Genomic DNA, 121,857 nt, shown 5'->3' with positions numbered 1-121,857 from the left:
TATAAAAGTTGTTAATAGATAATTTAATAATACTCTGTCAGAAATATACTATAAAAAAATCTAACCGGACCAATAATTTTGGTGACAATTATGATATTTTAAAATGCTAACAATCGCCGGAAATAATAATATATTTGATAAAATATAATGGCAATTGTAAAAGAAAAGAGGAATAATTAATGAATTATTCTAGGAAGGTAATGGGTCAAATTACTTTTATGCACTCCCACTGAGTTAGACGGCTACCAACTGCATACACGCCTCCACTTGCAAAGATTTGGTCTTTTTGTTTGTTTTTTTAATATAATTTCTAAATTTTTTCAAAGTTTTGGACTTTTTTATATATAGATAAATATTTCTTTTTCAAAGTTTTGGTCTTCGCCGAATTGGATTTTGAGATATATCCATTACTTCCCACCATTTCAAAGTTCAAAAAAGGGCATTTCAAACCCACCCACCATTGAGTTCTCACACAAATCCACGTGATTAAAAGCTAATTAAATTTAATAAGATTCGTTAATGACTAAAGTTGCCTAACCTACTAAGAATTTTTCCTTTTAATATTTTGTTAATAAAAAATTATATCAATCACACGTAGACTACTCTTTTACTTATTTTTTGTGATTCATTCCATCCTCAATAATTTTCTCTCTTTTTTTTTTAATCTAAAATAAGGGTAAAATGATCGCCAAAAGATCTCAAATTAATCACTTGAGATTTTGTAATTAAAAAAGGTCAACGGTGGAATCTCATAATAAGTTATTTAATTAATAAATCAGAGAAAGACTGCAGTACTGGATAAAAAGTTCTAATGAATATAGAAAAGAAAGTACACCATTAGGGACCTAAGAAGACGTTAAATACTCATTAGCATTAATGTTGCTCTAAAAGCCACTCTTCTATTTGGATTAAGAATCAATGGGGGGCGTTTAAAGACCTCTAAGGGTCACTAACACATGCATTCACTAGATTAACAATTTAATTAGAGCTCATGGATCTAATCTCCTACTTGGGCATCTCCATCACTGGATATTATTCTAGTGTCATCTAGTACATGATCCATATATACAATGCCATGGGAATCCATGTACGAGTAGCTGCATAAGAGGAGTTAATGATCCCTTAAAATATTTGGAAGTCATGGCTAATTTTAATTTTGTTAGGCAACTAATTAATCACTCTCTAGTTTAGCCTTTAGGTCAATAATTATTGTCCTTGGAATAGAATAGATGTCATGCAAATCAAATGATGTGGAGAAAGAGATGAAATGATCGATTACACCACACATTTGAATTGCTATTGTGATGAGAATTACTTGAATACTTGTAGCAAATTAAGTGAGAAGTGCATCTATCCTTTTGATATTGATCTCTTAGTCCTTTGTTAGATACACAATCTCCATCAATCTACTAGTATCTAGCTATCCAAGGAATGGACCATGTCTTCAATGTCACAAGTCTTGCCTGCCCAAGCCTAAGCCATTGATGGTACAACAAGATTACATACTTGCTCCCATTTTGCAAGGCTATGAGCTCCCATCCAGCTCAATCTTTTTGGCCAGGGACCACCTCCTTGGCAAAAAGGATGTATTGCGCATCGATGTTTAACATGAATGGTAGTTATTTGATCGACGATAGGCACATGCCCTAGGGCTGCACACGAGAGCGACATAACATCTAACACGTGCATCGATCAATCGTTCGATCAATCATCGCATTATTAGTAGATTCAGCAAGATACATAGGTTGCTACCCCTCTCTCATTGACTTGTCCAAATCAAAATTTTCGAGATCATAATTCGGTCGCCCGTACGTTATTAGCATTGCATCACCAGCTGTTTGTATTTAAATCTCATCAACCAGCTTGTATTTTGTCATAACATTAGGCTGGATTTTGATTGAATGTTACCAGGGGAAACATTACTCTGCATCTCAGTAGATCCATTTTTATGACTATTACTCTCAACTACACAATGGGAAAAAGGCAATCTTTGCATCTACTACATAACAAACATAACTCAATAATCATATCTATCCTCTAGTTATTCCATCTCATCTTAGGCATAGAACAAGAAAGAGTAAACTAGAATTAAAAGCATGACAAAGTACAGCTCAAAGTTGGGTGATAGTGTCTCTATCAATAGGGCCCAAAGAATAGTCTTCAAACTGTTTGAGAGATAGAGAAATTTATGTAAAAGAGCAAGACACATGCAACTCCTAGAAACTACAATTAATAGCTTGGTTAAAAGAAGTGAGATCTAAGGGATAAGGGTGGGTGGAAAGTTTCCAAAAAAAGACAGAAAAATAATAAGAAAAGGAAGAAGTTAAGGGCATGAAGAATGAGAGAAGGAAGGAAAGAAAGAAAAAAGAAAAAAGAAAAAGAAAACCAAAGTCAAACTACTCTTTGTTCTTCTAAGAATGCGGCTAAGGGAGGCACAATTTTGAATGAGGTGGAAATGGCTAAGAGCATGAATGTGGATAATGTTAACTAGGAAAAGTAAAGATCTATGATGAGAGAGAGAGATACGTGTCACTTCTTGTACCAATGTCTTCTAAGTAAGGGTGCCAATGATTAAAACACGAGTGAGCTGGGTCATGGTCGGGCTCCTAAATTGAGCATGGAATTTCTCATGCTCACCTCAAAAGGAATTCGAGCCGGCTCATATTCAACTCCAAGGACATATAACTGCAACACCAAACATACAGGATCAGAAACAAGTTCAGTAAAAACATAATATGAGTACTTGCATTAGAGTAGTTGATCCAGTCTAATGTGGAAATACCATTTATTCTGATATTGTGAATGAGTTTGTTTGTTTCAAGGAACATAAAGTTCTGTATCTATATGGAGAAATCCAATTAGATCTAGTATTTGCTTAGCTGAGCTAAGTGACATTCAATATATCATCTTGCACTTTGCCTGGTATGTTTTCTAGCTAGTTCCTGCTCAAATTATTGTCTGCACTGTGTTGCAAGCAATAATGGTATAATAATTGATATGAAGTGGTCATAGAGTATACAAGGATACAATCTCAAGGACTGAAACTGAATACTACATTAGTAATGCACCATTTGAAAAGAAGCTAGAGAAAAATCTATCCTTTCTCGCAATGCAAGAGATCGGAACACTTCGACATAAAAGTTCTCTACTGTTAATAGAAAAAATCAGTGGGAATTAAACTCAGTGAAGCCTTTTATGAGCCATCATCAAGAAAGAAAATAAGAAATTGAAGAAACAAAAGATGATTAAGAGGATCAGAAGGTGCTGGATTCCAAAAATTTATTTTCGAGGACAATCAATCAAGAGGAGTTTCAGAATTCCATTTTTCCTCTTGTGAGGATGGTCCTTAAGGAGATGCAAACAAATTTTTGTACAAAATAATTTTTCGCATTTTTTTTTTGAAAAAAATAAACTAATAGTAAAGTTAAATGCTTTCAATCGATTTTCAAGCCTATATACATCTCAAGTATCAAACAATAGTCCATTTCCCATGGGCTCAATCTTGATTTTTGAAGCTTGGTTATAACTTGCTTGATAACACTGCAGTTTAAGCTCAACTGAATCATAACTGGTAATTTGCGTGAAGCATGATTGGATCCAGACCTCAAATTGACTCATTTTCTTAGGCTTATGATCACTGAAATCAAGTTCATACTCATAAGTTCAAAATTTCCTGGAATAGTTGGTTCCAAAGTTTACAACTCAGGAGAACTGAAGAGAATCAACCAAAAGTCTATATGAATGTGGAGAAGCCATACTACAATACAAGCATTACGATTAATATGAGATAAAAGTCGATCATAATACTTGTTTAGTTACTATCATGCAAAGATCAGCATAAGGTGGAGCACAACTATTGGAATTATGGAATTGAAGAAAAATATGATAATCTATATCTAACTGTTAAAGATTATACATTTGTAATCAAACAATTACTTAAAAGCAGTACTTACTCAAAAAAGTAATTCTAAAGCAATAATAGCAGACAATTAGTTTGAGCACACCTGGTAAGTCATGAATATTGAGAATTTTCAGCCAATCTTGGTTACATGGAATCTTCAGCATAAGTGAAAAGAAAAAAAGAATATTCAAGGAAATTCAAGGATTCAATTTTCAGAAGATTGGAGAATATTATGGCAAGTCAAGTCATCCTATTTGACATCTCAGACTCCAACTACTGGGCACCAAAAATCAAAAGTTTCAAAAGACATTCTGATGTATGAAATGTGTTAAAGAGGGTTTCAACAAAATGATGAACCCCCCCAGTGGATTGATGCTGCTGGATGTGATCTCACCTCTAGTATTGCTATGATCAAGCTCAAGATACTTGCAAACTGACCTACTTCTTATACTAAGCTTGATACTCATATCAACAGAGATGGATTCTAACCCAATTCCAGTCCTATCTCCATTCTAGTTCAGCTGTTGGTGTCCCTGTTCTCATGATGAACCCGATCAAAAGTGACCTACAATGCATGTGGCAGAACTGATAGCAACTGAACTTCTCAGATTTCTGATCTTGGCCTTGCTAAGTTAATGCCAGATGGTGCAGACATATATGCAACCACGAGAATGCTAGGAACTTTTGGTTACTTTGATCCTAAGTATGCATTAGTAAGCATCTATTTCCTGATATATGTATTTAGTCGGTGTTACGAACAAGATCTAAATATAAGAAAATTATGAAAATGTATATAATGGTAGTCTTGAAAGTTAAAATTCTAATGGTTTTGGTTTCATATAAATCGGATGTTGGAGGGTGGCGGATGGCTAACAATGGTAGTGAACGGTCATAAGATAGAGTGGCTCATAGAGATGATGGTGACTAGGGTTTGGAGGTAGAATTAAGGTTTTAAGTTAGATCTACTTCTAGAAATAAACGACTATAATTAACTTACTTCTACTTCTAGATTATCTTATAAACTCAAAACTAAAATAATTTCTTAATACTTGGATGCTTGGATAATTAAACAAAGAAGTTCAGCCCATCTATATATAGAGATCGGGTATAATGAGTCCTACTCGGACTAGCCCTAAAGATTTATACGGTTCGAAATAAGACTTGTCTTAGAGGCTTACATGACTTAATTAAATTTGTTTTAGTAATTTACATGACTTAATAGGACTTGTCTTAGCAACTTATATGATATAACTAAAGTTGTCTTAAAGGTTTACATGATATAACTAGACTTGCCTTAAGGATTTATATAAGAGATAAACATAATTTAATTAAAAAATCAACAGACTCGATCCATTGAACTCAATATCCTTGTTATTTGATATGATTAGACTCGGATCGTATCAGTCGGAGAATCTATGATTGCCAAATTGGAGATAGAGGAGGAGGGATATTATATCATGTGCTGAAGGCAAGAATTTATGTGAGGAAAGGATAGCCATGGAACGATATAGGTTCAAGTAGGATTGCCTCTTTAGTGATGAAAAGTTTTGTTATAACCAATTTCCTAAAACGTGAGCTATCTTTGCATGACACAAGTTCCAAATGTTACTAGTAAATGGCTTAAGGTGAAGTTGGCAACGAAATAATTTCTAAAATTGCAGCATGTAAGCATGATCAGTTCACTTGAGTCAGAAAATCATGCAAGTCCCATCTACATGCATCTGTGAAGATAACTTATAAAGAATAACTAGAATAACTGCATTTGCATGAAAGAGAAAGAGAGTTGAGTTTCCTTTGAAGTGGAATGATATTGAACGAAGGCGATACCTTTTCCATCCAAGGGGCAATGACAAAATGGTGATCAAACAACAAATTTCTAATTCAATCTGCTAAAAATCATGAATTTACAGAAGTACCTGGCCCCAGAGGTTTAAGGGAGTGGTTGTGCAAGTAAATGATTATTTACAGAAAGCATGGTCAGCTGTTCAATAGTACAAGAATTCAGGAAACTACATATGGCTACATAATTTGACGATCTCATAAAAGCAATGTCTAACCTGCAGTAGCTGTCGCATGCAGGACTCTCATCTCTCCCATAATTAGGACTACCCTTTGTTGAGGCTTGCTATGGAACCACGGTCATAATCAGGCTAGCCCTCTCCTGGCCTTTACTCTAAGGATTAAGATATTGTGCTCAACTACAAATCCTATCCAGGATCAATCTCAACCTCTCCGATTCATGCTGTGCCCTTTTCTTCTTTCGTCATCATTACAGAGTTCATACTCCACTGAAATAAAATCCAATCTATCAACTTGCTGCATATCAGATGAAAATTCAGGATACAGCAGAGGAGAAAGAAAGTTAGGTGATACGTAACTTTTGAAAAAACAAGTTAGCAATATAGTATAGGTTCAAATCTTGATATTAAGATTATTACTCTAGGAATACCCAGGAAAAAAGAATGGTGAAATTCTTACTTTTATTGTCATTTCTACCTTTTTAGAAATAGACAGTGACTCAAGGACAAAGGGCTCCATCCACTGTTACAGAACTTTTTATACATGGATTATGCTATTAGAAAAGTTAGCATAGTAACTCACAAGGAAAGATTCCACAGAGAACAAGGCTCTAGTAAAGCACAGGTTGCTAGAACAACATGTTGAAGAACAATTTCGACAACCCACAAACGACAACAGTGCAGCTTAATAACTCTCTCCCTGCATCATAGAGTGCATATCCCTTTCAAGCTACAAAATTCCTTGAGAAAACTTCACAAGCATTTCTGAAAAGTTACCCATGGGAATTGTTTGATGATTTGTCAAGAGCTTCACAAATGACAAAATCTAAGTCTTCCATATTGTTTAATTTGGGTGGATTTTAATAGAATCATACACCGGTAAGATTGCAGAGGGTAGAAGTTTCTTCCACTACTGTAATCTTCATAAAATTTTTGCTGGATAACAAAACATCCAAACACACCTTTTTAGCTTACTCACTCAACATTTCCCCCAATCATTATTTACCTTTAACTTGACTTTCTAGATCAAGTTAAATTTCTGAAAAGTCATCTTGACAAACAGCTCACAACAAATTATTAGTATTCAATACAGCTCAATCTTCTTTGTAGAAAGATGGACATGAAAATCTTGCTCTCCTGAAATGGAAATTGTCTAGACTAATTGCTCCCATTCCTTATTCTCTCTTTCCGAGTTCATGGTGAGCTTTAAGTCACGATGTGATCGAAAAAAAATCTAATCAAGAGAAAACCCCCGAGACTAAGAATCTAATCAGTAACATGGATGTCTTGAATCTTGGTTCTGGTAAACAATATATACACACTCACCCATTCCCCCAACAAACACACACACAGCATGCTGGTAAATAAGAAAATAATCGAGCAACCTCCAGTATCTAACCAGAAGGTACTCTTTCTCTGGAGTTCTGAAAGAGCATACCACCTAAAGTTGTAGTGGCATCAACATGGAGATAATTTACTTCGATAGCTTCCTGTTTTACGTTATGTTAAAAGATAAGTGAGGCTAAAACACATAGAAGTAGGAGCTGTCATGTTTTATACTCCATTTCTATTATCATATACCAATCCTCATAAGCTATTTGGCATCCCAACCTAGCACACAAGGGTCTAAATATACTGAATCAAGCATAGAGGACATCAGAGTGCAGATAGACCAATCACTAGTAAGAACAAAAATTATTAGATAATTTTAACCACTTTGACCTAAATTTTAGCTGCCCATCGATCTAAATCCAACAGTAACTTTCAAAAGAAACAAGGAATCACCAGAGAAGATAGGATCAAACTAGCCAAAATCGAACTGCTTTGCTCTCTAAGAGAGATTGAAATCTCTAATCAGGATTTAAATGAGGATTTTATTTGGTCAGATCTTTCACCTTGTGCTTGGAGGAAAGGGTTAGAGCTGGAAGCAGTAAGCTTGACATAGCCAATTAGGTAGCGGCACGTAGCCGAACCGAAGGATGCTTCATTGGGCCATTTGGTAAATGGGCCTCTTTTCTTCTCCTCCCTCCTTTTTTCCTTCCAAAAAACCCTAACGCTAACCCCAATCCATCCCCTCTTCCATAGACGAGACCGTGCGAGGAGAAGACGATGATCCGCCGAAACCTTTGCTCCACGAAGCTTCTCTTCTCCCTCAGAACCCTAACCCTTACCCCAGTCCCATCCCACCACCAACTCCAGCAATGCTCTCCGGTGAGCGGCACGGCCAAGGGAAAGGCCAAGCTCAAGTCCGGGCAGCCCCTGAAGCGTTCCGCCATACCCAAGAAGAAGGCCTCCAGCTCCGGCGCTGGCGCCGGCGATTCCTCCGCCAGTCGCGGCCGCTCCCACCGTGAAGCCATCGACCGCCTGAACAACATGGTGGACTCCTGCCTCTCCGCTCCAACCCCTATCCGCCACCTCACCCCCAAGGAGCGACACCGCGAGGCCGAACGCGAGAAGCTTGGGCTCATTTCCAAGGACCGCCAGCGAGAGCTCGATCTCGCCAAAGCCCGCGCTAAATCCCGCGCCGATGAGAAGGAAGATGAGCGCGTCATCATGGGCACCCCTGGGCTCGATCTTATCTCGCTTGGCCTTGTCGACGAGGAGGCGATTCCCAAGTATGAGCTCACGGTCGAGGACGGCCGCCGTCTCGCGAAGGAGTACAGCCGCGTGCTGATGCGGAGGCACCGGGCGCGACAGGCGGCCGAGACGAATCTGTTAAACCTCAAGAAAGAGGCGATCGCTGCGCTGCCAGAGCACCTCCGGGGGCCGGCGCTAGTGCCGGACTTTACGCCTTTCCCGGCTAATCGGTTCATGGCCACGCTCACGCCGCCGATCGAGGGGTACATTGAGAAAGTTAGGGAGGCCGCCAAGAAGTTTGCCGGGAAGGAGAAGCTCCGGTGACGAATCAATGGAGACGAGGAAAAGGTAGAGCTTTCTTTCCAGGTCAATGATTTTGATGTTTCTTTCACATGTGTTCCAAAATAGATAGGTTTTGCACCTCAAGTATGTTGTTTTGAGAAGTGAGTTCTGTGGAACAAAATGATTAATAAAATTTTTAAAATATCTTAAAAATTGTTTGCTTGTTATATATGTCAGGTAAAACTATAATTAGTCATATGCTGCTGAATCTTGTTGGTGCAATAGATGTGTTTCGGAATAATTGTTCTCATCTACTTGTATGGCAGGAAATAGGTTGCATCTTTTATTGTCTAGTGCTTAAATTTATCTGATGCTTGCTCCTATTCTTCCTTTTCTTTTTCCTTTCTTGAATTTGCCCTTGATTCCTTTTTTTTTTCCTTCTTCCTCTGTTCCTCATTTCTGTGATTAAAAGTAGTTGGAAAGCACTGATCTTGTTGTTTCCTTCATTCCTTTATTTTTTATCTCAAAGCTCTCTTCTCCTAACATTGTGTACCGCCTAACTTAATCCTTAGTTACTTTTTAGATAAGGGTAATAGTTGATAAGATCTCATGAGATCCATTCTATATCAAGTGGAGAAACAATGTACCTGTTGCATCAAATTGAAAATAGATTTGATGACAATCAGGTAGTTACTAGATATCAGATTCTTTCTAATGTGCACAATGTGTTTTGTCCAACCTCAAATCCTTACTCTGTTTAGTTGCCAATTGGATTTACTTTTTTGGTTCAACACAAAATTTGTTCAGATTTTTATCTTGTTGGCTGGTTATGAGGATCCATTGCTGCCAGCTTGTGTTGTCAGGGCTTTCAACAATGTAGGAATAAGGTGCTCCGACCCTTTTTGGTTATGGTTATACATAATGATAGGATGATTATAATCATATAACAATGCAGATCTGTGTTTGTGAGACAGGCATGGATGTTATGCTGTCTCCTCCTATTCTCAGTTCTCTGGATGGATGTTCTATCAGCAGCTGTTGATATGGTGCACCATTTTTAGCTATAATTTATAAATATTATCATAATCAATTTGATCTTCATTCTACCTGGTGTTCATCATACTATGGACTATAGAATCTATGTTTGTGCTAATTTTCCAAGTGCATGATGCCAGCTCTATCTGCAGCAATATCTCCTCCGAATCTTTGACTCCCTTTTCAATAAATGCAGACCTTTTCAATAAACCCTAGATCTAGTCCTAGAATTACCCAACATTCCAACCAGTTACTTTCTCTAAAAACTAGCATAGAGCTCATGTATCCATGTTTAGAACTCAGAAGAGAACAAACTTAAAAGTTCTTTGTATACGTCAAAGTTTGTTATCTAGAAATCCTTTTGATAAAGAACTACTAGGCTCCTGCTCCCTTTAAAGTTGGAAGCAATTCTCATGCTAGCTGATATTTATTGTTGAATTGTAGCATGTGAGGTATGGGCTGTTAAACTGAAGTTACAGAATCCAGACCAGTGATTTGTGATTTTGCATTGATACATGCTCTTTTTAGTCCCATCATACATATTCAATCCTGTCGAGGGATGTATAGTTAGAAATATTTTCTATGCGAATCTTGGTTTTTATCATGCAAATTTTTTTGTTTGTTAATGCATTAAAGAACTGGGGAAAGCTGTTTGCTGAAAGTTGTCGAAAGGGCTCCAACATGCATGCATTAGAGTTTTGCATTAATTTAGCGGAACAGAATATTTTCCTTTGTTCATGTGAAGAAGAAAAATGAGCTGCAGATAAGTTTGTTCCTGTGCTTGATATGTTAAGAGAACTGGTAGTTTTATACTTCCCTTCTTCATCGCCAATTAAAAAATGTGGAAACTACGTGGAGATTCAACTTTTGGTCATTTGCTACTCCCAGATGATATCTCTGTTCCATTAATTCCTTATATATCATGTTCTAGGGATCAAAGAAGGCATTTCCCCTTGAAAGGATTGCATGGTTTATTAGACTTCAGCCCTCACACACTGTGGCTCCTCGTCTGAACTTTTTGTAATGTTATCCTGGTAAGGTATTTTATGAATCCATTTTGTGGCAGTCCATTTGACCCCCTCTATGACAGGGCAACTCCCATGCTAGCTGAATAAATCTATACCTCCATCAGGATTGAGGTTAAAGAATAGCAATGCATCACCTTCCTTGGGTTTCACTGCAAAGAGAAATGACTTAGTAATTTATACTGCAATAGTGGTACAGTGAAATAATGCATAGTTTACAAACTGATTGCATTCCACTTGTGCTATGTTTTTTTTAGCTTGTTTGATGAATAGGTGAGCTTCCAAAGTTTTAGAGCAATACCGTGAACCGCGTTTGGTAAAAGTTAATTGCCTTCAAGGTCAGTGTTTCTTTACTTGAGTCTTAATATATTTTTACTCGGATTTATCTTTCTCCAAAAGTAGTTTAACCTATTCCATTGTAGAAACAATTTGATTTTAACGGTCACAAAATTCGATTCAAAATAAATAAAATAAACTTACAGGCTATAGAAAGTAAATTTTATATAGTCAAGTCTAATAGTGGACACTATTTTTTTTTAAAATATAAATTGCATACAAAACTAAGTTATTATTTAAGTGTCTTACTAAACTAGTACAATGCATACTCTCTCATAATACTCTATCGCAGAAAATTTTAAAAAATGTATGAATGAAATGGACCAATTCAATTTTAAATGTAAATGCAGACTGTAGGCTTATTTAAAGAACTGAATAGCCACGGCGAAGGGATGCAAAAAAATCGGTTGGATTGTAATGGAAGACATTTGGTTGTGACAAAAGGATGCACCTCTTCACAACAGGCTAAGGTTAATTGGTTCATCTGAGAAAAATTAATTTTAATTTTAGATTTGACTTTGTGTGTGCAAATCAAGCCGAGCTGGGTGGTGTGAGTGTGTGTGAGTTTATTTGTATAGATTTTTTTAAACTATAAAACAGGCATCCTTCTTGGGGGCCTAAATAAGCTCATGACAAATTTAATACTTATATACCCTATCAATATTTCTCAAAATAATTAATGTGATTTTAAACTCACATTCTCTTTATTTTTTCTGTGATAGTCACTTTAAAATTAATTTTTATTTACTTCTCTTTATGACTTTAAATAAGTGAATATATGATGTTAAAGTGTGATTATATGTGCTATAAGTGTGAGCTAGCATATATACACTTATTTGTGTTGTAAGTCAGTACAAACCAATGTATTATGAGAGAGTACTACATTGTTCTAGTTTAGAAGGCACTCAGATAATAACTTAGTTTTGTGTGCAATTTGTTTTAAAAAAATAGTGTCCACCATTAGATTCGACTAATGAAATTAACTTTCTATAATCTGTAAGTTTATTTTATTTATTTTGAATTGGATTTTGTGACGGTTAGAATTAGATTGTTATCGCAAATATATGTGTTTCTACAATTGTCGGAGGAATAGGTTAAACTACTTTTGGAGAAAGATAAGTCCAAGTAAAACTCCATCCATCTTCCCCTTTTCTAGTTGGCCTCAACTCCTCGTCTAATCTCCCACTCTTTCCCCTAGTCTCTCGCGTTGTCGTCATCGCTGGCCCACTCCTAGAGTTTCGAGAGCTCATCTTCTCGTCAAACTCCATCCATCTTCCCCTCTTTAAGTCGGAGATATGGATCCCTTTGGTCCTCCCGACCTCTCCCTATTGGAGGATTTCAAGAAGATGGTTGATCTCACAAGGTGGAGCCGTAACTCGCGAGGTCTTGATAAACCATCCTGGGGGCACCACCATCCTCAAGGAGCCGATCCAGAATGCGAATAACACTAGCAGCAATAGGGTCTGCCTCTGCCTTGATCGTCGAACACATGAGGTCAATTCCTTGATCTCGCCCAATCTCACCCAATGGTAAGGCTCCGCTCCGCTCCCCTCGCTTATAACAACACAGTCACCACCGAGGCATTGGTGATTGATTTAACGCTCGATCCGGTGCTGGTGGTGGGAGGTGAACGAGGGAGATAATTGGAACTTCGAGCCCTTAGGGTCTATGATGGTGTTGGTGGTGAATGTTGCCATGCTGGTGGTAGATCCAGTTGTGATGAACAACAACGATTTCATTTTTAAAATTATTTCGTTATTTTGTATAAGAATTATTTTGTTGAGTTCATCTTTTGTTATTTTGTATGCCTGTGTTATTTTGTATTTTGAAACGGAAATGATATTTTTGTATTGTATAAATTGCTAATCAGGTGAATCGTGTCAGGTTAACGTGTTAACCCAACACGACCTATTTATTAAACGGGTTACACGGGTCGTGTTGTGTTATTCGTTTAATAAACGGGTTGTATTCATGTCTATCAAATGCAACCCGCTTAATAATCGGGTTGTGTTAGTGTCAAGGCAAAGTTGATCCGACTCAAACTCGTTTAACCCAACTCGAACTCGTTTAACTCGACCTGATTGCCACTCCTAGCTAGCACATTCATTGGGTTGGGTTCAGGCCATTAGGTTGACTTTCGACGATGGTGTTATCATTGAGGTAGAGGAGCTGCAATGGTGGCCACAATGGAGAAGGAAGAGAAAATAAGAACGAGGGAGAGGAAAGGGAATGGGAATTGGAATGAGATGAGGAGGATGTTGGTGGGGATGGGGAAAGGGTGAAATTAGTACCGTCTAAATAACATAAGGTATTAAATGAGAATTGTAGGAAAAGAAAATAGTTGAATTACAAAATTTTTAGAAACAATATGAATTACAAAATAGATAAAATGTAGGATGTGATTTATAAAAATTATTTAAAAAAAAAAAATTTTGATCTCGTGGATTGTATAGTTTCGAATTTTAGGACAAAAAGAGAATGAGTTACAAAATCCTTAAAACGAAGTGTGAATCACAAAATAGGTAAAATATAAGGTATGATTTATAAAACTCACTTTTTGTTAGATTGAACTCATCGATGGTTGAACTATAGGCTTAAAATATTAGGACCGGTCGACGGAAATGGTTTCTGGTCATGATCATGTTGGGCCTAGTTCGGGCTCCGACTAGGTTGTGGCTCAAAACTTTTGGGCCGTAATGCCAGATGAGAAGCCCTAAGATTACTTAGAACCATTGCTATAGGGAAGATCTTCCTACCCATTTGAACATCTGAGAGATACATGAGCACTGTGGCCACACAATTTCCCAGATTCAAATTCATAGCATTGGTTAAGTAATCATCATGGACAACAAACTTTTCTCCTTTCTTGTAGCAGACAATTTGCATGGTATTCAACATCTGATCCACAACTCCAACTCCGGTCTGAAAGAAGGATCTGATGGCTATCGAAATGTCCTTTCTAGATAGGCCAGAGGCTTTGGACAAACCAGGCATTAAAGCCATCCAGTCCTGGTGCCCGATCTGTGCCAAGCCCCTTGTGACAAGATCGATCTCCTCTCCACCTGCAAATACTCCTGTTACAAGAGTATTTGAATTGCCATATCATTTCCATTTTCCATTTGAAAAAGATGACAGGAACTCAGAGAGGGTTCTGGAGGTGAAGAAGCAGTTGACAATGAACTTAGATGATGATAAATTCTTGGCTTCAGTTATGGGAATTGGTAGAAATTCTTGGCTTCAAGCTGATGATGATATCTTTCAGGTGAGTGAAATTTATAAGCACCTTGTTCACCACTCTGTTTCTCCTCTTGGTTTAAGTGCAACAAAACAAGAGATTAGTGAGCTTCTGCAGACGTAAAATTCTACTAAGCAAAGTGAATCATCTTGACTCAAGAAAGGAAACTAGAAACGAGCTTTTAGTTAGAAAACTTCATTTACATCTGCACATAAAACTCGAAAGCATTGAAATATGGACATAGCATTAACATTAGATGGTTTAAACAAACCATTTGGGAAAAGGGTACCCAGATAAAAAAATAAAAATAAAAACTCACCAACTAGTACAAACGCAATAAAGTTCAATTAACAGACTTGAACATTTGATTTTAACATAGTACACAGCGCACTTTGGTTCGAATTTGGACAGTAAATTCTAAGTAGCAAAACAAGCAAGATAAACAAACACGTTCATTAGAAGCAAGTGACTTGATCAATATATGCTAACAAGTTGCATAAGAGCAATGAGGACTTTCTAATTTATGACTGCTACTCAGATAAGAGTCACATGCAAAAATAGCACAAATGATTATTGGATCGAAGTTCTTTACAAAGCAAACTATGAGATCAAACCCCCTCGCCTCCCCAACCCTCCAAATAAAAAGAAAAAGAAACTATTCCACATTCAAAAGAGGGAATTTAGCTCATGATAAACTTCCCAAAATATGTACAGCAGTGAAGACAGAGAAAGTAGGTCAAGGTACCGCACCAAGATCCTTGAAGTATTCGTGTTCAAGAGCATGCTGGGCTGTGATTCTTCTGCTTGGCTCGAAGCAGAGCATTTTCTGTACATGCATTAAAAATAAAGGGCAATACAAAGTATCCTCAGTAAAGATCCTTCTATTCTCATATTTAAAATATTGCAAGTTAGTTTGACAGAGCAATGGCCAGATTAGTATACGAAAAATAGGAGCATTCGTAAGAGTTTCATGATCGTATCTAGACAAGTGGAATGAAGGGCAAACTGACAACAAGCGTTCCATTAAATTAACACTGCAGTACAAAGAGTTACTAAGTACTTAGTGTGCAGCACCATCTGTTATAGTCAGTTGTCCAGTCAAATAAGGCTGCTCGCAAAATAATGTAGACTTTTGATAAAGATAAAGGTCAATCTAAGGTATGATGTATTAGGAACTTAAAGCCATATGTTTCCTTCTTTTTTTGATTAAAGGGATTAAAATCTGATGGCAACTTTCTAGGCTCTAGCTGCTTGGTGTTCTGCAGACTCATGCAGAAAGTGGAGCATATGCTGCACACTTCCAAGAGGGATCCTATCTGTCCCTTGGTGAGTGAAGATCCACGCAATATGTTGTATAGTATTCAGATTTACTGCATCTATGAACATATCTAGTTGCAAAGAACTGTTCTTAGCATTCAAAGTTAAACTTCAACAGAATATAACACCTGCACAATTATGATCAGTAAAAACTATTGCAGAACAAAGAACTTACAGAGAGAAGATCAACTCCTGCAGGTTCAAGCGTTGGGACCACTGTTGCCAGATTCTGTGGAGTTTATATTCCATTAAACAAAAATCAGTCTCATGGATCATGATGATTAAAGAACGCACTAACCTTATTTTCAAACTAATATGATACTTGGTATAGCATGACCAAAAGTCTCACACATTCAAAAGATACATAAAAGGCTTTTCTTTAGCTTTTCAATGTAAATAGATTTCTGTTCCCGAGAATTTCAAGTGTAAACTATAAGGGAAAAAGGAAACAATGAAGCAAATAAGATCAAGAATTCAATACTGTGGGAGGCCACTTGGGAAAAGCGGACTTGAAGTCAGGTAACGAAGTAACGCCAGGCCAAATTCCTTCATCTGGAGTACCCAAAACTCTTTAAGAATGTACATGCAAAAGAAAGTTGCATAACTAAAATAATGAGGTTCACCAAATGGAAACAGGAAAACCATATGTTGAAGCATATTAATATTAACCTGAAAATCTTGAACAATTCATCAATTTCAGAATCTCCAGGAAATAATGGTCGCTGGTTCACCATTTCAGCAAAAATGCAACCAATAGACCACACATCAACAGGAGTAGAATAATGCCTTGAGCCTAAGAGAATTTCTGGAGCTCTGTACCACAGCGTCACCACCTGGAAAAGGATAAAATCAACAACGTAAAAGAATTGTGGAGCATTTGGTCTCTGAGTTTGTCTAGCATACACATATACCCACTAATATTCTTCCTTTTATAATAATCTTCAACAAAGTCTGAGTCTTGAGGCATATGGGATCCTTGTCATCCTTGACTCCTCATCTTGTGTCTTTGTAGATTATTAACTTGAGAATTTGAAATGAGTTGCAAGAGATGTGCTAACAAGTTTAGCATTCTCCATGATGAACCTCTTTAACACTTTACCAATGTATTCTTTTTGGGATAGTCTCAGGAGTTGCCTTTCTTTGTCTTTTTAAATTCGAATTCTAAGGATTTGATTGGCTACACACAAATCCTTTATAGAGAATATCTGAGACAATTGATCCTATCTCATTCATGTTAGAACTTGCAACTAACATGTCATCCACATACAAGAGTAAAATAATATATAAGTTTTTATACTTTCTAAAGTAGCAACAATGATCTAAATTGCGGTGTGTATACCTATGTTGAACCATAAAATTGTCAAACTTCTTGTAACCCATTGCCTTGTAATCTTTTTTGTACAAGCTTCTCAGTTTCTACTCCCACATATCCCTCTAGCCGCTTCACATAAATCTCCTCTAAATCTTCATAAAAGAATGTTATCTCCACATGTAATTCTCTAGGTGTAGATCCTCCACAACCAAAAAACTGAGCACTGTCATAATAGTAGACAATTTTACAATATGTGAATTTATTTATAAAATTGGCACCTACTTATTATTGGAAACCTTTTAAGACAAATTCGTATCTCTTAGAGTCATTAGGTTCCTCTTTTAGTCTGTATAACCATTATTCTGTAGGGCTTTCTTTCTTTTTGGTAGCTAAACTAGATCCCAAATTTGATTTGCCTTCAAAGAGTTTATCTCTTTTTCCATATTCCACCAAGGACTAATCTGACAAGTTTACCTACTTTCTCCTCCAAAATTCCTTTGATAATCTGCATCTTGCAACTGATGGTCCTCTATTGATAAGGTAGGCTATTGTGCTCACTATTTATGCCCAAAATTGGTTTTATAATCCAACATCTATCCTCATGCTCCTAGGCTCCTAGCATGTTCTACAAGTCTCTTGTTTATGCATTCTGCAACACTATTTTGTTGTGATGTTCTTGGAATACTTTTCTCTCTCCTTATTTTATTGTTTGCCCAAAACTCCAAACTCTCTTCTACAGTATTCATCTCTATTGTTTGATCTCAGACATTTCAGTTTTTGCCCAATCTTATTTCCAACTAAAGCTTTCCAATTCTTAAACACCACAAACACGTCAGACTTACATTTTAAGAAATAAACTTAAAACTTTATAATTGAATAATCTATAAGGTAAAATAAGAAAGAGAACCATCAAGAGAAAATAGCTATATCGGTCCCAACTTTTGTAAAATTAACCTTTTTCTACTTCCCAAAGATGCAATATTTATAGACATCTATGTCCAGCACTGACCTTCTCTTTTGAAACCATCACTTTTATACCTTTTTGACTCATGTCCCTAAGCCTTCGATGCCACGTCATAGTATCAACTCTAGATGACACAACTGCAATTCCATAATTATTAGATGCCATGTGCAAAGTCCCTTCATGCTTGCCTCTATGACTATAGATCCTTTTGTGATCTTCCATGAGCCATTAGTGAATATTATAATATGTCCTATGTCTGACAACTGATTGACAGAAATTAAGCTTCTAGCCATTTTAGGCACATATATCACATTTATCAAATTCAGCTCTAACCCACTTGATATCTTGATTTGTGCATCTCCCTTTCTAATGATTTCACGTAGTTTAGCGTCACCAAGATATGCCTTTCTGACTTTCCCTATACATAGTTAAAAGCAAATATACATTCGACATAGTATGAAAGAATGTGTCTGAATCTATATCCAAGAATCATTTCGAATTATCACAAGGAAAATAAGAACATTATTGTCAAAAGAGGATTCAATAGAAAGGTGAATTTTCCTAACTGTCGTTCTCCACTTTTTTTTTTTTGGGTGCCCTACAATCACACATGATGTGCGCCTGAATCTTTATCCAAGAATCATTTTGATTATCACAAGAAAAAATAAAAACATTATTATCAGAAGAGGATTCAATAGAAAGGTGAATCATTTTCCTAATTGTTGTTCTCCACTTGTTTTTTTGGTGCCCTACGGTCACACTTGATGTGCCCTTTCTTGCCACAGTTCTAGCACATTTGCAGAGATCTTGAATTGCTCTTCCTTAATTTTGATTGTCTTCTGCCATTATCATTTTTCCTCATAGATCTTCCTCCGCCTTCAATGCTTTTAGCATTTCTTTTATGCTTCCGCTAATGAGATGTTTTTCCTTCTGAACTCTTCATTGAGAAGAACTCCCAGTACATCATCAAACTTCAAGTTACTTGATCCTATAAGTTGCCCCCATAACCAAGCTGTCCTAACTATCTACTACACTAGATAAAATCAACAAAGTCGTAACTTCAACACCAAACTTGATTCAAATTAATTTGTGACTGTTGAACTCGTTCAAATGTTCTGCCACACTACAACTTTTAGACATTATCATGTTGAACAATTTTTCTATCAAGAAAACCTTGTTTGAAGCCAAAGGTTTTCCATACATACTCATCAAAGCCGCCATAAGATCTGCAATTGTCTTCTCCTTGGAGATGTTGAGGGCTATAGCTGCTGCAAAAGTAAGTCGGATCATCGCTAGGGCATTCTTATCTAATATGCTCCATTTGCATTATCTATGTCTTTAGGTTTATTTGCACTTCCACCCAAGAACAAATAAAGTTCAATTTAGTGGAGTAATCTTCTATCTGTATTCGACAAAGCGAAGTTGCTTACATCAGACTTCTCAATCCGAGATTTTCATTCTTCTAGCATAGCTCCCACTTGAACCACAATCCAAACTCTGATATCAGTTATTGCAAGACCAAATGCAAAATAAGAAGAAAAGAAAATCAAGCACAAGCAAGGAAATATAGATTTTATGAGGTTCACCTAAGTCCTAACTATGCCTACGTCCACAAAGATCCCGCCGGTTTCATTAATAAAGAGTAAAAGGGATTACAATGGAAAAACCCTCTCAACCCAAATCCAAGAACTTCACATTCTCCTCTTTTTTCTTTCTACAAAGCTCTATTGATTTTCCCCAAAGTTTTCATGCTCATATAACTCTTTAGAGAAACAAAACAATATATAGGTTTAGATAGTAATTGCCTAGGGGTTCGAACACACGATGTTGCGTTCAAACGCCCAATGCTACGTTCAAATGCCGAGCAAGAATTGCACTCAAGAAATTTGTTTGAAGTCCGTCGCAACATCAACCAAACTCTTTGCTCTCGGGAAATGATGTTTGAATGGTCCTTCAGGCATTCAAACACCATACTGCAATTTGATTAGTCTCCACTCTCTAACGATTTTTATACAATGTAATATTTAATAACTAAAGCAATTCCAATAAATATCTACATATTCCATTTAAAAACAGGATCCAGTAAATAATTAATACCATACTTTCTCATTGTTCATTACATTAACACTTTTCAATTTGTAGAGCCATCTAAATTCTAAGTTGCTATATGCTTTTAGAGGGCAATTTCTAGCTTTTCCTTTCTAACCAACATATGAAGCGAATACTTCAGTCCAATTAATTATGTAATAAAATGAAAAAGGATGCAAAATGGCACCTCATGAGTGAATGTACGAACTGGAATACCAAATGCTCTAGCTAATCCAAAGTCTGCAAGCTTAAGAGCATTAGTGCAGCGATCTATCAGCAAATTCTGAGGTTTCAAATCTCGGTGAAGAACCCTATGAGAATGACAGTATGCAATTCCATGAAGAATCTGGTAAAGAAATTTCTGCAGAGAGAAACATACAATATGTCAGCCTCCATATATTCAGCAATTAATAGTCTATGGTAACAGTGTTGCATTCTACTCATTTGTTATTGATAAAGGTTGGAACTTGAAGATACAAAACCAGAGAAGGATATTTCTAATGGCAACAAATTCGGGATAACAAAGGTTCAAAAAATTGGGATCAAAATCGGCCTTTCCAAAAAATGATAGATATTGGCTAGATCGGTCATATCAGCTGTATTGGTTGCCTGGATCGGATTGGACTTTTTAATTACATAAAATTCTAAATATTATTTAAAAATACAGGAAAACTTATACAAATTCAGAAAAAATTATAAAAAAAATAAATAAATAAAGATAAAAAAAGTATGGTGCAGTGAAAACTAAAAAGTAAAAAAGATTAGAAAAAGAGCAAGTGGAAGAAAACCAAACAAAAGAAAGAAAATCATGGTGTAATAAATAAGAAGATGAAAAGAAAAGAAAAAGGAAGATAGTGAAAAAAATGAAAAAAAAAACTTTGAGAAAAATAAAGAAATAAAATTAAAAATTATATACCAAAGTTTGTCGAAGTTTGCCGAAACTAGATTTCTCCATAAGAGAAATAATGGCTATATAATAAGGAGTAAAAAAGAGAAAAATAGTGAAAGAGAGAAAGAAAGAGAGAGGAGAAAGAGCAAAAGAGAGAAAGAGAGTTCAAATCGGGTCTAGATCGGTCGATCCGGCAAACCATAGGGATAACCTAGTAAATAGTTTAATTGTACGATATAGTCATATACAAAAAGTTACCAGATACAACAAACCAGATCAATTATTGTAATGTATCACTTAGTTAGAAACTAGCATCTGATTATAAGTTTATAACTTGTTTTCAAATGAAGCATGAGCTTAAGTCAAGAAGGCGTCCGAAGAGTATGGAGCTGATCTTATAACATGTTGTCAAATTTCTAGAACTGCTCACTGTTCTAGGAGATCAATTATACGACGCATCATGATATAAAACCAAGAGAGACAATTGTCAGTATCAAACACTATGTTCATTTTCAAACTCTTGTGCTCCTGCTAGATGGGATCAAACTTCTAGAACTCAGCAAAGGTGGAAGGAGCTAAATAAAGAGAGATTTGAAATTTTGACCTATATTATTATTCATATTTTTAAGCACAAATTAAAGAGCAACATTAAAAAATCGAAACCAACCAAAACACAGTATGAAAGGTAACTTATGAGCTTCAATTTACTTGGATTCTGAAACATAACAATACAGTAAAACATCAGGTCAACACCCATTTTGTTTGATCTTCAGAGCAAGCGATACGATCTTTTATCAGATGGACCAACAATGCCTTTTTGTTAACTTCTATCAATCAAACAAAATAAATGTACAGTAATGCAGGGAGTGATATCATAAGGGGGAAGCTGGTCTAAACAAACATAATAGAAAGCTTAATGCAAGATGACGAGGAAATATTTAGGTAAGCTTGGAAAGCGTTGGCGACAAAAAGTAACTCATCATAGTAATATCATTTTAGGGTGCAACCCCACTATGTAGCATCATGAGGAGGATATAAGGACACTCAGTACACAATGTAAATGTTCTTTTAGTATTGAGTGCACACACAGCATGAAGAGAATAATTCACATGAGAAAAAAGATCGAGTACAAAAGAAACTCACTTTTATTATGTATGAATCTTTAGCAAAATCTGGACAAGAATCCATGTGCTTCTTTAAATCCAAGTCGAGATACTCAAAAACTAAATATATCCTCTTCTCACTGTGCACAACATCTTGCAACCTGCCATATGGAAAGGATTTAAACTATTTTAGACATGATAAATAAGTGCAGATAACTGAATCGAAAAAACTTATTCCATGTCAACTGGTAACACATCTTTTACTTTATTCCTTAAACATATGAAGAAGCAAGGTCTTCTACGGTTTGTTCCCCATCCTCAAACTTCAAAATGATTCTCAAAAGTTTGAAAGCAAACAACATCACAAATGATTCATGGTTGCTAATTGCTATAACTAGAGAATGTACTCATTTCAAATTCTTTTGAAAAATTAATAAGCCTGAACAGAAAGAATGCATAAGAAAACTTAAGGAGATGTAGAGCTAACTGATGGAATCAAAGACACCTTCATTCTTATCACGAAACGCAAAAGGAATAATGAGCGACATGAAGCAATTGAACACCACCTGACTATGTTTCCATGTTGCATTTCCTTCAAGAGGGAGATCTCTCTAATTGCAGTACTGGGGACTCCCTCATCCTCGTGCTCGAGTCGGATCTTCTTCAGAGCTATCATCTGATTTGTCACACGATCACGAGCCTTATACACCACGCCATATGTTCCTTCCCCAATCTTCTCCACCTTCTCGTACTGAAGACCAAATCATCCCACATTGTCACAGAATTATCCCTTCATTACAGACAACGAAAAACCCAATATAGTATTCAACTACCAAACCACTGTTAGCTCACCTGGTCCATCACAAACCACCAACGGCTAATCTGGAATAAAGCCAAGCTTTCTCAATCCAAATCAAGAAATGGTAAGAAACAGAGCAAACGAGACCGATCAAGGAACCCTAAGAAACGAATTAAGTGTGAAAGCGAGCACGCTTCTAGCACGTTATTCGATCAAATAATGGAGTATAACGAAGAGAAAGAGGAGGAGATCGACCAAAGTGCTCAAGTGCTCACCTCGAGGACTAGGGTTTCGATGGGTTCTTCGCGGGAAAACGGAGCAAAGGGGACGCGAGAAGTCCCGTCGCTGTCAAAACGATCTGTCGCAATGCGATACGCGCACATTAAAATCGCACTCGCTTCTTGACAAAAACGACGTGATTCATTGATTCTGCGGGACGTCGTCACGGGAGCGACGGGGTTCTCCATTAGGTGCCAAAAGGGGGTCCCAAATTAACGGGTAAATGCAGTCGTGAGTTACTAATTTTGGTTTCGAGGATGCTGGTAGTCTGCAACTCTAGGCGCAGGGAATTTACTACTACGGTAAGGTTGGTTGGGAGTGATACCCAATATATTTTCTCGGTTGAAGGCAGTTCCTGCGACGAGGATGCAGACGAGCTGCTCCGTTCCTTTGGTTGCCGAAATAGTTACTCCTCCTCTCCGAGAAGGCGGGAAGCCAAGTTAAATGCTTGGGAATTTTATTAATAGAACCCTCCCTTTTATGTTTATTATGGTTGATATTATCCGAGTTTTTGCCTTATTCTTTAGGTTTGCAAATCAAACATGGTATCCTGGTAGGTGAATTATGATGACTTCTAATTCAATTAGATGCCAATTAGGATATGTGTACACTTGCAAAAATTACTGTCAGAGTTGATAATTTTTGTTTAACAGAGAAATATTTTAGACACTCGAAAGTACTATTACACTCGCTAATGATACTAAAATTCGCTAATTGAGTTAGCGATTTCTTATTGAACAAAATGTTTGTCTCCAAAAGTGGTTTTGTTTGACCTACTTATGTGTTATCCACGCACTCTAGAGCTCACTTTGTAACTTACTTATTTAGATACAATATATGGTGTGCCGACGACCTAGAATACATATAATTCTTATTCAATTCTTGTCTTTTATTTTCATTAATTAGAAACATCTATGAATTAATATACCCCAATAATTGACTGCCTTAACATTATAGAAATAAGAAATCATATTTTTCTGCTATGATAAGTATAGTTAGCTACATTAACTCCAAATTAGATAAACCAATCATAGTTCTTTTATTTCCTTTCTTAGTAAGGGGACTTAGCTTGCTCTAACCGATTAATTGGTAAAAGATTTGGAAGGAAAGAAATAATAATAAGATCTTTCGCCATACTATCGTTTCTATTGGTTTCCTTCCCGAGCTTTCTGGTATATAGAGAAAGTGGAAACCTTTATTCCCATTCTAAACTATATAATCCATAATTCCTCACTCTCCTCTCCCTATACATTCTTCATTTTTCTTTCTTTTCTTTCTTTTTTCTGAGAAATAATGGGCATAGCTTAGTTATGAATTAAATGGGAGAATTTATGGAGGTTAAAAATTATAGAGGAATGAGGAGACAAAGTATATGCTATAAGAGGGATGATGATAGGACTCTCATTTTTTTCTAAAGAGCATTTAACTCGAAAAGAAAGCCAGCTGAGATGAGAGCCTTATTATTGAAGATCCTATTGCTGTGCTTGCACCGAATCTTTCGCCAAATGGTGGAAAGAAGTGTCTAGCTTGTTTGATCAGTGGTCCAATCTATATGAGAGATATGAGAGAATTTCAGCTTAGAAAAGAATCTATTGAGGATCATCTTAGGGTATGAATAAAGAAAGAAAATGCATTCCACCAATTCAATATTCTCATCATAGAGAACACATAAATGAGGCATAGTAAAATTCTTTTTAATAAGGTTCGATCTAATATGAAACTTGTCGATAGGGGCTAATTAGAAAAAAGATTTTAATTTAGATGAGGAGAAGAGCACCATATTATGTCGAAGTTAGCGAATCTCAAATCCAAGAAGTTCAAGAAATGATAAAATGATATAACCGAGAAAACTCCACTGACATTGGATCTCCATAAAATCTAATCAAATCGGTCCATGTTAACTCCTTGAATCAAGTTTCTAATCTTTTGTAGCTCAAGCGCAACTACTGCATCTGATCTTCTAATCTTCGAGAATAAGGCAGAAATGGCTGAGAAAGTCATCCATCCTACTATGCCCTTCCAGAATAGTGATATCTGAGATCTTTGCCACTAAAAAGACTAGGGAAATAGAGTTTGGAGGGAGATCTGAAAGGTTCATCTAGTAGTCTAGATGTTGGTTTAAGCTCCATATTGTCTTGACTCTTTGAGTAATCTCCCTCCAAGAATGAGAGCAAAGGTAAAAACATTTCTTTAGTATGATGCACTTGTGGTAGTAAGAGTGGACTACTAAATCCTTCCAACAGGAAGAATATGAGATGCCAATAAACTTATAGCATCATTTCCCAGGGAAAGTTATATTTAATTTTTGAGATTGAGAATTCTTAACCCCCCTGCTCTTTAGGCTTATATACCATCTTTTAGTTCACAAGAAGTTTGTCATACCATAAAAAAGATCTTCAAATACAATCAATCTTATAAAGAATTTCAAGAAGATTTAAAATATCAAGAGGAAATAAGAAGGAATGGCTGAGAGGATGGTGCTAAGTAGGGCAAATGATTTGCTGATAGAGAGAGTTACGGACATCTACCTTTTTAGTTTTCATTCCAAAATCCAGTCCTTCTTAAAAAGAAGTCATGCTTAAGGGGAGACCAAGGCATTTAATAGGGAAAGAGCTAATATGAAAACCCGAATGAGAAGCCCATCATTGAAGGCTCTAGTCATATGACGCAGAAAACACATAGGACTTAGCAAATTTAATCTTTAGCCTTTGAATAGTTTAAAAAAAAATGATGGAGATACTCTTGAGGATAAAAACAAATGAATTATCTGCCTTACAGAATAAGATCATATCATCTACATATTGACAGATAAAAAATATTCTTCTCAAATCTATGAGCCTCAAAATATTCATCATCATTCTAGAGAGGAGATTAGCTTGGATAATGAAGAGCATCGAAGAGTGGGGGGTCTCCCTACTGAATCCCCCTCTCTCCATGCTGAAGAAGCTATTAGGAGCATCGTTAACCTGCATCACATTTTAAAGTTGAAGACAACATAGAAGAAATTCAATTTATTCAAACTTTGGTTGACACAAATCTAGTAGCAAATTATGGTTGATACAATCCAAAGCCTTATTAAAATCGAGCTTGATGATAAGATCGACGCTCTTGGCCTTGCTCATCTAGTGAATCAACTCGTGGGCCATAGAAAAGTTACTGAAGATATCCCTTTCTTTGATAAAGCTAGAATGGGTAGGAAAGATTAAATCATTGAGCAAGAGGATGAGATGGTTGGCCAAAACTTTAGAGATAATTTTATAAGAACAATTAATGAATCAAATTCCTTAGCTCCTTCACATTTAAGGATAAGAATTAAGAAGTCCTAGCCACCATTTTAGGAAGAGATATGGATTGTTAAGATGATTGAAGATCGAATGAGATTCGATTTAATTTAAGCTTAGTATTACCTGAAGAAAAGTATCGAGAACCTATCGAGCCTCGAGGCTTTGTCAAAAAAATAATAATCAAAAGCCGCCTACTTAACCTCCTCTTCATTGAAAGGCTGACAAAAGAAAGTCTAAATCAATGTGTAAGAAAAACATATTCTTTGCTTGAAGAAGTCATGAAAGTGATTCTTGACAAATGTTGACTCTTTCATATTGTAATTTCTCCTCTCTCTCTCTCTCCTTTGCCGTATGATATTTCTTCTCTTAGAAGAGATTAAGAAAAATGATATTCCTCTTCTATTGCCCATTTGCATAGAATCTCCTCTTCTAAAAGGATTTTATTTAAATTGGCTCAGTTGTGGCCCCAATTGACAAATCATCACTCAAAAGCGGGGCTACTTCCTCCTTAGCATCTAATGATAGAATACTTTGCTTGAAGAATTTCTTTTGAAGTCTTATACTATAGAAGAATGAGTGACACCAATCATTGATGTTTAGACAGAAGTGAAGCTTAAGGAGAAAGAAAGCATTCGAATTCAAACTAGAGGGTGCTGAAAGACATGAATCATTAATGAGAGAGTCAAAACTATCTTGTTTAGTCCAAAACTTTTCAAATCTAAGAATTTTAGGAAGAAGTCAAAGAGCAAAAGTGTGAAGCTTGAGAGAAGTAAGACTAGAAATCGAGACACAAAGGAGATCAATCACGAAATTCTGGAAAATAAAATCTCAACTTAAGAAGATGATGACGGGATCAAGCTTGGATATAGTGGCTAGGGGTCTTCTTCTTCAAGTATAGTTCCTTCTGCGAACTAGAAGGTCGAGTCCCTGTCTGCGGAGAAAAGAATTGAAGAGACCTTGAGAGTAGCAAAAGAAGCTAGAGTTCCACTCCAAGCCAGAGAGGGTGAAATTAAAGTCCTTTACAAATGCGCTAAGGTGCGAGATCATCTGAGGGAAAGAGAGTCTAACTCAACCCAAAACTCTACTTTAAAATTGAAATCAATAAGGCTATAAACATTAATGATTAAATATTTGTTCATTATTCATCAATATATATATATATATATATATATTTTGTTCGTTGAGAAATGATCAAGGAGGAGGACCAAGAGAGAAATGCCCTCCACTCCTAATGATTTTGGAGAAGAGAAAAGAGTTCCAACCCGTGATTTAGCCTTCCCGCGATTTTCAGTTCCTTAGCATTAATCTAGGTTAAAGTAAAACACTCACTTCCAAAAATCACGTGTTCCTTATGTGGAGAATTTCCACATGATTATCACATGACCTGTCAGTGAAATAATCTCACAAAGTATCTGGATAAGTAAAAAAAAATATCATAATAATCCAACAAATAATCCAGAATTACAATATCACAGGCCTCAATAAGCCTCTAAGAATACAAGTCCAACACAAATTTTAAAACATAAATACCATCGCAGGGGCCAAGTCCAACTAAAAATAATTAAATAGACAAATACTAAAATAGATGAATGAATCTGCTACTCCTCGATATCCGCATCTTCCATAATTAGCTTTGAAATATTTCCACCAAAATGGCAGTGAGCACGGGGCCCAGCAAGTAAAATCCAATAATAATCTAAGAATATTACATGATAAATAGAAATGCAAACCCATAACATGTTAGGAAAGTGTACATTATGACTTTTAATAACTTTCATCATTATAGCTCAATTTACATAGAAATCCACACAGAAGTCGAGTCACAATGACATCTCACAAAGCACCATAAAATTGAGGGGGACTAGTCATCTAGTGGTATTATTGCCCATACATGCCTCGCGACGCTGTATATGACCGATTGTCTATGGCCATCAGACTACGGACCCCAATCATAGGCCCATCAACACCGCTCTAGTAATCATCGCATAGAGCGGAATCATCACATACGGCGGTTAAAAGCACACAGCTTGATAAACGCCCAGACCCTACGTCCTCGGGTACCGCTAGAACTACAATCCCTGCCTCTCAATTATCTTTTCTAATATCATACTAAACTAGTCTCCAACTAGGACAGTGTAATCATCTGAATGCTCAACTAGCTACCGACCTCAGGTGTAAACTGCTAATATAATACTATATAATACACTCTACCCTTAACCCCGGGTTGAGTGGGTGAGAGGGCACTGCCTAACTGGAACTTGACTAACACTGATACGTGCACGTGGTGCTATGACCTCTATTATTTATTTAACATAATCTTCAAAATAATAGGTATTATAAACAAGCATAGAGTCTATCATACATGTGCATTAAGTGATAAATAATGCAAGTAAGAATTGACATATAATTAAATACAAGCATGAAATGTCATGTAATTTTCACAAGTAAGAAAACAACATTTAATTAATACAGGTAAGAAATGATATATGTATGCACTTTTCGTAGACTATTATAGAATTCTACTCGTCTGGAATATTTTTGGAATCCGTCTTACTCTCCTAATCAGTCGGCTCTTCCTGAATTTCGAGATCCTTCCCGCACAATAATGGATCTAATAATTTATAATTAAAATAATTATAAGATTAATGGACTTATAGACTAACTATCTTGTTGTATGAATTAAGTTGGATTTTCTAGGTCCGAAAAAATTATTTGTCTTAATTTAAAAAAAATGGTCATTTAGAGTTGTTTACAATGTAAGTGTCAAAGATAATTGAAAAGACTAATAAATTCAAATACCTAATTTAATTATATATAAATCCTAATTTTATTAATAACATGGTTGAGAAAATAAAAAAAATAATTACAATTTATGTAGCTAACAAAATTTAAGAAAAATAACAGACTAATAATAAATAAATTAGTCTTAGGGTTAATGGTTGGGCTGGGCTCAAGGCCCAGCAAATTTGGTGAGAGAGAGTGGGCTGCAGACCTACCTACAGCCCACTAGACTAGAGACAGTGGACTGGGCTCAAGAGCCCAGTCCAACAGAGTGAGGAGGTGGGCTGTGGGCATACCGTAGCCCACCTGGTTCTAAGGCGCACTGGACTGGGCTCAGTCCAGTAAAGTGAGATGGTGGGCTGCGGGCCTATCGCAGCCCACCAGACCCTAAGATGGTGGATTGGGCTTCAGAGCCCAGTCCATCAGGGTGAGAAGGTTATCGCAGCCCACCAGAAACTAAGGTGGTGGATTGGGCTCTAGAGCCCAATCCACCGAGGCCTTAGTAAAGGTTCGAGGGCTTGGGCTGCAGCCCATGCCATAGCCCAGAGAGAGAGCGATGGGGGTTGGCCCAACCCCCACCTTCTCCTCGTCTCCTTGCTAGAGAAGAAAACATAGGAGAAAGGGTGTTGCTACCGGTGATCCCCGTTGCTGGTAGCCCCTAGCTCCAGCAACTCCTCCCCAAGTCGACTAGTTGACTAGGTTGACTTGGGTGCAGGAGTGATTTGAACCTCCGGCCAGTGCGGCCGAAGGGTGAGAATTGAGGAACTCCATGGCCGATGGCCATGGAGCTTCCCGATTCAGTGCTAGGTGGGCTCGAAGCCCTCATCTCAAGTACCTACCTCTTCCATGTGAAGAGGTGGGCCAGTCGAGGCTGACGAGCGAGGCCACCACCGTCAGTGGTGGCTGCTTGTGCTAAAGAAACCCGACGGTGGGAGGCGACATGGCATCGCCTCCCTCGCGCCTTGTGGGTACCCACAGCAAAAGGGCTGAAGTAGGGAAACTTCCCGGACTGGTGGGTGGTCGACCCGAGGTCGCCGGCCGGCAAATTCTCCGATGAAGGCAGACATAAATAAATTCCTAATTACACATGATTAACTAGGCTATTTTCAAATTAAACTAAATAGGGGATGGAGGCTAACATGAGGATCGAGGTGAGGGGTTTTTGTTGGCCGTTGGCGCTCCGGTGACTCGCTGCCCACGGCGAAAGCTTCGACTGCTCGGAAGAGAAAAGAGAGGAAGGAAGAACGAGAGAGAGGAATTTTGAAGAGTGAAACCAACCTAGAAGGTGAGGGGGGAGGGGTTTAACTAGGGGTGAGGTGAAGAGGGCAGTGGAGTGGAGTTAGCTCCACACTTCGACGCACTTCTCTCCCACCTCTCGTAACCAACTGCAAGAGGTGGGGGAGGAGGAAGAAAGAGTTAACCCAAAAAAATCTCTGAGTAATGTTGGTAGTCTTGGATTCATTTATACAAATGTTCCCACAATTCAAATTAAATAATAGATCCTTTTAATGTATTCTTTTGTAAAATACTTTCGATCTCTAAGAAGAGATCTCTGATATCTTCTTCTACTAGGTTGATGCCAACTAAGCAATTATGATTCCAACTCCAGCAACTAAACTCTCCAAGAGAGAAAGAGAAGAAGCCTGAAAGAGTTCAGATAGGAGGTAGTCGCATTAGTAAGGTTCTTTGTCTGTATATATTTGTTTGTATATCAAAAAAAAATTTGGTATATATATATATATATACCAAAGTTCAGAAGCACAAACTCATGTTCAGATTCTTTGCAAAAGATAGACTAACAATAAATAGAACTTTCTCCCTTTTTTGTAATATTTTTTTTAAGATAAGTTGAAACCTTTCCCTTTAGCAATTTGATGACAAAAAACCTACAAACTATTGCAAATATCTAAATTATAAAATTATCTAGATCTTTTTAATAGAGAAGAAGCAATCACAAATAGTAGATACCACGTAAAACAAATCATATATACCAAATGTAAACATGTAATATGATAATTGTATACCATAACAAGTTACATGTTCGATTCAACTAAGACAAGTGAATGTCAAATCTAAAATGTTCTCTCTTTTGTGAAATTATCAAAGAACTATAAACTAAGAAAAAGCTAAGCAAAAATCTCAAGTTACAAATTGCAACCTCAAATCTTCAAAGTATACGACATCAAACTATATGAATCCCCATAAATCTCAAGTCACATCCAAAACAATTTTATTCATTTTATTTCAAGAATTGCGTTAATGAAAAATACATTCATTCTATGGATGTAAGAATACTTTTTGTAATAAGTCCCTCATAATTATGAAATCCAAAGCAAATAGATGCATAAGTGAAAGTAAAAGCATATGATGTGCCCAAACTGTTAATCAATTATAGTAGTATCTCGATACTTCAATCTAGCTAAACACCTAAACAAGAGATATAGACTTCAAGATTGAACAAAACAAAAGAAACTCTACACTAAAGTCAAACCCAACTTAAAGTCACTTTCACACAAATGTAAGGTTATTTTGCTCAATTTTTTTATTCATCTATATCCTTTTCTAAAATGAGTACTTTAGCAAAACGACGATTTTTATACAAGTGTTAGGTTTTTACATGCACTATGAAAGGAATTCTCTTTTAGCTGTGTATGGTGTCAAATAGGATAAAACTATGACGACTTTCGCACACAAGTAATGGTACCCTTTCTCGTTAACCTTTTCAATGTCAAAAGCACAATGTGAGTGACACTAAGTTAGATTGTTAATCAGATGGAGTCACACATACTGTTTAAACAAATCTAACCCAAACGGGTGCAAACTGGTTCACCTCCTCCACTGACTAGAAGTCAGGCTTCCACGGTACCAGATTAAGAACTTGGCCATGAATGGTCAAGGACCTAAATCCAGCTAAAAGAAGGAAATACCTACAACCACATCGAAGCCAATAATGACCATGAGATAGGCCAAATTTTGGCCAAAATCCCTTTTAGGGTTTTAATCAGAATTAACTTAACCAAAGAATTTATTGTAAAGCCCAATCACCATTCTTCACGACTACTCCAATAGTTCCATATCAATCTCCACATTATCCTAAAACCCATGTTTACGTGTAGGCAATGTCTCAGATTTACAAGGGCATTTCCTCGAGCAACTTGAGCCCAAGTTCCCAAAGAATTCTCCACGGATTGAGAGGCTTTGGTCCCCCAAGAATATAGATCTTTGTATGTAGCACGAGAATATTATGTATATTATAATGACCACAAGTACAAATTTATTAATATTAGTACTTTAAATCCAATCAAGGGTATTTTAGTCATTTGATATAAACCATCATCAATTTTCAATACAATTTCACTATTCTCAATTACTTTTAATATCAATTTTATATCACATCAGATATAATTATTACTCTTTATATTAAAATATAATTAAAATTAGAATAACTTATACTGATATTAACTCTCTTCTTTTAGTACAAGAAATTAGAATAGTTTTTTCTAAAATTGGTTTTATTCCGCAAGTAACCAGAGCTTTAATATTTTATATGAAGGGGATCGCTAGATATAAAAGAACAATAGGAAAAAGATAATGAAATAGAAGTTGAACAAGTTGTTCCTTAATTTCACTCATCCTAAAATGAGTCAATGATGACATCAGTTTGAGGTCTTGGCTGAAGCAAATTCATGACAGCAAAAATTAATATAAGAATGTCACAGAAAAGCATCAATATCTGGGTTCCAAAAAGTTGGTTAATTTATTCAATAACTCTATTTGACCGTCAAAAGAATAGCACATCATCTAGCTAAGATATGCTAGTTCTTAGCAAGAGGTTAAATAAACCACAAACCAAACGATTAACAGGGAAACATATTGTCTAACATAAAATCAAGAACTAACATGCTTAATCTGCAATTTCTAGGTCAGCTACATATGCTGCTGTTTCCTACCAATTCTGGTAAGCCAAGAATTTTTCGCCATCTCAATTATCCTCTGCCACCTTAACAAGAAATTGAGATGCAAAGGGCTCCATTATTTTGATGAGACTTATTCAGAGATTGTAAAGACCTGATGCACGCAGGGCACAGCCTCATCAAGCTGTCTATTGTTGTAATCGAAAAGGCTTCATTGATCTCAATGGGACAAGAAGATTTGATCTTCAGTTATCCTTCAGAGAGCAGAGCTGTCACCTGAGCATAGAATAATTCCTCAGTATTAGAGTACCTATCATGCTATTTAAGAAACTGAAAAATTATAAAGAGCTGATGGCATGATTAATTAACTCCTGATTCAGTGTGATCCTTATAAGCTTAGAGGAATCACTTAGAAGTTAAAGGACATCACTAATTTTCACAGATGAGAAAAGAGAGCATATGGGTAATGATGTAAAACATCCTGCACAAGTTTGAAAAGAAAAGGAGGAAAAAAGAAATGCTAAAAGATTAGGACAGCAATTTAAGGAGCTTTCTCTCGAAAAATAAAGAACTCAGCATGATTAATATGTGAACAAATGATTTTAAGGAGCTTTCTCCCGAATTTAAGGAGCTTTCTCTCGAAAAAAAGAAGTTATGTGAACAAATAAAGACTGAAGAAGCATCCCAAATTTAAGGAGCTTTCTCCCGAATTTAAGGAGCTTTCTCTCGAAAAAAAGAAGTTATGTGAACAAATAAAGACTGAAGAAGCATCCCACTTGACATTTAATATGTCCTACGTTGATTTTAGTCAATTAACTATGTGGTTGTGCAGAAAGAAAAGCTTATTTCACTTACGCCATGTGTATAGACTTAAAGATTCAGGACTGTTCTTTTGCACACAACTCCAAAGCATGTTCTGCTTCCCTCAAAAATAAGCTAGTAAGCTGCTTTTGTCCTCTTCTGTAGACTATGCTGGACCAGTGATTTCTCCTCGACTGGTCATCACTTGTCTTCCTGCTTTTGCTGTGACAGTATAAAAATGTCAAAGCAGATTAAAAATACGAACAACTTCGAGGTACAAATAACTGCATCAAGCAATAGACCTACACATATACAGCAGATTTATAGCACCAAACTGCATATTTACATGGTAGGATTAGTGCCCCTAAAAATGCAATAGGGTAGAAATATCAACTTGATGGTGAGTGAAGTTAATACCATCTAGAAGAAAAAAGGTTCCAAAGATTAAGAAAGATATGGTGGAGTCAACCTTGTTATTTATGTGACCTTGAGTGTTTGTTGATCAAGATTAATCACAATTCAGGTTGTTTCAGTAAGCAAGATTTATTCTGGACAAAGACTCAACATATACATTTAGCTGCAGCATACCTTTTATCATCTTCAAGGTCCTCAAATTCGAACTTCTCCAAAAGCTCATTGTCAACTGCTTCACTTCCAGAACCCTCTTCAAGTTCTGTCATCCTTTCAAATGGAATGATATGACAAATCAGAGGGAGAAGATTAATAAGAGGAATCAATTGCAATGAACATCTTAAATGAGCTAAGCGTAGATAGGAAATCCAATTTATTATTGTCTAGAGAAGCCCAGAGAATCCTTTAGCCTGATATCTATGGAAATACATGTTAGACCATGTAAAATAAATTGTAAGTTCTAACAGTCTATACGTGATGGACTATAAAGAATTTCTACCTACAGGACATCAATCTAAGCAGCCCACTTAAGCCTAAGTCCCTATCAGCTAGAGAATTCAGCTCAAACAGATCAACCAAGAATTGTTGGAAAGAGATCCTCAATTATTTGGTAAACAACCAAACCATTTCATTCCTACAAATTGAAATGCCTTCATAAAAACAATGATATAAAGTATCTTTATCAAATTCAACAAATAAGAATGACTTGTTACTTGACATGAAGAAGATCAACAAGCAGCTGCAAGGCTCCATAATCCCCGCAAACTTCCCATATAGCTGTTTGCACCTCTCTGTCAGACAGCTGTCTATCCTCTCCAGATCCCACAAGCTTCCAATGTCAAAGATAGTAAAATGGTGTGAGATATGTAATATGCATATTACCAAGAGTCAAGGCTTCTGCAAGTGCTGAAACCATTAGACATGTAGAAAAGGACACTAAAATAAAGCTACATCTTCCTACTTATCCGGGTAAGTATAAAGGTCTAGAAAGGGCAACCATAGAAAATAACGGAGATTGAAGAATGACAGATACCAGGAAGGTAGGAAGACAAATCCTTTGTATTATTTGAAGACAGCAGCCTGCCCCAAAGATAGTTTATGAATGTTCCAATTTTCTTGATCCATTAAATAAAATAATGGTTTTTCTTTTTTTTGGTATATCTAATCCCCAAAGTTCCGTATTTGCATGTTTGTCCTTCTAAATTTCATGTGTATGTGTATACCCTTCAAAATCCATGGTTTCCTTTGAGGTTAGTATGAAAAAACATATCTTAAATAAAGGAATATATGTTACAAGAATAGGGCATTTCTGTCCTTTTACAGTTAATTTGGTGAAACCTTAATGGTTATTACATGTAGGGATATCCATGCAAAAGACCAAGGGTTTTAAGGGAAATGTATACCAAAATCAAGGGTTTTGAGGGATATACATGCAAACATTGACCTTGGAAGGGTATACATGCAAATAAGAGATTTTAGAAAGGTATAGATGCAAAAAAACCTTTTAGATATATTACCCTAAAAGCAATAACTCTCTTTTTAGGGATTACAAACTTCACTTGATCTTTGGAACAATATCTTTCAAATGATCGAGAGAAACAGACTAGGAGAAATAGGGATTACAAACTTCACTTTTTAGGCATATTTTTCCTCTGAAACCATTGACAGCTTCCACTAAATATCAGATCTAGAGACTTCGAATTTTGGACAACCCTGTTAGCTATAGAAATGTTAGACCATAGAAGATCACACATTCATGATTAACAATCAACTTCTAAAACAGATATAAGATGCCATGGCTTTAGGACATAAATATTCCAGCAACTAGTTATTAATTGACCAACCCGTCAATGAGAAGTCATACAATTGTTACTGCTAATTTTGAATTTTCCTTAATCAAGAAAACAGACGTCTGGTATCTGAAATACCTAACTACTAGGACAAACAATTCTGAGCACTATAAATGCTTGTAAGTAAGCATGTAAAGAGACAGGTCCTCACCTCACCCAACAATGAAGAAACCTGTTGAAACTCATGTTCTTGCATAGTAATGGTCCGTAATGCCATTATGAACTCCTGAGGGAAGACCAACTTATTTACATACGAAGGAACCATGCGTTGACCACTCCAACTATAATTGGAGATTTGAACAGCAGAGCTATCCTTATTCTCAATGTCTTCGAAAGGACAGCTACTGAAAAATCCACGGTCAAGCAAAGTTTTAGGTAAGAGACATCTCAATTCCGCTTTCTGCAAGCATAAAACCAGTAAGCATCCATGACTGAAGCACACTTTTCTTCCAAAATAACTGCCAAGTATTACTCTATATTATAGGGAGTTACTAGAGTGAAGTAGAGATGCATAGAAGTTATTATGCTACATATGACGTAACAATTTACAAAGAGGATATGACTTCAAAAAAGATAATATCAGCGATTAGGAAAAAAAACATGTTAGAAAATGTGAAATGAGTATGTTAAAATGGAAAGTAGGATATTATAAACGAGTATAATTAATGACTTATTCATGGCTAGTTGAGACTTGAATAGCACATGAAAGATGAAAGATCATTTAAGACTATTTAGTTCCCATGAAACTACATAATGTGCCACAAGGAGAAATAATCCAAATAAGTGGGAAGCACACCAAAATGGAAAGGAAACACAGGAGAAATTAGTTAGAAGTTGGAAACAGAGAAAAGCTATCACATAATCATAACCATTTTAGTAGCAGGACATTACCCAAGATACACTTGAATGAAGAAAAGCATAAAGTAATCAAAAATATTGTATATAAAGCTCTCTTTCCATCCATTAATAGAAAAGTTAGCTTCTTAGTGATATATTCCACTTTTCTTTTCTTCACTTATGCCTAATGTTTAATTTTAAATATCGTGTGAGGCGATCGCCTAATGTCACGACCCAAAATAGAAATAATGACCGACTATGTATCCCAATAAGATTAGAATACATGAAACCTTAACTTTATTCATAATATAATGAAACTTAAAATTTATTTAATAACTCCAATAAAAAAAACTTCAAAGACATAAATATCTAAATTATGCAATCAATGTCTTCTAAATATTACTAAAGCAACTAAAACCACTACTATAGCCAAAGGTGTAAAGGCCAATATCTTAAGTAGAGGTAGTGTTCTATGCCTCCATTCATTCACCACATTGACCAGCATTTGAAATATAAAAAGAGTTTAATGGGCTAACAACTTATGCTTAGTGAGTAAATCCACTCAAAAGCTAGAAAATCATTATTTATCTAATATGAGATATTAACCAAAGTTCAATAATAAAAAATAATAGCCAGCAATCTCATAATACAAATAATAAACATAAGCCACAAAGATGCAAATAATGAGTTAATCATACTCTATTTTATTATGCAACCCTTTTCAATCTCAATAGTGTCAACTGTCTCAGGTTGAGATTGTACTTGACTACCTATGGGTTCATATCAATTAGAAGTCACATCGAGACACGCTCGAGTCTTTTTCTCACAGCTAATTCAGTTAGGGTCACCAGGAGGTGTCATATGTAATAAATGCAACTTATCTTTTTCACTAATCGTAGAGATTAATGTCATCTCAGAGAGTCTCTAGGTCTAGTCTAGGATTGTTCTTTAATCGTGCCAGAGTCATCTAAATGAATCATGTGCTGATCAGGTATAAATATGTTCTCTGGACTTTAAGGTACACTTGGGTCACGAAGAATATCTAGCATGGGATTTGAAGCTAATAATTACTATTTGCACAAAGAATAGTAATGCACGAAGATCAACATTTCATTAACTAAAGTATTGCATTTAGTAAAGTATGTGACAAAATACAACATAGCATAAAAAGATGATAATGTACGGAGTATAATGTTGCATGAAAAATAATATAAAAGAAGCATGAAGTCAAGAACACCAAAATTGGGTATTTATAATCTGACCTGTTAATTTTTAATTAAATTTGTGGGGTTGGGGAGGACTCACCGACGGCTCATTTGGTGATAGTAATTTACTTTGATGGCGCTCCAACAACTCAACCCCAACAGCGGCGACTTTGGCGGTGAATGAAAAGAAAGCTAAGAGAAAGAAGAGAAGGAGAAGAAAATCCCAATGCCTCTCGAGGAGGGGTTTGCGACGCTTTATAGCTAGGGCATCGTGGAATATCCGACAAGCACCCCTAACCCAAGTCGGAGAAGGAAAGAGAAGAGAAGGAAAAAGAGACCAGTGAGGCACATGCCTCGCATGCGACAGCCATTTTATTTTAATATTACATCTAAGGCGGGGCGATCATTTGGAAGATTTGTTTTGGAGTGAACTATTGGTATTAAACGGGATTTGTTGCGGTGGCGATTAGGTGGTCATTAGCTTAATCGATCAAAATGCTAGGCTTCCATCTAAAGCTTTAGGCCCGTATATGGATCTGGTTTTTAAAAGATCCAAATCCATCTTGAGCAAGACTATAAGACAAACACAGCCTCACAAGTGCCCCCTTCCTCTCTCGCACATACTCTCTCATCTTTTTTTCAGCCACAAGTTTGAGCTTGTTGCGGCATAGTCATCGGGTAGGCTGTGGCAACGTCCATTGTCGCTACGACCAGCAGCGACAGCATTCATTGCTGCACTCACTGCGGGCAGCAGTGGCATTTGTTACAGGCTATGACGGCATCTGTCGTCGTTCCACTCATTGAGGGCAGCGACGGTTTCACAAAGTTCATTGAATGTTTGTCACGTCCCGATCTGGAACATAATGACCACAAATCTCTAGGATAAAATTCGGAGAAAATATAAAAGCCCAAACAATGAACAGATCCTTAAAAATAGATTAACATAGTGAAAATATATTGAGTATTTAGAGTCCTTACTAATCGGCTTCTTCAATTCCTATAAAATAATAAGTCCTCGTAAACTAGACGCCCAACAAGTAACCTTACTCTACTAAGAATATATCCAATGAATATTAACAGATGATATCTATAGTAGCAAAAAATGAGTCATAATAATATATATAAGCCATCTTAGAAAATAAATAATTTTCTTATCTCTCTTACTGAATTTCAAAATCCAATATACTAAATTGAGCTATAAATTATTCATAATATCTCATATTGAATAATTCAATATAACATTGATCTTTATGAAAGTGTACTGTCATGAAAATCAAATTATAAATTATTTATAATATCTCAATTTGAATAAATCAATATAACAAGAATTGATCTCTATTAAAATGTATATCATAGAAGCCCACAAAAAGTGATAAATGTCATATTCTCTTTAATGGGTACTCTGATCGTCGCCACGTCGCACTACTTGTCACCACCGAAATGGTATTGGGACTTTTCTAGATAGCTGATCCGTCTGGGATCACAGTAGGTACTCTGTAGTGCCCTACAGATTTTTCTTCTAGCCGTTGAATAAAATTAGAGTCACCAAGATGAAAATCTAACCAGCTAGAGTCACTTGGTAGCACGTCGCAACGTTATATTCCAAGAATCTTTTCTCTAGACCTATATTCTAGAAATAAATTGAGTTCCAAATCTCACTTTATCAGTATCCAATTAATACTGATTTATTCTAAATTTCAAATATCATATTCTTCAATTACTAAGATTCTCAATTCTATAAATACAATTTATTCATGAATTATCCATAATCCAAAGACTAATATTTTCTCTAATATATATATATATATATATATATATATATATATATATATATATATATATATATATATCTTAATGAAAACATGAACAAATAATAAGCTAATATTTGATCACATTCATGATTCATCTTATAAATAATCTTTTATCAAAGATCTTCTAAAAATCTTCTTTTTTATAAGATCTCTTATATTTTATCTAAAGTAAATAAAATATATGAGAATAAGGATTTCTTTTTATATCTTATTTCTGAAAATAAAATATAATATTAAATATTTTCATAAATTCGAAATTCCTCTAAATTGAAATACTTCCAATTTATATTTTATTTTTTAGATAAAATAAATATTAAATATTTTTAGAAATCTAAAATACTTTTAAATTGAAATATTTCTAATCTGCTATAAATATAAACATCATAATCCCGCTTTATACTCAAAACAGAGTAAATCTGAATTTTCTATAAAAACATAAATAATCTTGACATCTCTAATTTTTCAATAAAATTCATAAAACAACAAATTTACTAATTTTCTATACATGCAGCATAATTAACATCATCTTATCAAAATTTATTATCTCATAAAATTGAACACGATAAGAATAAATAAAAAGAGATATTTTTCAATTCATTAACTTTATTTTAGAATAAGAAAATTTTAAGAAAATATAAGTAGGAACTTGCCTCAATCACTTAATCCAAAATAATCTGATGTTCACATCCTAATCGTCATCCGCACAAATTCCAATGCACTCTACCATTATCTTCTCTTTCATTTTCTTCTCTTTTCTTTTCTTCCCTCTTTCTTTGGTACTATTTGTTTTCTTCTTCTTTTCTTTTTCTTTTCTCTTTCCTCTCCATTCTCTCTGGTACAAACTCCTTTTTCGATACAGTACCACCCTAAACTTCTCTTAAACTCCCAGTTAGGATTTTCTTCTAGACCCCCATTTTTATAGTTAAAAAAAATATAATAAGAGTCTTATTAGGATAGGGATTCTAATATCTTTTCTTAGTTCAAAATATATCCCAAAAATTTAATTTGATTTAATCTGAATCCTTAAATATAAAAGATAAAACTAAATCCCCCGTTATCTAAATGATTGTATCTATTTATTTTATTTATTTATGTTTCAAAATTTTGGGTTGTTAAAATGGTGATCTCGTAGCACAAGATAGATCACTAATGAACTTGACATTTATAAATATGCAAGTGGCACTTTTGATTAAAAAAAATTGCTATGAGAGAAGGGCTAATCCAAATGTAAATTCAAGTATTAGCTATGGGTTATCTTTGATTACGTCTAGAATTTGATTACTTTAAATTTTAAAATGTCTTATTTTCCTTTTGCTCGTTGGGTGGAGCAGTTAAATGGTACTCCTTATATAGGTCTCAAAACCTCATCTAGAAAAAATGACTTACAAATTTTAAACTTGGCATGTAATTCTTCTAATTGCGAGCGAAAGTGGAGTACTTTTGAGATGGTAAGAAAGAAAAGCTATGATACTTATCTGTATACCATAATTGATTCTTTTTTATTTTGTGGTTTTTTTACAGATCTATGCCAATATAAGAAATAAGCTTAATAAATTAGTCCATGTCCAATTCAACGCCAAAGCAAGAATTCACAATGAAGGTTTGACAAAAGATCCCATGGTGTTAAAGAATACAGAGAATACTGCTGCATAGCTATCTAACTTAAGAATAAATAAAGAGAAAGAATTCCTGGGCTTTGGGTTAACATAGAGTATGGTTGGTGCAACAGAAGTAATGGCTACAAGATGTTCTAGATTTGCATCATCAGGTGCCTCTAGTTTTAGAAGGTTAGATGACATTGATGAAGCAGATTTAGACTCTGAGGATGACACAAGTAAGGAAGTTGAAGTGAATCGGAACTAAATAATGATGAGATAAGATCCAATAAAGAGCTTTATATTGATTAAGTTGAAGCTTAGCTTAGAGTGATAGTTAATCTATCTTTTGTTTTTTCTAGATTTTCACAAATATGGATGTTATGATTTTGCAGTGATTGGTTCTTTATATTAATTTTTTATAGGTGCTATAAACATTATCGTTAGACTTTTGTGACAATCTTTCAGATATATTTCTAGTACTCAAATTTTATTCTAGGATGAGTAAATATAGTTTTCCATGGATACATTATTTATTAATGATTTCTTATATGTATGGTCGCCTTACTTCTAGGCGCCTGCCTAGACTCTGGCTTATTGCCTACATGAACCCCTGTTTGCTGCCTAAAGTCTTTTAAAGCATTGCTTATGTCAACCAAGCTAAATGGAACAAAATACAAGTAAATTTGATATCTAGATTGCCAAGTTAGTGACAGCCTGGAAGCATTATATCATTGCTCTAAACATACTAAAAGTGATATATGAAGACATGGTACTACAAGAAACAAATACCTGTATCTCTAACAGCTTTGCTTTTCTATCAGCTAATGGGACATTTTGGAGAGCTTCAACAGGATAATGTATCTAAATGTAAGACAAATCAGAGTCAGTAACTTCTCAGGAAAATTTATATTTAATTACATGTATAATAGATTAATAGGACATAATAACTGGTCAAAAGAGATATGGTTGAAAAGGTTTTATACCATGAGAAAATCATCTGGATTGTTATCAACAACGAATCCGTAAAGGTACAACAATTCCTGCACCAAAAATATTATAACAGACCATTTAGTACCTAACTGGTATACATAAATAGTTCTTCATGCAAAACTCCAACGAAGAACATGATACTCACTTAAAGCTGACACCCTGCTAAAATTAGGGCAACAATTACTAATGCATGAGCAATGGTTAACAAAGAATGAAGATAAGCACAAGAAAGAGAGTTTTTGTTATTTCCTTTGTTCTTGAAGCTGCATATGTATCATATTGTACCAAAGAATAACCAAATAGTAAGCTACTAATTGATATTACACTAACATAGCAGAGAAAGTCACGTTTTAAAACCAATGTTTTGAAAGGCGGCCGCGGGTGGCGGGCGGTCACCCCACCGCCTAGCGCCTAGGCGGAAGGCGGGCGACAAGGCGGGTGACAAGGCGGTTTAGCATTTTTAATATAAAAAAATAAGAATATATATATATATATAATATAAATTACATACAGTAATTACTGACAAACAAACTGATAGACTAATTACTAAGTGATTAACATTAACAGATTAAAACATTTCAATGGATTAAGTGATTAATAGATAATTACTAATTTACAACTTTATAAGCATTTCTTCTCCAACAGATAATTAATTTAGTCGACTCTTAACTTGTCATTTTGTCTAATTGCCTATCCTAACTGATTAAAACAGATTTAAAGAAAAGGACATTCGATTTGCTCAATTGAGAGAGTGAGACTGTAAAGGGGGGAGTGAGAGAGAGAGAGAGAAAGAGGACTGTGTGTGTGTGAGAGAGAGAGAGGGAGAGAGTGAAAGAGATAGGGAAAGAGGATCGTACCTCTTTCGCTTCTCGCCGTCCATTCTCGCTCCCTGCCAACTCGTTCGCTTCTTGTTGTTGCTGCACGATGCCACTAGCCGCCGCTTTAGCTACCTTGGAGCTCACCGTTGGCGGTCGTGGACGGGAGAGCTGAAGAGGATCGGAGATTTAGGCCCTTTAGGGTTTCTAATTTCTCTATCGAGACTCGGGAGAGGAGAGCAGCGAGAGAGAGAGAGAGAGAGAAGAGAGTTTTTATATTAAGATTAATAAGTTAGTTATCTTAGTGGATAATAACCCGACCCTATACCCGTTTGTAACCCGATAAGGCTGGTTGGCGGGCCGAACCGCCATTCCGCCTTATCGGGTGAACGGCCCACCTAGTGCCTTTTGGCGCTCAGGCGACTCGCCAAGGCGGCAGCCCGCCTTGTGCGAGCGCCATACCGAATGGCGGAGCGGCCGGTGCACCGCCCCGCCATAGCGGCCGCCTTTTCCGATTTTCAAAACACTGTTTAAAAGAATATTAGGAATCATGAAATAGAATATGCAAGAATATAAGATTGTTAGACAGTTGTTGATGCATATAGATAAAACCCAAGGTACACTAGAACAGCTGATAAAACTATTATTGTAGTGTATAACACAGCTGGGAACAACTATATTAACAAAGTTACAGCAAAAACTTTTTGTATGATTTTGCTAAATATCATAGTAGCATGAAAATAACAAAAATGAACTACAACAAGAAGTGCCAAAGACTGAAGCTTCTGAAATCTTAATAGATTAAAATTATGAAAAGCTACCACCTAAATAGACCATTGAGACAATGAAGAGTGCACAGAAGAAAGTACCTCATTTCCTTTGTTACCATAGTTAATGTGTATCTCTTTCTCAACATCAACAGTTCCCTGATCAACTTGAGACACAAATATGAGAGAAATTAAGTGGATATTAAATAAAATATTACTCGAAAATGCTCTGGTAGCAGGTCTAGTTTTAGGAATAAATTTAAACAAAAACAAGGATCCCTGGCATATAAATGAATTACCTTTCCCTAAGTATATGTTTAAATTGCCACAAAATGATTGAATAGATGTTCATTTGTCAACTGGAAAGCTATTGTTAATCCTCAAGAAACTAGATAACTAAACAGGCAATTTAATGGTTGTAGTCAATCCTGAGATTGTAGTGATGTTGCCTAAAGTAATTCTTTGTAAAATACTTTCATGACCATTATTAAGGTCTAATTAGGAAGCAAATAGGAGTAGAGCACTTAATTTTCAGTTCCGAGTTGGTGCACAATATGACGTAAGTCTCTAGCTTGTCATGGACTTAATCATTTTGATCAGTCCGTTAGTTGATGCGGCATTCCACCTCCTTCGCAAGATGAAGTAAGCCTCAAAGTAATTCAGCTCAGCTTATCACCCACAGACTAATGGGCTATCCAAGAGGACTATCCAAACCCTCAAGAATATGTTGCAAGCTTATTCTTTAGAGTGGGAAGGAAACTGGGGTGATCATCTTCCACTAATGCAGTTGTCTTATAATAATAGTTATCATTCCAATTAAGGAATAGCACTTTACGAGGCGCTGTATGACAGAAAATACAGATTTTCATTTTATCGGTATGAGATTGGTGAGAGGCAGTTATTGAGATTAAATAGGGTATAGGATGCTACTAAGAAAATTGTAAAAATCAAGGAAAAGCTTCTAATAGCTTAGAGTCGTCAAAAAAGTTATGCTGATAATCGGAGAAAAAATCTAGAGTTTCAAATAGGTGACATAGTTTTTCTTAATGTGTCATCTTGGAAAGGATTAATCAGGCTTGGTAAAAAAGACAAATTGAGTCCTCGTTTTATTGGACTTTTTGAGATATTAAAGCGTATTGGTGAGGTGGCATATCGAGTAGCATTGCCATCTAGATTGGCCAAAGCCCATAATGTTTTCCATGTGTTTATGTTGAGGAGATATGTGCCTAGTGTTGATTATGACGATTTCGAGCCTATTGAGAACCGAAAAAATCTATTTTATAAGGATCAACTTGTAGAAATTCTAAAAACTCAGCAAAAAAACTCTTCGCAATAGGATAATAATATTCGTGAAGATCTTATGACAAAAGTACAAGCCAGATGAAGCAACTTAAGAGTGTGAAGATGAAATGTGAGAGAAGCATCCAGAGCTATTTCCCCAGTCTACATAGTGATTATTACTGTATTACCTTATCCTTTTATTACATTAATTTTTTAATTTCGGGGACAATTTTTTTTATTAGGAATAGTTGTAAGAACAAAAAAAAAAAGGGTCACACGCTTAGTTCACATGCACTCCCCTTCCCTCTCCTTCGTAGTTACACAATGAGAGGAGTGGCTGCAAGATTTTTGGCCATTTCAAATCCAAGTCAGATCCCAAATAAAAATTTGAAACTTACCCAATAAATCAAAACCCTAACTATATTATTTTCTCCTTACATCGTTCTCTCTCTCGCTCTCTCGCTCTCTCCTTCCTGTTGGAACACCCACCATCGAATTGGAGCGCCGGAGCACTGCCGAAGCGATCGGAGACCACTCTACAACTCACCGATGGTGATTGTTAGCACGTGGACTAGAGATTTCAATCGTTTCATCCGGACTCAGTTAAGTGGGTTCACTAACACTATTTTGAAAAGCAATATTGGCGACTGCCTTGCCAAGTAGCAATGTAGCCTGCCAAAGGTGTGCAGGCCGTTGGCGCTCAGGAAGGGCCTCTTTAGCGCCTAACAGCCCACCTTGTTGGTAGACGTGGGACGGATCGATAGTGGTAGCAGCGGCAACGGTAAGGGTGAAAACGGGTGAGATTAACTCCGACCAAACCCACTATCCGAACCGATTCAGATCGAATTCGGATAAAAAATTCCTATCTAATTTGGATAAGAATTCAGATACAAATAGAATTTCTGAAAAAATCTTGTATATGGATTCGAATGCAAGTCGGATATAATTTTCGAATTCAGATACGAATATCGAATATCCGTTTATTCGCATATTTTTTGACTAATTTTACAATTTTTAGTTTGCTTATTTAAATAGTGAATATTGATATTGTGACTAATGATGTGTTATATTTTATTTGTAGAGATTAATTTATCTAAATTTATATGTATTTAACATACAAAAAAATTATTTTTTATGAAACTCTTAATATTTTTGTTTTAATTATGTCTAAATAATTCGATTAACATCCATTTAAGATCCGATTTTCTATCCAAAAATTATCCAAATCCGTTTAGTTAGGATATGGTTTTAAATTTTGTTATTCGTCCAATATCCGTATCCGAATTAAAAATATGAATCTGAATGTTGGTTGAGCACTATATGATTCGTATCCGATCCGTTTTCACTCTTAGGCAGCGGCGACAGCGGCACCCTAAATCCATCTCCTTCGATCCTCCTCTCTCGGAGCGGCAGCACTAGCAGCAACGACAGCGGTAGCGGCGACATGCCTTTTCTCCCTCTCCGACGAAACAGAGATGCAAATCTCTCAGCTTCCGTCTTTTTCAAGTTTTTTTCCCTATGTTTCCAATTTTGGCCCATATATAATGGATGACAGGCTAACATTTGAGAGTAATACTGAAGGGTAGTATGAGGATATTTTAGTATTCTAGTTTTTTAGAATCTCAATAATTGTAAAGGGAAAAAGGTAATAATTCTAGATTTTCAGCTACTTGTACTCTTACTGTTAATTTTTAGCTATATTAAAATATATTATATATCATACATAAATATTTTTAATTTTTTATATATAAAAATACTACACCACCTTGGAGTCCGCCTTGGCGCCCACCTTCCACCTAGGCGCTAGGTGCCCGCAATCCGCAGTACACTTCTCACATATTTATTTATCTTGTACTTCGTGTTTTTTATCAAATCACATATTTATGCAAATAAAACATATTTCTGTGTGCAATTTAATTATTATATTTGTGTGCAAAATATATAACTCAGTGCGTTGCTATATTTCATGCAAACTAGATCGCTTGCGACTTTTTGTGGTGACTCAAGTCTACCTGGAAGCTCGAAGGAAAATTCTATTTTATATCACTGTGATGACTTTCTTAGGTGACTGGCAAAATTAAGAAACAGTCCCTAGTTAAATTGAAAGGCTTCCAGTAGCGACTCTAATTTCTTTCAACGATTAGTTTATTACATAGTGACACCTCCTGTTGATCGTTCGAAAAAGAGACAGGGTCATTTATCACATAATGACACTTCTTGGTGATTCTAACCGGATCAGCTATGAGGAAAAGACCCGAGCGCTATCTCGATGTGACTTCCAATTGATATGGATCTACAAAATATTGACCCAATTGAGACATATGGCATTATTAATATTAAGAGAATTTCAGCATATTAACACGAAGCAAGTTATGAGTTATAATTTATGTTGTTATTACCTCTGTTGTTATTATTACTATTGTTATAAATATACTTAATAAAATTATCATTTTATATCGCTGGACTTGAATTTATTTAAAGTTATGAATTTTAGATTTATTTAGCTTTTAAGTGGATTTTACTCACTGAGCTATTGTTGTTAGCTCATGCAATTCCTCTTCTAGCATTTCAGACACTGGTAACATGGTGACTAAGCGAGATATACCAAGACTCTATCTCCACTTAGGATCTACCCTATTTATGTTTCAATTCTACTGATCTTTATGTTTTAAACTATCTATTTAATCGATTTGCGTAAAGACACATTAGTAGTGAAATTGGTTATTTTCATTGGATCGAATTTATTATAATTAGATTTTCACATGGATTCTAGTTATTGTGGGCTTAGATACTTATTTTTAGGTTTCGTGTATTTCGAATATATTGAAGTACATGGTGTCACGACCCAAAATAAGAATCATGACCGGCCATGCCTTATTAATACTCTCTATATGTACGATGGCAAAATAAATAAATAAAATGAGAATGTGCTTTATTAAATTTTATAACTAATTGCAATAAAAATAAAACAATGTTAATGTTTTTGAGTCTCTAAACTAAATAAATAAAACTTCTAATCTAAAGCATAAAATCTAAAAGAGCGGAAAGGTAAATAGGTGAATCCTAAGTGGAGGTGGAGTCCGGGTACATCTCGCTCAGTCGCCTCGCTGACTATTACCTGAAATAAATAAACAAATACAAAAACAATAGAACCCATGAGCCAACAACTATAGCTCAGTGAGTGGAATCCAGTCGAAAACCAAATAAATTTTTAATCATATTAATGCTGAATAAATTATACTAAAAACAACAATATCCATCACAATATGCAATAGGCATGCTCTCTAAATAATAACAATGATAACAATAGAGAGATGTCACAACTTGTAACCTTGCACGTTTTCAACATATTAACATCTTTTGATATTTATAATATCATATGTCTCAATGAGCCTAAACCCTGTGGATCCACATCAACTAGAAATCACCGCGAGATGACACTCGGGACTTTTCTTCATAACTGATCCGGTTAGGGTCATCAGAGGGTATTACCCTGTGATCAACACACTGTCTTTTCCTCTAACCATTGAGAGAAGTTAGAGTCACTTAGAAAATTTTTTGCACGCACGGATAAAATAAATAAATTTGCACAGAGAAATTGCAACAATTTAATTTTTACACATAAGGGTGAAATAAATAAATTGCACACAAAAAATTTACATGGTCTGACAAAGATACGAAATACAATAAAATAAACATGTGAGTGAACCCACTCACCTGAGTCTAGGTCAGACAACCGAAATCTCAATCTTTAGCTCACGTACTAAAAATCACCACCTTAAATAATAAATAATAATCAAATTTTTAATTTAAATAATAACAATATTTTAAAATTTTAAAAAAAGATCAAAAAGAACTAAAATGGGTTTAAAATTACCCATTGGATCGGGTTGGGCTGCTGCTAGCCCGGCCCAATCCAAAAAGAAATCAATTAAATCGGATTGGGCCGAGGCCTAGCCAAATTAATTGAATTGGGCTCGGGCTTACCCGCAGCCCACCAAATTAATTGAATTGGGCTCGGGCTAACCCGCAGCCTACCAAATAAGTGGTTCGGGTCGGGTCCCTTGGATTCGGATCCAACCCGACCTGAATCCAAACACTAAAAGAGAGGAGATCAGACTCAGGTTGCCCGAGTCTGTCTTCTCCAAGCCGAAGAGAGAGAGAGAGAGAGAGAGAGAGAGAGAAAAAAAAGAGAGGAAAAGAAAGAAAAAGGAAAAGAGGAAGAGGAAGACGCCGGCAGCCACCGCGGCGACGGTTCGCCGGCCACACCCTCAGCTCCCCAACACCCATACGGTGCTGCCGTCCTCGCGAGGTGGGGGAGAACCCGCGAACGGCGGTCGATCCCATGACCGACGGCGACCGGAGCCACGAGGGCTCCAACGGTGAATGTCCACGGCACGAGGCCAACGGCAAGGTGCTTCCAAAAGGTAGCGGCTGCGACCCGAAGCCGCCGGCCGACTAGATTTGCCGATGAAGCTGAAGAACCCTCAAATTAGGTATTTTCACTAAACTCTATTATTCTTTAATTAACTTTAAGGGGTGGGAGAAGGCTTACGAAGAAGTCACGTGGTGGTCTCCGATTGCTCCGACGACGCTCCGGCAGGCCGATTCCACGGCGTGACTCCGTCAGTAAAGGAGGAAGAAAGCGAAAGAAAGGAGGAAGAAGAGAGAGGAGAGGGCTGAGATGGTTAAGCAGAGAGAGAGAGAAGAGATTAGGGTTTTAATTTATAGATTAGAAAAGGATCAAATCTAATCCGATTCGGATTAGATGAAATCCATCCTTATCTGCGCTCCGTCGCATGCCGGAGAGGGAGAGGGGAGGGGCTGCATGTGTAGAGCACGTGCACCCTCCTCTCTCAACCCCAATTTTTTTTTTTTCGATTCTGACACATGGTCGGTCATGATTCTAATTTTGGGTCGTAACAATAAAAACAAAACAAGCATCAACTATAGAACTACATTCCACATTTTGCAGTAGTAAGGTAACAAAGACAAGTAGCCAACAGTTCAACATTTAGCAACAACAAAATATTTGTATCTCTTACAGGAAATGGTAAATACAAAAAGTAACCAACAAATTTTACCGAGAACAAGGTACATAGAAGCTGGAACTCCAGTTATGGCTCCTGTTGGATCAACCTCCCATGTCGCTACAGCCTTCCATCCTGGAAGATCATCTTCCTGTTACTATGTCAATAGGAGGTGGACCATATTACTGTGGGAAAACATACCATGATTACAAAAATCAATTCCTGGGAGAAGACCCTCGACCCAAACATGCTCCATATTTCTCGAGTTGGAAGTCTTATTGTCACAGCTGTGCTCCACCAGAATGGAAGTATCCTAAAAGAAAACCAAATATCATCAACTTACTCTTAGGAAAGCACAAAAAAATGTTGTGTAACAAAATACTCTCAAATTTTTGGGCTGGCAAGGGACCCTGCCAACCATGTTTAGATCCAGATGATTTATTAGGCTTGGATATTTAAGAACACACAAGATTAGTTATTATGGAGACATGGCAAATATCTTGCTTCAGATCTAATCCATTAAATCATCCAACATGAATTCAGATCCTACATAGTAAAGTTCACTATAACCTGTTAAAGAATGACAATGAAAAGCTGCACCGTACAGACTGCTGACAGAAGATAAAAGGCAGAATAAGGAAATAATAAAAGAAAATTTATTAGGAAATTAGAACCTCTCCAGATGCTTCACTAGGAACTTTAATTTTGTAGGCACAAGAATCACTATCATGGCTCGAGGAACTATGGTCTTGCTTGTCTGATGATTCAGGAAATACATAAAAATGTGGAAATGGTATGTTCAAAGCTCTAGTCCAGAATATGGAATTTGCCCTGCAGTAGTGCAGATAAGTGAGACAAATTTGAAAATAATAAGAAAATACAGTACATAATGGAAAAGATTATGAGCAAGGATTGTCATGTCAACTGGCATGCCTCGTGCCAACAGGCATGTATTGTGCCTATGGGGTATCAGCATGAGGCATGAGACCATGCTGATATTGATCCAAAATGAGCAAAATTTTGGGGAAAAAAAAATCATAATATTACGTCTTAATTATAGTAAGATTCATATAGATCTATATATTGGTCAATCACAACTTGATCTTTGCAATTATTAGTTGAGATTTCAGCCGCAAATACAAGATATGGGTTTTCCTCAAATTTTGTGCATAACTAGTGACTTCAAGAAATCCAAACAAATAGCCTAGAAATCATTAAATTGGAGTCTAATAGGTGTATGATTTAGCTAGATCTACCTTCTAGGTGTTGATCTACTTTGAATTACGATAACAATTTCTTCTAATTTGAATTAAATGTGCATGCAATTTATAGCTTCAAGATAATTTTTGTGCCTTCACGACAAATTATATAAATATTTCTACACAAATCGCATTTGTTACACCAACATCTAGGGCTAAATGTCTTCAATTTAGCCATTGAAACTATCTGTCAGCCAAAAACCCAAAAAGCGTGTTATAGGGCATGTCAACGTGCCAGTGGCATGCCCTAGGACTGCCACACTCAATTCTGCAATCCTTTTTAAAAAATCCTCTTGTGAACCCAATCAGGATATGAAGATAGGCAACAATTGCCAAGACTTTAACCTTTACTCATAAAATATTTGCATAATTTTTCTCCGCCCTCCCTCCCTCTCTCTCTCTCAGCATTCTTTTGAAGAAATTTTTACATAGATGTCTCCCAACTGAATATCAAAATTGGATATGCCACCCTTTCTCTTTGAGACATTTAAGTGGTGGATAAGTAACAAATCACAAAGGATGGCATGAAAGTACTGATTTGATGCATCGCATCATATCCCCTATAGGTATTTCAGTAAAATGGTAAATCTCCTTTCCATTTTTTTTAACTAGACTTGCAGTCCTCTTGATTCTCAATTGTTTAAATTTTCAAGCTAGCTAAAGATATATCTTATATCTATACAACTTCCCACTGCCATATGAATATATGATATATTTAAAGCTAATAATTATATTCACCAAAGTATGGTCCTCACACTAGGACAACATTTCCATTAGAAAGAACATTCAAAATTTTAAGAGTTTTGGAAATATTTGCAGATCGTGCTTTTATCATCTTTATACTTAATAATTATTTCAAATTGAGCCCTTTAATTGATCAATCAAAGAATTGTTTGAATATAAAATATAAAACCCACCATTCTTTAAGAGCTTAAACTTTTAGAGTAGTTAGTGAGTTAATATAATACCAAAGCAGAGGTCTTAGGTTCAAATTCTATTGGACATATCTATTATTTAAAATATAAAATCACTACAAGTTTATATCAAGTCCCCCGTTAGGCCTATTGAAATGTCTCAGCCCAAAAATGCAAAAGAGTGTTAGAATATGAAATATAAAAATCATCATTAACGGCTTAAGTTTTTAGAGTAGTTAATGAGTTAAGCCTCATTTACTTTAGGAATAAGGCTAATTCTAAAATAGGCATTCCTCTTTGTTATTCCTAAAATAAGGTCTTTATTTTAGAAATAATTATTCTTATATTCATTTGTATTCTGAAATAAGGATGTAATAATTATCTTTGATGTGGTATAAAATAAAAAAAAAGATGTAATTACTATGAATACCCTTTGATTTGATATAAAGTAGGTTGATGAGATAAATATCAAGGGTAAATTAGTAATTGGGTTAACGTGTGATATAAAATATAATTTTGATAAATAGTATTTAAATTCTAGAATGGAATTATTATAATGTTTAGCTGTTATTTTGGAATAAAGAGTTGTATTCCAGAATTTAATTAAAAAAAAAAACTTATTCCTAAAGTGAACGACAACATAAGAAAAATACTTCTAGTTTTGATGATTATCATAATTTTTAGAAATGACTAATTTTATTAAGCAATTGGAAGATCAAAAATATGAGTGGATGAAATGATAGATTGGCTTTCGATAATAATGCTGACATGACACTTTTCAATTTAAGCTCAAGAATTGGTTTGCTTCCAGTGAAGTCACATTCCCCAAAATGTAAGTTAATAGGGCTCCTAATCTATAATTTAATATTTGGATCTTAAATAAATGGTGCTATATAGTTAAGTCAACTTTTGATATATTTGACAAAGTTAGAGAAACTTCTTAAAATTACAGGAGAAAAGTCAACTGAAATCAAAGGAAATCATATATCCATTCTTGTATAAGGTTGTATCTTGCTAGATCTTTTCTAAATCTGCAACAAATAGCTTCCCTTCTTCCCTATCTTTTTTTGTCTTGTCACAAAACCTTGGCAAACTCCTGTTAGAGACAAATCTTCGCATACTTCTGCAATTCTGCACCATGCAGGTAACTTTTGCACCTATCTCATCCTGGTTAAGTACAATGCAACTCCGAGAAGTATGATTTTTGATGATCAAGATGTAGAGATACATTGGAGGAATCAAGACACGGTTTGTAAAGATTTACACCTCTATATAATACCAACAATTTGAATCACAAATGTTTGTCTATATTTTGTAACTTACATGCCAAGACATCAAATCTTGCCTAATTCATTATTTCGCAAATGACCCATCTCTCTAGTATTCCAACAAATGCTTTTGTGTCATCAAGCTAACTGATGCAAACCTCTTCCTCTTACAAGCTTAGAACAGATCTAGAAATGAAAATAAACTGCAAAAAATGCATAGAGGGAATTGCAAAGTTATGAGCAGATGGACTTCAAAATCGTCTGAAAGGTGAAAAGGTAGAACCCATTCTGAGAAACTTGTCTACCAAGAAGCCTTGTATCATGTACTTGGACCAAAATGGACTGCTACTTGCAACTTGTTCCCATAAGAATTATCTATAGTTTCTTGATGTCTTCAGATGTCCTAGCATAAACTCACATTCAAGATTTACTCATCAACTTCAAGAAAGACTTCATGAAAAGTAGAATACTACAGCAGTACAGCACAAGTTGATGCTTATGCTTAGTAGTCCTACATAAGTATTAATCTTTCTTGTATGCATGTCCATAAGTATATGGACGATTATCTGATTAAGAAAACAAAGATTCATGGTTACACATCAAGCATACAATAGAAAATGCACATACCAAAGGAAGTCTTCATATTGTATTTCCCTCGTGCTGCCAAAGTACAAATAAGATTCATGAGATGTCAGTGTCAAACACATTTATGGAACATAGGAAACAAAATATTTAGAACAATTAGATGAAAGGAATCCAATAACAAAAACTAAAATGAGATTACAATTTTGTTTGTGCCATGCCTCATAAGTATAACAATGTCACAACCTATGTCAAAAATGAGAAAACCACAGCATCCTAAAACTATCATAATCACTGTTTTGAAAAGCGGAAAAGGCGGCCACCATGGCGGGGCGGTGCACCGGCCGCCCCGCCATGTAGAAAGGCGTTGGCAAAAGGCGGCCAAGCGTCTTGGCAGGCTGCCTAGCGCTTTGGCCCGCCAAGTCGAGATGCGGTTATTAGTGAGCGGGTCGGATTTTATAGCGGACCGGGTTTAATAAAACTAACTAATATAAAAAAAACCAAACACTATGTTAATATCTCATTCTCTCTCTCTCTCTCTCTCTCTCTCTCTCTCTCTCTCTCTCTCTCTCTCGCTACACATCTCTCACCGACAAAGCCTAGAACTAGCTCTTCCCTAGCCGACAGTAGCGAAAGGCGGCAAGCGGTTGACGGCATTAGGCGACAACATGCGATGCTCTCTCTCCCACTCTCTTAGTTAGTCTCTCCCACAAGGGTACTCATCTCTCCTCTCTCTCCCTCTCTCCCTCTCTCACTCACTCTCAGTCTCTCTCAATCTCTCTCAGTTTCTCTCACTCTTTCCCACTCTCTCCCATTATGAATCAATGGGTTTACTGTTTTCTTTTCCCGAGCTTAAATGTTCCCAATTTTTCCTCGCTTATTTTTTCAATTACTCTTAATCTGCTATAATATATAGTTATAGGAATTAATTAGAAATTTAGAGGAGTTAATTGCTAATTGCTTTATGAATTATTGAATTAAGATTACAGAGAAGGAATTTTTTTTTCAGTATCATGCATTATTAATTGGGAGAATTACTTATTGCCTGCTATTTAAGTATATAATTTTTGATTAGAGGATTTTGAAATGTGATTCATGTGAATAAACTAGAGTTAGTAAACAGATATCTCAGTTATTTAGTTATCACTAATAAACAATTAGCCAATGTGATAATGTTATTTAGTGTTTTGGTTTAGTGCAGTATTAAAATTTCTATATATACTATATTTATTTATTTATTTATATTAAAAATACTAGACCGCCTTGTCATCCGCCTTGTCGCCCGCCTTCCGCCTAGGCGCTAGGCGGTGGGGTGGCCGCGCGCTACCCGCGGCCGCTTTTTAAAACATTGATCATAATCAAGATTCCAAGTATCAAAATCAGGATTGGGATCAGGATCGGCCATCCAAAAAATGATACGTATCAGCAATATCGGCTGTCTGTATCGATTTGTATTTTAAAATAATTTTTAAAATACAAAATATTCTAAATTTTTAAAAAAAATTCATATATAAATCTAAAACTTAAAAAATAAATATTATTTTCTTAATCATTATCTCCCTTTCTACTACTCACACTCTCTCCCTCTCGTACAAATAAAAAATAAATCTTACTCTCTCAGTAACTCTTTCTCACTCCTCTCTCTCTCCTTCTCCCTCACCGACTCCATTCTCTCGATCTCTCCCTCTCTAATTCTCTCTCCTCTCTCCTTCTCCCACTAACTCCCTTCTCGGTCTTTTTCTCTTCGATTCTTCTCTAGCAATGCTTCTCCGAAGATCTCTGACAAGGTATTTTCTATTTTTCTCTCACTCCCTCCGACGAGCTCTCTTTATCTCTCTCATTTTCCTCTTTTTCTCTCTTTTTTTTTTCTTACTCTCCTCCCTCTCTTTTTCCCTTTCTCTCTCCCGATTTTGATTGGAAACGGATCCGGTATCGGCCGATCTGGCTGAAACTTGGAACCATGATCATAATGTCACATAAAATGCCAAAAGACTATGTGAAAATAATTTATACTTATTGTGATAAAAGACAGTCACATCATTTTCTAGGTTATGACCATACTATCTCTTTAAATTGAAAAAGGCTACAGGTTCATTAGGAAGCTACTTATACTTTCTACACATCTTGCCAACTAGATGTCATATAATTTAACCTAGGGATTTGTACCTATAATGCACATATGGTACAGCCATTGTAAATAGAAACAGACAATGTGCACTTGTGCAGAGTCACATAGGATCACAAAATGCCATGGCATTACAGAACCCAATGCAATGTATCAGTACAAAACCTAGCATCATGTCAATTGTGTTGTTGCCAAAATGACGGTATAAACAAGCATGTCACAGACACAATTCTCAGAAGCCATGAGATTTTGATGCAAACAAGATAACAATAGAATAATTTGTTCATGAAGTTAAACAGACAAGAAAAAAAAATCCATTAAAATGAACTATCATTGTGAAGGACAGGTGCAATCACAATGTGCAAATAAGAGAAAATGTAGTGTACCATGTGATATGAAATGGCATCCAGCAAGAGAGAGAAGTTCATATATTTACATTGACTATAGTATTCTTTATAATGGAACACAAAATGATACAAGTTCTAGAAAAGTTCATAGAAATGATTGCTAGTAGTAAAAAGGGGCAGATTTACATAGCACAATTAGACCATTGAAGTAGCCATTGATGAGAAACTACCAAAACCGATTTAATGCATTTAAACGTAGCAGGTATGACACTCATTTAAAGCAACAGGAAATATCTATCATCATGTTTTGGTGCTAAAACATCCACAAGTTTGAGCTTTACGAAAAGAAAGGGATATCTGGGAGAGGCAAAATAGTCCAAAAGATCCAAAGATGCTTACAAAGGCAGAAAAGCAGAATGCTTATATATTGCAAATTTTCTCTGCATATTTAACAACTGAAAGAGAAAATTGTGGTAAAAATTTTAAGAAGTACTTACTCTTCACTAAACGATGATAATCTAAGTATCTAACATTACTAATATGCATTTCTCAAGATATTTAACCTTTCTATCAGCAGTTTAGGCTTATGCAAGTCTGGAGAGCAATCCAAGGTCCCCTAGACATGAGAATGGTCCAAAACGGGAGGAAGATAACGATTTCTAATTTAGGATTCATTTATGCCTACCTAGGAAGCACCATGACTTCAAAGTTCAAATAGCATGCCGTGTCGACACTGACATTCGTCAAACATTCATTGGACATATAAATTTCAAATAAATTTATCCAGTCATAAAATCAATTTACCATATAATTTTCAAATAATTTGACTAGTTGAGCCTAGTCCACCCACCATTGCAACTCATTAGAACATAAAAGCTCCTCAATCAGGCCCTTCATCTTATCTCTGAATAGATCTTCCAATGATTTTCTCTATAACAAAAGATCCAACTTACATTAGATAAATGACATAAGGCATACTTATAACTTATAAAATCTTTGTCAAATTCCGATACTGAAATGCCACTAGGAAATATATACCTGCAATACAGTGGCACGGTGCAGCGTTGTACCTTTCAATGCAGAAAGTTCATCTTCTGTAAACCAAAGGGGGCTCCCAAAGGTGCTTGGAAGCATGTCCAAATACCTACATGAAGACCATAGAAGGCATGTTTTCTGACTTAAGAGGATGTTCCCTTATTACATGGTATGTAGGAGAAGACCTCTACAAAATGATAACAAAGAATCTATGAAAAGCAAGGATATTTCCTAGCCTAGAGTCAGCCAAAGTTCATCTCAATCGTCCCTATTGGTGGTAAGTGATTCATTAGTTTAACAAAACATTGAACTTCTAAGATATTTGGATAAGATTGGAGGTGTCAGAGCAAGACATGCCAGGATAATCCCATTTATTATCCCTTACTTCCATTTTCTACTTTTAGTCTATTTCTACTATGATTCAGAGACCAAGGCACTGCTATCACTTTTACTCATTTTACTAGAAGTAGCAGGGCTTTGAACATTATCTTTGTCAGCTACACTATAAATACAGTAGCTAAAGTTCCATCCACAAGCCTTTGGTTAACTAACTTCCTATTTAACTATGAAATAGATTCTACGGCCAGTAGATTCTCCTTAATATTACAGCCCTGATTGGACGAGATTTTTTTCATATATTTGGGGCGTTTCTTCCCTTTATCATGTAGAGGCATTTCATCTACCCCCATTCACCACTATACGGACAAAATTTTCAACTTCTTGAGAAGAATTCTTACGGCTTCCAAAGCGAATCGGGGCGCAGGCGCTCCACGATCAAGAAGAGCATCACGAGAAAGCGGTCGTCGACATCGCCCTCCTCAAACAAGGCCCGGCACCTGGGTCCCACGGTTGGGTCTTGCAAGACCCTCATGGGAGTAATGGCGAGATCGAGCGGCACAACCATTACAACACCTGGGAAAGACCCAAGTATTGATGATTGCAAGAACCAATTTTGGCTAGTTCTTTATACAAGATACGAACGAATAGAAGCAGTAAGAACCATGGAAAAGAAGCTCACCGTTGTTATCGATTCCGGAGGGGGTCTCTGTGAGAAAGACACCAAATCCGTTGTTGGGTCCACAGCATCGGATGCTACAACCCCGAAGCTCCGCACCGTTGGCCTAGAGTTCCATACGAAGCGACCATGCCATGGGTTTAGGGAGAGAGAGAGAGAGAGAGAGAGAGAGAGAGAGAGAGAGAGAGAGAGAGAGAGAGAGAGAGAGAGAGAGAGAGAGGACCTGTAGCCATTGGAGGAAGCGATCGAGCTTAGCTTCTTCGGGTTCCATGGAAGCCGTTATTGGAAACAAGAAGCGCAGAGAAGAGAGGAGAATTTCGTGAAGGTGCTGAGGCACCATTAACAGTTGAAACTTGAAATTTTTGTTTTTCTTTTCCTTTGAAAAGATTTTTCTCAAAATAGTATTCCTGATTTCGAATTTAAGCAGGGTTAATTACATATTCACCCATTGATTAGTTGATTGCCTATTAGAGAGTCTTTTACCAAAATATTGCTATAGTAAAATATATTTCTCAAACTATAATATTATTCAAAGTATTTCTCAAAATAGTCCGTCCAACAAGAAAATTGCTTTCTCGAACATTTAGTGGTATTATTTGTAGAGTCTCTACCAAATGCTAAAATATATGGTGGTTTCTTGGAATCCACTACTCTACTCACACAACTTAATAAACAAGTGATATCTCAATCAGTAATAAATTTAAATTTTCATTAATAATATTATGTAGACCTAAGTTAACAAAGTTTTAACAACGTTAGCATAGTGATATCTCAAGCAACAGTTGATCTGAATTATCATAAACAATATTATGCATATCCAAGTCAGTGAAGTTTTAATAATGTGAGCCCTTAGATTTTTCAATCACCAATATATCTAAACAGTAACGAAGAATAGTATAATATAAGCCCAAGTCAACGAAGTGATAGATTTGATATCACACATATAGTAGATAATATTCATGGTGTAGAACCAAATGATGATTATATTTTCCGCATCCGATGAAAATATTGATCAACAACTAGATGTTTATCAAGATCATTTTGTGACACCTTCATTTGAACCTTCATCAGAGTAGTGTAATGTAGATTAGGCACCTCATATAGTTACTAGTAACAAAGTATAAGGTATATCAGTTGATTCGTAGAATATTAGTGGGGATTCACGTGTCGGTCTATTATTTAAAAGAAAAGACGAGTTGCAAATGTATTAATAAAATGGTTAATTACAGTTACACCCTCTGAAGTTTACATAACTTCTTTTGGGTTATAGTGTCCCCCTTAAACTTTGGATCTAAATGAAAAGGTAAACAGTAGTGGCGGAATACGCTATGACTATTATACCCCTAATTAATATATCATAATATTATTAATTTTTGATAAAAATAAATTAAAATAGCAAATTGCATCATTAATCTCAAATAAATTAACCTCCTTTCTCTCTCTAGTCTCCACTCGTCTTCTACCTTGCATCAAGCAGCGACAATGTCACATGGCATGAGAGAGATGGTAGTGGCGTGTGAGTGAGATGGCAACGATAGTGACGTGTGAGCAAGACGGTGACGACAACGATGGCAACGCATGAGCAGGAGGGTGATGGTAACAAGCTCGTCGTCGCCTCCCTAGCCCATGTGGCACAGCAACAAGCTCGCTGCCTCCCAAGCCCACACAATAGCACATCGAGCTCATCGCCGGCGCGGTAGTGAGTTGTCTGCCGCCTCCCCCTCCAATATGGCATGGCAACGAATTCCTCATTGCCTCCCCATCCTACACGGCGTGACCCCCATGCTGCTCCCTCCTTAGGGATTTTGTCATAGTGGAATCCTGTAGACACCCTCATTCATCGGGGCAACGAGCCTTGCCGTGGGCAAAAGCGTTGTCGGAAAGAGGTTGCAATCCAATCGAGCCAAGACCGACGAACTTCAAGCTGATGCACAGGCACTGCTCCTTTGACACAACCTAGGTCGCGATCTGGTCAAGCCGAGCCCGACAAACTTCAAGCTAGTGCATGTGACGGTGTATTTATGCTACTGGCTACGTAGTGAAGGCACGCTGCGTCATGCGTACATGATGAAGGTGGTGGCGATGGAGTACTGCGAAGGAGGGAGGTCGTCAACGGTGGAGGAGGAGGTGGTGGCGGTGAAGGGAATGAAGGAGGAGAGGATATGAGGGAGGGAAGAATGAAAATGAGGGAAGGGAGAGAATGGGGAGAGAAGAATGAAGATGAGGATATATTTGTCCATTATTGTTAAACTAAAATAACATTAAGTTCTCTTCTCTCCAACAAGGGGGTATTTAAGTTATTTTATAGTTGATATATCCTGATATGATTACCACGTAAGCTGACTAACCCAATTTTTCTAATGGTAGGTATACTAACAGAAGGGTGACATTAAAATTTTTTCAAAATTTAGGGGATTTCCATGAAAACCGGTTATACTTGAGGTGGTGTAGCTATAATTAACCCTTTAAAAACATGCAATTACCTCACGCCACACATATGAGTTAAATATTATAGTCCTATCATTTTATATAAAGAGTCAATAAGATAATATTTATCAATAGGGAGTACGAGCATATATTTGCAATAGTAATATGATGTGCGAAATAATAAAATACATTACCCCTCTACTTATCTTAACCCTTCACTAAATGTAGACCATCATCAATTAGATATCAAATTTGTGGCTCACAGACTTACAAATTTTGCGAGAAATAATATAAGTATAAAAATAGTTAGTCTCCAATAAAAGATTATCCATACTTATCATCATCAGATTTCATACTAAAAGGCATGGAGAGCAAAACAAAATATCATGATAAATCTATTTGGTGGTTGGGCAAAAACATGTAAGCTATTGCATTCATATATAATGGAAGTTAAACGCAAAAATCTTGATACAGTGATTCAGTAGGATAAAATCAAATTGGATGACCCGAATATAAAGATGTTTAGAAATGTTTTTTTTTTGGTCCTTTGGAGCTTCAATTTATAGATTCAAACATTGTAGACTTATAATAAGTATTGATGACACGGATTTAAATGGTCAATTTAAAGGAGTCTTAATTATTGCTACGACCATTGATGAAAATGAACAAATATTTTCCATTCTATTTGTTATTGTAGAGAGCAAGAATGCATCTAGTTGGGATTGATTTCTTATATTTTGCATTATCTTATTATGCATCAAAAATAAATAAAAAAATTTAATGTCATATCAGCATGTTGGGATATTAACAGCTATGAATGACTCTAGTAATAATCCAAAGAAGCTAATGACTTATCACCATATTTGTTTGCGTCATATGGTTAACAATTTTAATAAACGTTTTCATAATACTATTTTAAATAATTTTGTTTATCAAACTGCTATGGAAAATTAAATTCAAAAGTTTGATTTTTGGATATCACGAATTGAGTGGTTACATCTAGATGCCAAGAAATTGCTTAACGAGATCCCAGTTGAAAAGTGGGCTCTAGCTCACGATGGTGGACATCGTTATGGACTCATGACTACTAATGTAGGTGTTGCAAACAATAAGGACATAATCGACAAACTTGACATGTTACAAATAAAGAGTTAAATACTAACACTATTTCAAATGTAACTATTTTGCACTTTCTTAAATATTTAGCATGTTTACTATCTTACGTGTCATGTTACTTTTTTTATGGCATGTTCTTTAGTATACTTATTAATGTAATTTTATATGATTGTGAGCAGATGATTGCATGTGAGGATCTAGACCCTCTAGTTTGATCTGTTTTGAGGTTACAAAAATAACATATATTTGAAGCTATTTGGAGAGGTGAGGTAACGTAATAACCCAGAAAAAATAAATAAATAAATGAATAATAATAATAATAATAATAATAATAATAATAATAATAATAATAATAATAATAATAATAATAATAATAATAATAATAATAATAATATAATGTATAAATAAAATAAATAAGAGACAAAAAAATTAAAATTAAAATTTTTTGGGCACGACGTGGCCGGCCACACTGTGGCCGGCCTCGTGCCCATGCAAGCTGCTCATGCAGCTTGCGTGGTGGGGCGCCACGCGCCCACTGCCGCTGCCGCAGCCAACCGGCTGCGGCCAGCTGACCGCGGCGGGCCCCGGCGCCGCCACTACTCCTCCTCCACCCCCTTCCCTCTCTCTCTTTAAATCTCTCTCTCTCTATCTATCTATCTCTGGGTCTTTCTCTCACTCTACACTCTCTCCACTCTCTTTCGCACTACTTCCTTCCTCGTTGCCGACGTCGGCCCGCCGCCACCTCCCCTGAAGCCGCCGCCGCCGGTGAGATCCCTCATTCCCCCTCTCTTTCCTTTTCTTCCTCTCTCTCTCTCTCTCTCTCTCTCTCTCTCTCTCCCCCTCTCTCGTTCTTGCCCCGAGCTCGGGCTCGTCGGAGCCGAGCCGCCGGCGAGAGGCCGGCCGCTGGCTGGCCAGCAGCGGCCGGTGCCCTCCCCGCCGGCCCGGGTCCGCACTTCCGTCCCCTCCTCTCTTTCTTCTTTTCTTCTCTTCTCTTCTCTTCTCTTCTTCTTCTTACTTCTTTCTTCTTATTTTCTTCTTCTTCCTCAGCTGCTTCTTCTCTTCTTGTTGTAGCAGGCTAGTGCTGGACCGAGCCCAGCACTAGTACTAGTTATCCTTATTTTTATTTTATTATTTATTTGTTTAGGTATTTCAGTTTTAATTAATACAAATAAATTTAGACATTATTTATTTTAATAATAATATATATTCATTAATATGTTATTGTTAATTATAATTAATTAATGATTAATTAGGTTATAAACTATTACACATGAATATAGGTAATACTTATATTTATTTACTTATATGTATATTAGATTAATAGATAGATTTGTGAATTATAATTATTAGATTTATATTCTAATATTCTTATGATATACATTTTAAGTAATTTTAATAATTTATTATATATTGTTATTTTTGTAAAAAATAAAATATTAGGCTTATGTATTTATTTATTATTTTATAAAGTAATCTCTAATTAATTAAGATATAATTATAGTTAGGTTTTCATCTATATTTATATTTATATTTTTATCTGTAATTAAAAATCTAGCTAGTTATAAAGATAAGTAGAAATTCTAAAACCTTGTAAATCATCATATATTACATGAACGAATTTTAATTAGATGAACGACTAACTTCATGCTACTAAAATATTTTCAGACCCCGAACCCCTTATTTGAGACCCCGTGGACCTTACTAGCGATGAGTGTCACTCGGTTAACTGACGGACGTGAGAGATGCGTAGTTTGTGTCTTCTGATCAAATAGTGAGTAGTCTTATCCTCTAGACGTCTTTATCAAATTAGGATATATTATATATTATGTATATGCATATTTTGACCTCCAGCATGATTATATGACTTTATATAGAGATGATTCCAATCGAGCATATTTTTATCATGCATATAATTAGGCTGATCTTGGATATGAGTATGATGATGATAAATAGAGATGATTATACTGTTGTAAGGTTATGTCTAGTTGATCTATAGCATGGGTATGCATATAATAGATTAGCATGAGTATGCATGTGTTGACTATATAATTGGAGACTATATTGTATCATTTTTCTCTTGATTTCTATTCCACCTAAATTTCTATTATGCATTAACTTGTTATCGTACTGGATATATGCATATGATCTGTCATTTTGAAGGAAAGCATAAAATGTGATTGATAGGATAGTTGATAGAAAGCATGAGGATACCCGAGTGGGCGCGAGGGTTAGGGCGTGCCTAGAGATGATTGATCGCCCGACATAGTTGCGATCCTATTGGCCTTACGTCTGAGGTCGTTAGTATGTGTGCATAGTAGACATTCAGACACATGCTGTTTGCTAGGGCATATGTGGCGAGTTATCCTCATGAGGTTTTTATCAACTATATGGGTGCCCGGTCTGGATGGATGTTGATACCCTAGCGGATAGCGGGGTATGGTTATATTTGAGATACTCTTGCGAGTGGCGAAGTATGCTATGAGCTTTCGGACATGATGTTGAGACCGGGTACTGGGTATTGACTGTGCACAGTGGTCTAATATGATGATGACATATAGAGATGACATTAATGATTTAGATGTTGAGAAATGCATATGATTTTATTATCATCTGATTACCTGATTATCGAGTGGTCAATATACATCATATATGGTTGCATTTGATATCATAACATGGTCATGGTCGGCATGCATCATGTGTCATATTTGAGAGAGAGTTATGATGATAGTATGATATGGAGATTTATTTATTCATTGTCGAGGATTATGTATTTTTATCAGTTATGACATGTTATCTATTTTTTATTTATATATATTAGTGAGGATATACTCATATACTCATTCATAACATGATGTTATTTCTGATTCATATTATCCAGTACATGATTTACTCTCTGTTTGACATCACTAATTCGGGGTAAAGTCTATTCACTGAGCATTTTGCTCATGACTCTCTTTATTTCTTTTCTAACCTTCTTAGATATATGGTACATGATAGTGACTTGAGAGATCCCGAGGAGATATTTTAGATTGATGAGGTGGGCTATAGGTGCGAGACGGTATATGTGATAGTTTATATAGAAATTGAGTTGTACTAGTATTTGATATTGTACTCTTTTGTATTAGGCGATGATTTGTATAATACAGGTCGAATCATAGCATACTCTTGTCTTAGTTGTTTTAGTTGTATCTTGATGGTTTGTTGTGGCCTATGTGGGTCCTGCTAGATTAGGTAGTGGTCTAGTGTATATTATTGTGCATTTGGATATTCAGATGTTAACAGATTTTTAGTTGATTAATATAATTTATTTGGTGTTGGATTATGTGAGTATATATATGTTAGTAGGTATTATTTGATGATGTCATGATTATATGTGCTTAGGAGTGTATCTGTGCGTGAGGGGTCCCGCCCAACCTATCGCATGTGCCGCGCGTGCTATGTGGGTGCGTGGGCGTGCACGTGCCTGTGCCGAACAGGGGTGTTACAGGTAAGAGCTATCATTATTATGTAATTAAATTTACTATAATGTTTAGTTCATATGACATACTTATTTTTGTTTTTGTATATTGCAGGATTCAGGTAGCCTCATTTGTCGACATTATTTTACACGGATTTTGAGACAATGGGTGCCACATTCATGAGTTCTTCGTCTTATTGTTTAAAACGAATTCTACTTTTTCTATAGAGTAGCAAATATTACTGTTGATTGGTTATTGATTACAACTCTAGTGGAGTAATAGAGGTGAAAGACACATATTTCATCTCATAATCAGAAAGGCTGCCATGACTTTGAAGGATATGGTGATACTTATGGGTTTATGTATCCATGATCTAGCTCTCACTAATAACATAGATTAAATTAGGCTTTCAGTTATGTTTAGAGATTTTATGAATTACGCCACCTCAGACTGCTATGCGAGATTTATCAATCCAAATGCAATAGTTGCATGACACATTTGCGATGTTACATATAGATACTTATGATCAAACTATATAGAGATATGCTCAGAGATGTATTGTATCACTTTTGGGTGGCTGCATTTTGGCTGACAAGTTAGGAGCTACAATCTAATTGATGTATTTACCTCTACTACGAGACTTGTAATACTTTAGTAATATTAGCTAGGGCGATGTTGCACTAGCAGTACTTTATAAAGAGTAGTAAGTACTACCCCAATCTGTAGAGGCTCAAGAGCTCTTGTAGTATCATCGTATCAGCCCCACCGATAAAGGCCCAAGATCTCTTGTAGTACCACCCCCACTCGTAGATAGGAGCTCTTGTCTACAAATTCGCTCTGTACATCAGACAGTCACATATGGAGGACTAGAGCTCCTTGCATATATTTTGATGTGGTGGAGTGGCATTTTTTTATTGTGTTATGTGACAATTTTTTCGCATACAACAAATTCCAATTTCATGTAATATAGAAGATGCACTTCATGAGGTCTATAAGTGTGAAAAGAGCAATTATTACTAGCAGATGCATCATGCAAGATACATTAATATGTGGGAGCAACGAATAAATAGATTTGTAAATAAGGGCCCACATATTTAATTGATAAGATTCACCGACCCCTATATGGAGTAGTACAGAACGATCACCCAACAACTTGTTTTTTCTTTATCTGATTAACCCCTATGCAATTTCATCTATCTGGTAGCATCATTGAGACTATGGTAGTGTACTTTTTTACAATGAAATTTACTATTTCTAGTATTATGTAAATTTGACTTGTGTTTTGCTCGTCGGTTCATATTTTGACGGATATTCATACTAACGGTATGAATGCACTATGGATGTAGAGTAGTGATAGGGGGCATCTTACAATGACAGAGATGTGTGAGTATGTGTGACAGCACTATACATAATTGATGGAGTCACAACGTCTTGCTGCAAATCTAGCTCACGAGGACTCTACAGCTCTAGCTCATGAGGACACTGCAGCTCCAGCTCACGAGGACACTATCCTAGATTGAGGTCTCCACATCCCAGTTGGCACAAGAGCCATCTACACGAAGGAGAAAACGTGGCAGACGACTATGAAGACAGGGACATATAGGAAGATGACAAGAAGAGTTTTTTTAGACCAGTACACAGGGGATTGAAGATCCATCCTAAGACTGAGGTCCCTCCCAAGATTGAGGTCTCTCGAGACGTATAAGCTCCTCAAATAAAGGTCCCCACTTCTCAGCTAACTTAAGAGTCATCTACACGAGGAGTTACTATATACAAGAGAAATAAATCATCACACTTTCATTTTTATGTACCAGGAGAATATTTGATGATATTTATTTTCATTTTTAGTTTTAGTCTATTCTTGTAAACATTTGGGGAGTTATGATGTATTTTGATTTTCTTAAACTTTTTTGCTAAATATATTTTTGTTTTGTGGCAAGTTTCATATGTTGGGGGTTTCATATAATGTTAAGTTTCCAAATTTCATTTGCCGGTGTTTTGTTAGTTGACTCAAATGGTTAAGTTGTCAAAATTGACTCATTTTCTTTGAATCCAAATTTTGTTTTCTAAATTTCAGTTTCTGATCCAAAGTGTGACTTGATTTTTAGCATACAGTTTTGTTTCAGTTTTAGATTTTTTTTTTTTTCAGTTTCTGAGAAACAGTGTATATCAGAAACGCTTTTCGAAAGAATAATTTAGTATTGAATCACTTTCTCGGAGGGTAGTTAATGAATCGCTTTCTCAAGGAGCGATTCATATATTCATTTTACCAAAGAGGCATTTACTAGTAGCGCTAACTTGATTGGAGTAGTTTAACAATAACTTAGAGTTATTTATGAATTACTTTCCCATAGTGCGATTCATTAATTATTTTTCTCAATTACTATAGGGATAAGACTTAGTTGATTAGGCAACAAGAGTCGCTATTTCAGAAAGTAAGTTTCTTATTGTACTACTTTGGAAAATACTTTGAATAATATTATATTTTGGGAAATATATTTTACTATACCAGTACTTCGGTCAAAAAACTAGCCTATTGCATATTTACATTATATTGGATCCCTAAAGAATAATTATATACAATTTACCTCTTAGCTATTAAAAATTTAACAATTCCAACCCTAACGGAAGGAATGCAAAATTTATTGTAATCATAATTTTTTTTTATATTAGTTAAATCTAATTAATCATAATTAAATCTGAACTTAAACTTTGAAAAGACTATTTTGCCCTTGTAACATTGGTCCAAATAGTTTAAAAACTATCTAATATTACTCAAGGAACATCTATTTAATAAAACAATCATTGGTAAATATTTTAGGACGAAACTTTTGTATCCATTTAGTATACCAACTGAACTTATCACCAAATAGCGCATCTTTAGCTAGCTAAGCTAAAATCATGAACTATTCAGCGATTTATATATAAACCACTAAAAAGTTAAGTATTTTTACGAACAATGAAATCGTTGAACAGTTCAACGGTTAATTTTTAGTCTCCTCCGTATAAGTGAAAAAAAAAATTCTCACATTTCTATCTTAGTTACTCAGGAGAAACACTTTATTTAGTGCTTTCATGAATAGTAAAGTAACTGGATAGTTTAGCTATTTACCTTCTATATAACCAACAAAACAGTGTGAATTTCAGTTGAGCTAGCAAAAATAAACCTCTTTATAATAAGTTTAGGTGGTAGACTAGAATGACAAATAATTTGTTAAGGAGGCAAATTTTGGTCAAAAAAAAAGACTACATTTTACACTTTAAACATTAAGAAAGAAGATTATTTAAGTTATTTATATGTCTTTATTAATTTTAACGCTAACTGCTAAGGATATTTTGTTAAAAGCTAACCTATATGTGACAATTATGATATTTTAAAAAATATTGTAGCAATTATGATATTTTAAACTTTTAGTAGCAATTATGTAAAAGACCCCTATAATATTAGGACATAGTGCATATATGTAAAAAATTAATTAATATTTTAACTAAGATAAAAACAATAAACTATTTTATCAAGTGGTTGTGTAGCAGATACAGTAAAATATGAGCAGCAAAACCATTAGCATAGGTTAATGCTTGCAATCTCAAGCATTTCTATACCATCAAAAGTTTTGCTTTTCCCTTCCATTAACCAGAACAGTTTGAATAATGCCATACTGTATATTTTAGAAGTCAACCAATATATTTCTGTTAAAGAAGATGATATATATTGTTAATCTTCTAAAAAGATGGACATGAACCTCGTTAAGCCCCATTTAATCTCTATGTTTGGAGATGCTGCATGTCCTCTTATCTATCACACTAAAGGCATGATAAAAAAAAGGGTACTGAATAAAGGAGTCTAGCAATCCAAACAGAACACATACATCATATGATCATAACCATTAATTATTTTATTGGTAGAAACGGAGTCAGTCTGTGTGATTCATCATACAATGCCATAGCAGCAGTCCAATTTCTAGTGAAGATCGAAATCTACATACTGCACACTTCCTTCACTCTTTCAGCATGTCCTGGAAGCTAGATATTAAACATCACCTTGATGGCATCACCACCACGGGCGCTGACCTCAAAAGCTTCCTCCACCTCCTTCTGAGAGAACCCAAACCTGTGAGTTATTAATGGCTTTACGTCGATCTTTCCTGATCTGAGGAACTCAAGGCATAAAGGCCAAGTGTCTTTGTAGCGAAAGATGCCAACGATATCAACCTCTCTGTCCAAGAGAATAACGAGAGGATTCTCTAAATTATTGCATTACATCAAGATAAAAAAATTTAACTTGAAGATCAGAAAGAGAAGGTGTGAAAGTAATAGAAACTTAATACCTTGCTGCAGCTGGAGTAAGGGGAACTGTCATCTCGTTGTGGCCCATTCCTACAAGGCAAACTTTACCACCAGGACTAGTAGCATTGAGAGCAGTTGACATGGTTTTGCTAAAACCAGCACAATCAAAGCTCACATCAATGTCAGCATCCATTGATTTTTGTATACGAATGACATCCTCGTCAATGTCCTACAGAATGAACTACTAAATCAACCATAATAGAATTATATGTATCTAGCAATAATAAAGATCATCAGTGAACTAAAATAATGCAATGTTCAAGAAAAGCAGATGGACTGAGAAGCCGGAAAACAAGAATTGACCAAAGAAATTAGTACTTAATCTTGTGGGGAAAACTTCGCCTATCACATATTTTAAACGCAAAATATTTCTGCGTGAACTTTGTAGTACTTGAATATATACTTCAGCTCTTCTGGCAAACACTATCAGAGAATTTATATATTTGCATGTTGTATAATAGTATTTTTATTGTCTCTGATGGCTCCCAATTCTCATCAATAAAAGACTGTCTTTTAGAATAGCATAGGCGTGTTATGCTAGTTTGAGATTTGGTTCCAATACCAAGATATGTAGTTAGACATTCCTCATACCAAAGTAATTAATGATCTGCAGAGATATGAGGCTTAAAGTACTCATAATCAACCCAATGGCCACTTCAGCATCGATCATGCTAGAACGCCTAAAGGTTCTGGCATATGTACCAAAGAAACTTAAGAGGTTATGTCAAATTTTTCGTGATTCATAGAAAAGTATACTACCAAACACAAGGAAAATTTACAACCTCAAAAATAGTCCAATATCATAAATTGCCTTAGCTTCTACTTAAATTGCATATGTCAAACCCTAAAACATAGAACTAAGTTAGGGAAACAACTATTGCAAGAGATGAGGAGATCAGCATAAAGGATGCATACAGCATGCTTCGTAAGACCCCTTGAAAGATATTTGCTGAAGATATTTCTTCACAAGGATAATTCAAAGTGACAAAGAGAATTACTTAAACGACTTAGTAGCATGCATAATATGATAAAGCTGATTCATTTTCTTCTGTTTCCTTTCTGTGACTCGCACCTCATCAAGGGAAATTTTAGTCCAATAATTTCCTTTTCACACCTAATAATTGATAGCTTCTGCAATGAGTCCATTAAAATATCCCAATAATTATTAGAAGATTTAATTGCCAGATTATTATAAACTTGGGAAGTTCCATATACAAACTACAGAAGAAAATTGTACACCCAAAACTTTTCGTCCCTCCTGCACAACTTTGTTTAACAACAATCCTCCTTCCATGAAGATCTCTTTAGGTAATCATATTTAACAAAAAGAGAACACAAAATGTGAGCTCCTATCCACATCTTGCATCTTTCAATGGCTTCCAATCTAGGCATAATGCTGTACATTTCCCTTCCTATAGATTTTCTGAACTGATTATGATTACTTTCTTTGGTTGTCCAAGATTCTACATTGGGTGTCATATCTTCTTTTGTATAGATGGCCTCATTGATAAAGCTGGCCAGCCTATGTGGCTCCCTATATTTCTTTTGTTTATTAACATTGCCTTGACAAAAAAACGAAAGTTAATATCTTCAACCCTATTCAGTCTTCCAAGCATAGAAACTCTTGAAAAGTTCACTCACAGTTCCACATGCGAGTACTGTGCATAAGAACAACTTCCACTCCACCCCAAGCACCCGCATGACCATGTCTAACCCCAAACATCCAAGTATCAGTTTTCAGTATTAATTTCTTCAATTCATAACAAATTTATGAAAAATATAAATGATCCTGATTTACTTCTGCAAACATCCATAAACTAATTAATTTGATGAATGTTTGAGAATAAACTTATTACTAATATTGAAATATGATTAGCCAAGGAGAGAAACAAGTCCATGAGATCGTACAGGCTCACATATTTGGTTTAATTTCATTTCAAACTATAAGTTCAAAAAGTAATTGAATGAAAAAAAGGGTTGTAGAAGTAGAACAGATAAAGTGAGGCAGTATGAAAGATGTCCCCCATTTACTGTGACAATGCATGATGTTAAAATATTAAACAGATATCTTCTGTGATAAAGCATGATGTTACAAAATTAGATAAAAGTAACTATTGATAACTAGTAGTAGAACCTGCATGCTCGTGGAAACTTTAACGATGTCATCTGCACCAAGAGATTTTGCAACTGACAGTCGATACTCATCCACATCTACAATAATAATTCTCGGGGAACCAAAGGCCCGAGCTGCTAGCAGTGTGACTAAGCCTATCGGCCCAGCACCCATGATTAGCACATTCTTCTCCGGGCCAATATCAGCACGACGGCAAGCATGGATTCCAACACTAAGAGGCTCACACATCGCGCCTTCCTCCAAGCTCACATTATTAGGAAGCTTAAAACATAAATCAGCAGGATGAACCACCTAGCAAAAGGAACCTAACATTAACACTCATAATGACAGGAGTATCTAAAGTTTGCCAAAATAACAGAGAGCTCTGTTGAAGTCTGAACATATAGCAAGGTTACATCTCATTTTGGAACAATCATAAATATCATAGGCGTATGAATGAGTATCAGAAAAGAAAAGCTTAAAGTTTGAGCCTGTTAAAACCTTATACAAAATAAGACATTAAGAATGAAAGAAACAGATCTAGGAGATTATCAAGCTTGCTCTATAATTATTCAATAAACAGGTCTTGAGAAAAAAAGATGTACGAATGCAGGGTTTGATACTTGAGCAGTGATTAAATGCATACCAAATATTAGTTGAAAAAAAAAAATCCTAATTGTTGATAAACCAAAGGGTATAACAAACAAATTTTTAGGGGGACTTGATTAATCGGTTAGTAATCCAAAATTCGAGCACTTTTTCAGGGCTAATCTTGGCAATCTAGAGCTTATGATTTAAATACAATATAAATTGAAATGAGACGATATATTACATTCTTGCGGGAAGATCTGATAGAAACATCAAGATTAGGCAGAGTGGGTGAAAATGAATGCCACATAAACAAAAGTTTAAGTGAAGATATAACTCACTGCAGAGGAAATGAAGAACTTAATGAAAACACTAATGGCATTGTAGGAAATTAGCATGGATAGTTTGTTTTAATTCACGGGATGAGGGATCCATGTGAGGTACGAGAATAGACTATCTTACCTTAGAAACATAGAGGGATAATCGGTACTTCCGGTCATATATCTAGTGTATTATACAATCTCAATCATTGTCTTGTTAGAAAACAAAACAAGAGGCTTTCTCCTTTACATTGAAAGATGATGGGTGTTTTCCTGTTCAAATTTCTTTTTGTTTTCTTTTAAAAGAGTAGCAAGATAGTAATATCACCTAAAACAAGATAGATGCATACCAAGGTGGGACGAGTTAGTAAATTGCATCTGAATTTAAAATCATGACCTGCCTTAGTTACTATATGTAGTGACCATGATATTCTAGCAAATAAAAAAAAGCAAAGATTAACCAGAGAAGAAATAATCTATATTTTCAGAAACCTGATTTGCAAGGGAACCATGAACAGGAGGAGTGGCAAAAAACTTCATCTCAGAGCAGAGGTTGTAGCGGCCACCCTTGCAGTACTTGCAGCGCCAGCAGCTGATCCCGGGTTCTAGTGCTACACGATCACCCGCAACCAGTGACTTTACTTCGACGCCCACCTCTTCTACAACTCCAGCACATTCATGCCCAATGACCATGGGCTCTTTGACGACAAAGTGAGCACACCTCATTGTCTGTCATATTAGAAAAAAGGATTAGCCACTGAATCCAAATGAAATATCCATTGAACTATTATTGGAGAAACAAAATGGAAAATGGATAAACAAGGAAACAACGAATAACCACTGAAAGGGGTAACAGTAGTTATTTCCCTGATCAATAATATGATCTGCACTTGATGATAGCCAAAGGTGGTGGTTACTGGCTAAGAGTACGCAGGAGAAGAAAGATAGAACCTTGAGGTAATGAACATCACTGCCGCAAATGCCAACAGCCTTCATCCTCACTCTAACGTCATGAGGGCCTACATAGAATTTAATTTCGTTCACAAGGGGTGAGTCATCAATTATGCAGAACTGAGTTGCTATAAGAAGAGTATCTAACAAATCAAGACTACTATCATGTATGAATCCAAAAGTACAAACAGCATAGCAAATCAAATAATTCTTGATTTGAACCAAAAAATTACAATTTTCCAAGATCTTATCTTAGCCTTAAACAGATTAAAGGGCATCAAAATCTAATCGCAGCATCTTCATCATCCTCAAAAATCAATTATATAAGAATAAAATTTAGAACAATATAAAAGGAGGAGGAGGTGGTGGAAAAGGGGAAGTACCAAGGGGTGGGAGTTCAAAAGGTTGGATCTTGAGGGTGTTAACGGACACCAGCCAAGCTGCCATGTTCACCTCTTTGCCATCCGCTCCTCCTTCGCCACCTTTCCCCATTTCTCTGCTTCTGTAAGTGTGTGTGTGTGTGTGTGTGTGGGATTCTTAGGTATGGATGGCTATAGGAATATAGAAATGGAAGGGGACTGGAAGGCAGCAGTGGAGGTGTGGAGCGGAGCCAAAGAAATTTATCAAAAAAATACACACAACTTGCTTTATTATTATTTACACCCTACCGTTTCCATTCCGTTATTTCTCGTTCGACCCCCTGTGTGCTCGAAAACATTTAGTTATTTTATCCTAAGAATAGATAATATTCTATTATTATTTAAAAAAAAAACTTAAAATACACCTTATTTGACTTAAAAAACTTATTCGAGAATATTAAGAACACTTTTGAAATGTTTTAAGCAAAACACTGGATCCAATAATAAATATCATGAAGGTAAGGGTGTGAATGATAATCTGAGAAAAGTCAGGGTGTTTTTTATGAAATTTCTAAAAGAATTATTATTCCCCTTATCCGTGAGAGTAGATTATGTGGATCACTGATAGGAACTAGGAGGAACTTCCTAACCGTAGCTTCAGACGATGGAGAAGCATCCAATTACAGGATACCAAGTACTTAGGCTAGAATTCGTCAAATGAGGACAAACGAATAACCAAATTTAGTAAATTGGTACCTTCCTCTCCCATGTAACCTTCCGATATGGATACAATAGTCGGGCTGCCTAATAATGAGATAAGGATAAGGATTAATTAATTTTAGTAAAGTTGGCAGGTATTTCTCCTGTAATTAAGAAAGTTGGAGGGTCAACTCCAAAACTCAAGCAATAAAGATAGTATATTTTCTTAGTGTTTTGGTGGCTCGACTTAATAACTCCACTTCAATCAATTAACGGCTTGGGATAGTAGCTTGGCAATGTGGAGGCTTGCAGCAACATCTTGATAGCGTTTAGTTAGAGCAATAGCTTAGAGAGTATATAATTTGAAGTCTAGACTAAATGACTTAGTATATTGACTAAAACTTGGTAAAACTTAAATATCTACCATTTGGGCTCTTGAATGATAAAAATAGATGATAAACAAAAATTACATTCTCAAATACCATAATTTTCTATGACTTATACTTGGCAGCATTTGATTAGATATAAATTAATATTTGTCAAGTAATCAAATATAGCAAATTTCTAGACCTAGATAGCCAAAAAGTTTGCCAATAAAAATCTATGGCTGACGATTTTGACGGTGCACGATTTCTTAGGCATAGCTATGAGTAGTGTAAACGAGCCGAGCTTGAGCGAATTGGGCCAGCTCAGCTCGGCTCGACAACTCATGGGATGGTCGTTGGTGAAGATGGAGAGCGAAGAGCCTGAGTAGTAGAGATGGAGCAGTGACAAGTGACCACTGGAGATGGTTACCGGTTGATCTAGGAACAAACAAGTCGGTACCTATTAAGGAGCAAGGTAGATTTGGCCTAGAAGATGACGACGACACAGAGAAAAGCATTCACCATTACAGATAGGAAGCTATACCTAGCCTTCTTGAACACAAACCAGAATGCGGTGGAGCCAACTGCTAAGAGAATTGCGATGTTCGATCTGTTGTCACCATAGGAGCACATCGGTGCGCCACCGCCAAAGGTTTAGTGGACACGTCTCCAACTTTTGCCGGGAAGGGGCGTTGATGCGACTGCAAAGGTTGTCAGATCGACGATGGCTAACCAAAAGTGGTGACCAATAGATTTGAGGGGAGATGGAGAGTTTGAGGGAGATAAAGATGTTTTAGACTCTGGCAAGCCAATAGGTTTGAACTTTAGGGAGATAAGGATAGGTATATACAGATCATATTAGATCCAACGATTCTAAAACTTACACATGAGTCTAATTGAATCGAGTTTGAATGAGTTAGAGCTGGCTTGGCTTTGTTCAATAATCCTTTCGAGTCTGAAATCTTGGCTCAACTCATTTAGAGTTCGAGCTAAGCCTACGAGCCTTACGAGCTAACGAGTTTTTTTGACAGCCTTAGCTATGAGGGCACCTATCAAATAAGCTCTTTACAAGGAGGAAAACTTGCTTGGAAGGTCGGATGAGACCAATATTGACAACGACGGCCATCTGCACATTGAGAATTCAATAATGGGGGGCTGCATGGTGTAGCCTTCCCTAGAAGTCTTGAGTACTCATGAAGGTGCATATAGCACGAGAAGGACCCAATATAACTTTCTATACAAGCGTGACATTGACACGAAATCACCAATAAGCGAGTCACTCTAATAAAGTCAAAAAAACCTATACAAATCGGTAGAATCATGCTATAGGCTCGTTAGAAGTAAAATTAACTTCTTAGAGAGCAAGGGGACTCACCCATGGTTTGGTGGGTGGGTTCCGATCGCTTTGATGATGGTCCAAATGGCTCGAATTTGGCAACGATAATTTCAACAAAGAAGGATGGGGGTGGGGACGCCTCTCTCTCCCGTGACTACTAATTGATAGCACTACGCCACAATTTTTTTTTTCTATTTGTTAAAACATCATAATAAAATAAGAAATTTTAAAGTTTTGAAAGAAATATAAAAGATGAAATATGTCTTTATTGATGGAAGCAATGACTCATCCAGCTTTGTGGATGCCCATAAGTATTATTGTAAGGATGAGTCATTGATTCTATCCAGATATTGTGTACAATGTGGTTGCAAAGGGTTTGTAGAGCTTTTCTTTTTTTTATCACTGAAGTCTCAATCTCAATGATGCTTCCAGAGTTGCCACGCCAACCCCTTTGCAAGGCAAGGCGCTCTGTTAAGATGTTGGACCATGAAGCCAACTCCTCTTGGTTCATTCCATCTAGTAAAGTAGTTTCCGTGTTGACTTTTAGCCAATTCAGTCCATCTAACTAGAACATTAGAGTGCAGTGATTCATAGGCATGACATACATCTCGTCAAAGTAATCATACATTAGATACAAGGCTTTGTCCCAAACCTACCATAAGAGCTATCAAAGAGAGTCCTCTTGCTGTTAGGGAGGGTACTGTCGACTTGAATCCAATTAAACAGAGCCTATTTATCGACTACGAGTAGTGACAAAATTACTCGTTGGTGACACCACGTACTGGATAGAGTAAGTTGAACCATTGTGAAAGCTAGAGAGAACCAACATAACTTCTAATGGAACAATATATATGATTTTGGGAGAACAATGCAAGGTCCAAATAATCCTCCACACATCCTCATCATCTATTGATTACATAATATTTTGTCTAAGGTAATAGAAAACCATTTTGGCAAAGGTAATGATGACACCACTAATTTTGGTTTATAATTAATTAAAAACTCATGGCTTGTTTGGTTAGATGTGTTTCTAGGTGTTGCATTGATATTTAACTCAAAATTATTATTTGGCTTGGTATACCCTACTCAAAAAGCAACGTCTTAAAATCTAATTTCACTTAGATGCAGCATTTTGACACTCAATTAAAGTGGATGTAAAAAGACTTCATCCGGCTAAGCTTTTACTTGTGTTTCTAATACCAAAATCTAGCCGTTTTTGTCCCCAAGCCAAACCCAAACCCAAACCCATCTCCCTTCTCATCTTTTCTCATCTAGTCTTTCTTGTAAGTTATAACCTCCTCTTCTCTCCTCCACCATCGCGGCTCTCTTCTTCGCTGTCGCATTACTGAGTGCTTCGCCTTCTCCTCTTCACCGTCGTATCGCCGAGGTAACTGATCTTACTCTCATCCTCCATTAATAGCTTCTGTCCTTGGGTTTTTTGTTTGATTAATGATTAGGAAGGGATTTGGGCGTTTGGATTTTACTTTGTTTTCTTTTATTTGCTTCACTTGCTCTTATAATATCTATCAACTTTGGTGGTGGTGGTGGTGGTAACGGAGGGCAGTGGGTTTGATAGGACTAGTGCCAGTGGTGGTGGTGGAAAGCAATGGGTTTGGTGGTAGTTAGACATGATCATCGGGCGGGCCGAGCCGGGTTTTTTTGGGCCAATCGGGCTTAAGTATTTGTTTACGGCCCGACCCACCAATCACTCGGGCTGGGCCCGGTTCGGGCCAAGCTACAATAGTTTAGTTTGTTACTGCCTGTCGGCTCATAAGAGATCGGGCTAGCCGATCGGGCCGGGCTAGCCCGACCCACCAATCACTCGGCCCAACCCACATTTTAGCTATTTTTAGAATTTTTTTTTACTATTAGCTTATTTTTAAAAAAGATATTTATATTCCTCTATTTAAAAAATAATTAAAATAAATTAAATTTTTTTAAAGGTGTGCTTAAAATAATGCAAAATGGTAAATTACTGTAGTAGAACGGGCAAAGTACTGTAATAGGCAGGCGGGTTTCCGGGCCGGGTCGGGTGGGCAAAAGGCTGATCGTGCCGCTCATGGGTAATTCGGGCTCGGGCCGGTTCAGGCCGGGCTTAGCTCGGTCCAAACCGGGTCGGGCCAGGCACGAGCGGGCTGGGCCATTTGATCAAGTCTAGTGGTAGTGGTGGTGAGCAGTGAGATATTTGTTTGATTAAAAATGGGATTTGGGTATTTGATTCTTGTTTTATTTTCTTTAAATTGCTCTTCTTTTCTCGTAATGTTGCTCCGACTTTGATAGAGCTGAGGTGTTTGCGTTTACTCTGCACAGCCTGTGTAGGTCAACATCTGGTTAACAATATCTATCTACTCAGACTTAATTGAAGCTCCAATCTCTACTTTTGGATTTAAGTCAAAAACTAAAAAGGTCCAAATTCTATTGACCAACCTTGGAATCTTTGCTTAAGTTTTCTCTTGATTGCTTGATGGAGAAGGAAGAGGAAGACTATCGGTCACCAAGAGGAAGAAGAAGAACTAGTGTTTTTTTTTTTTTTCTGAACCGTTGGTTATTTGAAGAGGGTTAACATGTAAAGAGTGTAGTGTTTGGAATTCGTGATTGATGAAAATGGTGTATTTATGAGGGTTGGTCGATTGTATTGAGAGAAATGAGTAATAGAGGGTATAATCTGTATTAACGAGGGTGGGTCCCATGAGTCATGTACTCATGTGTCAACATTTAAGAGGGTTTTTGCACTCTTAGCCATATGTGTCGTATGAAAAGGAAAGGAGCATACTAATATATATATATATATATATATATATATATACTTCTGAGCTTATCGAGCTTAGGCTAACGAGCTAGCTTTGGTTAGGCTCATTTCGAAATTAATTTTGAACCCTTTTTCTTACTTAGGCTCAGCTCAGCTCAATATGAGCCAAGCTCGGGTTGAGCCTCAACTGAGCTGAGCTTGAGTCGAACCTAAGCAGCTCATTTATTTTGATAGCCCTAAATTTAAGTAATGTTAAGAGTAAAATTGGAATCGACTTGAATTCATATTGAAATCTTTATTCTATTTTCATTTTATTTATAGGGGAGTGAACTTGTTTAAAAGTAAAAAGAGGATAAAAAGATATTTAGTTACTTGGCTAGGAGTCCCTCCCCTCAACTCAAAGCAAACAAGGTTAAAGAGATCGAGCAAGTACTTGGAGGAAGCGCTCTACAAGTGTCTTGTTAAGGGTTGGAGACTAGGAGCTTCAAGCATGGAAGCAAATGTAGACATGGTGAGGTCCCACATTTGATCACTTTTTATTTTTGAAATCACTCTTGAATAAAGGAACAAAGAGTTGGTATTTGACGAGATTTGCTTTTACCTTGTCAGGTATGTCAGCTTCCCTCGTTCTTCATATCGTTTTGTCTCATGATTTTGGACATTTGTCATCTATCTAGAGAATAACATCTCACTTGAGCCTGTGATGCCATGACAACTACTGAGGTATCTTTGCTTAATCACTGGAAAAGATTGGTTCCCTAGACAAAGTCCACCTCCTTGATCTAGTAGATGAAACCCAGATGAATTCGAATTAATATTAAATATGGCTAGTTTGACTTGAGGGAGGTGTTGGCAGAGTTGTTTAGATAGCGGAGAAATTAGAATTTCAATTGTGGGTTGTAGTCTCTGACCTCAGTCTCAAGGGTTATCTTAATCTTGAACTTTCACTTGGTGAGTGGAATGTGACTACAATATATACTGCTCCTTTATCCCTAATTTCTGCAAAAAGATTGCTGCCACTTTTCTCTCGAGGAATCTCAATAAGTTTTTATAAATCGAAGAACATTTCTTATGCTATATTTTGCAGTGATTTCATTATTTAAATATATGACTTATATCTTTTTTGGGGGGATTTATTTATGAACATGTTACAGAAACACCAACCCACTCAGCTAAATTAGAAACCATTGGAACCTCCAAAATGGTATGTTTCAATTGTACAGAAGCTAAAACTGAAATGCTGAACATTGGAAATAGGCTAAAACTGATCTATTACAAATGGAAATCAATCAGAAAAAACTTCATTTTTGGGGATATCAATCTATTTGATGAGTTTCAGTGGGTTTTGGTTGAAAATAATGAGTTTTCGTCGAGTCTCAGTAAATATTCTTGAACTTCTATGCATTATCTGAAGTAGTTTTTGTTGCAATTTGAGAATTATGCTGTTCTTTATGAGTTTTAACTTGTGACTGGATATGCAGAAATGCAGTTCTCTAGCTGAAATTATTGATGCATATTTACAACATTTTAAATCCTTGCCTCTTACTCTGATTAAACACTTGATCTTTGTTCTCTTTGTTTTTAAGTTACCTGTAGTTTTTCCCTCTATTCCAAATGTTCTCGAAAGTGATGTATAAATGGCATGTTTCTTAGCCATTGTACCACACAGGTGTTAGATTTGGTTAGAGGAAGAAACTAGAGTAACATGCCATATAGAATTTTATATCAGAGTTGATGTTACGGTCGCCTTTGGTGAAGATGATTTTTATCCGATTTAATAATCTGGATAGAATTTAGCACGAAACTTGCGAAGGTAACTGGGATTGATCCAACCGTTGGATTGATATGAGATTTGAATATGTTGTTCCTATGTGAGTTAGGAATCCAATGCAATTAGAATTTCGTCGATTGGATGAGTAAATCGAAAATTACGTAGGAAACAATGACCGAAGGTCAAGAGGTAGCGGGATGGATGTGGAATATGTCGTTAGGGTTATGGGAGATAATTATGGTATAGTGGATGGATTAGTACTTTGAACTAGATGATGTGGGAGAAGAGAGCTTCCAAGTATGGCTGGTCGCTAAAAGGAGGAGGAAGAAACGATGGAGGATTAATCTCGATCGTAGACGAGAACTCAGATTAGATTTTAAGGGGAGGAAAGAGGGAGAAGTTGGATCAAGCCTAGATGAGAGAAATAAATTTCAATGATCAATAATCCAAAGATGCTGCTTTTCCATATATTTGGAGGTTAGCTAGATATCTAAAAATCCTAAACAAATCCTATTACAACTCAACTTATCTGTCGCGCATTCAAATGCACCTCGATTGCGTCTAAACGGCCAAAACACATTCTTTATGTACGAACGTGAGATTAGACGTTCAAACAGCCAAAATGCGTTCTCTATATGTGTGAACGCGAATCAAGCGTTTGAACACCATCCATTTACATTCGAACACACTTGCCAGTAGGACAGAGGACTTATCGCAATGCTCGTGGACCGATTTACTATGTCTCCGTTGTTGACGTTGGTCAAAGAGGCCACGTGGATTGGCCTGGGTCTTCGGCTAATGTGACCTTGATCCCAAAGCCTTTAGAGTATCTTTTTGGGGAGGGGGGTATATTACAAAATTCATTCATTTGATTTATCATTAGAGAGATTGAGATTAACGTCTCCAGAAGACCAATGGCTGGAGAGATTAAAAATGGAGGGGTAGAGAAGATTAGATCTACTATGAAAAGAATTATCTTATCTTTTTAAAATATAAACAGAACTTGATGCAAATTGAAACGGTTTAATCATGTTCACTATGCACCTAAATCAAGAACCGCATCAATTGACTTTTTTTTGCTTTTACTATGATACAGTGCACAATTGGGATGATGAAATTTGATGAACTTTTGCTTCATCGACATAATTAGCAACTTAATTCTTTCATTATTAAATGCAATTTGACTTGCTTGATTTTGTGTTCAGAAGGTTGTGCTATGACCCTATGAGCATGCAAATTTTGCAGTGACATGATTTTTAACGTAGACTGTGTAAGCAGCATCTTTTTAGTTGGATTTGATTACTTCAAAAGCAAAGTTGTTATCATAAACCATATCTTATTAATGAATAAGCTAGCATAATTTTCAAAATCATATATCGCATTCTGTTGTTTTTTATTCCTTCAACCATTTTAGATGTTATTATTGACAGTTTATTATGGCACCCTACCCATAGTTTTGATCCATCATAAGCATCCACACATGGGTAGCACTCAAATGGCACTTTGGTGTTATTATGTGACAAATCCTCCATCAGATTATTCTCTGAGGGAAGAAAATTGTTTTTGAGTGCTCTTTCTATTACACCTGCATTGCAAGTAAACTGCATGATCTACTTTCCGTGGCTTCTCTTGATCATTCTAACTAAGGCAATATTAAGAATGTCTTGTATATAGAGAATTCACTCACCAATACATGCATGCTTTCATTTGCATGCAATTGTACAATACGGGGCTCAAGATTCTCTATTACAACCTGCTATTTTCTCTCTGGCATGATTTTGAGAAACTCTAAAGTAGAATTGATTTACAAAATTTGCTGGTATTGGGGAATTCCCCAACATGCTTAACTCTATGTGGTGCTAGAGTTGCTTCAAGTGTTCAGTAACCACATATCCATTGGTTTAAAAGTTTCTATGCAACTTCTGCTCATTGTCAAATCAATTATTGTGATGTTGAAGTGCTATGTACTGTTGATATTTAATGTTATTACAAGATCCAAGTCTACATCTGGGCAATGTTTCCACAAACTTGAATTAAGCTTGTAACACTGATAATTTACCTTGCAAGTTATCCATAAGGAGGGCCTTGATTTTACTCTATGCTAAGTGAGTTTATTTCAGTAAATAGCTATAGTCAACAACATAATATACTGAAAAATACCAATGGATCAACTAGGATAAGAGACTAGGGTGGTTCTTGGACTTAAAACCAATGTAGACATTGTCTAGACATGGGTGATGGTTCTTCCATTTTGACAACTGAATTTGATCAGTATATGGTACCTTCTTATTGCATTTAGTCAATTATTCTGTTTTTATCTCACAAGTTTGTGCTTGCTTTTTGATATTAGGGTTGTCTATTACTTCTGTTGTTTCACATTGCTGGTAGTGTTGTCTATTTGTTGTTTTCTTATCCACTATATCACCATAATGTATGGTGTTATATACAATTCTACCTGCTGTTGGTCATGTAGGTAAAATGCAAAAAATTGTAAGTAGATCATTAACTAATAGATTAAGATGGAATATTTGAACTACAGCAGAATGTACTACCATGTCTTCATGTAATTACTGTAGGCTTTTTCTTTCCTTTCTCTCTTATTTGAAGTTGTCTTATAACAAGTCTTCTTGGCCTAATGACTATCTTTTTCACTATTGCTTTCAGGAATTATGGCCAGAAGAGACAAGAGTCCAACAGTGAGTGAAGATATGATAAACCGAGTGACAAAGACAACAAAATTAAATCCCACGTTTGTTTAGCCAACATACAATGCATGAAGATAATGATAAATATCGTCCACATCCTCACCACAAATATCACGTTTTGGGCCATTACATAAGCCAATAGTTAATAAACAATATTTAGTAGAGAGCTTATCTAGCGGAATATCACGGACTTAACGTTTTTAAGCATTTTGACAAGTCTGCGGTGCTTTAATTTCTTTATAAGATGAAATAAATCTCACATTAAAGTCAGTATGAAAGTAAAAATAGAGAAAATTTTCACTGACACTCAGAGAAAGTAAAAAGAGAGAAAGTTTTCACCGACACTTAGAGAGAAATAATATTAATGAAATCTAACTTATATTTTATTTACTCAAACTTTAAATAAAATACAAATAGTGGTTTAAGTCTTTTATATAGGTAGAAAAATAACTTATTCTAATAAATATCTTTCGTAGATATTTAGAAGGGAAGGGATAAGATCGACGAGGTGTTGTCTTTTACCCTTATCTATCTAGCAGTGGATAAGCTTAAGGAATACCCAGCAGCGGATAAGATTGAGTTACTGAATTACTGTAGTGTCCCTCGGGTCTAGCTTAGTTATTTATATTGCTGATGTCTTTAACACAACTTTGATGGGGCGTCACAAGGAGCTTCCATAAATGGTATTTTATAAGAGAGGCAATATAGAGGCCCCAAACCATATTCCACTTTTTATCCACGGTTGGGAGATGCTTGAGTTGCCTTCCAAAATAAAATTATAGGCAGACTTCACAGTAATCTTACCATTAGGATCATTCCTCCATGCCCAGCTGTCCTTCACCTCACACATAGGCAGATAAATTTCAGCAATTTGCTTTCCTAAGATAGGCCCAAATCAAAGAACAAGTTCATCAGCATTCCAATTTCCGTCTTTTATCAATCTAGCCACTTTCTTGGACCCCATCCTAATTTCCATATTGAGATAAGTGGGTTTCCAAGACAAAGTCATGGTGAAAATCCATGGGTCATTAATGATCTAGTTATCTCTATTTCAAACTGTTTACCTAATTACTACAGTTTTTTGCCACATTAGTAATCACGTAGATTTCTTAAATAAATTGCTTCAGAAACTGGCTTATGGAGTCAGCCCACTAAATTTTCTTTTAAGGACTATGAAATGTTCTTATTAAAATGACTGTTTTCTAAGATATACTACCGCATTAGTATTTGACTATCCCACTTGTATGTGATTGTTATATGATGCAATTATAGTACGTTGATAAAATAATTTAAAATTATAGTAAAATAATTAATTAACTTTTAGCAAGCTTAATTGGTACCGAATCCCCTTTTTCTATAATAAATAAATAAATAATCTTTTAGCAGGATATTATTGGAAGTATCTTCTCTTGTAGGAACACATGCTGGTGGGCATGGCAAATGAGAGTTTTTCCTAGATCTTCACACTAAATATTATACAGATAGGTGTTACAATCCGACTACATGTGTTAAGACGAGTCAAGTTAAGTTAGTTAGTTAGTTTTATCTTATTGTTTGAATTTTAAATAAATCGGATAATCCGCTTGTGGATCTGATTTGCTAGAAATTTTTACTCTTATAAATAGGAGTTGATATATATCGATAATTATCATCGAATGAAATTTGCGTTTAACCAAGTTATTATTTTCGTTCTTATCTTTTATCATAGCCGTTAGATCATCGTTATCTCTCTAGGAGTATATCATAGCCATGGAAGCATCCCAACCTTCTAAACCCTAGCCACCTTCTTCCTTTAGCAGCCACTCTACCCTATGGCTGTCCACCACCATCCTAGGTCGTACGCCATCCTCTGACCACCACCGCAATGTCGGATATTTATTATTCTGATATTGCTATACTATTTTAACCATAACTTTTCATCCAGATCTCTGATTGACTCCATTCCAAATCCATTAGAACCCTAACTTCTGAGATTACTATCCTTTAAAAGCTTAGGATAATCTATTCTAAATTTGGTACATAATATTGATATCAAAGCCAACGTTCCTTAGATGATAGTAGACGAACGAGGAATGAGCGATCATAGAGGGTCAGGAACTCATCTCCGTTCCTATGAGAGTATCTCTGGTATCCCATCCACCGTGAGCGACTATCGACGACGAGCCACTAGCGTGGGCAAAAGCTTTTTTCTTCAAAATTTTCGGCCAAGTTGGAGGAGAACGCGAAGGAGATCCAAACTGTCCTCAAGGACTCAATCCAGGCCTTGATGGAGGCCTTACTAGCCACCCTCCACTAACCTATGCCACTAGCGCTGCTGCCCATGATGGAATCTGGCCAACTGCGGCTAGAAAACTCAAACCATGAGGGTGGTCGAGAGGAGCCCCAAACCGCAACTATAATGACTCCTCCGACCACGGGGGAGGCCCCATCGCAAGCACCCATTGCCTTCGCTGTCGTGCCGGAGATGCTGCCAACGCAAGGGCCGCGATCATCTTCCTCACATGCGGTGGAAGCTAAGGTCCCACCAGCGGAGATCCAGCCTCCACCGGCCCCAATCGCCATGTCTACTCACTTCACTGGACCAACCACATCCTAGACATGGCCTCCATTCACGCCAACAGCTGCTGTAAGACCATCGATGACAGCGGCTGTTGTTGTAGCAAACTCGCGGCTACGCTTAGGTGCGACATGAGCCGAACTCATGGGCCTATGAACCACGAGACCAACTCGACCCCGTGGTCACTTCGCCTGTGATGACAGACTACATTTTGGGATCCAAGCTTGGACTGTGAAGCTTGATTTCCCAAAGTTCTCAAAAGGAGACCCGCTAGATTGAACCTATTTAGCGGAGCAGTTTTTCACGTACCATGGCATGCTCGACAACTAGAAGGTCCAGCTTGGAGGGCGTGGCGATTAGGTGGTACCAATCGACTGAGTGGAATCGACCATTCGAGTCTTGGCAGAACTTTGCAAATGCAATTTGTGCTCGGTTCAGTTCGATTCAGTACGAGGACTTTCAGACCATGTTGACTAAGCTGACTTAGTCAACCACAGTTCGAGCTTACCGAAAGAAGTTCGAGCGGATATGCAACCGACTCACTAACTGGTCTAACTCGGCCTTGAAGAGTACCTTAATTAGTGGGCTCAGGCTTGACTTTCAAGTTAAGGTCAAGGCTTTAAAGCCCACTACTTCTGACGATACCTTCTCCTTAGCTGTTCTGATGGAGTCTAAGTTAGATTAGCCGAACCAGATCTGCAAGGAGGAGAGAAGAAAGACGACCTAAGTCCACAGTCCACTAGAGATGACGTTTGCCCCGACTTAGCTTGCACCTACAACAGATGATCACGCATTGCTTTTGTATCCAAGAAAAGGCTTGTGTTTTTACTATGATGACCGATTTACCCCCGATCATAAATGCAAGCGCCAACCACCGCGTCATGTTTCTAGGTAGACTCGAGAAAGATGAACCTAAATCCATTGATTGGCGCGACAAGTTGTATGAGTATAAGAACATGAAAGACTAGTCACCTTGAGGACAAGGTGTCAGAAGCGTGGTAGATTGTTACGATCTGACTACATGGATTAAATTGAGTCAATTCGAGTCGAGTCAAGATAGTTAATTAGCTTTATCTTATTGTTTGAATTTCAAATAAATAAGATAATCCGCATGTGGATCCGATCCACTAGGGATTTTTACTCCTATAAATAGGAGTGGAGATAAGTCGATAATTATCATTGAAGGGAATCTGAGTTTAGTCAAGTTATTAATTTCGTCCTTATCTTTTATCGTATCCATTAGATTATAGATGTAGCTTTCTAGGAGTAGATTATAGATATAGAAGCATCTCAATTTTTTATACTCTAGCCTCTAGTAGCCACCCTACCCTATGACCGTCCACCACCACTCTTAGTCGTCTGCCACCCTCCGACGATCGCTGCAACATCGAATATTTATCGTTCTGCCATATTCTGATCTTGCTATACTAGTTTAACCATAAATTTTCATCCGAACCTTTAATTGATTTTATTCCAAATCCATTATAACCTTAATTTTTGAGATACTTAAAATCCTAGGGTCATCCAATGGATAGACCGTACAATAACAATAGGTGAGTTATAAATTTATTTATTTGATTAAATGACTTCTAATCCATATAAGAAGAATCGATTTTTGAGATAGTATTTTTGTTCAATAAGAATTGTTAACTCGATGAGTTATCTTTTATAATCCTAGCAAGTTAAAGATTTTCTTTTGGAAGTAAAAATTAAAGATTAGTAGCTAATCCGTGAAGCGATTTACTATCTTACTATCTTACTATCTTACTATCTATGCATATCTAATCCATGAAGCGATTAACTCAGCCAATGGTTTTTGCACACGTGTATTATTATCTTACCAACCGTACATACATTATATCCAAACTTAATTAATTCCTATAAATTGGTTCAATTTCACAAAACTAGTAATTAACCTTATCTGATCTTGACTAAAGTACAATTTATTATTATTTTACTACTTTTAATTTAAATTAGATATTAAATTTAAATATCCGCATTAGAGACAAAATTAGAGAGACATCTAAAGTAAATTCAAATCATATTTTATTTATTAAATTTTGTTAATAGATATAATTTTAAATATGTTTATAATCCTCTGTAACTTTGTATCCAAATCTTTAAATTCGACCTCTAATTTAATTAAATATAATAAAAAATTTTATTTTACAATTTATATCTTATCTATTTTGTGAATTTTATAATTCTACCTCTTATTTTTTTTATAATTTTTATTTAACGCTCTAACGTTATTTTAATTAATGTTAATTAAATTACTAAAATATTCTTATAATTTTTTCTCATTTATTATTATTTTTTATCTATCTCCTCCTTCGTTGCCGTAGCTCTCCGCCTCTCCAACAGGAGAATAAAAAAAAGGATGAACTAAAAATTGAGTTACCTAAAAATTAAAAATCTCTGCTCAATGCAAATCCCGATGCAGAGCATGAGGACGAGGAACATGTCAGAGTGGAAACATAAGGCGACGACACCGAGTGAGACGTATGACAGCGAGGGTAAGAGATTTGACATCAACATGTGGGCCCACCAGTCAATCCAGATTACATCATGAGTCTTTGACCAAGATAGCCTCCTCACAAACTTATATACCCCCAGGTACTCAGTCCACCACTAAAAGGTACGGCACTCACATGCCATCCCAAGAGTTTTGATTTTTTTTTTTGGATTTTTATAAATCACAACTTATATTTTATCTATTTTATAATTCGTACCTTGTTTTTGTTTTTAAGAATTTTATAACGTATTTTTTATAATGTTTATTTAACACTCTAACGTTACTTTAGCTAACTGACATTAATCATATTATATAGTTTATGTGACTCTAATTTAGAGATTACTAAAATATCCTTAAAAGGTACTGACATAATCTAAATCTCCATAAAATCTTTCTTTTCCAAATTAAGCCCTTACTCCAAAAAATCTAAATCCTCTTATCTATAAATAAACCCTACCTCACACAACTATAATATTAAAACCCACAATCTATAAGAATCTCCCAAAATTTCTACCATGTACAAGCCTTAGAAGCTTTTCCCAACTTTATCTATTTTTTTTTATCTCTCCAGCTCAAACCCTTTTTTTCTCCATCTTTCCTAAAATTTTCTTCATCTCTCTCCTCATCTTTGAGGTCGCAAGCAATAAAATCGGCTTGACGTTTGGAGAGTTCTAAGATCTCCATGGCTTAGAATTTAGAAGCTCTAAAATTGGCTTGACATTTAGATGATTTTCTTCATAGTTTGAGAAAAAGCAATAAGTATGGATGTTTAAGTTATGAATAAAATTAGAGATAAGTACAAGGGTAATTTAGGAATGTTATAAATTATATAGTGGATTATAATAGAATATTATCTTTCTCTTTCAGTTTGATATTAAGTTAACTTAGCGTATTAAATAAATATTATCGGGGGAAAAGGAGAGTTCGTGTTATAAAATTTTTAAATACGGAGTGCGAATTATAAAATAGACAAAATGAAGGGCGTTATTTCCTTAATAATTTGTGCTGAAGTACGTTGACTCGCTCCCTATTTTACGATATTTCCCTCAATTATTGGATGAGCAAAAGGAGAGGTAAAGAAAGAAATCCACACTACAAGAATTTGTTATAAGAATGTCATTCTCGTACCATTGCTATCAACCTCTTTAAAACCCACTATTAATAGATTTAGTCCATAAATTTTTTGACCAAAGTTTGTGATTCGGATTGGCACGAAATTCCTGTCAAAGAGGGTCAAATTTGGCCACTAAGGCTTATTTTGATTGGCGGACAACTGACGTTATGTTTATCCCCAAGTTCATAGTTTGTTGAGCTATGAATAATTCAAAAAAAAAAAAAAAAAATAGAAAACAATCACACCTTATCGTACCGCGTATTTTAATTTTATATATACTTCTATATTATTTTTAATATATTTTTAAATGATGGTGTAATAATTAACTTTAATATAATATAAAATAAAGAAAAAGATTAGAAAAAGATATATTACATGGATGTCTTTGGTTTGCCGTAAAGTAGATCCATGAGATATATATCAAGGGTAAATTAGTAATTTAGTTGATATGTAGTATAAGATATAATTGCGATAGTGATAATAGTTTTAGTAAAGAATTAGTTACAATACTTAAATTCTTCTTAATATCCTTAAGATAAGTAAGGATTATTTAAACTTTTTATTTGCAAGAGTAATTAAGAGAATAGGTTAACTAAATGAGAGTGTTTTTAGATATTAAAAATAAAATATATTTATATGTATTTAATACATTTCCCTAAAATTTTTCCTTATATTAAAGGGAGATTGTTTGGCTATATGTTTGTTGACCCTAATGGTTGATAAAATTATAAAAATTTAGTCTCAAAGGCAAAAGAATGGGGTAGGTGCAGATTCCATCTCCCTTATTCCTCACAATATACTCATGTAATATGTGATTAGAATTGTTCATATGAATGTTACATTCATATTTGACTATTTAACTTAAGAATATTAGGACATGCTACATAAAATATATAACTAGGCGGATAAAATACTGATCTGATCAGGGTTTTACTTTGAGCTAAGTTAGAGATCTGATCAGGGTTTTACTTTGAGCTAAGTTAGAGCAGATAAAAATGCTTAACAGTTTAGTATTTTATTTAGAGCTATAGTAAAATAGTATTTTGTTTGGAGTCCAAGCCATTTTGGTATAATAATAATAATAATAATAATAATAATAATAATAATGATAATAAACTGGGATAGTTTGGTTAAAAAATAAAAACTCGCACTGGAGAAATCCAAAAGACAAATGAAGGATTGATTAACCAGCAAAGCCTCCAAAATAGAACAGAAAAAGAAGCACTTGCACGACAACTACTAAGTAGCAACAAATCTGGATCAAAACGCGAGGATATAAATAGAGACACCCAAAGCCACCGCCTCTCTCCTAGCCCAACGTTCTCAACCTATTTTTGTGGCTCTCTCTCTCTCTCTCTCTCTCTCGTTCACGGGTGGATTTTGCGAATCAATTCGTTCCGGTTCTTGCTTTGGTATCTCTCGGTAGTTTTGGTTCAGTCCAATCGGAAGATATTTTGGCCTTCTCACTTATCTCTCTCATTGATCCGACGAGAGAAGCGAGCGGGGAGAAGCATCAAGAGCTCGGGCTACTAAGGATTCCTCGCAGGTAAGGACTCCTCTTCTTCGTAGGTTATGTAGATGGATATTTGTATATTTTCTTTTGGCGTGAGAACTGGTTACTAGACCGGATTTGGTTTGTTAGGGAGCATTTTTTTTTTTTTTTGTTTCTTTTCTAATGTTTATGAAGGATTTGTGCCTTCATACTCGATATATCGTTTGAGTAGGCAATGTGGGAGTTTGATCACTGACGTCGTTTTGGTTGGCCGATTTGGGTGTTCTATAGTTCTACTAATTATCTGCTGACATAGTTTTATGTTTTATGTCCGCTGCTCTTGCCGATGGGATGATAGAAATATATTTACATCAATTTACGATTGTAATCTCATTTTATTGTCTAGTGGGCAAGTTGGATAATTTTTCTGCCTTCACTAGAGATAAAAAGACTACACGTGCTTTTTTATCCTTGCCATTTGTTTATTCCTCGATAGCAAGAAGGGGAGTTGTGTATGGTGGACATTTTTTTTAATGTTGGAGCGTTCTTAGGATGGTCTCTGTTTTGCAATAGGCCTAACGCTACCTTTGTAGCGCAAGAGGATAATTGTATCAGCCTGAAGAAGTGATGGAAAAATTCTTAATTTTCAATATTTCTTCAGGTGCTTCTTCTAGCTGTCCTGCATGGACTCTAGTTGCATGTAGATAAATCTTTTTTATTCTATTATGAGGGAGACATATGAGATTGAATGTCACCTGAACTTGAGATGGTGAAGCAATTACCTATTATTTTCTTCACTTGTGAAGTTGGATGCCGCATAAGTTTCATGAGAAAGTGGGCATCCATTGTATGTGCAATATGAAGTAGCAGTTCTGATAGTTTGATACTGGTCATGTATGTAACTATGTATAATCTTGTAACTTAATGCCGGCAAGAAAATGGTTGACCACATGACTGACTGATATAATTTTATGTCCTGTCTTTCAAATCCAATTGATCCTACACTATTATTTTATAGAATAATTTAACTTACCTCTAACTACTGCAGAATTCTCCTGTTCATTGAATTCATCAGCATACTGAATTCTTTCCTTTGAGATCACTGACAAAAAATTCCGGTGATAGGATTGTCATTGTAGCCTCCATTGGGAATTACCTATTAACCAAGTTATTGGAATCATTTTAATCCAGATGCTCTATCATCTAGTTTAGGAGTTCATGGAATAAAAAAGAAATCTTCTATTGTGCTAGTGATATATTTTGCATTTCAATATACTTTTATGCTTTGTCATGCTTTATTATCTCTGATGTAACTTTGCATTGACTTGATATCAAAATGATTTGCATCTAAGGCATTTTAGGAAGAAATGATTCTGAGGAATGATGATAATGTTGTACGCTGCATCATGCTGTCTATTGCTCCACTAGTTTCTTGCATCCACCTGCTCTTCTACCTAAACCCCTAATGCATTAGACATAAATATTTTGCACAATGATTAGCTCTAGTTCAAAACTAATATAATTTTATGGTTTGTTTTGCAGAAAATATTCAAAGCCAAGATGGTTAATTTTGGAAAGAAGTTAATGGCCGACCAGGTTCAAGAATGGAAAGGGTCTGTTTTTTTCGTACTTCCAGAAGTTATATTATATAATTTAGAGTACCATTTACATTAGCAACTCTTTTAGCCAGCATAATTACCTCAAATCCAAATTACTTACTATGGATCTATATATATGTATATAGGTATGGTATGTACTCCCCATTCTTTTGCACCATTTCGTGCTTTTCAAGATCTGCCTTATTCATATTTCTGTGTCATGTTCTATCCATATGCCATATCTATGTCCTTGCTTCATAGATAATAACCTTCTACATATATCTGTCATTAGTGGATCTGTCTGACTTTGCTTTGCTTTTCCAAGATATTCCATGGCCCTTTGAGAAGAAATAGAACATAAAGAAAATAAGAAAGAAGAAATATGAATATCTTTAGTAAAGAATGGGACATCGAGGCAGAGAAAGGGAAAATGATTTAACAATGTGGGAATTTGTACAGGTAGGATATGTAACCAATCATGCCAAACTGTAATTGATAGCTTAGTTAGAATATGTAGAGTTGGAACTTGGAAGAGGAAACTACAGTTAGAATAAGCAAAAATGGTCAAAGATACCTTAACAATTGATAGCTTAGTTATTACATTACCGTAGTGAATTTAGACTGGTTAGGGATCATATAATTGATTCAAATTGCATCAGTAAAACTGTGAGTGACTGCATCTCATCATGTTCATTAACAGCATGTTGATCATTGCTGGTTTGGGATTTTGTACAATTTCATAGGAAGGCAACATTTATACAAATATTTAAGCCTCAGGTATCATGTTAAAGAGTAAAAACCCATTTTATGCTCCTTCATTCATTATTTTCATACTTAAAATTTTGAAAACTTCCTTGATTTCTGTTTTCCACAGTTGATCAATTCTTTTGTCCAAACTCCAAATATTATGGATCAATGTTAGGTTTTAAGGTTGTCTCTTATTTATGTACACTTGTCCAAGGAGGATTCTTTCAGTGAACAATTGCCCGTCCTAACCCCTCCTTGAGGAGAATTTCCTCTGATTCATATTTTTGGGGCAACAAACAATTTTCAATTTTCTGTGAGTCTGAATTTCCTATCCACAAACTGCTTTTCAGGTTTCGTAATGAAAGTCCTCTCTTGCCTTATTTTTTCCTATGGTTAAAACTTAAAAAATCTTTAAGATGATTTATAAAGACCAAAGGGTTGTTTTTTGATTGTGCCCTATCATTTCAAGTCTTCTAAACTAAAAAGATTATATCAGGTAGCTTCAATCAACATAAGACCTATTAATTATGATGTTGCTTAGATTGATAGAAGACCTTTCTTGATCTTTCTTTATCTTGTTTGGTGTCCGGGGGTTAGAGAGCTTGGGCTAGATTTGCTACTTGAGGATGCAGATTTTATCTTCATCCGAGGGTGAATTTCTTTAGGAAAAAATGTAAGGTAGTGAGGTCATAGAGTGAACAGAAGAAACGGATTGATGTATAGGAACCAAATACTTGGGAATTAAGGCTTGCTTATGGTTATCACTTTTTTGACTTTGATTTTGAGCCTTTATGATGATGGATTGATGGTACTATCAACTGTTTGATTATTCATGCGTTTGCTATTATATGGTGGTCATAACAGACGTTCAAGTTGGACAGTTGGCTTTTGGGATGTTTATTGTTGTTCTTTACTACTCTCAGTTTTCATGCAAGTAATCTTTTCTTGTGTTTATATACAGTTACTACATTAACTACAAACTGATGAAGAAGAGAGTAAGGCAATATGCCCAACAAATTCAACAAGGTGTAAAAGATCGGCGTCAAGTTCTCAAAGATTTTTCAAAAATGCTTGATGACCAGGTACTTCGAAATATTCCTTCAATTTGATATAAGATGGACAATGATGGTGATTTAATCCTGTGCAAGCTTATAGCTGCTTGCATGCATGCATGGGTTGAGCTGCTTAATTTGCTGTTGTGTTCTTTCATTTTTATGATATGTAAGAGTAGTAAGAAATAGTTTATATATGTTTGTTTCCATGTGTACACATACAAGTCTCTTGCTTTCAGTTCTAGTCAGATCTTAGAGCTCACATAAATACTGGTTTAGCAATTTCTTTTCTAATTGGCAAAATGTTGATGAATTAATATTGTAATATATATTCAACATAATTCTCAAATATTTTTAGGTGGTATTTCATAAAAGTTATGCCTTATATAGACTACTATCTACTGGTTTCCTTCAACTAAATCTTGTTGTGTTTTAGAGTTTTATAAAAAATCAATTCATTTCATGCCTTGCATATTTCTTTTTTTTTACCTAGATTGAAATCAAAATCCAAACATAACTTTGTATCATTGTTCCAATTTGTTGACTTTTACTGTCAGCCTCAGTTAATGATCCCAATAGCAAAGAGCTTTTAATATTCTTAATTGTTTATGGTTTAGGGAAATGAAGAGGGAGATGTGAATGGGTTTTGCCTAGCACACCTCGTGCCTCTTGGCACACCTTGTGCTGTGACAAGGGAGAGAGATGTGAAAGGGAAGTGGAAGAGAGGTGGATCCGAAGGGGAAGTGAAAAGGAGAGGGGCAGATTACTGCGAAGGCGGAGAGAGAAGGCAACTTGAGAGGAATAGACAAGGGTGATGGGGTTTAGACGGCAGTAGAGAAGTATAGGTTGAAACATGTGGAAATAAGCAGAGAAGCAAACTTTTAGATGGATTTGGTCTAAGTATGTGTGATTTTCAGCCTACTAAAGGCATTTTTTATTAAGATATAAGCTGTACCTTAAATAATCTATTTGATTTCCGATGGAATTTTTCAACAAGATAATTAAATATTTGTTTCTCTTTTTCTAAAGCCTTTACAAAATTAGACTCTTATTTGTCACAGATATTTGAAGAACAATACCCGTTTCAATATAATAACAATAGTTGTTAATGAGTTTTCGACATATTACCCTGTTGCTACTTGTTAGAAGCAATACTGGGTTCATTTTCATTTGAATGGATAAGAGGATTAAGGTGCCCCTCTTAATGCTGGAAGCCTCCTCCCACTCTTTCTTTTTCTTTGCTTCCGACATAATTCTTGTTCTATTTTAGCCTGCGATACTGTTAATCACACTGGTTCATTCTTCTCTTTCATCCTTATTGAAACTTAATTGCTAACTACTAACTACATTGACCCACATGGAAGTGAGGTTCCCAGTGGATTGTTTTCCTTTTTTTTTTTTCTGTGTGTGTGTTTGTGTGTTGATTAAACATAATTAATTAATGTCTTGAAAAGGATTAAAGGTAAAATGGATCATAAAAAATTAAAACAACTTATGCAAGGTAATGCAGTTGAGACTAATATGTAGGAGGTTTCGCTTTGAGGAGTATTTACAATGGGGAAATATGAAATTACCTACTTCTATAGGGGTTAAATGCAGAAGAATGCATAAGGCAATAAAGTATTATATTTCTTTCTGGATCTGGATTTGCAAGAAATATAATATTCCACAAGAATTATCTTACTGGATTCGGATTCGCAAGAAATATTAGGCGAAAAGAAACTTAAGTTCCGAATTCGCAACTTAAGTTTATTCAAAATCAACCTAACTTGACCTGCTCGAGTCATCTTCCTCCTCGAGCCAGGGGCTAGGGCATCCACGTCAGAGCGATCTGTGCATTCATCGGCGACCTTAAGCCTGCAAGTGACGGGTGATGATGAGGTCGGTGGTGACAGCGAGCGGCGACGATGATGATAAAGAGTGAAGCGCTGCTAGTCTCCCTTTCTTTTTTCTTTCTCCCTCTTGCGCATGGCCAGTAAGTGCTGTGGCACGTGTCATGCCGTGCCGGCCGGTGGACAACTGTTCTTGGTTAGATATCTATAACTTAATGTTAATGCTTTGCACTGCATTTCTAATAGACACACTTTTTAATTGTTGAGAATTTTTTATATGTTTGAAATGGCTATGAATTTAGGTTCATAACTTCATATATTGTGATATCTTTCTGAAAGATGCTTTCCTTACTAGAGTTCATCTATGATCTATCAGAATTGGATGATTTCAGTCTTTCCTTTTAAAACTAAAATAAACTATACTTGTGGTTTTAATGACATGTGGTTTTAAGGTAGAAAGAGGAATTCCTTTAAGAAGATTTCATTCTTGTTCTCTGTTTTAGTTCAGATCGAGAAGATTGTCCTTTTTCTTTTGGAGCAACAAGGGCTTCTGGCAAGCAAGATAGAGAAGTTGGGAAAGCAGCGTGCAATTCTTTCAGAGCAACCGGATATATCTCGCATATCAGAACTACGAGAAGCTTATAGGGCAGTTGGGCAGGATCTTGTAAAGCTACTTAGATTCGTCGATCTAAATGCCACTGCTATTCGGAAGATTTTGAAGAAGTTTGATAAACGCTTCGGATATAGGTTTACTGATTATTATGTTACTAGTAGATCCAATCATCCATATTCTCAGCTGCAGCAGGTCTTCAAACATGTGGTAATGTGATTTCCGTCGTGGTGTAAATGTCAGATGTTTTTACAGATTTAGGATTATAAAGGCTTGTTTAGTGTCTTCTCTTTGTTTCTATTTGTGGTCATATTTTTTGGTTCATATTTATTTTCATTCTTCTGTATGGATATTTGGTCGCTCAAATTAACTTCATATTCTAAGATAATTTCTTTCCACAAACAGGGACTAGGGGCTGTTGTTGGGGCCTTGTCGCGCAACCTTGCAGATCTTCAAGAACGTCAAGGGAGCTATTTTTCCATTTATGATCAGCCATCTGCTGCTCCAAAGGTCTTATTTTGTTCATCATTAATTTTTCTGTTGGTTAACCTAAGACATCTATGAAGAATTTTCTCTGTCAACTATATTATTTTGCATCTATTGCAGGACCCTGTTATTGAAATGATAAATGCTTCAATAGACAAGTTAACACATTCAACAAACTTCCTTCAATTTTTAGGACAACATGCCCTCATTACCCAAGAAGAGGTTCCAAGTGCTGTAGAGGAACAAATACAGGAAGAAAGATACCATTTTATGTCTCTGATTTTGAACTTGGTAAATACATTCCTATATATGGTCAACACATACATTGTTGTGCCAACTGCGGATGACTACTCAGTGAGTCTTGGGGCTGCTGCCACAGTTTGTGGTGTTATTATTGGATCAATGGCTGTTGCACAAGTGTTCTCTTCAGTTTATTTTAGTGCATGGTCAAATAAGTCATACTTCAGACCACTTGTATTTAGTAGTGTTGCGCTTTTCTTGGGCAACATCTTATATGCTTCGGCGTATGATCTTAACTCCATTGCAGTTCTTCTTATTGGTCGTCTATTATGTGGGTAAGTCTTAATGACATTTCTAATATTTGGCATATTTTTTAGTCGCTGACTCATATTCCATTTCTGTTATTATGTTTTGAATATCTTGTCATATTTTTTTATACAAATATCATATATACCTTTTCTTGCGCAGGGGGTCCATTATAGAACATTGTCCTTCTGGATCAATTAATAGTTATCCTTAATAATTTTTTAACATATATCTGAAAGTTTCCATTGTACAAGTTACAAATGGCATAAGATTGTCCTTCTGGATCCATGCAAAATTGTAATGTAAATGCACCACAAACCAGATGAATTAATGAGATCAGATGTTAGTTACTGTAATTGTTGGTTGTGACAGTTCTTGTTAAAATTCTTATTTTTGGATAAAATCTTAATTGTTTATTAAACATTTTGGTAAAACTGGTATACAATGGGAGACTTCTGTTACTGGCGATTGCTGTACTTGTTGGTATCTTCGATATTATAGAACAGCTTACTGATGACTGATTGGTTGTGAAATCTCAAGCAAGATGCGTTCAATGGATAGGGAAGTGTTAAATCTACAAAAAATTTAGCATAATGTTTGGAGTCTATCGTTGTGGTTATACTTAATCTTAGTGAGAACTGGTGGGCGTATTGGTAGTGAAATAATGGAGGACAAATCCAAGATGGTTTTTGAGCTTTTCATTATATCAATGTGTGATAGATGTATCACAAAGAGAGAAATAATTCATATGCGATGTTTTCTATTTGCATCACTAAATGAAAATTTAAGGGTTAAACTCTATTTGACTCTCTGCTTAGCTGTGGTTTTGAGACAAAATACTTGAAAGAATAAGTATCATGCTTTCTCCTTTATCTAGATTCCTTTCTTGTCCTTTTCAAAAGATTTAACATAAAGTTTATCATTTGGACCTATTGCTATTTCTATTCTTTAGAGTTTAGATCATCCACCATGACGGTAAATGATGGCTACTTTGACCACGATGTTAAGGGACAAACCTAGAACTTTTTTTCTTGTTTATATCAATATGTGATATTTGTCATCTGCAAGATTTTTCAATTTATAACCCTAAATCACAATCTTAGGGTTAACCTTCAGCTGACTTTGGCTTAGCTTTTTTCTGGTGAAGAAATAATTAGCATAGTCCAACCTTGTTAATACTCTTTTCATGTTTGGAGGTTGTTTGGGTTTGTCTAGTTCACTAGCCTAAAGGCCCTAAACTGCAACAAAGAGTTAGTTAATCTTGACGCGAATCGGGTTAGATTGGATTACATCATGAGGATATTAAGCTCGATTATTGAGTCTATTTATCTTTTAATTAATTTAGGTTTATCTCTTATGTAAGTTCTCAAGGTAAGTTTAGTTAAGTCATATAAGTCACTAAGACAAGTTCAATTAAATCATATAAACATTAAGACAAGTTTAATTAAGTCATATAAGTCTCTAAGGTAAGTCCTAATTTGAGTTGTATAAACATTTAGGGCTAAGTTCGAGTAGGACTCATCATACCCGACCTCTATATATAGAGGAGATGAGCTTCTTTATTTATTAATCCAAGCATTGAGAATCAATAGTTTAGTTATTTTCTTATTATTATATTTATCATTTTATTGTAGTCGTTAGATTGTTTTTACCTTTTTAGAAATAGATCATAACCGTAGAACCTCCAAAGCTTTCAAATTCTAGTCATCACCTTCCTCCTTCAGCAGTTACCCTACTATACGGCTGTTTATTACCACCCTTGGCCGTTTGCCATTCTCTGACGACCACCACAACGTCAAATGTTTATCGTTCCATCCCATTCTGACCTTGCTTCACTTTTTTATTAATATATTTTCATCCCGACTTCCGATTTAGAACCCTAACTCACGAGGCTACCACCATCTGAATTTTCATTATTTTCTTACGTTCGGATCGGTCCAGATTTGGTTCTTAACAAATCTATTACGAACTGCTCCTGTATTTTTATGAAAGTTCAGCTATGTTTGATTTTTCTTTGTTCAGTAATTTGTACTAATTTCTGTTTCTGTTGTATATGAAGGTACTACTACATCATCTTTCAATGTTTTTCTTGATCTTTGACCTGAATAATACATATTGGTTCTGTTTACACGTGGGCATGTTTTTAATGTTATAGTTCATCATGAATCATGTTTTATTATGATCAATTATACTGGAATGTAGGATGGGTTCTGCGCGGGCAGTCAATCGCAGGTACATCAGTGATTGTGTTCCTGCTAAAATCCGGATGCAAGCTTCTGCAGGATTTGTTAGTGCAAGTGCTCTTGGCATGGCTTGTGGTCCTGCACTTGCTGGATTACTTCAATCTAATTTCAAGTTATATGTTTTTACTATTAATGCAAACACTTTACCTGGTTGGGTAATGGCTTTTGCTTGGCTTGCGTATTTAATTTGGTTGTGGATTTCATTCAAAGAGCCAGTTCGTGATAGTGAAGTGAACAATGTTGCAGAGGATTCAGCTTCTGGTATGTATAATTTACTATAACTATTCCATTTCACTTTGCAGTATTCATGACTTGGGTTAATCAAAACTTGTTCTATCTTTCAATATTAGATATAAAAGGAATCAATTTATGGTGTTTGATCTCCGAATCAAAAATCTTATACTCGTGTCATCACTCATGCTTGTAGAAAAGAACAAAGAAATGGTTTTCCTAATGGTCAAGGCCATCATTCGCTTACTCTTGTTAGTAATGGAATTCTCTTAGTATGCATTTCCTATTTATATTTGTGTTCTATATGTGCAAGATGCCAAACTTGTTTCTTATATAGGCTATACTGGTGTCATTCTTGTTGTGAATATTAGCTACTTCAAATTACAAGACATATCACATGGATGATCATCATGCCTCTAACTGATCATCTAAGTAGACCTGGGAGTACGTTCTTGGCTGCATAACATTTTAATGAGACTGATATGCCGTATATGCTGCATAACACATTTATCTTAGTCCTGTATAAATATAATTTGGTTAGCGAGCATCAAGTATATGATGAATGGAAGTAACCTTGGTCAGTTCCCATAAACTATGGTGGCTACTCAAATTTGTGGAATTTGTACTTTGGTTCTCTTGATAAATGTATCTCTTATTGTTATCAAGGTTGTGAATGCGTCTGATAAGTCCCTGGGCAGAGTTTTCCATCAACTTCCTAGACACTTATAGGCATTTAGGATGAACACTAAATGACTTATGCTTGTCATCAAACTATCTAAAAGCAAACTTTGGAACAATTTTAGGAGCATAAATGAAGACCTTTTGTTTACCCAAATGGCCAAATCAATTATTTAACTACTCTACAAGTAATAATGATATGATGAACATAGCAACAATGGCCGTGCTGTGTCACCATCGGCACGGCACACCACACACGCATTTCTAATATTTATAATAAATTTTTAGGATATTTAGAGATGCTTTTGGATTTTCGATATGTCAATCTTTAGTTTATGGTTTAAATATATGTATTAAAATCTACATAATAGTACTTTATCTTTAGATTATATTTGTAAATTATCTGTTTTATTTAAGATAAAACAAAAGTTAAATAGAAATCTTATTTAACACATAATATGATTGAATATATTCATTAAAACTAATATTAATGATTGAACACTTTATAATATAATTAAATGCTCTATATATAATTGAACACATAATATTAATTGATAATAGTTCAATAATTAAAACTAATATCTAGATATAGAATGATGAGGAGGATCAAAGACTTCATTTGTCAGTACAACAATAACACGGGAATATTGTATTAAATACTATCGATATTCTTCAAAACTCATCTACTGATAATATTGTTCATAATAATGTCACATAGTATTCATATAAATAAAAATTCTGTAATTTTGTAATTCTACTATGATATGATATGGATATTGAATATGCATGGGAACGACCGGCACAAGCACAAGTACATGCACATCATAAGCATATGCAGATTGTGGATATAAGGTATGGTATATGTGTAGTTGATATGACGGTAATGACGATGAACTCATTAACTCATATGGAATAAATTTAATATGTTCATGTATCAATTCTTATCCAATTTCAATGAATTTGACATTAATTAGATTTTTAAAATTTGAGAAAATCTAATTATGCAGAAATTTTAGCTAAATTTGTAAAATTTCGGTTCAAACCAACTAATATAGAGTTAATCTAGTATGTTTCTACACTAATTTTGACCAATGAAGGACTAGGCTGCAGGTTAGCCTACAGCCCACAACTTACTATTAAAGGGTCAGGTCGGGTTTGCAATCCAGACTCGAACTCGAGAGAAGAAAAGGTTGGGCTTAGGTTGACCCGATGAGATCGATAAGGGAGAAAGAAGTATAAACATCAACAACTTTGAATTGGACCAGGAAGAGAGAGGGAGGAAAGGGAAGGGAGAGAGAAAATTGCGGCGATCACTGTCGTTGGTAGTTTGCTAACCTCGCCAAAGCCCTCCTCGCGACTATGCCGACTCCACGAGGTAGAGGAGAAGCCACCACCGATGACCAACAACCTAATTCGTTGGTTGGTGGCAATCTGAGCCACATGAGCTCTCTATGAAGGCAACCATGGCACGAGGCCATCGACATGGAGCTCCTGTGCACGAGCGGCAATGACCCGAGGCCGTCGGTCAACCCGGTTAGCTGACGAAGCCGCGATCTTGTAAATTAGGTATTTCTATTTTATCATATTAAACTTAAATTAAATTTGAGGGGTGGGAGAGGGCTTACCGAGGAGTCACGTGGTGGTCTTTGATTGCTCTGATGATGCCCTGGCAGTCTGATTCCACAACAACGATTCCGACGAAAAGAGGAGAGAGAGAGAGAGAGAGCGACGTATACTAGGGTTAGGGTTTAAACTTATAGGATATGTTTTTAAACCTATATTTGAGATCAAATTCGGATTTGGAGTGGCCAAAATCTCTCGGCCACTCCTCCGTCGCGTAACTGTGAAGGAGAAGTGAGGGGGGAGGGGGCGTGCATTGTACGTGCGACCCTTTTTTATTTATTTTCTGTTCTTACATGTCCATTGCCTTGGCACTCATAACATTTGACTCGTTCTCCTTGAAGTTTGAAATTTGATTTAGGTGTAGTGGAGGAGTCATTTGAATTCTTTCCTTTTTCAGTGCCTTTTCCTTTTGTGCGACCTGCACTTAAATTAGAATTCTTAAAAAACTTCTTAAATTTCTTCACTTTCAAGATCAATTTCATCTTCAAAATTTAAGCTTTCGTTTATGAGAAGAAAGAGCTATACCTTTTATCTTTTTAGAAAGTCGTAAGGTAGACTCTTAAGTTTGCAAATTATCTACCAATTGTTCTACTTGTATGGAGTTGACATCCTTGCTTTCTTCAATAGCCGTTACAGCAATAGTCGTTACATTCTAATTGTTCATTGAGCTCTAGTTTCTAGCAATTAAACACACGCTTAGTGAAAGTATATTGTCCTTAACTCGGCATGGATCACTCACTAAAAATAGTAGACATGTCCAATGATGTTTAGGCTCCTCCGCTGTTTCAATACATAGTAGTCAATCTCCAAGCAATGGACAAAAGAAAACTTTCCTAAACGCTAGAAAATAAACTCTCTGAGGAAAGTAGAACTCTCAAATAATTGATCTATGATCCTTTGAGTTTCTTTGAGTTGTTCTAGCCTCTGATATCCTTTTATAATTGTGGAAGAATATCTCTATTTCATAGTAGGAGAATCACCAAAAGAAACAACCAAGTTCTATAGTTGTTCTGCATAATCAGTTCTAACCGAACTGAAGTTCTTCAGCAGTTCTGAATGAAATATATCGATTTGACCCTATTATGCAAAACTGTTGAATTTAACTTGATTTTAAATATGTTCTTCGATCTCTTTGCACGTACAAGTCTTCCATAAATAATATGAGTTGATTATATATAAAATCCTAGATTGTATATCATATTCATTAGTGTTTTGTGTTCACGAATTTGCCATTACAAAATATTGCACTTGCAAATTCCAATGACTAACTAGTTCCCTTATGCCTTCATATAAAAAAGTATGAGGGTCTGATGAGTCTTTACGCATGACTGGTCTAATTCCAAGTTTGCTTTGGAATCCCTTTCCTTTATTCATTAGATCATCCTCTTTTCCTTGTGACTTTGCTCTTCTTTCTAGAGATATGATCAAACACAATTTGTTTACTAATTGAACCTTAGAATCTATAAAGAAAGAGATGTTTCGGCCAAAGCACTTTTTTGCTCCTACTCAGCTAGCACAGCAACCCTGCCTCATTATTCTATAAAAGAGTGATGCTTATTGTTATGTTGGGCTACTCATGACTGCCAGATTTAAGTCGATCCATTCTCATCTTCAGGAGTTACTGTTGATGGTTAAATGTGGAGTATTTTGTTGTGGAATCCTTGGATCTTAGGATAGAGCATCAATTAGTGTGGCAGTACAGCTTGTCCCTTGCATCTAAGAGGTCATGGTTGAAGTCAGAAAACAACCCTCTTGGGAATAATGCTAAGGCTGCGTACATCTTCTCTTTGACAACCCTAGTTATGCACTAGCCTCATGTGCTGAGGCATCCTCCGATCTTAGAACCATACATTGATGCCAATCAACACGATCAGCACGGGCTAATACATATTGTGCTAATGAATTAACGACACCATTATAGGGGGAGTATCTCGATACTCATCCCCACGGCCATCCATGTTGGTGTGTGCCACTAGAAATTGAGCATATCTTATTTCAAACAATTCTACTTTGAGGTCTCTTTCATTCCTTTTGAGGCTCTTTGTACAAAGTAACAACTGGAGAAATAAGTCAATAACCAAAGAATATTTACAACATACTACAGTGGAGTCCTTACATTTTTTTACATATATATTTTACTATATAATAAAATTTCGATGAACATATGATTAGATTACCTTATTTATGTCACTACCCTACCTTAGTTGATCTAGTTTTTATGAAAGTTCGATGAGAAATTGATATAAATGAAAGTTCAACTTAAGATAGATATGTATTTATAGTATATGACTTCGATGAGAAAATGTAGGCAAGTGATGTTAATCAATTTTATTATTCAGCATCCTCATATGTGGCTAGGCAATGAGCATTGCAATCAAACTAGTGGAATGGAAAAGTAATCTCATAAATACTATTATGCAAAGATGTAGCAAGCATAATTGGTTGATCGTTGAGTAGATGCGAGATGTTTTGGTTTCTTGCATTATCTAGGAGCTTGTTAGAATTTAATCAAAATGTCAAATAAGCAATGTGGGATAAGCTTTCAGAATATGATGTTGTTCATCAGCGTTGTTAACTTTCAGTAGTAGTATTATTCTTGGTAAATTATTTTGAGATGATAATAAGTTAGTGATGCTTTAGTAATGATATTTAGATGCCTAATCAAGTTGGCCCTACTTTGAAATAAACAGGACAAGCTGAAAATGAGGAACTCGAAAATGGTCTTGTGCAACCTTTGCTCTTGACTTCAAAAAATAAGCAGAATGAGGATGAAGACCAAGATTGTGATGATAGTGAAGAAGCCTCAGAAGACTCACGCAAACCTGCAACTTCAATTAGCTCAGCCTACAGATTGCTTACACCATCAGTAAAGGTTTGAGATGCTACCTTAAGCACAAGTGAATGGATTGACATATGATTTTGTTTAACCAACGTATAGTACATCTAATTGTTGCGCATTGGGTAGATATTCCAGAGTGCAATAATTTGGATAATGGCTTGGACGTCAATGAGAACCAAACCTTTAGTCCCAACTATTTTTGGCCCATCTGCTTACGATCTTAATACTGTTCCAATTTAAATATAATGACATCCCTACTTGAGATTGAAGCTACTGTAGAGTAACAATGCAACTTCTAAATGTCATCTCTAATCTATGCAGATTAAAGTTATATTTCAATTCCTAAATTTTTCACTTACTATTACATGTTCTATTATCAAGAATTAGAAAGTTTCAGATCTCCCAAACCATTCTAGGAGGCTCTTCCAAATTCTGATGCCTTATGCTGATTATCTTATTTATTGCTTTTAATAACATTTAATGTAAAATATGGACGATATCATTTATCCAGACCAAATTTGTTGGGTTTCTGGAACGCTTCAACTATCGAGGCAACGATTGCATTTACAACAAAATATCCTTATTTCTCTCTCTCTCTCTCTCTCTCTCTCTCTCACCTGTATCACAGTCAACTTTGGTTTTATCTTTTTGATTATATGACAATTCTCATGCCAGCAAGTTGTTGGCATGATAGGTGCAACCCAGCATGCAATGGCTTATCAGGCAGAGAATTAGCTATATATAATGCATGTTTTTATAAGTATTGCTTCAACTTGCATTAAACCTACTTGTATTAGTTCCGCAGACATCCAATATCCTTCTGTGGTGGTAGGACTTAGGATTAGGAAGAATTTATTATTTCTTTCTTAAATGTATTGAACAAGCCTTTTGGATTCTTCCACTTGTTTGAGCTCATTCTACATGGGAAAAAGAAGAATGACAAGAGTTCCAATCTTCATTTGCCTTTCAAAATTATCAAGTACCCAGTCTCATTATTTTTCAACTTGGTAATAGTTTCTCTTATTCATTCAAGTTAATAAAATTTTCTTTAATAAATGTTTGTAATTTATTTTAACCTATTATTTTGGGTTAATAAATCTTACAAGGCCTCAAATACTATTAGCTAAGTTTAAATAAATTAAAGTTTAAAGCTTCTTTATTGAACTTATTAGATTTAAATTTCGTTGGGTGGTTAATGTGATAGTTGCAAGTGGAAATGCTTATATTGTAAATTTTCTTGGACATGTTCTTTTGAACTTCATAAAATTGGAGATATTCTTCTCATTCAAGTAGATTAGCAGACTTCTGTTAAGATATTTCTTAGAAAAAGGAAAAGAACAGTCTAGAAAACTATGCTACGAACTTGAAAAAGGGGCACAGTTATCCGTGGGCCCATGAGTATCATTTTGTGAGCTTTGATGTAAGTTCTTCTTTTATTATTTGAATGAGATGGTATTCTAAACAAAATGTGCCATCTTGTGAATGACATGGGCCTATATTCAATTTGAGAAATCTTTAACTGTGCACATCATCAGTTCAGTTAATGATAAGCTAACTCTCATTATGTGCATATGTGAATGGGACTTATGTGTGATTCTGTACACACAATGTATTCAACTTCTATAGCCAGCTAGTTGAACTTTGCAATAACAATATGGTAGTTGATGATAACATCATGGTCACGCACAAGATTGCAATCTGCCTATTCTTAATTTTCTGATTCCTATTTTGTGAGATAATTATTGTTCTAGGATGAAAAACAGTTCTGTTTTACTACATCTTAACTGTTGTAGCAAGAAGTTAGCAACCTTTTTCCTTTGTGTGGTTTATCAAATTAATTTCTTTCACTCTTTTAGGTCCAGCTGTTAATATATTTCATGCTCAAATATGCCATGGAGATTTTACTTTCTGAATCAAGTGTCATTACCACCTACTACTTCAATTGGACTACAAGTTCAGTGGCTATATTTCTAGCAATTCTTGGGCTAACAGTTCTTCCTGTTAATGCTGTTGTTGGAACTTACATCAGCAACATGTTTGAGGATAGGTAGGAAACATGTTATACTTCTTTACTGCTACTAAGATAATAATCTTTTTACATTTTTAAATGACCATTATAATTGCTGTCTGTTTTACTGTTGTTTTAGACATATTTTGAAGTATACCTTCTTTCAAATGTTTGCATAAGGTAGTCTAGTCAGATATAGCCTCCTATTTCTCGTTCTTACTTTTGTTAACAGAATATACTCCATAAAACTGTATCACTGCATATGTAAATTCTTCTCTTCCTGTAAGGTGTACGCAATCTATTGAGAATCTCTAATTAATGCTATTAGAAAAAGATACATATACTTGGCTTATCTCACTTAAGTTGTGCACATCAAGATATCTTCTGAGAATTTTATTCCCTCTTACATGACAGAGTATGACTTCTACATTTCTCAAAACATATGTCAGTAGAAAATCTCCTCGACATTCATTTCTGAGTCGCACTTTCAGACCCAAGAAGCTTCATGTCACATTGTGAGCTGATATGAACTAATGTAAAATATACGAGATACTTAATATTTCAGATGCCCCATTTTGGTGGATCTCAAAATAAAGAATGTATGAAATCTATTGTCTTCAAACGGAATGATTGTTTTTCAGTCACCAAGATCTTAGAGCCTTTTGCAACTGTACGGAGTAATAGTACAAGTGAATAATCTCATATAGCTTGCACACCGGTGAGGACTGGCATTTGGTGATTGGTATAAATGTAAAAACTAGTTTATAACTTTATATGTTTTGGACTCAGCCAAAAGCTGGTAGCCTTCTACCTAAAATGCTAGAGGAAATCATGCCTTTGGAAACACTTGATATATTGAGTTTTTTATGGCGCAAAAACTTTTAGCATCTTTTAAGAACTTTATGTTTAACTGTCTTTCTTACTTCCGAAGTTCTCCCATTTGGCCTGAGAAAATGAAAAATCTTGGTTTCCTAAATAGATCTTGTTAAATATTATTGAAACATAACACTTAGGTTAGAGGGCACAAAAGTGGTTTGATATTATCTTTAATTAGTTTAGCTGTTTAAGAAGCAAGAAAACAATTGATTAGTTAATTTTCTGCAAGTGAGGATTTTGAGGTTGTCTTGGGCACTAATTTATAGATTCTAGATAGATGGTTATCACAAGTTACAACATGATATCAAAGCCAGATATCTAGAGGCAGTAGATTAAATACTCTTGGTAGTCAGAACTATCAAATTTTCAAGGATCACATGGTTTTATCCTTAATGCCATAACCCAAGAGAAGAAACAGGCTTCTTGTTATGTCTTTAAACCATCCTTTCTAAGATAGGGATTGTGTCTTATTTATTATACCATCCTACAATATCTCATGTCTAAAATGGATAGTCACACATTAATTTTGCACCATATGCAGAAAAGATCTGGACCACTGTTTTGAGCTATTTTATGCTGCTATATTCCCATTAATTAAGCATCTAATTCAAAAACAATGTTGGACATTATTTCTTCCCATTTTAATTCAATATACTCTCCAACATTGTAATGAACCTTGTAGCTTTTGATAACTTGTTGTATTTCACAATATCTATAGGAGTAGTTCTTACTTGCTTTCACTTCTGATCAATATTTTGCAGGCAGATATTGCTAGCATCTGAGATACTGGTCCTAGTTGGAATTGTCTTAAGCTTTCACGTAACAAGCTCATACACAGTTCCACAGTATGTTTCCTCGGCGCTTATTACATTTGTATCTGCTGAAGTTCTTGAAGGTAAACTGTGAATGCTTTGGTATTCAAAACATTGTACCTCTCTGTTTCTAGGTTTGAGTTGCTGAAATGTCTTTTCTTCCTTTTTGTTGTGTAAGTTTATAACTAGTTATTTTACTGCCCATATCCTTTATTGCTGATTTACTATAAATAGGAAGACCACTAGACATGTATCTAACAATCAACAAAGCTTGACAATAGTGGTTCTAGATAGCATGGATGGCCGTGCTGGTCGACACACATCGTGCCGTGCCATACTGAGCCCTGCCGACTAGCACGGGTGTGTGCCGATTTGCACACATGCTGTGCCGAGCCATGCTGGATTGGCACAGCTGTGTGCCGGTTATTGTGCCATGTGGAGCTATTTTTTTAAAAAAAAATTTATATTTTTATCGATCATTATCAACTATTTTCATCAATTATTATCAAATTAATTGATCAATAGATCATTTAGAAGGGTTAGATAAAATTGATGATAATGAGACTAGAGATGATAATAATGATGGTGATGGTGATGGTGATAATAACGAGACTCAGTCTAGTGGTGATAATGAAGATGAGACATGCATCCATAATACACAACCTTCTCAAGAAGTATTATTTTTACAGAGGACTTGAGTCTGTAGATAGCAGGACATCAGGAGATGTGCATCCACAGGATGATATGAGTTTATCACAATTACCATCATATCAATCACACTCATCAGAGCCATAACACCATTAGTATACTCTATATCCACAATTTGTATATACTTATGGTGTGCCTATGTTTATGCTGGTGCTATTCGTTCCCTTGCATGTTTAATATCCGTATCATATCATAGGAAAAGTATAAAAATTTTATTTGTATGAAGACTATGTAAGACTTTACAATTTTGAAGAATATTGACAATATTTAATGCAACATTCTCGTATTATTCTTGTGTTAGGCAAATAAAGTCTTTGATCCTTCTCATCATTTTACATTCAACTAAATATTACTTTTAATTGTTAAACTATTATCAATTAATATTATGTGTTCAATTATATTATAGAGTGTTTAATCATTAATATTAGTTTTAATGAATGTCTTCAATCATAGTATGTGTTGAATAATATTTATATTTATCTGTTGTTTAATCTTTAATAAAATATGTCATTTACAAAAAGTAATTTAAAGATAAAATATTATCATTTAGGTTTTAAACTATTAATACATATATTTAAATCAAACTAAAGATTGGCATATCGAAGACTGAAAAATATCTTTAAATATCCTAAAAAGTTTATTAAAAATATTATAAATGCGTTCTAATGGCACGTAGAGGCATGCTAATAGTGGCACGGTACGACACATGCCACTAGCACAGCCATCGTTGGTAGATAGTATGGTTGTCTTTCTCTAACTTGTTGTTTGAAGATACGAGATAAGTGATATTTCTCTTTTATTAGAGGAAAACGTTCTTTTTTGATTCATTTCTATCATTCTTTAGATATCATAAGTTATAACTAAGAGAAGAATTTGGAATCTAGTGGAAGGGTTTATTCATTACTAGAAAAGATCGCTTGCTTTGAGAAACTTGACTATAGAAGTAGATAAATTGAGTAAAGAACAATCTTTCTTAATCTAATCATTGCCGATTATGCACAATAAGACCTTTTGGTCTTTTAGACTTTGTAAGACCACAAGGTTTTCTTACATTGAAACAAAGAAAAAGGAAGTGATGTGGCCTATGGACAAGAATATATTCCGATATAGAGAAACATAAGGAGGTACCAAGATTCGTCCCAAGAAAAAATGATAGGGTATCTATGAATCTCTTTATCTGTCCAAGTAACATTTTCATACTAGCATAGCTAGATAGATAGGAAAGATAGAAATAACCCATCAAATTGTAGATGCACCTAGATTGTGGTGAAAGAGGGAGTGTGGTATCTACTACAAAAGAGAGGAGAGGAAATAGGAGAAAAAGAGGGAGCAGAATGGAAAAAAAGATAAATATGGAATCCTCCACAACAATATTATTTCTCAATTTTTCATTTTCTATTGGATTCTCATCATCTCTATATATAGAGATGGGGAGATTACATCAAATTACAAATTGATCTTATTCCGGTCTTTCCTAATATAATATATAAATAAACTAGGACTCTTTTAATTTAAAAAATAATCAAATCTTTACAAAACCTACATCAAAACAAATTAACAATCAAATCTTCTAGTTTTTAGGTAGAGTACATTCAAAAATAAAAAATAAGTAAAAATCTAATTCCCATCATTTGATTCCGCTGTGCCAATCTTATCTCGAGATTATCTTCACAATTTGCATTTTTGGATCTTTCTTCATAAGATTATTAGATTATTATGTACTCAGTTTTTATATTTGTGAACTAGATTTCCTTCATGATTGGTTCTGTCGAATATGAACTTGCTCTGAACCAAATTGATGTGGACTGAGGGGGAGAAAACATGCCAATACAAAAAAAGGTAGAAGGCACCTAGATTCACCCTAACTAGAAAAGATAGAGCCTCTATGAATGTCTTTATTTGCCTCCAAGTACTGTTTTTATAATAGCATAGCTAAATAGATAGGAAAGATAGAAGATAATCTACTAAGTCATGGAGGAAAGAAGATTAAACTCACCTAGATTGGAAAAGCAAGTGTGGTATCCACCACGAAAGAGAGGAGAGGGGAATATAGATAATTGTGAATACTCCACAAAAAATTTATTCTCAAAATTTGCAAATCTTTTTCTTTGTGTTTTTTGGAATTCTCATCACCTCTGTGTATAGAGACGAGGAGATTACATCAAATCATAAGTTGATCTTATTCAGATATTTCTTAATCTAATATATAACTATTCTAAGATTATTTTAATTGAAAAATTAATCAAATCCTAATAAAACCTACCTCAAAATAAACTAATAAGAAAAACTCCTAGATTTTTAGGAGTTTTAACCAAATTAGACACCCTAAACTCAAATCTAGTTTTTAGATAAAAGTACATCCGAAATTAAAAAATAAAATCTAATTGCCATCAGGAAGAAGTTGATGCATTCTAGAGGTGCTCATTTACTTGAGAGGAAAATATTTTATACATCAACTGAAAAACTCTTTTTCCAAAGCAAATCAACTTCCATTCTTCTATAAGAAATCGAAACCCAAAATAGGTTTGAAGAGAAGAGAGGATTTTGGTGAAAATATTTTCCTTGAAAATGATAAAGGACCTTAGCCCTATTTATACAACTCACCATATATGTAAATAAATAAATGAAATATTACATAATAACTATAATACCGCACCCCCCCCCCCCCCCCCCCCCCCCTCAAACTCAAGATAGATCATAAATCGAGAGTTTGCTAACTAGATATTTAAAACGCGGAATAGGAAGTGGCTTCGTAAAGAAGTCGGCAATTTGCTCTTTTAGTGCTGAGGCGATGAAAAGAAATGATGTCAGCTCAGTACTCCCGGAGAGTAGTGTACATTGACCTTAATGTGATTTGTCCTTTTATAAAAAATAAGATTTTCAACGAGCTTTTTAGCACTATTATTGTAGACATAAAGATGAGTTGAGAGGGTCAAAGGAACACCCATATCACTTAGAAGGCGATGGAGCCAAACAATCTCCTTAGTCACTGCACATATAGTAGATACTCTGACTCAATACTGGAGAGAAACACCATATTCTACTTCTTGTAGTGCTAGAAAATCAGAGTCCTAAATAAATGCAAAAGCTAGTAGTAGACTTTCAATCAGATTTATCACCAGTATAGTCTGCATCGAAATTAGCCCACAGAGCTAAGATGGAAGTGGATGGCATGAAGAAAGAGTGGATGATAATGTCACGAAGATATCAAAGAATACGCATAAGAGCAACATAGTGGGTAGTTTGAGGAGTCTATATGAACTGAGTGACAAGACCAATTGCATAAAAGATATTAGGCCGGTTAATGGTCAGGAAGATGAGTGCCCTAACTAGCTAACAATATTTAGTCAGATATGGAAGCAGCTGACCGTCATTGGCTAAAGCTTTACATAAATCTCAACTGGGTTAGCAGCTGGGACAGCGAAAAACCATGGGATGACTGAGCAACTTCGATACCAAAGATGACCAAAGTTCTTCATCTCAAACTGACTTTAAAAATATTGCTGAAAGGAGCGGAATCCGACCAAGTTAGCTTTGGTGATAATCATATCATCGACATACAAAATAAGGACCCAAACCTGAGTAGAAAACCGTAGAAATATAGATAGCTCAAAGGGACTCTTGAAATTTATAGGATGTGAGAAGACTACGAAATTGATCAAACTAAGCATAAGAGCCTGCTTGAGCCCATAGATAGCTTATCGCAGTCGACAGATAAGACCTGAGAGAAGAGGAAAATCGAGTGGAGGATTCATGTACACTTCCTCATCAAGAAGACCATGAAGAATCGCATTTTTTACATCCGTATGATGAAGTGGCGACTAAAAGCAACAGCAAGAATAGTACGAATAGAGGCTATCCAAGCAACATGAGTAAAAGTCTCCTCATAGTCTATCCTATATTCCTAGGTAAAACTCTGAGCAACTAAACGAGCTTTGTACCTAGCAATGAATCCATCAGGTTGATACTTGACCTTGAAGATCAATTTGCAACTAACAGACATGATGCAGGGTAGGCGAGGGACATCCTAAATATGCATCTGTTCAAGGGCCTGAAGCTTATCTGCAATAGCTTGTTGCCACTCTGGAACCTGAACGGCCTCACGAGATGACCTTGGCTGAGGGATAGAGTGGATGGCTGCAATAAAAGTGTGAAACTAGTGAGAGTATGTGGCGGAAGAGATAAGAAAATCATATCAGTCGAAAGGGCGACGTTCACGCTCTAGATAACGACGAGCAGATGCAGAAGCCGTCATAGTAGATGATGGGATGATCGGAGGAATACTACTAGTATAAGGAGGCTCAGAAGTAGGATGACACGACTTGTGAGTGTAGAAATATGACAAGGTTGTCATGAGAAGGGTACTCCTCTGGAAGAGGTAGAAACTTAGTGAAAGAATAGTCTGGAGGGGCAGAGGAAATTGATAGTAAATGAGTGTCTATGGATAAAGGAGTATCAAGCAAGTGGAGGGCGGATGGTCGGGCTGAGGTAGGGATATCCGAGGGGATGAAAGATATGATAGGTGTAGGAAGATTAAAAAAGAATAAGCTCGAGGGAGCCAAAGCATCGGAGGTGAAGAAAGGTATTTTTTTCAGAAAAGTGATATGGCGTGATATTCTAAGACGATGAGTAGATGCATCATAGTAACGATAGCCTTTATGCTCATGACTATATACTAGAAAGGCTCACTTAGCTTCTCGATCGGACAACTTGTTATGTTCACCAGAAAGAAGAAGAACAAAGAAAGTGCACCCAGAGACACGAAGATGACCATAAAATGGTGATCTACCAAAGATATGCTCGTACGGGGTCACACCATCAATGACTAATAATGGAGTTCGATTAATGAGGTAGAGAGCAATAAGAAGGCCCACAGCTCAATAAGAGCAAGGAACATAGGCCTCAAACAAAATAGCATGAGTTGTCTCAAAAAGATGACAATGCTTTCGATTAGCAATTCCATTCTAAGCAGGGGTATAAGGATATGACTACTGAGGTAGGGTACCTACAGAGGCATGAATGGAATGAAACTCAGAGGAAAAGTATTCACGAGCACCATTCGACCGAAAGATCTTAATGGATCGACCAAACTGAGTGCGAACCATAGAAGAGAAATCACGATAGATCTGACATACCTCCGAGTATTGACGCATGAGGTAAACTCAAGTGAAACGAGAGAAACCATCAATAAAACAGACATAATAAAGAAAACCAAAATTTGAAGATAGAGGAGTAAGGCTGCAAATATCAGAGTGCACAAGGTGAAAGGGGAATTAAAGATATTCTCACTAAGAGAAAAAGAAAGGTCTGATGTTTTGCCAACTTAGAGTTAATACAAGGAGGCAAAATAGAAAAACAACTACTGCCAAAGCACCCAGATGTGATGCTGACTTGATACATGACCTAGATGTGATGCCATAGATTTGGAGAGAGAGGGGTGACTGGACAAGCACTATGGCGAGGTGACAGAAGGTGAATTTGATCCAGGTAGTAAAGCTTATGAATCCGACTACTAATCCCGATCCTCTAGCCTGTAAATAGGTCCTGCACAAAATAAGTAGAAGAGAAAGATATAGTGTAACTAGAGTCCGAAAGTTGAGTAATAGAAATAAAACTCATAGTTATACGGGAACAAACCAGGCATCAAATAAAGTAAGTCGACTCGTGGGGTCTATGGTGGATAATTTAACCAAAATGAGAGATAGGGTAATGGGTCTCATCTATTGTGAGAATATGAAGAAGAGCAAGAAAGGCAGAGGTAAGGCTAGAAAAAATGGAGGAATTAGCAGTCATATAATGTGAGGCTCTAGAATAAAAAATTTAGAGTTTAGTCATATCAAGGACAACAGAGGCAAAAATAGAGGTGCTAGTAAAGTAAGAGCGTCATGAATAAGCTGCTGAATCTATTGAAGTGCACTGCTAAATGTGGGATTGGTAGAGTGATCAAATAGATTAGTACTAAGGGCAACGGTTGAGGAAGCGAAGTGACGACTTTTGTCCTTGCTTGATCCCTCTTTGTCGAAATTAGGAACAAGCTCAAGATGAAGTCGATAGCAATGAGTGACAAAATGATCAGGACGACCGCAATTAGTGCACATAGGGCGCGATGAGTGATGGTCTCGTCCAGACACATGAGTGGCGTGAGTAACAGTTGAAATATCAAGCGTGACTGATATAATAGTAGGGGCAGCACTGAGTACACCCTCTATGGCAACAAAAGACAGTGTAGTGGTGGCTTGCTGAGAGGACAAGAGACGCTGCCTAAGCTCCTCAATTTGTAGTTTAGCAACGGCACTGTTCAAACTCGGGTGAGTGGAGCCATGCAATAGATGACAAGCAGATCTCTTAACTTTGGACTTAGAGTAGCTAGAAAGTCTATCAATCGATCCTCGTCACGATGACGCTAAGCAACTGCCGATTTAGAGGGAAAGCAGCGAAGAAGCTCACCAGGGAAAGCAGCGAAGCATTCAGGCGTGGGCGCAGCAACAAGGGTTGAAGCCCAAGCGGAGTGCTTGTAGGAAGCTCTCTGTGCTGCCCAAACTAGGAGACGAGCGTGGCACGACGAAGGTAGGAAGACGAGCATGGCTGAGGAAGTCGAGGAAGCTTAAAGCTCCTCTCCAATGGTGGCGCTCTCGATTGGAAGGGGCATGCGACAAGAGAGAATCCGTCGGCAACTCGAGAAAAGGAGAGAAGGCGGAGATGTCGACGGGGACATGGCGCAGCGAGCTAGAGAGGAGTTTTCGGTGACTCAATGGAGTTGGCAAGACATCTCAGCCACAGAGAGATTTGGGAGGGAGAATGAGCAAGAGAGGTGGAAGATGAAAGAGATCCAGCGGCTAAGAAAGAATCCTAGAAATTGGATGGCTCTGATATAGGGGTGAAAACGGATCGGATACGGATCGGATAGTGCTCAACCCATATCCGGATCCGTATTTTTAGTTCGGATACGGATTCGGATACGGATATTAGACGGATAGTAAAATTTAAAACCATATCCTGATTAAACGGATACGGATAATTTTCGGATAAAAGATCGGATCTTAAACGGATATTAATTAAATTTAAAATAATTATAATATTTTATTTAAATATAATTAACACAAAATTATTAAGAGTTTTACAACAAAATTTTTTTTTGTATGTCGAATATATAAAATTAGAGAAATTAATCTATATAAATAATATATAACGTATTATTAGTAATAATATTAATACTTACTATTTAAATAAGCAAACTAAAAACTGTAAATCATTTAAAAAAATATGCGGATAAACGGATATCCGATATCCGTATCCGAATCCGAAAAATTTATCCGATCCGTATCCGAATCCGTATCCGAATTTTTTTCAAAAATTCTATCCGTATCCGAATCCGAATCCGAGTCGGATAGAATTTTTTTATCCGAATCCGATCCGAGTCGGGTCGGATAGCGGGTCGGGTCGGAGTTAATCCGACCCGTTTTCACCCCTACTCTGATACCATAAAACGAGAAGAGATCCAAACCCAAAATAGGTTTGAATAGAAGAGATGATTCTAGTGAAAAGTGTTTTCCTTGAAAACAATAGGGGACCTTAGCCTACAAGTCATCATATATGTAAATAAACAAATGAAATATAACATAATAACTCTAAATAGTAACAAAAGGCCCAAATGAGTAATTACAATTACTCTCTATTCTTGTCACTTGTAGCAAAAACATTATTCGTCTGAACGTGAAAAAAAAAAAAAGAATGTAGAGAGCTAGAGAGAGGGAGAGTCACAAAATTGAGCTGTGTTTATCTAACATCTTCATACTTAACAAGAGAGAGAGACTTCACGAAATTTGCCATCTCAGGGTCAAGAACTCATCGCAAGGGTAAGAAAAGTTTGAGTACTTTATCTCTCTCTCTATCCTGGGCTGAACATTTTTGAATCTTAAACACATATTAAGGGTACTGAGGTGTTAAAATTTGTTCAGAGGTTTAATGCAAAGTTTGTAATCCAATCCATACTGCAAGTTCTGGGAGTTGCATAAAACTGCTTCAAACTTTGAGAGCATATAAGCAACTCACTTTTCTATACATGAAAAAGAGATGTTCTCAGAGATATATAATTGTTATTCTGGATGCTCACGTTGAATTCTTTCTTTTTCTCAAGTAAATCACTTGTTGAATTTATTATTTGGACAGGTACTAAGTACGATTCTTCTTTTCCTCTGTTCATTTCTTTTCTTCCTTGAGAAAAAGAAACACTATTTCCTCTCCTCTGTTCTTGGAAATATAATTGGTTGGCTTATGCAGGTGTAAACCTTTCACTTCTTTCAACTGTCATGTCCTCCCGCCTCGCACGTGGAACCTACAACGGCGGGCTTCTCTCGACGGAAGCTGGAACCTTGGCACGAGTGGTTGCGGATGGCACAATTACTCTGGCTGGTTACCTGGGTGAAGACAAGCTCCTCAATGTCACTTTGCTCCCTTCTCTGCTTATCTGTCTAACATCGATTGCCGCCACAATCCTTACCTACAACTCACTTTTTTAATAGAGCTGCCTATCTCTCAAGTTGGTGGATACGCTCAATTAAATTTATTCATGTCCAATGAAAGTTTCAAAGTAACATTTCCTACCTCTGTCGAGGAACTCTCTCTCTCTCCTAGTGTTTATTCTTTTGTAGAATTTATACATGATTGAATTGTGAAATAATTGCAATCAATTCTCTCTTTTGACTCGTCATCTAGGAGCTGTGACAGACTCATAAGCAAGTTGCTGCCGGCTAGCTTGGATGCGAGTATTGTATTAGTATTTTTTTTTTTCAATTTCCGTACTATTTTCTTTGGATGTTTTCTGGAAAGGAATTAGCTTATATTTTCTTGATGTTGTCAGAGAGTTGAATAAATAAAAGATATAGTCCTTCACCTTTTCGCAGCTAAATTTGATTATCAACAAGCTATCAGTCGATAGAGCTCAATTAGTTAAATTGACTCATTTATTCGAATCTTAGTAATATCAATATTTAATATCTAGTTGGACACTATTATGTTTTTACTTATTTCAAGAAAAAAAAAAAGAGAAAGCTTCGAATCAACATAAGAGGACCTTATTCGTTGGAGAAAAGTAAAGAGTTAATGACTAGGACGACAACTAATTAATATGCTAGAAAAAAGCAGAGTCCGCAACAGAGTTAAAAGGAAATTTTATTTGTCCATCAATCTCTTTAATGAAATCATTGTTGGTGTAGATTCATAGATAGCGAAGAAAATTAAAATTTGGCTTCAAGGTGCATTCCCGTTCACCTTCTTTAAAATCAAGATATTTGGTGGTTTTTTGTGCATATAAACTCATATCAGGATGAAGACTAGCAAATAGATTATATACGATTACCCTAAAAGTTGTCATATATCGAGATATATAGCATGTTCGAGAAGGTGGTATATATGTCTAACGAATATTTTCTAATGCTTTGACCTGCACACTCCAAAATTCTCATTTCTTTTATAAAAATAAATAAATAAAAGTACACTTTAACTATGATACACGTTCCATCTATTGTTTAAAGATATATCTATTATATGTTTATTTATTTTTTAGAAGAAAGAGTTGAACCCAGTTATATTAATAAGAACTAATTATAAGTTGGAGTATTGAGATTTTCTCTTTTTGACCATCATAGGATTTTCACATGAAACACTATATTTAGATAGATGAATAACAAATTTATTTACATATGTCAAGAATTTTGCTCAATAAAAATTGCTAACTAGATAGAACGATTTATATGGCAAATTAAGTTTTTAATTTCTCTAACTCTTAGGAAGCAGGAGGCCCACGTCGTTTCCATGTAGCAGGGGTCAAGGACGTCCGCTTGAAATGCCCAAAAGCGAGCATGAGGTAGGAATATTACGACAGGATATGCCACCTTGAGACCCCTCTCACCTGCCACCTTTCTCCTTTACAAAGGAGAGATCTGGGAGATTAGAGCATATATTTCTCCTCTTCTACCCCTCCTCTCCCTTCTCGAGGTCAAGATCATGCTAAGAGGAATCACATACCATGGGAGGGGTCAGCTTTTGGAAGAGACCATAGAGGAAAAAAGGTGAGTTGAACATTTATTGAGAGGAGGATATCCATGGTATAACCCCTTGTCAACTCAAGTGGGATATCAGCATATGCCATATTGCCATGGCCTCATGGGCTTGTGCTACCTATCTTTCTGGCCCAAGAAGTCGCATTATAAGAAGCTCTAGAGGTAGTGAGAAGAGATCAGCAAGCAGGTGCATTGAGGAGAAGTGGCGACGCGTCGCCGGCTTTCGGTTAAGCTGCGCAGTCGTAGGGCTCCTCCTCCTTTGGCAGGTGGTGGAGAGAGAGAGAGAGAGAGATGCAGTGGTTGTGTGCATAATTTGCTCACTCTCAAGTGACCTGCCAAAGGAGAGTTGCCCTATGAATGTCTTCAGCTTAAAAAACATCATCTCACAGTAGCACAGCAGAAATAATAAGGTAATAAACAGTTTATAACATCTTGGGATTTAATCTGGAATAATAAGTTTCTATCTCACAGTAGCAAGCAGAAATAATAAGTTTCTATCTGGAACTTGGGATTTAATCTGTCTGTTCTGAATTTATAACATCTTCTATAGCTACTTCAAGCTTTTCTGTTTCTTTTTATACTCTTCATGTTTTCTATTTTGTCAAATTAGGTTGCATCATTAGTTCTTTCTTATAGAGACCTCTGTAATCCAACAATGAAAAACATCTCTCATGACAAGATTTTAAGATGGTATTTCTTTTCTTCTGAATTTTGAGTATTCTATTTCTTAATATATTTTTGCGTGGTCTTTGCACTAAATAATTAAACAAAGCATACAAGGTTGGGGAGAGGAAGAATAAAGGTAATAAAAGATATCATATAGCTTAATGGTGCCTGTACTGGGC

General features: G+C 35.9%; 5 protein-coding genes across 8 annotated transcripts; 2 read left to right on the top strand and 3 right to left on the bottom strand.

The window, feature by feature from the left end:
* The first annotated feature begins 7,951 nt into the window (after positions 1–7,951).
* LOC140771449 (uncharacterized) lies at positions 7,952–12,952 on the top strand. Of its 2 annotated transcripts, none has more exons than XM_073113013.1 (3): positions 7,952–8,844; positions 10,745–11,176; positions 12,373–12,952. In XM_073113013.1, the coding sequence occupies exon 1, from the start codon at positions 8,029–8,031 to the stop codon at positions 8,818–8,820; it is 792 nt and encodes a 263-aa protein (XP_072969114.1). In that variant the 5' UTR covers positions 7,952–8,028; the 3' UTR covers positions 8,821–8,844; positions 10,745–11,176; positions 12,373–12,952. The 2 variants fall into 2 exon arrangements, with proteins under 2 accessions (XP_072969114.1, XP_072969113.1); XM_073113012.1 differs by lacking the exon at positions 12,373–12,952 and adding an exon at positions 11,525–11,886.
* A 1,865-nt stretch (positions 12,953–14,817) lies between these two features.
* LOC140770781 (cell division control protein 2 homolog) lies at positions 14,818–23,421 on the bottom strand. 2 transcript variants are annotated; one of them, XM_073112049.1, is made up of 9 exons: positions 23,157–23,421; positions 22,935–22,964; positions 22,649–22,833; positions 22,123–22,243; positions 20,278–20,451; positions 16,396–16,559; positions 16,208–16,295; positions 15,902–15,955; positions 14,818–15,235 (listed from the first exon to the last, which is right to left on the bottom strand). In XM_073112049.1, the coding sequence occupies exons 1-9, from the start codon at positions 23,346–23,348 to the stop codon at positions 15,146–15,148; spliced, it is 1,098 nt and encodes a 365-aa protein (XP_072968150.1). In that variant the 5' UTR covers positions 23,349–23,421; the 3' UTR covers positions 14,818–15,145. The 2 variants fall into 2 exon arrangements, with proteins under 2 accessions (XP_072968150.1, XP_072968151.1); XM_073112050.1 differs by having other exon boundaries at positions 14,826–15,235; positions 22,935–23,041; positions 23,157–23,296.
* Positions 23,422–32,817: 9,396 nt separating this feature from the next.
* LOC140770035 (protein-lysine N-methyltransferase EFM1) lies at positions 32,818–59,439 on the bottom strand. 2 transcript variants are annotated; one of them, XM_073110991.1, is made up of 17 exons: positions 59,304–59,439; positions 59,084–59,186; positions 58,803–58,977; positions 58,069–58,174; positions 57,881–57,960; positions 54,604–54,636; positions 51,210–51,366; positions 50,737–50,848; positions 50,590–50,670; positions 44,327–44,391; positions 42,636–42,692; positions 42,442–42,513; positions 36,353–36,601; positions 35,065–35,180; positions 34,529–34,621; positions 33,995–34,162; positions 32,818–33,415 (listed from the first exon to the last, which is right to left on the bottom strand). In XM_073110991.1, exons 1-16 carry the CDS (start codon positions 59,418–59,420, stop codon positions 34,018–34,020), a joined length of 1,761 nt encoding a protein of 586 aa, XP_072967092.1. In that variant the 5' UTR covers positions 59,421–59,439; the 3' UTR covers positions 32,818–33,415; positions 33,995–34,017. The 2 variants fall into 2 exon arrangements, with proteins under 2 accessions (XP_072967092.1, XP_072967093.1); XM_073110992.1 differs by having other exon boundaries at positions 33,995–34,153.
* Positions 59,440–69,956: 10,517 nt separating this feature from the next.
* LOC140770577 (sorbitol dehydrogenase) lies at positions 69,957–74,991 on the bottom strand. Its single transcript, XM_073111828.1, has 6 exons — positions 74,784–74,991; positions 74,401–74,468; positions 73,942–74,178; positions 72,563–72,853; positions 70,410–70,597; positions 69,957–70,297 (listed from the first exon to the last, which is right to left on the bottom strand). Exons 1-6 carry the CDS (start codon positions 74,890–74,892, stop codon positions 70,105–70,107), a joined length of 1,086 nt encoding a protein of 361 aa, XP_072967929.1. The 5' UTR covers positions 74,893–74,991; the 3' UTR covers positions 69,957–70,104.
* A 16,805-nt stretch (positions 74,992–91,796) lies between these two features.
* On the top strand, positions 91,797–119,661 carry LOC140769894 (SPX domain-containing membrane protein OsI_21475-like). The gene is made up of 11 exons (XM_073110783.1): positions 91,797–92,116; positions 93,605–93,675; positions 95,369–95,489; positions 97,800–98,111; positions 98,307–98,411; positions 98,508–98,962; positions 101,136–101,437; positions 106,399–106,580; positions 108,404–108,594; positions 110,193–110,326; positions 119,232–119,661. Exons 2-11 carry the CDS (start codon positions 93,623–93,625, stop codon positions 119,468–119,470), a joined length of 2,094 nt encoding a protein of 697 aa, XP_072966884.1. The 5' UTR covers positions 91,797–92,116; positions 93,605–93,622; the 3' UTR covers positions 119,471–119,661.
* Positions 119,662–121,857: the final 2,196 nt, after the last annotated feature.

The sequence above is a fragment of the Typha angustifolia genome, chromosome 11 (genome assembly GCF_048772165.1).
Source record: "Typha angustifolia cultivar Huaian chromosome 11, ASM4877216v1, whole genome shotgun sequence".
Classification (NCBI taxonomy): domain Eukaryota; kingdom Viridiplantae; phylum Streptophyta; class Magnoliopsida; order Poales; family Typhaceae; genus Typha; species Typha angustifolia.
The sequence above is the reverse complement of the archived record's forward strand: the minus strand, read 5'-3'. Positions and strand labels throughout refer to the sequence as shown.

Excerpts from the sequence above, each read along its gene's own strand:
- LOC140771449 (XM_073113013.1), top strand. The coding sequence starts at position 8,029 with ATGATCCGCCGAAACCTTTGCTCCACGAAGCTTCTCTTCTCCCTCAGA.
- LOC140770781 (XM_073112049.1), bottom strand. The coding sequence starts at position 23,348 with ATGGAGAACCCCGTCGCTCCCGTGACGACGTCCCGCAGAATCAATGAA. Across the intron at positions 22,244-22,648 it reads CAACATGGAAACATAGTCAG|GTTGCAAGATGTTGTGCACA; the intron begins GTGGTGTTCAAT and ends TCCATATGGCAG. Across the intron at positions 15,956-16,207 it reads TTCCCAAGTGGCCTCCCACA|AATCTGGCAACAGTGGTCCC; the intron begins GTATTGAATTCT and ends TAAACTCCACAG.
- LOC140770035 (XM_073110991.1), bottom strand. The coding sequence starts at position 59,420 with ATGGTGCCTCAGCACCTTCACGAAATTCTCCTCTCTTCTCTGCGCTTC. Across the intron at positions 36,602-42,441 it reads CAAAGCTGTTAGAGATACAG|AAAGCGGAATTGAGATGTCT; the intron begins GTATTTGTTTCT and ends TTATGCTTGCAG. Across the intron at positions 35,181-36,352 it reads TTTCTTCATTGTTGGGTGAG|CTTGTGGGATCTGGAGAGGA; the intron begins GTGAGGACCTGT and ends TGACATTGGAAG.
- LOC140770577 (XM_073111828.1), bottom strand. The coding sequence starts at position 74,892 with ATGGGGAAAGGTGGCGAAGGAGGAGCGGATGGCAAAGAGGTGAACATG. Across the intron at positions 74,469-74,783 it reads TTTTGAACTCCCACCCCTTG|GCCCTCATGACGTTAGAGTG; the intron begins GTACTTCCCCTT and ends AATTCTATGTAG. Across the intron at positions 70,298-70,409 it reads CTTACTCCAGCTGCAGCAAG|AGAGGTTGATATCGTTGGCA; the intron begins GTATTAAGTTTC and ends TCTCTTGGACAG.
- LOC140769894 (XM_073110783.1), top strand. The coding sequence starts at position 93,623 with ATGGTTAATTTTGGAAAGAAGTTAATGGCCGACCAGGTTCAAGAATGG. Across the intron at positions 93,676-95,368 it reads CAGGTTCAAGAATGGAAAGG|TTACTACATTAACTACAAAC; the intron begins GTCTGTTTTTTT and ends GTTTATATACAG. Across the intron at positions 98,112-98,306 it reads AGCAGGTCTTCAAACATGTG|GGACTAGGGGCTGTTGTTGG; the intron begins GTAATGTGATTT and ends TTCCACAAACAG.